At 53.8% G+C, this 138,907-nt stretch overlaps 4 protein-coding genes across 4 annotated transcripts; 3 read left to right on the forward strand and 1 right to left on the reverse strand.

The window, feature by feature from the left end:
- The first annotated feature begins 9,471 nt into the window (after nt 1-9,471).
- On the forward strand, nt 9,472-14,934 carry VSX1 (visual system homeobox 1). Its single transcript, XM_040981224.1, has 5 exons — nt 9,472-9,880; nt 13,111-13,189; nt 13,529-13,652; nt 13,953-14,133; nt 14,645-14,934. The coding sequence occupies exons 1-5, from the start codon at nt 9,472-9,474 to the stop codon at nt 14,932-14,934; spliced, it is 1,083 nt and encodes a 360-aa protein (XP_040837158.1).
- Nucleotides 14,935-30,348: 15,414 nt separating this feature from the next.
- Nucleotides 30,349-76,595, forward strand: ACSS1 (acyl-CoA synthetase short chain family member 1). The gene is made up of 14 exons (XM_040981035.1): nt 30,349-30,656; nt 40,129-40,225; nt 58,805-59,004; nt 62,389-62,564; nt 62,920-63,072; nt 66,066-66,213; nt 67,509-67,646; nt 69,115-69,207; nt 70,036-70,148; nt 70,360-70,486; nt 70,842-70,969; nt 71,096-71,159; nt 74,113-74,231; nt 75,157-76,595. The coding sequence occupies exons 1-14, from the start codon at nt 30,362-30,364 to the stop codon at nt 75,337-75,339; spliced, it is 2,034 nt and encodes a 677-aa protein (XP_040836969.1). The 5' UTR covers nt 30,349-30,361; the 3' UTR covers nt 75,340-76,595.
- Nucleotides 76,596-89,454: 12,859 nt separating this feature from the next.
- LOC121157050 (adipocyte plasma membrane associated protein) lies at nt 89,455-125,868 on the forward strand. The gene is made up of 9 exons (XM_040981036.1): nt 89,455-89,583; nt 98,637-98,753; nt 101,604-101,719; nt 114,458-114,550; nt 115,394-115,510; nt 117,662-117,836; nt 119,086-119,220; nt 119,701-119,893; nt 123,169-125,868. Exons 1-9 carry the CDS (start codon nt 89,492-89,494, stop codon nt 123,376-123,378), a joined length of 1,248 nt encoding a protein of 415 aa, XP_040836970.1. The 5' UTR covers nt 89,455-89,491; the 3' UTR covers nt 123,379-125,868.
- Nucleotides 125,869-126,378: 510 nt separating this feature from the next.
- Nucleotides 126,379-135,570, reverse strand: CST7 (cystatin F). The gene is made up of 4 exons (XM_040981037.1): nt 135,418-135,570; nt 129,570-129,742; nt 127,858-127,974; nt 126,379-127,652 (listed from the first exon to the last, which is right to left on the reverse strand). Exons 1-4 carry the CDS (start codon nt 135,485-135,487, stop codon nt 127,575-127,577), a joined length of 438 nt encoding a protein of 145 aa, XP_040836971.1. The 5' UTR covers nt 135,488-135,570; the 3' UTR covers nt 126,379-127,574.
- Between the last annotated feature and the right edge of the window lie 3,337 nt (nt 135,571-138,907).

A 138,907-nucleotide genomic window follows, 5' to 3' on the forward strand; every position in this document is an offset into this window, starting at 1 on the left:
GACATATGTGAGAGCTGAACGGGATGTGGGACAGACTAGACCAGTCGTACATACTGGCAAGCACAGGAACCAGGGCAGGGGGTGGGCCTGGTGAGCGTTATTGGGAGTTGCCCCAACTAGGCTGCAGCTCTCACTGGTTTACGTGGCCAAGTGTGCAGTAAGCAGGATTGGGCTGGGTCCAACACGAATTGTTTTGTGTAGAAGACAGGGCTGGAGACAGAACTGACCCAGCAATTGCAACCACCAGTACATGCATAGGCTGATTAGGGCAATGCACTGTGCTAGACTCTGTACTGGCATACACACACAAGAATCAGGTCCGGGATCACCTCACACAACGTTTCTTTAGGGATCCCTCCCTCACAACAAACTGCTGGACTCAGATCCCTGCCATGGAGAGAATTGCAGGTTCCGTGGTCTGGCTGTGGAGTGCATGTGTCAGAGCTGGGCCTCCTCAGTGGCTCAGATGAAACAGTGGACAGCATATCCAGGTGCACATGGAGGACATGGTAGTACATTGGGGCCTGCATAGGACACCTGGTACCAAAAGAGAGGACAGAACAATTTGATCAACTACCCCAGAAAAGTGTTGGCACTGAAAATCTGGGCAAGTGGAGATACTAAGGTGGACTATGTCAGCCAGTGGATTCTGAAGAGATTTCATTGTGCTTGGAATGGTGAGATTGGCAATAATTCAGAATAGCTGAACTATTGAAATCACTTGAGCAGTGCCCTCGGAGCATGCTCCACATCGGGGACCCTGGGATGGTTGGGAACCTGGGTGTGGTTTTTCTCCTTATCTCTCCCCTTCCCCCAGATAGAGGAAGGAAAAAGAGAATGTGGAAACAATGGTCTTACCCACTTTCCTGTAGCCCTTGGCCCTTTGAGCCCTAACCAACTATGTAAAGATCATAAAAAAGATGAAACAAACAAACAAACAAACAAAACAATAAAGTGGGGCTTGGGTGAATGGGGTGTTCAGTCTATCCCAAAAAGACATGTGTGTCTCACCTAGGGGAGCCTGGGCTCTGACTGGCTTCTGAATCCTGCTTCCTGCCAGTGTAGACTTGCAACAGCAGGTGCCGGCCAGGCGTCTGGGGCCCTGCCTCCTGCCACCCTCTCTGCTCCGGAGGGTGAACTGGCAGGTAGAGCTCTGTGTCTCTCCACATTGTTCTCGGTCTCCTCCTTTCCAGTAAGTAAATAAACACATAATTTAAACATATAAACTGCTTCCAGTGCCATCGATGCCTCCATGTGGTCAGGGTAGCTCAATGCCCCTCCAGTGAAAACTGAGAACTACCATGAAACATGCTACAGATTGCCAGGCCAGCAGTAGGAAATATGCACCCAGCCATATATAAACTAACTGGAAAAAAAAATCCATTTCAGGGTGACAATCAGGTGAAATTTTCACCTGGTATGCCAGCACCATGTATTGCAGAGCCTTTGCAAATCCTGGCTGCTCCACTTCCTACTCAAGCTGCCTGCTGATGTACCCGGGGGAACAGGTGAGCCTCAATGCCAGCCACGTGGGAGACCAGGTTGGGGTTCCTGGCTCCTGGCTTCAGCCTGGCCCACCTCCAGCTGTTGCAGCTGTTTGAGGAATAAGCAAGTAGATGGACGATCTTTATCGCTTGGATAAATAGCATAATAAAAATTAATAATAAGATATAACAAGTAATAGTGAACTAATAGCTAGCCATATAAATCTTTTTGGAAAATGGACTTTTATTTGTGACATATTTATTTATATGGCAAAGCACTGCAATCATTTCATTGTAAAACATTAATATGCACAGCATATTGGAAAGATTCTTTGTGAGTATATACAGTGTGGAGGGAAAAAAATTAAACATCCTTTCTTTCAGTGGTCTGCTGGTGCCTAAAAAGCCACTGCAAACTGCGCTGACTTAAAACACACATAATGTATTTATACGTTTGAGAGAGACAGACACACTCACGCACACACACACAGAACCACATCCTTTGGCTCACTATGGAAATGCCCAGGGCAATTTCATGACATCCTTCAATTGCCGGGAGGCGGAGGAGAGGCGAGAGAGGAGACAGGACACCCTCAGTGCCTGCCATAGCGTCTCTCCCTCCACCTCGCCTTCATGGGATTTCCATTCTTTTATTTGTTTATTTTTTAAGATTTATTTATTTATTGGAAAGTCAGATATACAGAGAGGAGGAGAGACAGAGAGGAAGATCTTCCGTCTGATGATTCACTCCCCAGTGACTGCAACAGCTGATGCTATGCCGATCTGAAGCCAGGAGCCAGGAACTTCTTCCAGGTCTCCCACGCGGGTGCAGGGTCCCAAAGCTTTGGGCCGTCCTCAACCGCTTTCCCAGGCCACAAGCAGGGAGCTGGATGGGAAGTGGAGCTCCCAGGATTAGAACCGGCGCCCATATGGGATCCTGGGCGTTCAAGGCGAGGACTTTAGCTGCTAGGCCACACCGCTGGGCCCCATTCTTCTACTTTCTATGGCATGTTTTACTGTACAGAATTTAGCCTACCTGGTAAATGTTGTTGGTGGTCTCGGAAGACCACACACTCTGCCACCACTGGGTAGAATGTTCTGTAGCTCTCAGTCAGACACAGCGCTGCTCTGTCGTGCTGTGTCTTCACTAATTCTAAATCCACAGATCTGTTGATTCCTTAGTGGGGTTCATCTCTTTTCCTAGTAATTCTATCAGATTTTGCTGTTTTTTTTTTTTTTTTTTTTTTTTTTTTAGCACTCTGCTTTTAGATTCACACATCTTAAGTCTTCTTGGGAAATGCACCCATTTGTCCATTCTACAATGTCTTCTTCATTCCTGGTCATTTTCATTGTTCGGGTTTTCTATGGTGTTATGGATATCTCCATGTAACGACACACGTTTAAAAATGGAATTGATTGATCTGAAAAGCAGAGTTGCAGAGAGAAAGAAAGCGGAGAGGATTTTCCATCCACCACTTCATTTCCCGAATGGCCACAGTGATTGTACCCAGACCACTCTGAAACCAGCAGTCAGGTATTGCATCTGGTCTTCTGTGTGGGTCAGGGGCCCAAGTACTTGGGATCTCAGCTGCGTTTCCACCTGCACCAGCTGAAAGTTGGGTTACAAGTGGAGCAGCCGGGACTCAAACCAGCACCCATGTGGGATGTTGGTGCTACAGGTAATGGTTGGTCTTACCTGAAACTCCACAGCTCTGATCCCAATGCAGATGTTTGTTTACAGTTTTATTTATTTATTTGTTGAAAGGCAGAGGGTCAGAGAGAGGTGGGGGAAAGACACACAGAGAGATGGTTCAGTTCCCAAATGCTCACAACAGCCAGGGTTGAGTCAGCGTAAAGTCAACAGACAGAAACTCCAGTCAGGTGTCCCCTGATAATGGCAGGAACTTCAGTCCTTGGGCCATCATCCACTGCCCCCCAGGTTCCAGCCAGGTGTCCCCCGATAATGGCAGGTACCTCGGTCCTTGAGCCATCACCCACTATTTCTGAGGTGCATGAGCAGGGGGCTGGATCGGAACTGTGGTGTTGCTGGGACTTGAGCCAGCACTTGAATGTGGAATGAAGGCATTGCAAAGTGGCAGCTTGACACATTATAGCACAACATCTGCCAGAGAAATAGATTATTTTTAATTTTGCATTTTTATGTTTAAAATGGTTTCTTGTAGCTGAATCCTGTCTCTTCCGAGTTTTTTTTTTTTAATTGGTGTATTTATTTATCTCAGAGTTAAAGAGTGAGGCGAGACAGAGATTTCCTATTCGCTGGGTCACTTTCCACATGGTCACTGCAGCAAGGCCTGGCATAGCCCGTGCCAGGAGCAAGCAGCTTTACCCAGGTCTCCTGTGTGGACTCAAGGGCCCAAGTGCTTTAGGTTGTTTTCTGCTGTTTTCCTAAGTACATCCGCAGGGCAGTGGGTCAGATTTGGAGCAGCTGGGACGCAAATCAGTGCCCACATGGGCTGCTGGTATTTCAGGTGTGAGTTTAAACCATTCCCTTTTAAAGTGGTTATTGAGTAACCAAGGACTTTGATTTATGATAATCCTGGAAGAAGAAGTAACTTGTCCCTTCTAGTTCTGAATCCGTGCTCCCCTGTAGACTTTCAAGTTAACCCTTTAAGTATCTTGGATTCACAGGTTTGCCAAGGTGACATATAGAGCTCCCAGATTGTATTGGAAAAGTAAAACCCCATTCTGTTTTCCCCTAGTGTTAACAGCTCATATAACCATGTGCCATTATTAAGATGAACACATCAACACCGGTACTCTAGTTTTTACATTATTTATTTACTTATTTATGTTGATTTGGAAGGCAGAGAAAGAGGGAGGGAGAGTTAAGAGACAGATAGATGGAAACACTCTCAGCTGCCTGCTTCACACGTAACAGCCAGGGCTGGACTGGGGGAGGGGGGGTGGGAGTGGAGAAGAAAGAGGGGAGAGAGAGGTATGAGGGGGAAGGGAAATATAAGGATTGTTTCCGCATCAAAATGTTACCTGCATCCTTTGCCTGGATTTCAATATTGCCCCAGGGTCTGAAGGGAAAAGACCAATCGGAGGGAGTATGACCACACCCAGGGTATGTGACCATCACACCTCCTGGTTAGAGGCCTTGGATTTGCCTATCCCAGGTTAGAACTCTGTCTCATCACTGGATCTCTCTCACAGCCAAAGAGCTTGTACTCAGCGACAATGGCTGTGCGCCCATCCTCGCCGTTAGTCTCAGACGCTCTTGGCTTTCTTGCACAAGAGTCAGTGACGCAGAGGTTTAATCCGGTGATGTGTACATGGAGGCCGGACCACACCCACGTGCCCATAGGCTCTGGTCCCTGAGATCTGAGATCCTGACGCGTCTGAGGTCTATACGAGATGAAAGGACTGGCAGTGCAGTGCCCTGGGATCTCCTGCCCTTCCCCTACCGAGGTGCTGATGAGGCCTGTCGGGGGGTGGGCAGTGTGAGGGAACCACCCTGGACGTGGGGTCCAGGTGAGCCCTAAGTTGTTCTGAGCATAAATGCCCTAACTCAGCATTCCTCAGATCCTCAAAACTATGGCTAAAACCAAATGGTTTATTTGGAGCACCAATAACCAGAACATTCAGGGTGTGGGGCCTGAGTTCTCATTGCATCTATGGTCCCCCGCGCTGACTATTCCTCCTCCTGCAGTTTGGCCATATTTCTGACCTGTTGGAGCAGGTACTGGTGTCCCGGACAGGTGACATGGTGACTCCAGCAGTCAACGGCAAGGATGGAGTGAAGAGCCCGTGCCACCATGGTGGGAACACAGTACCGGGCTCCAGCAGGGATCCTGGTGGCTGTGGAACAAAAGTGCACATGCGCAGGGGGAGCAGGAAAGAAGTGGAAGGGAACAGCAGAGGATGGAGCCCAGGGCTGCCCACAGGAGACGGTGTTCCTGGATGCCAACCACAGAAAACAGGTGCAGCCAATTTACCCAGAAGTGAAGTGAGTGGCATTGTTACGGGTTTTTGAATGCCCAGACTGAGAGCATGCTGGAGAAATAGGGCACACCTGGGGCAGCGAGGGGATCTTGGAGAGGAAGGTGGGGGCTGAGGACTACGCCCAGGCCCCTGAAAGGGGGGATAGCACATGCAGACTTGGGGTGGCAGGGAGAAGTTGTGGACACAGCTCTGTGTGGACTGTTGCAATACCTCCTGGGATCCTCCACTGGGCACAGGGGACCAATGGACAGGGGACCACTGCAGATTGGGGCTTGATGCCAGGAGCATGTCCCAGGCTGGAAATGGCCTTCAAGGCCTGTGCTGGCCAGTGGTGACTTCTCGGGGTGAGGACAGGTGGACTTTGGGCCAGACATTGCAGCTGTCATGAAGCATGGAAGCGAGGTAGGGACAGGCAGCATCTGAGATGCCGGTGACAGTGTCCGGGGGCAATTACAAAATTTATTGGGGGTGAGAAGGGAAGGAGGTCTCAGGATTAGGAGAGTTCAGGGACAACTGGATTGATTTCCAAAGGAAGATCTGGGAGAAGAAATGACTGCAGCTATTGCAGTGGAAGGACCATCTCTACATGGAGGCTGCAGCTGTTCTCACAGGCTCTGTGTGTGTGTGTGTGTGTGTGTGTGTGTGTGTGTGTGTGTGTGTGTGTGTGTGTGTGTGTGTGTGTCGGGGGCAGCAATTTCTGATCTATGGGCTTCTCCCAGTCCAGGGGCAATTTTCTCCGTGAAGGAGCAAGTCAGGCCGTTGGCAGCCCTACGTTCCAGTAGTCAGAGGAAGGGGGAGGTGCCAGGATCGAAGCTGGATGCGGAATCAGTACCGGGCAAGGAAGCAACTGGAGATCTGGCGAGTAACTGCGGCTCAGTCATGCGGGGTGGGAAGAGCAGCGGGAGAGCGAGGAGGATGCAGGCTGTGTAGAATCCAGCCTCCGTCCGGTCTGTGACCAAGGGTTTCTCTCGCCTTTTAATTCTTGGCGTCACATGCTGGCGACCAATTGCACCCAGACGTGAGAAAGAGATGGGCACTTCCTACCCACGGTGGCAACCCCGCCTAGCGCTGGCATCTCCCAGCTACCTACCCAGCCCTGGCCTCAGCAAATGGGTGCACCCCTGCAGCCCGGGGCGGGGACGCCCAAGGCGCGTTTGGGGGAGGCGATCGAGAGAAGCTGGAAACCTGCCCTAAAAAAATAATGAACGGAGAAACCTTTACTGATTAGTTAAATCCAGGATAATCCTGGCTGCTGAAGACAGATCCAGGCCCCTTAACGGATTTAGGGCTCCAGAACGACTCCCCGGGGTGGCCCGCGGCGGGACTCCCAGTTTTACGGGAGGCGGAGGATTTGCATAGAGGGTGGGAAGTAGGAAGGCTGGGGTCTCCCTCAAGCCGTCCAGGAGGACCGGGTCCCTGTTGGGGCGCCCCTTGGACTCGCCAGAGGGTGGAGTCAAAAGAAGCTCGTTTATTCTCCTATAAGCGATTTAGGGAGTCAGTCCTTTCCCCCCACCCAGCTGCGTCTAGCGTTTGGAGGGGCTCTTGGACCCCTGGTGCCTCGGAGTCCATCCTGGGCGCACAGTGCGAGCAGGGGAACACGATTCCCCTTAAGGGTTGCAGTTAGGGTTGGGGGCGCGGCACTGTGCGTGACAGGAAGGGTTGCAGTTAAGAGTTGGGGCGCAGTACGGTGCACGACAGGCCCGGGAAGGCGGTTGCTCCCGGCCACAGGCAGCCAGAGTGGCCTGGACCCTGAGCTCGCTGCCGCCTCTCCGCCAGAGGAGAACCCAGCTTGCCGGCTGCATGGATGCCCAGGGTCCCTACTCCCCTATGGGGTCCGTAAATTCCAGAACACTGTTCTCCATCTCCGAGTTACCGTTCCTCCGAGCTCTTGCTGCGCTCCGCTGGCCCCATCCCTTTCTGCGTGCCCGGATGCGGCTAGGTTTTTTGGAAGTGCTTCTTTCCTAGGCGAGAATTGTCGAATTCCTTGGAAAGGAATGTGTGCTGTTGGCATCACTTGGCCGTTACCATTCCGAGTGGCCGACCCTGGACTGACCCTGTTTGGCCTTTTGGTCTTTTTGCTTCCTTGGCCATCTACATGGGGGCCCATGGAGTCCAGGATCTGCCTGCCTGGAAAAGCGTGGGCCAGAGGGGAGGGGGCGTGTCACCTCCTCGCCCACGTTAGGCCAGGGGCGCGGGCATCTCATGCTGCGGTCTCGGGGTGTGCGTGGAGACCGTGGGCCATCTTGGAGCCGCTTGTCCCTCTCTGACCCGGACACGGGCTACAAAATGTGCAGAATTGCTGTTTTTCTAAACCAGTTAGGGCCCCAGGTTCTTCTCCATAATCGACCTGCTGTCGGTCGAAGTGGGGAGCACGTTGGCAGGGTCCCCAGCGCCTTCCCGCAAGCCCGGAGCCCACGACAACGCTGGCGTCTGAAGCTGCAGCCCCCACTCGCCTCCACACTCCCTTCCCCCCCTCAACCCTCGGGAGACCTGGAGCGATTCAAAGGGACAATTATCCCAAAGGAAAGTTATTGTTTTGCTAATCCCCGAACAGCTTGCTGGAGCAGATTTGGGTCTTCCTTTAATAACGGAAAGTTAATGCGCGGGCCCTTGTCTTTATCGGAAGGTCCCGGTTTAATCGCTGCGCCAGGACGTGTCGCGAGGCTGGGGCAGCAAAGCCAGCCTCCGTCTCGGGTCCACACAGGAGCAAGGCTGCGGCCCCGGGGACCCGCGGGGTGCCCCGGAGAGAGGCCGTTCCCAGGGTTCCCAGATCGGGAAAGGTGGGTTCGGGTGGGCCCCCCGCCACAGGCGAAAACAGCTTACTCCAGGAGCTTTGCTTGCGGCTATTTCAGCAAACGGGGAGAGCTTCTCTTCAAAGTCGACCTTTCTTTCAATCAGGATCAAATCGGACTCGAGTTTGTTAGTCCCACGAATTAAAATAAAACAGCCTTACTTTAATTCGATCCTTACCATCCAGATAAAGTCCTGGCACTTGCATATTCTTTTTGTTTTTAGATTTATTTATTTTTATTGGAAAGGCGGATATACAGAGAGGAGAAGAGACAGAGAGGAAGATCTTCCCTCTGATGGTTCACTCCCCAAGTGAGCGCAACGGCTGGAGCTGAGCCAATCCGAAGCTAGGAGCCAGGAGCTCTTCCCGGTCTCCCACGCGGGTGCAGGGTCCCAGGGCTTTGGGCCATCCTCGACTGCTTTTCCGGGCCACAGGCTACAAGCAGGGAGCTGGATGGGAAGTGGAGCTGCTTGGATTAGAACCAGCGCTCTTATGGGATCCTGGGCGTGCAGGGCGAGGACTTTAATCACTATGCTATCTCGCCAGGCCCCACATGCATATTCTAGGTAATAATAATCATTACTATTGTCTGAGGTTCCCGGGCTCCGGTTCCACCCGGCACTCCCCGCGTCCCCCTGGGCTGTCTACGCCCGCCTCCACCTGGCGCCCTTCCCCCAGCGTGCTTGAGCTGGGACTCCGCCCCCAACCCAGCAGCCAAAGCGGGGTTGAGGATGACGGGAGCTATAGTGGGCAGGAGTTAAATAAGCTTTTTTGTTGTTGCTTTAATGTTGGGGCTTTCCCTGTTGGGGTTCGGAGACCGAGGTCCCTTTGGCGGTGTCTGGGGCAAGTGCTGTGTCTTGCGCTGTGAAGGCTTGGAAGCCGCCGGCGTGGGGCGTCCACCCGGGAGGGCCTAGTATAAAGCAAGGCCAGGCTACATGTGCGAGGCCACGCTTTGGGGTCACGCGCGCACACCCCCTCCGCCCCCGGGAACCGGGCTAAGGCGAGCAGGGGGCCAGCTGGACAGAAGCAGGACTAAGAACGTGGCGGTGTTGACTGCAGCTGCGGGGGCGGCGACCCGGGGGAGGGGCGCGGGGTCGGTGGCGTCCTGTCTCGTCCGACTCGCGACGCGATTGGAGCGGGGCTGCCCAGCCGTATAAAGCACCTCGCTCCGAGCTGCGACCCTCAGCGCACAGGGCCCAGAGAGGGTCGCGCCTCGTCGGCTGGGAGGACATGAGCGGCCGGGACGCTCCTTCCGACGGGCGCACCAGGAGCAGGGCGGCGCGGGCGCTCGGTGGGTCCTCCGCTGCCTCGCGCCCCCGGGGCTTCGCCATCACAGATCTGCTGGACTTGGAGACCGAGCTGCCCGCGCCGGGCTCGGGCTGCGAGGGCGCACCGGCGGCTCCGGGCCCGGGCCCGGGCCTCAGCCGCTCCTGCCTGGCTCCCGGGGCGCTCCCGCTGGGGTTGGGCCTCCTCTGCGGCCTCGGCGCCAAGCCCCCAGCTGCCTCCACCCGGGCGCCCTACCTGCTCCTGGCCGACGTGCCTTTCCTGCCGCCGGCGGGGCTGGAATCCGCTGCCCCGCAGCCCCCCGGGGGCCCGCCGCCGGCCTGCCAGAAACGCGGCGAGAGCGTCTCGACGTCCGGTAACCAGACCCCTGCCCCTGATTCTCACTGCTGCTCCCCAAGCTCGGGATCCCGTGTGTGTGTGTGTGTGTGTGTGTGTGTGTGTGTGTGTGTGTGTGTGTGTGTGTAGAGGCGGGAGGTGTAATCGCCCCGGCTGGACCTCGATCCTCCTGCATCTGGGGCCCATGGCACGGGCCGGATGGAGTCATGCGAGGAGACCCCGGGGAATGGCGGGGGTGGGGTGGCAGTGGGGTGCGGGAGGGCGTGCAAGGGCGCAGCCAGCAGCCGACCCCTCCGAGGGCTGGCACGTGCGTGAGAACTGTCCGCTTCTCCGGGTGCTGAAAAGGGACTGTGCCTGCGGCCTTGGCTCTCAGCTGGGACGCCGCGCGCGCGCGCGCGCACCCCTGGCGCCTAGAGGGTTCTGTTGGGTTCTGGGTGCATCTGTTATTCCCAAATCCAAGAAGTTTCAGGGGGAAAGAGAAAGGAGCAGTGGCATTCTATGAATGTCAAAGGCCAGAGAAGCTGAGAAGGCTGGGTTGCCAGGGAAGGGGAAGGAGCTGCGATAATGCCTGGGGTGGAAGGCGCTCCAGGCGCTGCCCAAGCAGCATAGGTCGTCAGGCACCGCGCTGTGGATGGACCCGTAAGGACTTTTCCATAAGCCTCTGCGTGGCATGCGATGACCACCCCTACCGCCCTTCCATTGGTTCAGTGGAAATCAAAAACCGGTTTCCAAGGATGGGCTCTCTGGTCCTCGGGCACTGGTGGCAGAAAAAGGCAAAGCAAATGAAACCCCTGTGTGTGGAGGCAGAACTGAGCTGAAGAAATACCTCGTGGTTGCTTGCTTGGTGGAAATTTGAATGCTGTGCTTTAAATCCAAGACGTGCAAATACCAACATTTTACTCGTAACCAGGAGAGTGTTTTACTTATAGGGGAGTGTTTCTGTATTCACAGCAGATCTCAACCTGACCAGCCACACACCAGTGTCTAGTTGTTAGGGGTTAGCAGCACAACACGGAATGTTCTGCTCAAGCATTCCGTTTTCTGCTGAGCGAACTGAGATATGTAGGAGAAGGTAGTGATATTTCTATTATTTTTGTCTTTATTCATCCTTTAAGAATATTTGAAGTGAAGCCAGCATTGTGGTACAGTGGAGTAAGTTGCTGATTGCAGTGTCTGTTCACATCCAGGAGATGCCAGTTGGGAGGACAGCAGACGATGACCCAAGTAGTTAAGTCTCTACTGTCCACCTTGGGGACCCAGAGGGAGCTCCTGGCTTTAACTTCGCCTAGACCTGACTGTTGGGGTCATTGGGATGTGAGCTGGCAAATGGAATATCTGTACACACTGGCTCTTCGGCTTTCTCTCTCTGCTTTTCTCTGCTCTCTGTTGCTCTGCCTTTTGAAAACAACCAATTAATCAATCTTAGACCAAAAAAAAAATACTTGAAGCAGTTATGCTTTTAAATTAAAAATGATTTTATTTATTTGAGAAGCAGAGACATACTTGTAGGTTGCTGGACAGAGTTCTCACCCAGTGGTTTAGCTTCCAGATGCTCCCAACAGCTGGGGCTGGGCCAGGCCAAAGCTAGGGGGTAGGCATTCCATTCAGGTCTCCTGCATGAGTGGCAGGAACTCAGCTCCCTTCCCAGGGTCGGCATGCAAAGGCCTCAGGCAGGAGCGAGAACTGGGACTTGAGCTCAGGTCCTTGGAGGTGGCGTGTGAGTGTCCCTGCTGGCATCATAGCTCCTCTGCCCCCTTCATGCCTTTTTTTTTTTTTTAAATTGGAAAGTCAGATATACAGATAGGAGGAGAGACAGAGAGAAAGATCTTCTGTCTGCTGATTCCCTCCCCAAGTGGCTGCAGTGGCTGGAGCTGAGCCGATCTGAAGCCAGGAGCCTGGATCCTCTTCTAGGTCTCCCACACACGTGCAGGGTCCCAAGGCTTTGGGCCGTCCTCGACTGCTTTCCCAGGCCATGAACAGGGAGCTGGATGGAAAGCGGGGCTACTGGGGTTGGAATCGGTGTCCGTATGGAATCCTGGCATGTGCAAGGCGAGGACTTTAGCCACTTGGCTGCCATGCCAGGCTCCCCAGTCATGCTTTGTCAAACTAGAAATCTGATGATAGCTTGGTCCTCCTGCATTCTTTTCCATCTGGAACCTTTGATATGTCAGACAGGAAGAGATGAGGCATGGGAGAGCGATTGTTCCTGGTTTAGGGGTGTCTGGGAGAGTGATTCTTCCTGGTTTAGGGGTGTCTGGGAGAGCGATTGTTCCTGGTTTAGGGGTGTCTGGGAGAGCGATTGTTCCTGGTTTAGGGGTGTCTGGGAGAGTGATTCTTCCTGGTTTAGGGGTGTCTGGGAGAGCGATTCTTCCTGGTTTAGGGGTGTCTAAGAGCCTCCAGAGCACACTTGTGAGAAATTCTGTTTTGATCTTGCCTCCAGAAGTTCTGATGGGGCACAGCATTGAGGTTACTTTCAGCTCCCCTCCCCCCTTTCAGAAATGCTGGTGTAGACGTTAAGATGAGTGGGGCTGGTGTGGGATATGGGGGAGATGGGGCTGGCGTTGTGGTACAGCAAGTTAAACTTCTGCCTGCAGCAGCAGTATTCCATCTGGATGCTGGTTCAACCCCTGGCTGCCCTGCTTTCCATCCAGCTCCTTATTAATGCACCTGGAAAAGCAGCGGAGGATGGTCCAAGTGCTTGGGCCCCTGCATCCATGTGGGAGACCCAGAGGAGGCTCTGGGCTCCAGGCTCCTGGCTTCAGCCTGCGTCAATGTTGTGGCCATTTGGGGAGTGACACAGCAGATGGAACAGCTCTGCCTCTCCCTCTCTTTCTCTCCGAAACTTTGTCTCTCAAATAATTAATTAATTTAAAAAACAGATGAGGAGTGGGGAGGCACATATAAAAGGATGGGTCTGGAGGCGGCGGGGACAGGAAATGCAATTAGTGGCCAAGAGGCCTTGGTTTCACACGTCGGCACCATTGCTTGCCAGTGTGATCTAGGAATTGTCATTTTGCAGCTCTGGGTGTTGGGCTCCTCCCCCTTGGAAAACCGTGGCAGCTCCTGGGAGTTTGAAAAATGGACACAACGTGAGGGTGCTGTGAAGTGTGTGCCCATGGCTTACACTCCCAGGGGGTTCCTTATGCCCACGTTCACGTAACACTTGCGCCCATCCTCATGTAAAAACCAGGACATGCAATGGAAACCTTACTTGCCTTCAAGGTCCGCTTCTTGTCTTTGTGAGAGCAGATGATGACAGCCCCTCAGAAGACAGGGGTGACCTGAAGGCCTCCCCCTCCCTGGGCAAGAGGAAGAAGCGACGGCACAGGTATGAACACCCGTAGCCCTGGGGCTGGGCGGCATCCTCTTACACCTCCCGGATGGCAGGGACAAGGGCACAGCAGACATTTGGGGCAGATAAATCTTCATGTCCAGGAGGAGACTGTCTTCGTAGCATGTTTAAGGCATGGTTTCATGCACGCATTAGACGGGTCTTGTCTCAGGAATGACTTGTCAAGGTGGTTTTTGGGTGTGAACATCAGTGGTCGTGTGATTGGGAGCAGGGAGGTGCCTGGGAGGTGCCAGGCAGGCACATGGCCCTTAAGGTGGGAAATCTGCCTGCCTGGTCTGGGCCTGTGCCCACACGTGTGCTTCTGGCTCTCTGCAGGACTGTTTTTACTGCCCATCAGCTGGAAGAGCTGGAGAAGGCATTCAGCGAGGCCCACTACCCTGACGTGTATGCCAGGGAAATGCTGGCTGTGAAAACTGAGCTCCCAGAAGATCGCATACAGGTGCCCAGGGGCTCTTCTCTGCTTCCCGCATACTCCCCAGGGAACCTGTCACCGCCTCCCACCCAGCAAGCCAGCCCATGGCTACTCCCACCCAGTCCAGCACTGTCCTACCCACACACAACACAGAGGCTGTCCCCCGGACCCCATGCCTTTTGTCTGAGTCGTTCCTTGCAGTTTCATGGTAACATATGCTGCAAACTGTATAAAGATGTATCTAGGAGAAGCATAGCAGGGGTGGGCAGTGGGCGGTGGGCCACCCCAGGTCACTTTCTGTTTGTGTTCCCTCGTGCCTCCAAGCAGGTCTGGTTTCAGAACCGCAGGGCCAAGTGGCGCAAGCGAGAGAAGCGTTGGGGCGGCAGCAGCGTGATGGCAGAGTATGGGCTGTATGGGGCCATGGTACGACATTGCATCCCACTGCCGGACTCGGTGCTGAACTCTGCCGATGGGGGCCTGCGCGGGGCCTGTGTGCCATGGCTGCTGGGTAAGGAAGAGGCTCCGGGTTGTGGTGTCTGTGCACATAGTGAGGCTCCTGCCTGGCAATGTCTAGAGGCTTGCATGGCCTGGGGTAGCTGATAGTTGGCTTAATGCTACCCCTGACACCTGTCAGCAGTGTGTGGAACGGTTGCATCCAGCTTTTGACGGCTTATTCAGAGTGCATGAGTGGTCTAGACTTGCAGGATGGAAGTGCTGTGTTGACCAAGGATGGAATGCTGTTACAAGGCTGAGACACAGTTAATGTCAGGCACCTGGCCTTGTGAACCGGGGAGCAAAGCACTCACTCACTGTTAGCCATCAAGGCACCTTTGCCACTTGTGGTCAGCTAGTGGAGCCGAATGTGAAGCCTACTACTGACCCTCCTTGGACCGGGGGGAAAGGAAGAGGCGGGCAGGGACTGTCATCCACAATGACGAGTTTAAGGAACAAGTGTACGTCATCGCTGAGTTTCTGATTTTTTTTCTTTACTGATTGTTTTTGTTTCTGTTTTTGCAAAGGAATGCATAAAAAATCCACAGAAACAGTAAGGAAGCCAGGAAGTGATGACAGGCTGACGGGACTGTGGGATCCGGACCACCTGCAGGAAGCCTTGAGCCGGAGGCCTGCAGGACTGGAGAGAGGCTCATGCCAGGAGAGCCCCGAGCACGGCCTGGAAGACAGAGCCATAGATCTCTCCAGCTCTGCCCGGCAGGAAAGCAAGAAGGTGCTGCCCAGAGCGGGTGCCCAAGGATGCTCTGACGTCATGGAGCTGGACAGGCCCCAGCCGGGGAAGGCGGAAGCCTCCTGAGGCCCCACAGGGTCCAGCTGCTTGGGCTTCACAAGTGTGTGTCTGCTCTCTGGCATTTTCCAAAGAAAAAGTGATCTGAGACGAATATTCTCATTCTTATGCCCTTTCGTAAGAAGACTTCTTAGAGGGAGACTTGTGGGGTGGCTTAGGGAAAACGTCATTTAGTTTCATTCTAGCAAGGAACCCATTCTTTGAAGGCACGTGGACCAGTCAACTTTTGGTGTAAACATTTGATTCTCTCTTGTAGAGCTTTGTTGGGGTTGTGTCACTGGGTGCCATTTGAGAGATGGACAGCGTGCATACATCAGGTTAGAGCGGACACCCTTGCTCTGAATTGGAAAAGACAGAAGGATCAGATGTGTGGACAGTGACGATTCCATGCAGATATATACAGGAATGCCAGTATCTTCACCTTGAACTTGGCCTTGGCTATGTCACTTCTCGGGCTAGGTAATGCTTTTGTGTTCTGCTGAACTCCACACACAGCAGGACATATGGATGAATGGTGACAAAGCCATGCTCCCCTCTTCCTCCACATCACAGGAATCAATACTGGAACAGCCGGTGGGCATCTGGAAGCAATGGCCTCTTAAAATTTATGTTTGAAAGCACTTTGGTGGCTTGGGGCTCATATATGTTTCTGTTCATGTATTTCAATTGCTGATTACTTGTTATTTTAAAATAAGCTTTCTATGGGTGTCTGTCCCTAGCCACACCTCTGTCATGCTCTGCTCAACCCCACTGTTGCTAGCCCTCTGGCAGCCTCTCTCTTCCTATCCCCTTTTTCTTCTTAAATTTAATGGCAGAGAGATTTCAGACTAAGTTCCCTTCCCTGCTGGTCAGGAACCAAGCACTCCATCCGGGTGTCCCACATGGGGTGTACGGTAAGGCAGCCATCACCTGCCACTGCCCAGGGGATGCATTTAACAGGAAGCTGGCATCAGAGCCGGGCCAGGACTCAAACCCAGGCACTCTGGAAGCTGGCATCGGAGCCGGGCCAGGACTCAAACCCAGGCACCCTGGGCTATGGCATCTCAACCAGCAGCTGAGCTGCCCTGCCCAACGCTTGGCCCACTCAGTGCCTTTCCACCGAAGCCATCCTTCTTCATCCTGCAGCATGTACCAGGTACCAGGTGTTCCTTCACAAGCTCCTATGGACCACGGGCTGAATCCGTGTCTGTCACCTTTGGGAGTTCAGAGCCCAGACAGAGAGAGAGAGAAGCCCTGTCACCTTTTCTTTAGGAATCTTGGATGACACATAAAACCTCTCTGATCTTAGATTGCCACAGTAACACAGGGATAATAATTCAACTCGTTTTTCTGAAGATGAAGCAGCGTGACAAGATTCTTGCATTTGACTCAGTTTCTGACATCACAGGGAAACAGCAAACATAAGTATTTGGTTTTTATTTTTATTTATTTTTTAGATTTTATTTCTGATGATGTTTACGTAGTTGAGAAGGGTGCATGCCCATGTGGACCACTCATTAAGTTCAGAAGGATTGAGGAATAGGAGAACATGGATGAGACCACAGTTTCCCATTTTCTTTTCTTTTCTTTCTTTCTTTTTTTTTTTTTTCCTTGCTCTATCTGAGGCAAGGGGAGAAAGGAGGGGAGAAGCTGCGCTCAGCAGGCTAACTGCATCAGTACCCGGGGATCAGAAACAGCCATCCAATGTCATCTCAGGGTCCCCGGATGTGAGGCATGTTCCGAGGGTACTGCTCAAGTGCTTTTAATAGTTCTGAAATGCTGTCCATCTCACTGATCCAAGGATGAGGCACTCCTGCCAAGTCCATTGGCTGACATAGTCCATCTGAGAGTCTCCATTGCCCCGGATACTTGCTGTCAAAGCTTGCTTGGGAGAGTTGTACGGTTTGTTCTGTCCTCCATCCTCTGCTGTGATACGAGATGTCCTCTGCAAACCCAATGGACTTCCACATCCTCCCACGTGCGTCTGGGCATGCTGTCCACTGCACTGTCTTTAGCAACTGAGGAGGCCCACTTCTGACACATGCACTACGTGGTCGGAGCACCAATCCTGCGATTCTCATGGTTGGAGTTCTGAGTCCAGGGGTCCAGTTGGGGAGGGTTCCCCAAAGAAACCTTGTCTGAGGTGACCCCAGAATTGACTCTGTGTGCCAGCCAGTGTGGAGTCTGGTTTAGTTCATCACCCACATAAGGTGATTGAAGTTACTGGGTCAGTTCTGTCTCCAGCCCCATCTCTCATGCAAACCAGTGGATGCTGCACCGCAGCCTAACCCTGCCCACCACACCACACAACCCTCATTCACACTAGTGGGAACTGCAATGCAGTTGGAGCAAACCCCATTAACCCCCACCCCCTGGCCCACCCCCAGCCCCGGTATGTGATGGTGTGTGCAGCAGACTGGTCCAGTCTCACTTGCCATTTGGATTTTTAATTTATTTTTATTGGAAAGGCAGGGTTTACGGGCAGGAAAGACAGAGAAAAAGATCTTCCATCTGCTGGTTCAGTCCTCAAGTGGCTGCAGTGGCTGGAGCTGAGCGGATCCAATGCCAGGAGCCAGGAATTTCTTCCGGGTCTCCCACACATATAAAGTCCCAAAGCTTTGACCCATCCTCAATTGCTTTCCCAGGCTACAAGCAGGGAGCTGGATGGGAAGTGGGGCAGCTGGGACATGAACCGGTGCCCATATGGAATCCTGGCGCCTGCAAGGTGTTACCATGTCAGGCCCCTCATTTGGAATTTTTACACATCAATGGGTGTTGCAGTCTAGCTCAGCCCCACTGACCCAGCTATCCAGCCCACATTTCTGCTGGCAGGTGCTACTGCCTGTCCAACCGGGTTCATCCCAGTCCTGGTTCTCATGCACTAGCGGGAGCTGCTGCCCATCAGAGGGGTGCCACACTTTCCCTACTAGGCCCATTCCCAGCCCCAGATCTTGCATTTTTCAGGTAGCTCTGCAGTCAAGCTTGACAGGACTATTCCCCAAGTCCCAACACTTGCAGTTGATGCTGTGGCGAAGCCAGACCACCCTGCACTCACTCTAGCTCATGTCTGCACCAATGGATTCAGTCTTAACCCAGCATGGCTCTCTCCCTAAACCAGCTCACATGCAGGCCTTGTAGCCTTGCCCATCCTCCTCTGCCCTTTGTCCCAGTTCTCACACTCACCAGCGGGAGCAGTGGCCCAGCATGGGATTCCTCACTTTCTCTCTATTCAGCCCAGTTCGCCGCCCTCATTCTGGCCCTCATGTTCACCAGTGGGAACAACAACCCACCAGGCTATCCGCTTAGCTCTCCAACCAGGCCTGCTCCTAGCCTTGCAGACCTTGCACGTGCCAGTGGTTGTTCTGACCCAGCCCAGCATAGCCCATCCCCCGTCTTGGCCTTTGCCATTGGATGCTGCAGCCTGGTCTGTCCCAGCCTGCTTCTGCTCTCACTGGTGGGCGTTAGAGCCTAGTCCTACCCAGGCTGCCTCCATCTCTGCTTTTTATGCAAACAGGTAGGTATGATAACCTAGCCCAGCATAGCTGGCACTGCATCCTGGCTCCTGCACATGCCAGGGTCCTAAGGTTTGGCCCAGCCTTGCCCCAGGCTTGCCCCACCATAACCAACCCATATACTTGCTGACAAGTGGAGCTGCCTTGCCTGGCCTGACAACACCCTGGCCTGAATCACATGCTCACCAGTGGGAGCTACGGCCCACTAGAGGAGCCCAGATGTCACATGTTCCAGTGGGTTCTAGGCCCTTACCCAGCATATTCTGCCCCCTCTGTCTTGGCCTTTGTGTGAGCTGGTGGGTGTTGCAGCATGACCTGCCCCACACCCTATTCTTGGGTATGCCTGTAGGTACTACAGCCTGGACCAGCCTGTCTCTACCCCAAGCTCTTGAGCAAACCAGAAAATACGGTAGTTCTTTTGGGGTGAACCCACATATTCAGCACAGAATCTGCCCGCACTCCTGGTTCTCTGCTGTGTGGTTAGTGTCATGGCCCAGCCTAACATTACCCGTTCCCTGTTCCAGCCCTAGCTTAATGTGCACTGGTGGGTGGTAGTTGATGTTAACTAGCCTGGCCCTGGTCTCCCACGTGGGCAAGTGCATTGATGTGACCCAGAGAGGTCCTCCAGCTTCCATCCTCCAAACCACTTGGCCTCAGGTCCTTTGCTTACCTGCAAGTTCAGTGGCCTAGTTGGTGGAAACCCCCCAGAAGTCATTTCTCACCTGCAACATACTCCCTCGGTGGTTCTCCCTCCCACACATCCTGTACCCTCTTCCCTCAGTACTCCACAGTCCCTACACCTGGGAGCACATGTTTTCCAGCCTGGCCTTCCCAAGCCATTCTTCCAGTAGGCTGGCATTTGACCTGGAGCTCTGCCTACCCACCAGGGACCCAAGCTCCTGCATGCGTGCTGGCCTGGGACCCTACCCTTCAGCCCACTCAAGATCTAAGCATGTTCACAGTTCTCCAAGCCCGGTCCACCAGCACACCATGCCAGGATGCTAATCTAACGCTCTCCTCCCACCCCACACACTATTAAGCAGGTGCACAAATTCCCAGGCTTGCACTGCCTACCTGGGCACAAGCCCCCGGGTCTCCACACACCCTCACCCCAGCACCATCCCCTAGGCCCCTTACAAGCTCACACCTCCAAGCTCTCATGAGCCCGCCCATGCCAGTGGACAAACATTAGCATTCCAGCTACCATTGGCCTGTGTGTTACTGTTAAAACTCAAGGGAGTTGCTTGTTATCTTCACTATCCGGCAGTTTGGGATCAGCTTTATGTACATGGCAGAATGCCAATTTTTTGGCAAGTTCTACAAGCACATTCCAAAGGAACACATGGAGACAGCAAAGTGGCATCTTTATGCCAGTGTCGGGGCAGGCGTGAAACCATGTGGCTAAGGTGCTGGTTCAGACAGCTGCATCCCAGCTCGGATCACGTGGGTTTGAGGCCCAGCTCCTACGCAGACTCCAGATGTCTGCTAACACACACCTTGGGAGGCAGGGGACAAAGAATGAAGGACCTGGCCCTGTACCATGTGGAGGCCCAAAAGAAGCTCCTGGCTCCAGCCTGGCCTGCCCTGGCCCTGCCCTTCCCTGCCCTGCCCTCCCCTGTCCAGCGCTGCCCAGTGCTGCCCAGCGTTAACCATCCTTGCCCTGCCCGACGCTGCTCTGCCCTGCCCAGTGGTCCCAAACGCTGCTCAGCACTGCCCTTCCCTGGCCCTGCCTTGCCCTGGCCTGGCCTGCCCAGCCCTGTCCTGCCCTGCCCTGTCCAGCCCTGCCCTGGCCCTGCCCTGCCCTCCCTTGCCCTGCCCTGCGCTGGCCCTGCCCTGGCCTGCCCTGCCCTGGCCTGCCCTGGCCTGTCCTGCCCTGGCCTGCCCTGCCCTGGCCTGCCCTGCCCTGCGCTGGCCCTGCCCTGCCCTGCCCTGCCCTGCCCTGCCCTGGCCTGCCTAGCCCTGCCCTGCCCTGCCCTGTCCAGCCCTGCCCTGGCCCTGCCCTGCCCTGCCCTGCCCTGCGCTAGCCCTGCCCAGCCCTGCCCTGTGCTGGCCCTGGCCTGCCCTGGCCTGCCCTGCCCAGCCCTGCCCTGCCCTGCCCTGCCCTGCCCGGCCTGGCCCAGCCCTGCCCGGCACTGCCCTGGCTCTTGCAGCCATTTGGGAAGTGAACCAGTGATGGATGCACTCTCTCTGTGTTTCTCTCTCTGTGTGTTTCTCTCTTCCTCTCTCTCTTTCTCTCTCTCCAGCCCCTTCCTCCTCCTCTCCATCCCTTTTCCATTTTACCCATGGTCTGTCTTTCAAACAGACACAAACTTAAATAAGTCCACCAATATCACTAGAAAAAGATAAGGATCCTTTAAAATAGTCATCACATCTATGCTCTGGATACTTTTTGTCTTTTGTATTTTCTAGATTTCTGAAAATAGTATCTAAAATTTGACATTGTTTTCTCCATTCAAAGGACAAAACCACTTAAAAAAATTTTTTTTTTCTTTCTTTCTTTTTATTGGAAAGGCAGATTTATGAAAAGAAAGAGAAGCAGAGATTTTTTTCATCTGCTGGTTCATTCCTGGAGTGACCACAGTGGCCAGAGCTGAGCTGAGCTGAAGCTCGGAGCCAGGAGCTTCTTCTGGGTGTGGGGTCCCAAGGCCTTGGGCCATCCTGCTTTCCCAGGCCACAAGCAGGGAGCTGGATGAGCAATGGAGCAGCCGGGACATGAACCTGTAGCCATATGGGATGCCGGCACCAAAGGGTTGGAGGGTCAGCCTACTATGCCGTGGCACCAGGCCCTACCCCTTTATATCTTAATATGTATTTCCTGCGAATTAAGACGTTTTTCTTAAATAACCTGAAGAGATATCAAGTTCATAAAATACACGTAGTATTTTGAATTTGAAAACAGTGTTGCAGACGTAAACAGAACACATATTTTCAACCTAAACAGTGTTCCTTTCTGTCATGCACTGCCAAGTACAATATCTAACATTGCCTTCGAAGTGGTGTTCTGGTCCCAATGCAATGCTGCCTTGATTACAGCATCCTAAATCTGACACCACGTCCAGGTTTGGCCAGCTGACTTCCCCAGCTTTGTTTTCGCGGTGTAGGCTGCCGCCGTTCAAGGCCCTGTTCTTCAGCCTGGAGCAGTTCTCTGAGAATAAAGCCCAGGTCCGCACAGCTGCAGAAAGCGACTCACTCCGAAGCACCTGTCCTTCCACCTCGCCGGGCCCCCCCACGGCTGCGGCTACCCCGGCCCGACAAGGTCACCTGCAGCCTCGCCAGCCCCCACTGCTTCCCGCCGCGGATAACCGGTGCGCTGGCGCTCCCTGCTGGCATCCGCGGCTGTTAGCGTCTAAACGCACCGCAAGGAGGTGATTCCCCTTGGTCAGGCCCTGGCCAAGGCTCCCGCAGCAACACCCTGCAGATCCAGCCTATTACAGGCGCCTCCTGCCCGCCCGCAAATGATGTTATAAATATCTGTATGACCCTGGGTGCCACAAAGTTTCTGCTCCCCTGAAACTTCCAGGGTAACATCTGCGTGGAGACGAATTTCTATTCTGTTCCTTCCGCGAGGCTCTAGCTCCCTCCTGAAACCAGCAGCTGTGGCCACCGCCTGCAAGCCCCAGCACAGCCAAGGTGTTCGCGCATCTTGGTTCGCGTGGCAGCGTCGCGCCCCATCCTCTGAGCTGCTGCACGGTCGCTCAGGCTCACCCGGGGACTTTCCGCCAAGACTTCCTTTCGAAACTCCCCACACCTGTTTGTTTCCACGTTTTGTGAGTGTCCCACATTCCACATTTTGCTTCTCCCTTTCCCAGAATTTCTATACCTCTGACTCTGGTCATTTCTACCTAGTGGGGGATAGAACTCACAGTTGGCACAGAGGGGACTTGGGCGTGCATTTCCTGGTTCACTCTGTCTACTTGTTCCTCCCCTATACACTCCACTTTTTGACCACGTTAAAAAATTGTTTATAGGGCTCGGCGCCATAGCATAGTGGTTAAGGTCCTTGCCTTGCACGCCCGGGATCCCATATGGGCGCCGGTTCTAATCCCAGCAGCTCCACTTCCCATCCAGCTCCCTGCCTGTGGCCTGGGAAAGCAGGCGAGGACGGCCCAAAGCTTTGGGACTCTGCACCAGCGTGGGAGACCCGGAAGAGGCTTCTGGCTTTGGATAGGCATAGCATCGGCCGTTGTGCTCACTTGGGGAGTGAATCATTGGACGGAAGATCTTCCTCTCTGTATATCCGCCTTTCCAATAAAAATAAATCTTTTATTAAAAAATTGTTTACAAATTTTATTTGAAATCAGAGAGACAGAGAGGAGGACACACACACCTTCCATCTGCTTGTTTGTTCCCCAAAGGACCCCAACACTTAAGCTGAGTTAGGTCAAAACCAGGAGCCAGGGACTCCGTCCGGGTATCCCGTCTGAGGCGCAGGGGCCCAGGACCCTGCCTTCCCTGGTGCCTGAGCAGGGAGCTGGAACGGAAGAGGAGCAGCCAGGATGCTAACTGGTGCTCTGACACAGGATGCCAGCACTGCAGGAGGCAACTTGGCTCATCCCATCACAAACGGTCAGCTTTGGTCCAACAGGCTTTTGTCCCAATTCTCCCACTGAAGGCTTTCTGGTTCATGAAGAATCACGCACCAACTTTAACCCTGTGTGTGCCCACGCCTCTCTCCGCGTCTGGACTTCCTGCAGTGTTTTCACCTTGCTCCATACAGAACAGAGTTTCCACACAGCTTCACTTCCCTCCGTCTGCTGCCCCCAGCCCCAGACCAGGGCCTCCCTGTATCGGGCATTGTTCTAGATGGCTTTAGTCACGGGTGTGATCAATTCGTTAGAGTCATCGCGTTTTTAAGGAAATACTCCAGGCTTTCCTTTGACAAGATTTCAAGTGTGAGTTCTAGTTGACCTGTCCTGTGGATGACTGCAAACACAGGATTGCTTAGGCAGGCAGCAGGCAACGTTGTGTGTTTATTTATGTGAAAGGCAGAGGGCATTTGGATCAGTGTGTTCACTGTCTTACTCTCCTACAAAGCTGGTCTCCCACATGAGTAACAGGAGCCGGGGTGCTGGGGAGCCCTCCTTGGTGCCTCCCAGGGTCTCCATGAACAGGGAGCTGGAGTGGGGAGTCCAGAAAGGAACTCAGCTGACCTCCAGTCAGCTCCAGGACAGCTTCAAAGGTGAAGGCAGACTGCCACCACCAGGTGGCAGTGTTGGACATTTGTGCAATATTTGATGGCTGCTGTTGGTTTCAGATTCATATTTTCTCTCTCTCTCTCTTTCATCTCTCCTTCCCTCTCTCTTCCCCTCCTTCCCACCCCCTCCCCAGGCCCATATGAAGTTTTTTTAGCGTGGACACCATGTTTTCTCTGCCCTTGGATCCTGGCGCGTGTAGTACAAGTCTAGTGCCTGGGCTTGCAGCTGAGCGTCTGGGACACCTAGGGGAGAAGTTCCCAGGGCTGTGGGCAGAGATGGGCAGCAGGTGCAGCTGCTTTTGCCATCTCGGCCAGGGCTAAGGGACTGATGGCTCAGATCTGCCCCAAGGCTGTTCCTGACCCCCGGTCCCTCGATCTCATTGCCCTCCTACCATGAAGGAACGCCGGGGCAGCCGGGTGTTTGCAGCAAAAACAAGTGTCTGAGTGACAGAGGAAACTTCAAGAAGGTCAGGAGAATGCATGTTGCGAAAAAGCTATGAGTGAGTGTCAACCTGTTGTGCAACCGAGAAAGGGATTCAAGCTCAGATAAGACTAAGGCCCCTCAAACACCCCTCACCAGGTGAGAACGGGACCTGAGGCGTGTGAGGCCCTGGCGACTGGGCTCATGTGTGCTGCTCAGCCGATGCTGCTTAACAGCAAACCAGCCAAGGAAAGGGCACTGCCATCCACGTTCCCATCGTGACAGCTCGGGTCTGTCGGGCTGCTAGCAGCAGGTGCTGCCCTCGGTCACCGATGGAGCCTGCACATTTAGGGCAGGCCCCCTGTCCGGCTTCCTCTGTCTGTCCAGCTGTTCAGGTGCCTGCAAAGCAGAGCAGGTGTTTCCCAGAGGCCAATCTCCCTGGGCTCCCAACACGCGTCTTCATTTTTTACACCCTTGCGTCTAGACTGACGCAGAAAAAAAAAAATTGAAGTCTCACTTCTCCCTTCCCTGAGCTTTTCTTTCTTTTCTTTTCTTTTTTTTTTGTTTTAAGGTTTACTTATTTATTGGAAAGTCAGACATACAGAGAGGAGGAGAAACAGAGAGGAAGATCTTCCGTCCGATGATTCACTCCCCAAGTGAGCACAATGGCCGATGCTACGCCGATCTGCAGCCAGGATCCAGGAACTTCTTCTGGGTGTTCCACGCGGGTGCAGGGTCCCAAGGCTTTGGGCCATCCTCGACTGCTTTCCCAGGCCACAAGCAGGAAGCTGGATGGGAAGTAGAGCTGGCGGGATTAGAACTGGTGCCCATATGGGATCCCGGGTGTTCATGGCAAGGACTTTAGCCACTAGGCCACGCTGCTGGGCCCTCCCTGAGCTTTTTGTAGGACTCACACCTGTGCCACTCCGTAAGAACAAGGCAGACTGCGTTAACTGGATTGCTGGGGGGTGTGGGCACTGTGGTACAGCCAGCCAAACCAAAGCTCGGGACATTGGGCTCCTTTAACCTGGGTGTCTCTCAAGTCTAGCTTCCGGCTAACAGGCCTGGGAGGCAGTGGCTGGTGGCTGAGTGCCTGAGTCCTGGCCGCTGAGGCAAGAGCCCCTGGTGGAGCTCCTGACTTGAGCCTGGCACAGCTCTCACTGTTGCAGGCATTTGGGGAGGGAACCAGCTCACAGCTGCCCTTCAAAGAAACACATCTTAGAAAGAGAAACCATGAAGTCGATTGTAGAAGTCGTGTCCTTTAAACTTAGCGGTATCCCAGACTCCTTAAAACTTGAGAAATGTGGCAGGTGAGGGGCCACCAGGGGAGGACCGTGGCCCCGCGGCCACCAAGCCAACTGGCAGACAGGCATGGTTCTGTTTTCCTCCACCTGGCTGTCTTCCATGCTTGTCCTCAAACATGAACGTGAACTGTGCAGGCTGCTGGCATGGCCATTTACCACACGTGCCAGCAGAGATGGTCCTGAGAGGGAAATAAGCCGGTCTTCCCCTGCCTGCTCCCGCACCTGCCCACCCACGCTGGGTCATGCCGAATGCAGGGAGAATCAGCAATTGCACATGCATTTCAAAATACTGTGCTCCTCTGGCGACCTTCTGGAAGTCCCCCAAGGTCCCCCCTCAGCACCAGAGGGACCAGGCTCCACTCCCTGCTAACTGTTCAGACGGCCTGTGGCTCTCTGAGAAGTGCCCCGCCTCCCAGGAAGCAGCTGTGTGGGCACGCGACCTGGGGAAGAGCAGGGTAGAGTTCAGTCTTCCTGTTCTGGGAGAGCTGAGGGCAGGCTGCCAGTCCCCGCTGCAGGGACAGCCTTGGCCTTGGGCTGTGACAGTGGCAGGAGAGCCACCCCACAGCCTCTCTAAGTCAGGCAGCAGAAAGCTCTGAGACGCTCTGTGTCAATGCCATCACTTAAAAAGGGGCATGGCCACTTGACCGGACAACAGGATGGAGTCTGTGTATGTGGTCCCAGCCACATAGACGCTTAAAAGGTGAAAGTTCTGGGAGCACATCATCCTTGCATCCCCCTGCGCCCCATGCCCCCCATGCCGCTGAGCACGGCTCCACAGAGCAGGCGGAGGGGGCTGGGGACAGAGCCACAAGTGGTCTGACCCGAGCGACCTGCCCTACAGAGCTCCAGGCTTACAGGAGAGGCAAGGTGGGCTCAGCTAATACGGGATGCATGGGATCACTGCAATGGAAAAACAATGTCAGATCTGGGGGTGTCGGCAGCAGATAAGGAGGGATTGAGTAACTTCACGTGAGTGACAGGGAACTCCGGGAGGGGAAGCATGCCATCTCATGGGGTCATCTCCAGGGAACTCCGGGAGGGGACGAGTGTCATCTCATGGGGTCATCTCTGGCCAGGCCCTCCAGGCTGATGGCATGTGCCAAGGTCTCGTGGCAGCTATGTGATGGCCGCAGGGCCAGGAGGCTGGTGTGGCTGGAACCTGAGGGCAGGGGTAAGGCCGGCCCAGCGAGGGCAGTACTTGTCACACTTGCAGTGCTGGGTATAGTTGGTTAAGACGTGGCCTGCAACGCTGCCATCACACAGCAGCAGACTCTAGTCCTGGCCACTGTAGTTCCAATCCAGCTCCATGCTAAGGTGCATGGGGAGTCACGAAGGGTGGCCCAAGTGCTTGAAACCTGCAGGCGCATGGGAGACCCAGATGGAGTTCAGATTCCTGGCCCAGCTACAGCCATTGCTACCGTCTGGGGAGTGAACTGGTACATGGAGATCTCCTTATCGCCCCTCTCCTCTCTTTGTCTTTCAAATAAATACAGTAAATTTTTGTTTTTAACTCAGCTGCATCTGACTTTCATTTTCAAGGAATTCTGGCTGCTGATAAGGCTGTTCCGGGTGTGGTTCCCACTGGGGAAACGGGAAGGGGTAGGGCTGTGAGCTGCACACTGGCCTGGCCAGCAGGTACCTAATGTGGGCAACTCTGGGGAGCCATGCAGACTGTGAGGCCTGAGACAGCAACCGCAGTCCCCCACCAACACACGCACCTGCCCCCACTTTGCTGACCACTTAGCAAACCCATCTGGTGCCACCATAAAGATTGTGTAAAGACTCCTTCTCTTCCTGTTGTTCATTTTGTATTGTGGCTTTTCCTTTATGAGGATGTACAGTAACTGTGTAATGCAGACTGTCATTTCCAGATGATCTGAAAGTAGACATACACACTGCATTGCATTTTCATAAGGTCCACTCTTGTTCCTGAACTTTTCTGGACTCCTGGTCTTCATATGAACGGATTTCGATTTTTTTATATATACCAAAATCAACTTGAGGCTTTCACCCCTTTGCCACAAGTCTGTTTTTTTTTTAAACCCTCGTAGCAAGAGAGAGTCCCCCAGCTGTGGTAGTGGATCCCTAGGGCTGGCAGCCCTCTCTGGTGAGGAGGGCACGGGGAGCTTGCAGGGCCACCCGTTCTGCTCTGGACCCAGATCTTTCAAAGATAGACTTGCAATGAAACTGTTCGCTATATCTTGACAATAGGATGCTGGACTCTCTGCCATGGTCCATGCTCACAATGATGGACATATGACTGTGTATGAAGAACTACAGTAATAACACAGGGAAACACAGTGGAGGGGAGGGAACAGGGAGAGGATAAGGGAAATCCCAGGGCTTATGGAATTGTATCATAAAATGATAGTAATCATAAAAATTCAAACTCCCAGGTTTTCTGATAAGGTTGGTGAGAATGGTGAGCAGGGTGCCTGACGGATGAAAGCCTTGGATCTTTAGGTAAAGCTGTTGCAACACAACCTTATCCCCTCTCCCCGCCCCCTCCTCACTTAGCCTAACTGGAGAGAGACCCTGGCTGCAGCTCCCAGCCAGGGCACCACCCGCCAGGGCTGCAGCCTCGGGCAAGCTTCCCCCACATGCTCAGTGCTTCATCCATGAGGCTCCTCCTGTGACAGTTGGGGTTCCTTCTTGTTTGGGGGAGCCCACTGTGTTCTACCCACACGGGCTTGCATGGGGTTTGTGCTTGTTCGGCCAGAGAGATCTCACTTCCGGTCACCGAGAGCAGTGAGCCACCAACACCTGCCTGTTCAAGAAGTTGATCAGACATGTGCAGGCAAGACTGAAAGATGTGTGCTAGAGATACGTGGCGCTTGCTCGAAAGGAGAGCTTTGAGGTCAGGCTGGGGGATGAAAGAGAGCTGGTGTCACACTCAAACCATCCCTTAAGGCAGGGGCGTAAGCCAACAATGCCAGCTCTGAATGCCACTTGGTGTGTGAATGGGGTGGCCTCTGAGAGCCATGTCCCCTCGGTGCCAGGAAGCAGGAGCTGGAGCCGCAGGCTGTTAGGGCCCACACTGGGAGCTCCAAGCATCACTCCTGCCACGCAGCTGGGTCCAGAGCAGAGCAGGTGGCCCTGCAAGCTCCCCGTGCCCTCCTCACCAGAGAGGGCTGCCAGCCCTAGGGATCCACTACCACAGCTGGGGGACTCTTTCTTGCTACGAGGATTAAAAAAAAAAAAAAAAAAAAAAAGACTCGTGGCAAAGGGAGTGAAAGCCTCAAGTTGATTTTGGTATATATAAAAAATCAAAATTCATTCATATAAAGACCAGGAGTCCAGAAAAGTTCAGGAACAAGAGTGGACCTTCTGAAAAGACTGTTGGAGGTCAAGCATTTGGGCACCAACACAAACCTTTCTCCTTTCCAGAAACTTCCGGAACCACCCTTGTAGCTTCAATGTCAAAAGAAGGGAGGGGGATTTAGGCCGGTGTGGGAGCAGCTGGGGCGCCCACTGCCTCCCGGCCTCCTCTTCCTTGTCCGCTGGTCCCTTGCTCTTTGTCTGAGCGCTGTGTTTGGCTGGTTCTTTATTTGCGGTGCTAGGGAGCTGGCAGGGGTGGGGCTGCCAGCACCAGATAACTCTGAGGCTCACGGAAAATTCAGGGCAGGTGCCTGGCAGGGAGCAGGCGTATGCATGGTGCCAGCAGCTGCCACCCCTGTTCCCAGGACACACCCCCTTGATCCTGGCCAGGCTGCCCACTTCCCCCGCCAAGGTACCAAAGCTACCAGGAAGGAGTCAATATAAGCCCAAGAACTCCACGGACCGGTTCTTCCAACCCTTCTTCCCCCCCCCCCCGCCGCCTCCGGCCCCCCCATTCCTTCTGCTCCACCCCCACCCGCCCCGCACCAGGTCTTGGCCCCCATTCACTCCTTCGATGTTGAAATATTTAAAAACTGGTAGCCAGGAGTTTCCTTTTATCTTCACTGGCTCCTGGGCAAGAACGCCACCTCCACTGTGGGGCCCCGTTGGGCCAGACAAGTTAGGATAGGCATCTTAGAGGCATTATCTAATCTCCCTGTGTGAGTGTATCTTTCATGTTATTTGAAAGACACCTCTTCCATCGGCAGGTTCACGCCCTAAAAGCAGATGGAAGTCTCAATGCCGGTGGCCCACGTGGCTGGTAGGAACCCAAGAGCTGTCCCAGGGAAAGTGCAGCTAGGGCTCTGCCCCCAGCACTCCGAGTGCCTGTCAGAGCCCAGCTCCCCCTCGCCTCCCAGCTGCAGGAAAGCAGAAAGTCCCAGAGCAGCCAAGGGGCTTGTCCAAGGCCACGGAGGTACAAACGGCAGGGTCTGAAGCCGGGCCACGGTGCAAGTCCCCTTGGCAGCCAACCCACCCAGAATAATGACTGTCCCCGGGGCTCAGCCACAGGCTAGTAACAAACAAGCAGTCTTCCTCCCAGGCCCCAGCGGGCCCGTTAAGGGAGGCTGAGGAGATTGGGGCGGGGGGGGGGGTGCCCTGTGGAGAGCGCAAACCAGCTCCAGCGGAGAGAGGGTTGGGTCTCAGGGGCGTACTGCCCAAGCCTTGGTCCTGGGACTTGCCTGTGCGCTCTGTCATTTCAACTCCCACTCGCTTGGGTCCAGGACCGTCTCCGTCCCGTCCTTCAAGGACCCCCGCACCCCGACCCAAAACTGCGTTCTACAAACGCACCTGCCTCCGCCTTGGCCCGCGTGGAGGAGCTGTTGGGGCTCCAAGACTAACGCACAAACTGAAACCAAAACGAGCGGCGCCGAGGAGCGCCAGGGCGCGAGTGCAGCCCGGCCTGTGGGCCTGAGACCCCCCCTCCGCCCCGCACCCCTCGCCCACTCTGCCCACCCTCCCCCTAGCCCCTTCGCCTGCGGGAGAGGGAGAGGAGGCGGGGGTCTCGGGTCGCCGCCAGGAAACCGCTCCCAGGCTTGGGAAGGGCCCCCAAGGAGTGGGTGGTGGCCGGAGGGCGGGGCGGGGGCGGGGCCTGCCAAGTCTCCAAGGGGCGCCCCCGGCTTGCGGCACCCGTGTCGGGGCGTCGGGCGAGATGGCGGCGCGCAGCCTGGGCCGCGGCGTCGGGCGGCTGCTGGGCAGCTTGCTGGTGCGCTCGGGGCAGCCGCTGCGGTCGCTGCGCTGGGTGAGCGCGCCGCGCGGGGCAGACGCCCCACCGCCCGGCTCGTACCCGGTGCTGAGCGCGCAGGCGGCCCGGGAACCCGCCGCCTTCTGGGGGCCGCTGGCGCGGGACGTGCTGGTGTGGGACACCCCCTACCACACGGTGTGGGACTGCGACTTCAGTCGCGGCAAGATCGGCTGGTTCCTGGGAGGCCGGCTCAACGTGTCCGGTGAGTGGGGGCTGCGAGGCTGCGGGGGGGAGGCCGGGGGACCCCCGAACCCACGCGTCCCGTGGAAACTCCAGGAGCTGCTAGCCCCGGCCCGGGAGGACGGCAGCGGGCGCCCCCTCCCCCTTCTGCAACCGCCACGTCAACCCGCGCTCCATCCCACCCGGCTTCGGGGCGAGGGGGTTTAGCGTCCTGCCTCGAGACTCTGCACCTTGCATCCGAGTCCGCCTTGTCAGGCCCCGGCTGCCGTTTGCGAGGAGACCCGAGTCGAGTTGGGGCGCTGTGTGTGTGTGTGTGTGTGTGTGTGTGTGTGTGTGCTTGTGCGCGCGCTGAGCGCTCTGCTCCAAAGTTGTGTTTTGGTTACCCGTGGCGCAGCGAAGCGCCCGCGACTCTGGGGAACTGTGGGCCGGCCCGGGAGCCCCCCTAGAATAGCCGGGACGTCACCGCTCCTGTCTCAGAGCCCCAGGGAGAAGCAGAAAGCTGCTAGCGGGCCCGTCTCCGCCAGCTGCTTGGCGGCGACTCGCCGAGGGACAAGACTCAGCCTTGGGAAGCAAGTCGTGGCCGCCGCCGGGAGGAGAAACTCCCGGCCGCGGATCTCCTCACTCCGGGGTGTGTGGGCGGGAAGGAAGCAGCCACGAGCGCAGCTCCCGGTCCCCGCCCGGAAGACCCACTGCCCCGCAGCGGACCTGCTGGGGCCGGCGCGCCCGCACCTGTTTTCTGCTTAAGCCCAAGTCGGGCGACTGTGGTACCAGAGTTTGGGGCCCGAGGCTGGGGACCAAATTGCTACATCGCTTCTCCGGCTGACTCTTCGCTTGCACTCGTGGTCCCGCTGCTTGTCAAGTCTCAGTCCTCCCGTGTGAGAAATAGGGCCGGGCCGGAGATGCTCCCGGGTTACAGCCTCAGGAAGGCAGGGGCTTCCCTCCTCGCCCCGCCCCCTGCCCACCCCATCCAAAGCTTACTGGTGATGAACCATAAACAGAGCAACCTTGATTCAGAAATGCCGATGAAAGGGTAGGCGGTTACCTTGTAGCTATCATTCCAAAAAAAAAAAAAAAAAGCTGAAACAAGAACTTTGGACTAGCATTCTTCGCACCTCTGCCCCGCACAATGTATAATTACTTTGTCGGATTAATCAAAATGAGTCACTTAGTAGATAAGTGTTTTCCCCAACAAGTGTCCTTGAATGAGAGAGAGAAGCCTATGGGTTGGTGCCCAGAGGTGGTGGACTGAGAGAGGAGAGAGGCGTGCTGGGATTCCGCAGTTGGTGGAATGTGCCCTTGATGGGCAAGCAGCCTGTTACTGCCTGCTGTCTCTGCACTTGAGTGGTCCGGGCCCCCCGCAACGGCTCCTGCACGGTTGCAGAGAAGGCATGGATGCAGGCCCCACAGGGCAGCCTAGCAAGCACCTGCAAGTCTCCTTGGTCAGGGAAGGGATGAGGTCAGCCAGCGTGGCCTCTGTCCCCTTCTCCCTCCTGCCCTCTCCTGCACCTGCAGCCTGCAGGGCCTGCTCAGCTGGCCCTGAGCTTCAGAGCTGGGTCTTGTTGGAAGGCAGCCGCAGTGTGCCTGCCCACCCGCTCGTCTGACTAGGCAGTATCCCTGTGTTCCTGGCTGGCTGGGTGTGTGACAGCTGCAGAGCTGAGTGGGGGAGAAAAGCAGCAGGAGGCCAGGACGGCCCTGGGAGGCACCTGGAGTGGTGCAGTAGGTGGGGCTCATTTGACCTGAGCTGTCTGTCCTGTAAGATAAAGACTTTTGCCTGTTCCAAAGCAGTGTCCTTGTCAGACAAGTTCATTGCCCCTCAGCCTGGTCTACACCCACTGTTCTGGGGTGAGCCCTGGGCCGGCAGCAGCAATATTACCCAGGGACTTTAGCTGTCTGCATTCACAAAAGGTCTGTTTCTTCATTTTTGTCTTCTTGAAAAGCAGAGTGATGGAGGAGGAGATTGAGAGAGATTTTTCCAAGCATATATTCCTGCAACAGCCAGGGCTGGAGCAGGCTGCAGGCAGAGCCTGGTACATCATCGGGGTCTCTCTCTCCTGTGACAGTGGGCCGACCCCTTGGACTATCCCATGCCACCTCCCAGGATGCGGTAGCAGGAATCTGAATGGGGAGCTTAGCTGCCAAGGCTTGAGTCTTCACTCAGTACAATTGTGTGGGTGTTCCGCTGTACCCCAGTGCTTGCCCCTGGGGGAAAGTGTTCTAGAGATGCAATTCCAGGACCCACTGTTGACCTCCAGGGTCAAGAGCCTTGGGGAGACTGGGCACCTGTTGGCCCCCCAAGGGACTGAGGGCACACTGGGGAACCTGAGCCGGCAAAGCTCCTTCTGAAGAAGGCAGATCCAGGGGTTGAGTGCTGCAAACAGCTGTGCGACAGTGAGTGGCATTGTCAGCCCTGGGTGTCCGTGGGGGGCTGGCTTGAGGGCCAGGGACGTTGAGGGACTGAGTGGCGTAGTATTTGCCTGCAATCTGCACAGTCACCCTTCCATATACTTTAACCTCATGTACTTTAAACAGTCTACCGACCTCAGACAAGGTAAACACTATGTAAATTGATGTTGTGTTATTTAGGGAATGATGATAAAGGACACTTGCCGACCTAGGCCTTTTATATGGTGAACTTCAGGCTCAGAGTGGAATGGCGCTCGGGGTCAACTACAGGCGGGTGGTTCTAGAAGCATCTCTGACTCCACTCATGGCCTGTGCTGTTCCCTGCACCTGTGACATACGCACAGTGTGCAACCAAATTGCTGTTGCGACTGTGGCGCTGCCTTGGAGCCCGCTATGCTCGGCCACCACTGCTGTGTTGCCTTCATTGATTCTGCGTGTCAGGACTTTGGACAGGGCCCGAGGGGGATGGCTGGACACTCCCTCAGACTTGGGGTTGAGCACATTGCCTGCTTCTTGCTCCTGAGTCCGAGGGACTCAGGGGATTGGAAGTCCACGCCAGCCTGGGATTGGAATGACTCAGCTGCGACCCAGAGCACCTATCTAGCCTTTCCATGGCACAGAGGCTGGCCCTGTGGTAACCTGCCGACCATTACCAGGGGCTATTAGGATCAAGCAAGATAAGGCTTGCACAGGCCTTGCTCTGTTTGTAGCTCCTTATGCCCCAACCACTGGCAGGGTGTTAATTATTAATGGAGCATTTGGGGTGGCTGTGACCTTGAGTGTGGCCTTGAGCTGTGTTGCTGAGAACTAGACACTTCACCTGGACAGGACTGTGTGGGTTCGAGTCGGATCTGTGTAGAATGGGTGGAAAGCAGGTGTCTGGAATGGCTCTTCAAGCCATCACCCAGAGCTGGCTGGGCTTAGGCGACGGTGTTGATGTGAAACCACTGGGCTGCGGGCTCTGCAGCCCTGTCACCCACCTAGACGTCTGGCCAGCTTTGTAGGGCTGCACAGGTATCTTTCCTGGAGGCTTAGAACCTGCACAAATTAGGGATCTGCACAGAGAACTGGAGGACAGGAATGTGTGCTGTTTCACAAACTCCACTTCAAAGTCTTTTTTTTTTAAGAATGTGTGCTCTGAGGAAGGCTAAGAAACTATGTTTAATTCCACACCGAGCACCGAGAGAGTTCTTCAGCACCCTTTGGAGCAAGGATTGCAACAAGAGCACCGTTCTCTGGAGCTCTCCTCTCTGTGTCTGCCTGCCATTGCTTGGAAAGCAGGTTGGCCCAAGGCACAAGATGCTACATGCTGGGTTGTGTTTGTCTGCCCGCAATTCCAACAGCCTCTGGTTTTTCTTATTTGTTTATTTGAGAGGCAGGCAGAGGCAAATAGAGAGATAGATGAGAGAGAGAGAGAGAGAGAGAGAGAGAAAGCTCCCAGCTGCTAGTTCACTCACCAAATACCCACGTCAACCTGGGCTGGGCTGGGAGCAGTGAGGAGCTGGGAACCCGAGACAGGTCTCCTGTGTGGGTGGCCCAGCCGGAGCCAACACTGCCTCCTTCCGGGGGAGAGGGGGTGTCTGTCTGCACTGGCTGGGAGCTGGGGTCAGCAGGTAGGAAACCCAGGTTCTCCTGTGGGGCCATGGGGGGTGTGTTAAGCTCCGGGCCAATGCCTGCCCCGCCCCTTGGGAAGTTTTCCGGGTCCTCCAGAGAGGAAAACACAGCCGGGGTCTTAGCAGGAAGGCCCTCTCGAAGCATCTTGGGATTCTTCTGAGTCCTCAGCGATACTGACTTACTTTAAATAGCACTCGGTTCTGGAAAGTTGGCAACTCCAGCTTCTTGGACTGATGCAATATCTTAGCATGTGCCAGAGAACCAGGCTATTTAAAGAGAACTCATTGTGAGTCTTTCAGTGAATATTAACCCTCCTGGTTCCTTCTGCTGAGGCATTCTGTCTGTTTAGTTAGAGTGGTGTGGATATCTCCTTTGAGGAGAGATGTGTTGGAATAGCTGCTAGGAAGTCTGAGTGTGTGTGGCCTTTTAAAATTTAAAAAAAAAATTGTTAATTTATTTTAACTTGAAATGCAGATTTACAGAGAGACAGAGAGAAAATCTTCCACCTGCTGGTTCATTTCCCAAATGGCTGCAATGGCTGGAGCTGAGCCAATCTGAAGCCAGGAGCCAGGAGCCTCAAGCCTCTTCTGGGTCTCCTGTGCAGGTACAGGGTCCCAGGGGTTTGGGCTGTTCTCCACTGTTGTCCCAGGGAGAGCAGGGAGCTAAAAGGGAAGTGGAGCATCCAGGATTTGAATTGGCACTCATTTGGAATGCTGGCACTATAAAGGATTAGCCTGTTGAGCCACTGCACTGGCCCTGCTCCAAAAGCTTTAAAAAAATAGGTTGTGTATTTATTAGAGAGGCAGAGCTGGACATACACAGAGAATTCTCACCTGTCTATAGCTGGGCCAGACACTCCCTGTAGGTCTTCCACATGGGTGGCTGGGACCTGGTCACCTGAGCCATCACTGTTGCCTCCCAGCATCTGTGTTAGCAGGAAGCCGGAGCCGGTGGGTGGCAAGTGCAGGTGCTGTGATGCGGGATGCAAGCACCTGAACTGGAGCGTTATCTGTGGTCCAGCATGTGTCATCTTTGTTGAGGGTGTGATGCCTTGCCACGGGTCTCAGCTGTCTGTAGGCACCCAGCAAGTGTGATGGAGGCTGTCCTCAGCCCCCACTCACGGCACCTGCCTGCAGTTGAGTGGCTGCTGGGCCAATGAACAACAGCATAGGTTCCCACTGGCAGCCTGTCCAACCGTGGTTTGATTTCTAGTCCCGTCCATGTTCTTCAGCATCGAGTTGTGCCCGCTGGGATTTGTACGTGTCACAGCAGGGAACTCGCAGCTGCTGCGGGAAGAGCTGTGGTGTGATCCCCACACCCGTGCTGTGAGCCGTGTCCCCACCTCCCCACCCGGGCAGAGTGAGGGGTGGGCAGTACGGTGGGATAAGTGTGCTGGTGGGATAGCGTGCCGTGTGCTGGGGCAATTTGGAAGGGGCCGGCAATAGCACACAGGGTTGGGGGTCCCGCCAAGCTGCCCTGGATCCTAGCCCAGCTCTTCTTGAAGTCCCTGGGAACGGGGTTGTCTTGTCCCACTGCCCACTTCTTGGGAATTAGGATTTTCTGTTTGTTTTTTCTAATTTTCGATGTAGAAACGTAAGGTTTCCCTCTCTTCCTTCTCCCCTCTTCCTTCCTTCCCTTCCTTCCTCCCCCTCCTCCCTCCTCTCCTCCCTCTTCCCTTCCTTCCCTCCCTTTCTCACTTCTTCCATCTTTCCTCCCTTTCTTCCCTCCCTCCCTCCCTCCTTCTTACCTCCCAATTTTCCTCCCATCTCTGCCTTCCTCCCTCTCTCCTCCTCTCCCTTCCCTCCTTCTTCGCCCTCCCTCCCTTCCATCTCCTCCTCTCTGCTGCCTCTCCTTTCCTTTCTTCTTTTCCTTCTCATCAGTTGCAGCCAGCATCCGTCATTGTACGGACCCTGGTGCCCATGGCGGTCTCAGGGTCGCTGTGCCCATAGACTCCACGCTGTACTTGCTCTGTCCTTGTGTCTTCTGAGTGTCACCCACAGAGACAGTGAACAAAGATGAAATTGTCCGTGTGTGTGTGTTTTCCCTGGGAATGCCGTGACTCTGTCTGATCCTGGAGCAGGAAATGACTCCAGTGGCACCTCATTCTTGTAGTCACACCCAGATTCAAGGGTTGCTGCACCCACCCTGAGGCATTACATAACAGGTGCACCGATTGTGGTTGGAGAGTGGCTCGTTGGGGCTGCCTTGAAACCCTTGATTTTCAGCTGTGGTGCCCAGCTGCCAGTCCATGGGGAAGTGGCCGGCAAATGTGGCAATGTGGCTGATTGTTCTGGGCTGCTGTGTCCACCCAGAGAGCAGATTTTGTCTGCCACATGTGGGCCTGGGTCACCCAGGTTCTGTTTGAAGGCCAAAGCCCAGCCTCACCCTGTGCCACTCAGCTCAGGGTTGAGGGGTAAGGGGATCCTGGGGCCTCTGAGGTTGAGCAGCTGTTGAAGGCCCAAGGGAGCCTTGGGCAGGGCTGGGCTGGGCTGCCTGTGTTGGGATGTGAACAGGACACTGTCCCACCCCTACCTGCACTCAGGCAGCCGGCAGCAAACTTATCTCAGATTGAGTTGGAGGGAGGTTGGGAGTCCAGGGAAGCAAATCTGCTGTGTGCAGCCAGCAGGGAGAGGCGAGCCTTGCAGGGTGTGGGCACGCTGTCCTTGGGGAGCTGCTGGCTGCAGCATCCGTCGGCCCTGGAATAGACTGGCTGCACCCCAGGCTGTCCTCCATGCCACCTCCCTGTTCCATGGATGTCCTGGGGCTTTAGTTGGGTGGGCCCTGGGTGCCGGAGCCAGCAAGAGGCATGGTTTGGAGTTTGCTGGCTGGATCTGGGGCAGGTCACTGGACCACCACGATGGATCACCGCAGAGGCCATTTTCTGATTTGCATGTGGGTGGCCTACATGCAGGTTTCATCTGGCTGTGTGTCCCCTGCTCCCAGGAGGTGGCCGGAGCACCCAGGAGCCTAAAGAGGCCCGCGTCCCATTTGAGTGGTGTCCTGAGCCCTGTTTCCTGTGTCTGGCTCTCCTCCGAGGCTTTCTGCAGCGTCCAGCTTAGCCGCTTCCTGCCCAGGCTCAAGGTGACCTCCTGTTGAGGAGTGGCATCCCCAGTGAATATTCAGAAGCTGCACACCTGTGGTCTGAGTGGGAGAAACGTGATTGGTTTGGCACACACACACATGCACACACTTAGCAAAGCAGGCCCTCCGTAGGTGGTTCACTGATCTCTCCAACTAATAGCCTTGCTGTTGTCTTCTCTCTTCTCATCAGTCAGCCTTAGACTCGCCTGGCCCCTGTCTCCCCAGTCTGTCTCCTCCTCCACCCTTCCCCTCCCACCTGGTGCTTGTTGCATTGTGACGGCTGGCCCAGGAGGGTGGGGTGACCTGGTAGGCTGGAGGTTGTTTGCCTGTGTGACCTTGAGCTGGCTACTTAGCCACTGGAAGGGGAAGTGTTTGGTTCCTGCTGCTGGTCACCCTTTGCTGCTTTCCCACACATCAGCAGGGGGCTGGATTGGAAGTGGAGCGGCTGGAACTTGAACCTGAGCCCAGGTGGAATGCTGGCCTTAACCCTCTACGCCACAGCACTAACCCTGAGTTTTCTTACATTTGTCACCTGCACGCGTGCTCTGGGCTGAATCTTTGCCTTTCCTGAGCCCCTCGGCTCGGAGCCCTGGTTAGAGTCAGTGCCCAGGAGCCAGGGCATAGGGGTGCAGCAGGTTCTATTGGTGCTCGCCTTCTTTGAGACTTCTGCATCCCGTGTCTGGGAGCATTCCTGCATCCCTGCTTCAGATCTGAGCCACCTGCTCATTTGTCCTGGGGAGCAGCCAGTGATGATGCTGATGGTAATGGCTCCAGTGCCTGGTAGGAGACGGGTCCTGGCTTCCATCCGGTCCAGCGCTGGACGTTGTGTTTGAACCAACATATGGAAGATCTCTCTTTCTCCCTCTTTCAAATTGGTGAAAATAAATAAACATTTAAAGATTAGAATTGGTGTCCAGGATTTGTTTTGGATGAAATGATTTCTGGTTTATGTGCCCCTTCCTCCCATCCTCCAGAAGAGCATTTTGGAAAGGGGAATGGGAGGGTTTCCAGGGGTGGAATGGAAATTCTGGCGTCAGTCACGCTCTAAAACCGTTGCATACCGAAACAGTGGCTGCCTGGAGCCTACCTGGCACTGGGCTCGCACATTGTTGCCATAAATAATCCCGAAGGACTCTCTCCCCACCGTTCCCAGCGTGCCTCTCGTGGGCTCAGCACTCTCACTGGTGTGACTGAGTGGATGGAAGTGCACACAGATGGTGAATCCGGGGAGCAAATCCTGACCGGCCCCCGTACCCCTCTGCAATGTGTCTGAGGTTTCTGCTATTTTCCTGTCACCCAGGGCAATAGTTGGCAGTTTCAGCAATTCCCCCTGAAGTCCTTGTGAGGTGTACTGGAAGTGGGGGGGGGCACTCAGTGACCTTGGAGGCCAGGTGGGCAGCTGGCTGCTGCTCCAAGGGCTGTGTGTAGAGCTACAGTTCAGCCAGCGGAGCGGCTGAAATGACCGAAGCCCAAGATCAGCCTGGCTTAAAATCCCGGGGCTTCTGACACCTGTTAACACGCAGGCTGGGAGACAGCTGTTGGGGACGACTCAAGAAACTGGGTTCCTGCTTGCCCCCACTCCTGGGGAGCCCAGCCCAGAGCCCAGCTGTTGTTAGCATTTGGGGAGTGAATCAACAGCTGTTTTATGGTGCGCATGCGCCCCATGCCGCGGGGCCCACTGATGGAGCAGGGAGGACTGGAGGGAAGGGATTGTGTGTTAACCAGCGAATCCTGCTCACCTTGGAGATCAGATGACTGGTGAACAGGATGTTGGCTGAAGAAAGGACTCCACTAATCCTCAGCAGTGGTAAACCACAAGAAGTGACCTTGCTTTTGCAGGCGAGTCACGGGATGTGAGCTTAGGTAATAGAGGGGGAGGGGACAGAGCCTTCCGGAACACCAGGTTGGCATTCCCTCTCCATGGTTGTTCTTGGAGCAGAAGTGGTGCACTTTTGCCTGGTGGGGCCCGGTCAGTAGTGGATGTAGCTGAGCTCAGACACAGGGGCCCTACCCAGCTGAGTGTTCTTCCCCATGGGGCTGAGCCCCCACATGCATGTGGGGGAGCCTTGGGAACCACAAGGTCAAGTGCAGCCAGGTCCTCCAGGGGGCAGACTGGTGCTGCCAGGGTTGGGACTCTGGTTGGCATGAAGCAAGTACCTCAGAGCATTCTGCAGCTCACCTTGCACCTGCCCTCTCATCATTACCCTTTCCTGCCAGGAGATGGGAGATAAGGACATCTTGTACCTCCCACCTCCCTCCTTTCACCTCCCTCTCACCACCTCCCTACTCCTCCTCCCACCTCACTGCTCCTTCTCCCATCTCCCTCCTCCTCTTGCTTACTTTCAAAGCAAAATGCATGCAAAAGATGTCTGAACACTCTTATTTGTTTTTCCCAGTCTGTTGCTTGGATCAGCACGTGCAGAAGTCCCCCGAGAGTGTCGCTTTGATCTGGGAGCGTGATGAGCCTGGGACGGAAGTGAGAATCACCTACAGGTACAGTGTATGCCCTGATGGGTCTCGGCTCAGGCTCATTGCCAGGCCAGCTGGGTCTTCCTGTGGGCTTGCGGAGGGGAAAGGCTGGACCAGCGCCGCTCCCGGGGCTCCTGCAGACGATGCAGCTCAGCTTGCCGTGGGGCCTGGCCTTGACTCTGCCTAGATTCTCAGGACCTGGACAGGGTCTTCTGAAACAAATGTTGCAACTGTTTGTCCTTGTCCCAGGAAGCTTGCTCTGGTCTCTGGGCCAGCCAGGATTGTCTGGGGATCAGGCAGTATGCTTCAATGTTGCAAATGTTCTTCTACTCAGGCTAATCAGCAGGAGTGCTATCTGTATGCAGTGCCTGCTGGAGTCCACGCAGCCTTTTGCATAGGTACTCCTGGAGCTGCTAGGAGACCAGGATGCTAACTGTTTTTCTTTGGTTGTTTGAGTGGAAGTTTTGCACATTCTGAGTGCTTCTAGGGGGAGGCTGTGCCTCGGGAAGCTGCTTCTTCCATGGATTGCCTTGCTCTACAGCTTTGAGTTGGGGTTTAGGGCTCACTGTAGCTTCGCATCATGCCCTAGGGAACATGCCTTCTGTCCCCACGTGTCTGGACCCCCCTGCAAACTATCAATTATCAGAGACAGCTTTTTTTTTAAGATTAATTTTTATTGGACAGTCAGATATACAGAGAGGAGGCAAGACAGAGAAAGATCTTCTTTCTGATGATTCACATCCCAGGTGGCTGCAGTGGCTAGAGCTGAGCTGATCCAAAGCCAGGAGCCGGGTCTCTTCCAGGTCTCGCACGCAGGTGCAGGATCCCAAAGCATTGGGTCGTCCTCGACTGCTTTCCTGGGCCACAAGCAGGGAGCTGGATGGGAAGCGGGGCCGCCGGATCAGAACCGGCGCCCGTATGGGATCCTGGTGCGTTCAAGACGAGGACTTCAGCCGCTAGGCCACCACGCCGGGCCCCAGAGTCAGCTCTACTGTACTGCAGTAGCAGAATGCCACAAGCTGAGGAGCTCAGAAGGAAAAGAAGCTGTTTTATCATGGTACAGCAAGCTGGACGTCGCTGCCGGGTCCCGTCCAATGGCGGAAGACCAGAGCGAGAGGGAGAGATGGAGAAGGCTCAGGTCACTTCTGTGCTAACCAGTTCTGGGCCGTCCGAAGCTGGGAACCAGGAGCTTCTTCCTGGCCTCCCATGTGGGTGCAGGAGCCCCTAGCACTTGGGCCATTCTTTGCTGCTTTCCCAGGTGCATTAGCAGGGAGCTGAATGGAAGTGGCGCAGCTGGGACACAAGGGCCCATATGGGATACTGGCTTCACAAGCGGCAGCTTTACCTGTTACGCCACGTCGGCGATCCTCTAAATCATCTCTCAGTGATCCCACTGCCTGTTGATGGCCTGAGTTCTGCAGGTAGCCGTCATAAGGAGCACCCAGTGCGCATGCTCCTCTAAGGGCAGCCGTGGACTTCTTTTTCCCTGTCGTCCACCACGACTCCATCGAATACCTCTGTTCTGATTGGGAAGGTTAGGGGTGTGCTGTAAGACACACACCCACCGAGTAGGCAAGGAGGGCTTCTCTGACGAGGTGACTTTGAGATTGGATGACAAGGAGGAGAGCCAGGCCCCCAGTAAGGATCCAGGGAGGTGCCCCAGGAGCAGCTGTGCGGCCTGCAGGGGTGACAGGCCTCAGGGGGAGGAAGCTGTGGAGATGCAGGTCCAGACAGAGCTGGAGCCTGGCAGCACACTTGCCACTCCGTGCCTTGGTGCCCACCAGGCAGCACTCATTTCCTGTTGCTTCAAGTCCGGTTGTATCACAGGTCATGTTTACCAAGCCTGGTCGTACAGGGTTCAGGCGAACTTGGGTGTCTGTTAAATACTTTTAAATTCTTGTACAACTTGGGCTGGCATTGTGGTGTAACGGGTTACGCACACGGGTTATGTATACCTACAATGCTGTCGTCCCATATGAGCACTGGTTTGAATCCTGCCTGTTCTAGTTCCCATTCAGCTCCCTGCTGATGCTCATGGGAAAGCAGTGAGGGTGGCCCAAGTACTTGGATCCCTAAACTCAGGTGGGAGACCCAGAAGAAGCCCCTGGCCTCTAGCTTCAGCCTGATCTAGCCCTGGCTGTCGTGGCCATTTGAACCAGTGAATGGAAGATCTCCCCCTCTCCCCAATTCTCCCTTTCAAATAAAATAAATTGAAATGGATTTTTACAACGTTACGACATTGTATGTATTTATCTTATGTATTCGAAAGGCAGAGGAAGATAGAAGATAGACTGGTCTTCCATCCTCTGGTTCAAACCCCAAATGCTGAGCACGGCCATGATTGGATCAGGCCCAAACCAGGAACCCAGAAGTAGGTTCTGGCCTCCCACAAGGCAGCAGAGACTTGACTTGTATAGTTGTGATCGGCTGTCTCCATTAGCAAAGGAGTACTCTGGCGTGGGGGATCAGAGCCAGGGTTGAGCTCAAGTTCTCTGGAGCTGGGGTGTGGGCGTGCCAGGTAGCATGCTCCCCACAGTGCCCAGGGCCTGCCCCAGGCAGGCTGTGCGGGGTTATGATCGGTCATCTACTGCACTCTCACTGCCCTCAGGCCTGGCATGATTCTGTATCATGTTGTGAACTTGAACTCAGGGTCCCTGGTTGCAGAAAGCTTGTGGCCTGCAGGCCTGCACCCCAGCGCAGCCAGACCCACTGAGAGTGGCTCTGCAGGCAGCACTTGGGGACCAGGGATTCAGAGAATGCTGCTGCCGTAGCTGGAGATCCTTGAAACAGGTCTGGCCCAGCCACCGGCCCAGCCAGCTCCATTTGCGTGGGAACGAAACTCCTCTGCAGGCTCTTGGGGCAGCTGCTCCTTTAGCACAAGATGGAAACCACATGCCGGGGTTACGGGTAGGCGGCTGAGGCCCTGGAGCTCCCTGCAGGGCCATTTCCTTCCCTGTCTGTCTCTGGTGTACCACGGGCCCGCACCCCGTGAACCCGTGGGCTGGAGGAGGCTGCTGACTTGCACATGGGGGCTGTGTGTGCGTTTGTGTGTGTCTGGGTTGAGCTGCCTGGGCGGCCGGCTGAGGTGGGTAGTTAAATGTAAACCACACAGGAATGTTCAGGACTGCAGCCAACAATTCCCAAGTTACTTTGCACCCAAGCAGCCCGGGGCCTGAGCCAGGTTTATGAGTACGAATGGAGTATTTATGATTCTGTCTTGTCTGCCAACGAACAGCCCTTTGCCAGTCTCACCAGCCCGTGCCCGTTTCTGCTTCCTGCCTGGGTGAGAAGTGGTGGCCTTGCAGGTGGCATGTGAAGGACTCGGGTTAATTTTTACCTGGTCACTTGAGGTTTGGGATGTGACTCTCTCCCGCACATTGGTACCGTGGCATCAGACATCCGTGCCTGGGAAGGCCCCTGGCCTTGTGGGGTCAGGGAGAAGGCTTGAGGAACTGTGGGTGCTGGGTACCCAGAGGCTGCATCTGCAGGTTAGCAAGGGTCCCTGGTGTGGGGGTCTCAGGGGACCCTGGGGACCTCAAGAGCAGTAGGTGACCCAGCAGCCCGAGTTCCCTTTGGTCCTTATGGAGCACTGGGTGAGCAGGGTGAGGCACAGTATGGTCCGGTCTGGATGGGTCTGGTTCGGGCCCGTCCTCTGCTGGCCGGTGACCTTGTGAAGCTGTGGCACCTGCCAGGGCTCAGTCTTTCCATCTGAAATGGGAGTGGTGGTCACTGCTGGAGCAACTGCAAGGCCACAGTGGATGCCATGGATTCCGCTGACCAGAGATTGTACGGTTATGCTGCTGGTTGACTGTTTCCTGAGCATCTAGCTAGGCTGCAGCCCTGCCCAAGGCTTCGGGACTTTGTGTCAAGATGGAAAGGTGTTGATTGTCCTGGCCAACATCTCACTCTGAATACTTGGGTTTGGCGCGTGCGCTGTGGGAACTGCTGCCCAGCTCTGTAGTGCCTGTGTTGTCACCTGCGACCTGTCCCTCTGTCCCTGCATCCGCAGTGTCGGATGTATTTCGAGGGAAGTAGCAGACACAGTGATTCCTCCCAGGCCCTGCAGCGTGCCCTTGACGGACCAGAGGCCAAAAGAGAGATCTTCCATCTGCTGATTCATCCTAATGGCCACAGTGGCTGGAACTGGGCCTGTTTGAAGCCAGGAACCTGGAGATTCTTTCAGGTCTCTGACATAGGTGCAGAGTCCCAAGGACTTGGGCCATTCTCTGCTGCTTTCCCAGGTGCCTCAGCAGGGAGCTGGATCTGGAGTGGAACGTCTGGGACCTGAACTGGTGCCCATATGGGATGTGGGATCCCTAGCCCCCCACCAGAAAAACATTGATCTGATGTTTCTCCTTGGGATCCTTTTAAAGCAAACCTTACAGATTAGCAGACTGGGGGTCAGAGAGGGGGAGTGATTTGTGTAAGGACAAACGGTGTAAGGAAGCGGTGGCTACATCTGCCTTCTGTAAGTTCAGAGCCATATACCGCATCAGCACACGCCCCAGGCAGACACCGGAGGCCTGCTGGTTCCCAGGGTGAAGCCCTTCCAAAGGGGGCCGTTGTCAGCCCCCTCTGCCCCTGTAGGGTCACTTGGATGGTCCTTCCTCAGATACTCACCACCGCCTCGTCCTACTGAGCCTGATGCAGTATTGCCGTCAGGTGTCTTGGATGAGAAACCAATAGCTCCTGCCCAAGAAGAGGAGGGCTCAGTTCTTAATGACACCTCCACCGCATTACAGGAGTTGCCACTAATGCAGGAATGTGTGTGTAGATGACGTGCACACACGTGCATACATGCAGGAACACACATTCATGAACAGATACACACATGAACACATGCTCAAACACGCATGCACACAGATGCACATGTCTGTAAGCAAAGGTCACATGTGTGCACACACAGGAACACACATCCATGAATGCACGCACACATGAATACACATGAACACATGTGCTTGAACACACACACACAGGTGCACATGGTGTAAGTAAAGGTCACATGTGTGCACACACATGCATGAATACACATGAACACATGTGCTTGAACACACACAGGTGCACATGTGTAAACAAAGGTCACATGTGTGCACACACAGGAACACACATGCATGAATACACATGAACACATGTGCTTGAACACACACACAGGTGCACACCTGCGTAAGCAAGGGTCTCTCTCTCACACACACACACACACATACACATGTTGGGGTCTGTGCAGTGGATGTGGGGGACACGAAGGTGTGAAGGGTATTGTTCCATTGCAGGCAGGGCCGCAAGGAACTTCCTGCTGTTTGGCAGGGTCCGGTGGACGTCTCTACAACCACCTAAATGCAGCTGCACCTTCTTTTGCATGGACACCAGACCACCCTGCCGGGGAATTCTAATCCATCCAGGCATTGTTTGCTGCTGTGAGGCTGGCCTTTTACTCCATGTGAGCTTGGAGGTTAATGTCAATAATAATGTCTTGCAAAAGGGCTTTCTATTATTCCTACTGTCGTGGCTGTCCCCATTGACCTTATGCTAATCAAAGGACCTATATTTAGGGTTTCATTCTTTCCTCATTCTTTAGGTTCCCCTTTTCTTTGTGATACAAGATTGAGTTGTAGGATAAGAATTGTAGCAGGAACTTCTATTATTTTTAGGTAAAACAAATGGCAGAATTATTCTTAGATGCACCCTCTTGACCATGACGTAAAAAGTCTGAGCCAGAGTTTGACTGTTTCTGTATAAAGCGGACAGCTTTCCTGCATCGTCCATTATGATCATGAAATCTTAGTGGTCCGTCTCTTTCTCTTCCTCTTTGCGCCTCATCCACGCACCCTTTGTGAGTTCCAAACCCAGCTGGAGCTGGACTCTGGCACACACACTTTGAAACACTCCTTGCAGGTGTGGCTCTGCATCACCCCATAGTGACTGAGCCCGTGTGTGCAGGTGGGCGCAGGTGGGTGTTCATGCTGCCCTTGGGTGTTTACTGTTCTGAGTCCTGGCATCCACATGCCATTTGGGCACTATCCTTTCTGCTGGGTGTGGGTGCAAGGCCCAGCAGGACCTGACTCGGGCCCACACTATGGTAGGACTCCTTTGCTGTGTGGAGGCCAGCTCAGAGCCATTAAGCAGCAGCAGGTGGAGCCATGTCCCTGCGTGCTGGCCAGACAGCTTTGTGAGGAGGGGGTACTTTGGCCAGTGCAAGGGGCCTCACGCTGGGTGGCAGACATGCTGTGCTCACAGCACTGCGCTCACTTCAGGAGACCACTGTGTGGCCCATGGGTGGCATGGCTTGGTCTATGCTGGTTCCCAGCAGGAGTCCATTGTGGCTGGAGGCCAGCGCTGGCCCTTCCCTGCCTTCCCTCTGACAGGAGCCACCTGAGCTCATGCTCTTTTGTAGGGACCCAGCAGGCTGGCATCCCCCACGGGCAAGCTTGGGGTGGCTGGGGCCCCCTGGGGCAGCGTGTAGCTAATCAGCCTGACCCCCCCCCACCCCCCCCCCACCAGGGCTGTGAGTCCAGATAGGCAACCACTCCTGTGCTGTAAGATAGTCCTTCTGGTCTGGGTTCAAGCAGGCGTAGTCCAGAGACTCGCAGAATGCTTGTCGCTCAGGTGTGGGTCTCAGGCAGGTGCATGTGTCGGGACCAGAGGCTTCCAGATGTGTGTGTTGGGTGGGGGAGGACATAGGCACTGCAGCTGACCTCCCTTCTGCCATGCCTTCCCTGGGACTGGAGAGAGCAGCTCATGGTGCCAAGGCCAAGTGCCTGCCAAAGTTCGGCCTGAGACACCTCAGTTAGTCAGGACTTGACCTCGCCCCGATGGACGAGACCGCAGGCAGAAGCGAGGCTTTCTCTCTGGCCAGTTGGACGTTGGAGAGGAGCTCCTCCCCAGCAGTCATGGCAGAACTGGGAGGGCCCTCAGTGGGGTCTGTGGGTGCCTATGTTGAGCCTTTCTGTTGGGCAGAGGGTGGTAGGACACTCCCTGCTCCCCCAAACCCTACTCCTTCCGTGGGTGCCAAGAGTGTGGCTCTCCTGTTGTGGGCAGGCTCAGCCAGGGGCATTATTGAGAATCCACACATAAGCACTGGCATTGGGGCAACGGGGGTTAATCCAGTGCCTGCAGCAGCAACATCCCGCCTGGCAGCTGGTTGGCATTCCCGGCACCTCCCCTTGCAATCTGGCTCCCTGTTGTTGCACCTGAAAAGCAGCAGAAGATGGTCCAGGTGCTTGGGCCCCTCATGTTTGTCATCTCCCTCTGTGATAGTGTCTTTGAAATACAGTTAATAGTGAAAAAAACCGAGTGTCCACATGGTTGTTGTCTGCTGTGCAGGCTCCTAGGGGAGGAGGACAGGACTGGGCCCGGCTGGGGGTGGGGCCCCTTTATCTGTGACAGACGGGCTGTTACGCCCATGCATTGTCAAGGGGGTGGGCAGCAAAAGGTTTGTTTCTGTCCAGGCCCTGGGTGTGGCAGGAAGGCCAGCCCGTGGGGGCATGGAAACAGGAAGTCGCGGCGTAGACCACAGCTGTTGACTGAAGGTTTTGTGCAGAGGCTGAGAGGGGGGCGTGAGGGGCAGGAGCAGTGAGCAGGCCAGGGTGCAAGCCAGATCTCAGTATAAGCTGGAGGCCCGTGTTCCACGCATGCCCTGTACCTTGGCTGTGATGACCCAAGTTAGCTAATCATATTACTAGCTTCTCTGGCCCTCGGTGTTCCCATCTGCGCAGTGGGCTCACACTTGTCTGCCAGGTCGAGTCAGGGTCCCTGCTGGCCGCAGGTGGGGCCTGTGGCAGATTCAGGTCGGGAAAGCCTTGTGGCTGCTTGGGATGGGAGTGGGTACCGTGAGGACACGGAGAAGGACTTTGGCCCCTGAGGAGAGCAGCCGGTCAGCCGAGAACTAGCCATCAGGTGACAAGCATTCCCCGAGGCCTCCCTGCCCCATGTACCTCACCCTTTCTGCTCCCAAATTAACCACCTGAATGAGCACACTCCTTCCCTAGGACCTCAGGGAGCTGGTGGGGTGGGGCGGGGCTGGGAGTGAGACAGCCCTGCCCGCCAGGGAGGACTGCCAGGGCCCGCCACCTTTGGGGTGTGGACGGGGCTCAGATGGCTCCGAGGCACTGTCGCCATGCTGGTTTCCGTGACATTGGCTCTGGATGTTGGAGCTGGGAGAGGGCTTGGGTCTTGCTCTGTGTGAGCACTTCCTGCTGATGTCACTCCTTTGGGAGTTCGTCTCCGGCCAGAGCGTGGGACTTGGGCTGGGAGAGCTTGTCTCTGCTGGAAGGGACACCGAGGATTTTCCTGGGCAGAGTGGGGCCCAGGTCTCCTGAGAAGCAGGTGCTGGTCTCAGAGCTGCTCCCCACCCTCGTGGGTCCCTTCTGCCTGCAGGGCCAGCCCGTGGGAGTGGGAGGAGTGCAGCCTCAATGAAGTGGAAGGGGTACAGGTGGGGAGAGGCGTGGACTCGGTATGCCTCGGTGGTCCTGTTTTGTCTTTTCTTCCTGGTTCTGCAGGCTCTAGACTTGAAGCCAATCCGGTATTAAACATTTATTTTGTTTATTTGGAAGGCAGAGACACAGAGAGAAGTGGGACAGAGACACACTGGGAGATCTTCCCTCTGCTGGTTCACTCTCTAGAGGGTTGGCATAAGGCTGAAGCCAGGAGCCAAGAGCTTCACCTGGGTCTCCCTTGGGGGGCGGTGTGGAAATGGCTCAAGGACCTGGCCATCTTCCATGGTTTTTTTCCAGATGCATTAGTAGGGAATTGGATTGGAAGTGGAGCAGCCAGGACTTGAACCTGGGCTGTGCTGCGGGGTGCCGCTGTCACATGAAGTGGCCTAATGTGCTGTGTCACAGGTGTTCTGTCCCTAGCAGAACAGCGCAGCTAGCACAGAGGGCCATGGGTTGAACCTTCTCACGTGTCCAGAGGTGTGCCTGGTACCCCACTTATCTCCCCGCAGGCCACATCTTCCCCCGTTGCCTGTCTGCTTCCCCCACTGTCGGACGCCAGAGCCCAGGTGTGACCATGAAATGGTGGCTGCCGATGGGTTGAAGACCCAAGCCTCAACCCGAAGCCAGGGCACTCCTACTGGCCCTGAGGCCAGGGATGGGTCCCTGCGCAGTCCTCCCGAAGTCACTTGGTAGCTGTGCTGTATCCCGCCACCCTCTGCTGAGCCCACATGTTGCAGTTTGTGGTCGTGGTCACTCCTGCTTTCAAAGTTCAGGAACCCAGGACCACTGGTGACACTGGCTTGCCACATGCTGGCTTGCACCTTAGTGCATCCTGGTTGTTCCACTTGCAATCCAGCTTCTCATTAATGCCCCTGGGAAAGCAGCGGAGGACGGTGCCAGTGGTAGGGCTCCTGCCCCCACATGGGTACCTTGTGGAATTCCAGGCTCCTGTCTACTGTGGCCATTTTGGAGTAGGACAGTGGCTATAAGATTTGTTTCTGGGACCTAGCGCGGTGGCCTAGTGGCTAAAGTCCTCACCTTGAATGCGCTGGGATCCCATATGGGCGCCGGTTCTAATCCCGGCAACCCCACTTCCCATCCAGCTCCCTGCTTGTGGCCTGGGAAAGCAATCAAGGGATGGCCCAATACTTTGGGACTCTGCATCCACGTGGGTGACCCAGAAGAAGCTCCTGGCTCCTGGCTTCAGATCGATTCAACTCCAGCCATTGCAGTCACTTGGGAAGTGAGCCATTGGATGGAAGATCTTCCTCTCTGTCTCCGCTCCTCTCTGTATATCTGACTTTCCAATAAAAATAAGTAAATCTTAAAAAAAAAAGGATTTTTCTCTGTTTCTTATTTTGCCTTTCCAATACATAAATGTTTTTCTAAAATATTTATTTATTTTTATTACAAAGTCAGATACACAGAGAGGAGGAGAGACAGAGAGGAAGATCTTCCGTCCAGTGATTCACTCCCCAAGTGAGCGCAGCGGCCTGATCCAAAGCCGGGAACCAGGAACTTCTTCTGGGTCTCCCACGAGGGTGCAGGGTCCCAAAGCACTGGGCTGTCCTCCACTGCTTTTCCAGGCCATAAGCACGGAGCTGGATGGGAAGTGGAGCTTCTGGGATTAGAACTGGTGCCCATATGGGATCCCAGTGCATTCAAGGTGAGGACTTCAGCTGCTAGGCCACGCCGCCGGGCCCAATACATACATATTTTTAAAGATTTGTCTATGTTTTTATTGGTAAAGCAGATTTATAAAGAGAAGGAGAGTCAGAGAGAAAGATTTTCTATATACTGGTTTACTCTCCTGTGGTCCCAGTGGCTGGAGCTGAGCCGGTCCAAAGCCAGGAGCCAGGAGCTTCTTCCGCGTCACCCACATGGGTACAGGCTTGCATGGCTTTGGACCATCTTTAATGCTTTCCCAGGCCACAAGCATGAAGCTGGATGGGAAGTGGAGCAGCTAGGACACAAACTGGTGCTCATATAGGATCTTGGTGCATGCAAGGCCAAGATTTTAGCCACTGAGCCACTGTGCTGGGCCCACAAATAAGTTTTTTCAGAAAAGAAGTCCAAGAGCCCAACTCCCAAGACTATGTTGTGACTATGCTTTTAAGCTCTGGTCGCTGTTCAAGGGCTGGTCCCTGCCGGAAGAGAAGGCGAAGGTATAGTGAGGACTCTGCCTATGGCTAGGCTGGCAGAGCAGTGGGGTGGGGCAGGGAGCACTTTTGTACCTGCTCTTTCCTCTCCACAAACCAGAACAGCTCATCAGCAGCTGGATACCACTCCGGGTGAGACTGCCTGCCTGGGACCCATCACTCTTCATTCCTTCCCCTGGTGCCTAACCCCCTCTGTATTTGGCACCAGGATGGACGAGTGGCCGGGAGAATTTGGCAAGGCCATGAAGCCAGCAAGTTTCCCTCAGAGAGGCTAGCAGAGAGCTGCCTGAATCCCTGCAGGTAGCGTGTAGGATTCGTTTGCTCTGTGGGTCACACAGCCCTGTTGTCTTTGCTGGCTCTGTCTGGTTGAGGGGTCTGGTGGGTAAAACCCTACACTATGGCACCACAGGAAAAGCCAACGACTGTGGGCCGGTGATCTGGCATAGTAGGTCAAACTCCTGCCAGCATCCGATGTAGGCATCGGTTTGCTTGCTACAAGCTGATTCAGCTCCAGCCAGGGTGCAGGGCATATCAGAGGAGGCTGGACTGGGGTCCCAGTGAGAAGGTGCTGTCAACTGTGCTGTCACATTGACGGGTTAGTGGAGAAGAAACTGTAGCTTCCTGGGCTCCAACCAGCTGCTGGGGCCTTGGTGATCCTCCTGGGGCAGTGACCAGACCTCTGCTTCACTCCTGATGCACAGGGCCTTGGGCTACCTCCACTGTTGATTCTTCACTCCCCAGGTGGCTGCAAGGACAGGAGCTGGGCCAGGCAGGAGCCAGGAGCTCCATGTGGCTCTCCTATGTGGGTGCTGGAGCTCAAGTACTTGGGTCATCTTCTGTTGCTTCCCCAGGGAGCTGAATTGGAAATGGAGCAGATGGGGCACAAATCCGCGAATTGGTGCTCATGTGAGGTACTGGCGTCACAAGTGGCGGCTTGACCTGCTCCACCACAGTACTGCCCTACTGCCACCTTAAATGTGGGTCAGGGGGACTGTGAGTAAGACAGGGATAGAATGCTTCTCCTTCCCCCTAAATGAAGTTGTGAGTGAACTTTGAGGGCATCCCTAAGAAGAGAGTGTACCTGGGATGAGGCAGGTGTGGTTGGTGGTACCACAGGCTCCTCGTGACGTGGGTGCCAGGGGCGGGGCAGGCCCTTGCCATGCACTGAGACAAGGATTTAGGTGCTGGCGTATAGAAGGTCAATTTTATTCAGAGGGCAAGATAGCAAACACACACACACACACACATATGCACATACCCAGATACACATGAGCACAACAGAACACACATGTTTGGACATGTGCACATAGCCAGATACACACACACACACACACACACACACACACACACGCGCGCCCATGCACACAGGCGCATAGGTTGTCACACACAGAGAAAACACCCTTCATGACTGGGCAAGAGCCCAGAGGATTTGCCCAGAAGGATAAGGGGTGGGAGGAAAGGCAGACAGGCCATGGTGCCCGTGGAAGGGAGGCTCTCTCCTGTGGCTGGTCTCTGTCATGAGGCGTGTGAGTGCATGCGTCCTGAGGGGGAGAAGCCGCCTGGGAATTCTGTGGCACCTCATGTTCTGTCCTGAGGGGTGTGTGTGTGTGTGTGTGTGTGTGTGTGTGCGTGTGTGTTCTGAGGGGAGAAGCTGCCTGAGGATTGTGTGCCACCTCCTCTTGCTCCACGTGGGGATCAGTGTCCTCATGTTGGTGATGGTTTTCCTCCCTGCTCCCCGACCAGCTGAAGCAGACGCACGCTGGGAGAGGCGTTTGGGCTGATGGGTTAGAGCACAGTTGGGAGCAGGCTTGTACCTGGCCTGCCCTGCTCGCACCCCAGGCTTGGAAGCTTGGTTTCAGCTGTGGGGGAAGTAGCACCATGTTAACTGGCACAAACCGGGGCTCCCCCCTGCCCGCTCAGGAAAGACTGGCTGCTCACCATTTGTCAGGCTGGGGTCCTGAGCCACGGTGTTTAATGCAGGGGCACTGGCCTCTCTTAAGCTCCGTGTTCTCACCCACCTGGCATACATCTGGCTGTTTGCCTCCCTTGGGGTGCTGATTGACCAAGGAAATCAAGTCTGGAACTCTCTGTGCTAGCTCAGCATCCCTCCCTTGCAGCCACAGGGAGCTGCACTTGAGCTGAGCGCGCCCCAGGCCAGTGAGGAACCCCCACCCGGGGACTTTGAAGGATTCTTTAACCACAGGGGAAGATGAAAGCTTGCAGCAAATTGAAACCTATGATAATATATCCCTTCTTTCCAGTCCCACTGGGAAAAAGGCCTTCTATGACGTTCCTGCTGGCCGACTGGCAGGTGGGTGTTCTGCCAGGGCCCCAGCTGTTTCGGGGCCAGTGCCCAGGACTGGAGCCTGGCAGTGCACCCTTGTGCCCCGGGGGACTGGCAGCCCACGGCAGCTTCTGTAGTTCTGAGGACGTTGGCACGGTCTCCTCCGTGCTGGGAGCTGGGCTTTGTGTCTCAGAGGGAGAAAACGTCTTTTCCGGAGACAAGACTGGGGCCCCAGGCCAAGGGCTCGGATCCAGGGGGAAAGCCAGGCGTTAAGCGGGACAGAGCTATTCTCCAGTCCAATCCCGTGAGGCTTTGTTTTCAAGCCGCTGCCTGCTGGGCTCTGGCCATGGAAGAAAAAAAAAAAAAAAACCAACTCTGAGATGTGGAGCAGGTGGTCTCGGGTTCAAGGGCAGCAGCCCCGCCCCCCCAGCCTGAGCCTTCCATTCTTTCATTCTGATTGCAGGAGGCAGGGGCCCACTCCACTCCCCCACCAGCGAATGGCTTAGCATTTGCCTTGCTAATTCCTTTTTGCAGAGTTTGATGACCCCTGGTTCACAGACGTGTTTGGAATAAAAAAGATGCCAAGCAAAAAAAATGTTGTGTAAGTCACAGTGGGCAGGTCCCCCCCACCCCCACTTCCCAAAGCTTAGGGACTCCTACAATAGGGAGTGAGCAGTTCTGATGCTAGAAGCTGAGAAAGGGGCCTGGCTGAGGCTGGGGCCTCAGTGCTGGGCCCTGCCCTGATGGTCCCGAGAGACTGGCCTGGCTCCTGTGTGCCCAATGTTGCCTGGTGTGGAGGGTGGGCATGTGCTGTTGGTGAGAGTTCACTGGGTTCCTCTGAGCAGCCCTGGGCACAGGGCTGTTGTCCCCTGGGAAGGAAGTGGGAGTTGGGAAAGAAGGAAGGGAGGCAGTGCCCCCTCCCTCCAGGGATAGAGGAAGTAGGAGATGTGGTCCTGTGGTTCCTTGTGTTCCCGTGAGAGATGGGCATGGCTGCAGAGGTGAGGCTAGCAGGTGGCGAGTGCTGGGTCCGCCTTCCCGCTGGCCTCTCAGGGCTGGCAGCTCCAACTGTGGGCGGCCTCATGTCCTTGTCAGATCCACACCGGGCCCCCGTCAGCAGCCACTGCCCTCTGCCGGGGCATGGAGCCCAGAGCATGTATCCTGCGCAGGTGAATGCCCGAGGCAGGGTGTTCACGCACACACACTCGCCACTCATATTTTTCCTGAGCCTTGGCCAAGGATACTGCGACCTCTGCTGAGCTGGCCACCCTTGGCTTCCTTTCTTCCGGGCTGGGAGATGCTGAAGGTGAACTACTCTACTTCAAAAAGTCTGTGGAAGATGGGATTGAACGTTTATTTTGGTGCAAAGCAAAACAAAGCAAATTAAATCCCATGCAGAGTTCTTCATTGCACACATTTTTCCACAGTCTTTTTGGAGACCTGGCTAATCTGTGGATTTCATGTCATCCCTGCCGGGGAACCCTGCGCCAGCCACGGGGGGTTCTGCGGGTAGAGTGGCTGCTGAGGGCATGAAATCAAATGACAATGGTGGGTTTAACACTTGGTTTATTGCTCAGACTTTTGTGCACTTCTGGGTCAGGGAGGAGGCTGGCTGAGCACATGGGTGTCGTCACCATTAAGTCATTTAGTGGCCACATCATGTGTGAGCTCAGAAGCGTCTGCCAGGAGGGAATTCGCTGTGCAGGTCTGATTTAGGGATCCGATCTGGGAGCCGTCCACAACCTCCTGTCTCCTGAATACCAGGAGGGTTTGTCCATCTGCCTCCCAGACTGGGAGCCCATTCCTCTCTACCTGCTTGCCCTGTCCTCCAGTTAGCAAATGCTTGGGACAGCAGCGTGGAGAGCGCTTCAGCCTGTGCCCCTGCCCCTTGGAGTCGCCTCTGACGGCAGCAGAGAGGTGATGGTGCCTGTCCGTCGCAGGCCTTCACCCTTGGGCTTCCTGTGCCTGTTGGCTGGTTGAGCAGAACGGATGGGCCTTCCTGTCTGCGTCTTGGAGGGTCGGGCTCTTTGCATGTCGTGAGATATTGGGGGCAGTGGCTAGCTTGCCCCTCCAATCCCCCGTCAGGTGCAGTTCTGTGTAACCTAAGCAAGGGCCCTAGTCACCTGTGTCCGCCAGCCTTGCCTGCTTTGCCCCTGCGCTCTCGACAAATATTTGTCAAGTGACTTTTTTACGAGCTAGGCTTAGATGGCCACACGCTGGGAGGAGGGCAATAGTTAGAGCTCAGCTCTCCGCCCAAGTGCAAGACCATAAAGTTGTCTTGAGCTGCTGTTTATCCCCATCTCAGTCTCGGGGAGAGCCGGGATAATTGTGGCAATGCGTCAATCCTGCATTTGTGTATTTCTTAGACACTGCCTCGCAGCCGGAGCAGTTAAGCTTCCTTCCCTGAGCTCTCATCAGGAAATGCCCAGAGAGGGACACTTGTAACTAGCCCACAAAGTAGGGACTTTTATTGGAAGATGGATGTGCAGAGAAGTAGCAGGGAGTTCTTGTTCCAGCTGTTTCCTGTTTTGGAGGAATAGACGCTGAGTCTGGTTTGGGTGGGGGTTAGGGACAGGGCATTGGTGCGCGCTGTCACAGTTGGCACAGGTGCTGCAGCTCATGGCGGGAGGCTGTTGCTGCCATAGCGTGGGAATCATTCCCAGCTGGTCTTGCATTGGCTGAAGAGGGTCCTTTCTGCCTCCCTCAGTCCAGTGAGCAACATTTCACGAATGCTAAGCTCCGGGAACCAAAGGCTCAAATTGTACCTGTATATGCATCGTTTGCGAATGTCCACACCGAAAGCTGGGCCTCCAGGAGCCTTTGCTGCAGGTGGACTTAATGTATCCAAAGAGCCAGTGTTTCTTCCCCTTCTCCTTTGCGCTTGCCAACTGGTGTGAGATCATTTCTCACAGTCCTTGGGCACTGGAATGCCCCACTAGTGGGCTAAATGAGAAAAGCCTGGACTAGGGCCCAAAGAGCTCCCCCATGGAGTGGTGCTGTCTGCCACGGAAATAGCAGTGCTTTGAGGAGCCACCAACATCCCAGAACAAGCTCTCTGGAGCTTCTGGAGACACAGACTCTTGTGAACATTTATTTTTCAATTACAGGAAGACCCAGATTTATTGAGCAGATTGGCCAGTGGGAGGGGACTGGAGGAAACTGGGCAACAGGAAAAGTTTACAGTGGAAGCTGTGGGACTGGTGTTGTGGCACGGTGCTGGTGTCCTGCAGTGGAGTGCTTCTTCTAGTCCTGGCTGCTCTGCTTCCTGTCCAGCTCCCTGCTAATATGCCTGGGAAGGCAACAGAAGGTGGGCCCGAGTGTTTGGGCTGCTGCCCCTACGTGGGAGACCTGGATGGAGATCCTGGTTTGTGGCTTTGGCCTGGCCCAGGTCTAGGTGGCGTGGTCACTTGGAGAATGAACAGTGGATGGAAATCTCATTCTTGCTATCTCTCTCTCTTTTGCTGTTCTTTTCCCAATGAGTGAATGGATAGGAAATTGGGCAATGGATGCGGTTCTGTGCAGTGGGTGACGTCACCACTTGGGACCGACATCCCATGGCAGTGTCTGAGTCCTGCTAATGTGCTGAGAGATGGGGAACAGTGACCCAAGTACTTGGATTCCTGCTCCCCACATGGGCCACCAACATGGGGCTGCTGACTCCCGGCTTGTGCCTGACTTAGCCTCAGCTGTTGCCAACATCTGGAGAATGAAGCGACGGATGGTAGATATCTTTCTCTCTGTTTCATTTTTCAATCGTATACATCTTAAATAAAAAATTTTAAATGATGTGCTATGTAGAAAGTTGAGTAGAAACTGAGATAGGTAAGAACAAATGAAAAGTCTACTTAAAAAAAAAAAAGCCAGACTTCTGTAATCTGAGAAGCCTTTATGTGGAGAAGGTGTTGTGTGTGCTGGGAGTGCAGGGGTGAGGGTGAGTGGCTTTGTGTTGAATCTGAGCGATCTTCATTAGTGTCAGGCATTGAGCAGTAATGCACGCTAATTGACTGGCGTACAGCATCAGAGTTGAGACCCTGAGTCTGGAACTCTGTCTTCTCTGGGCCAACATTGTGGGAGAAGTGGTCCAGATAGCCAGAGGGGTCACAGAGGGCTGGATGAAAGAACTGGGTGAGGGTAGGCTCTGGGGAGGACGAGGGGTGGAGGATTTAGGGATTTGAAGTGCTGTTGCTGAATAACTTGGGTTGATCCTTGGCTTTTGCAACTTGAAAGGGCTAAACTAGACTAAGAGGACGGCTTTTAAAGACCTGCATTTCTTGGTCAATTTTAGCTAGACTGTGCACCTGTCGCAGTGACAAATACAGAGGCAGCCCCATGAGGTGACCTCTGGTGGTACGATGCTGTGACAGATGCTGGACTAGCAGAACCTCACCTGGACAGACCTGTCTGGCCTTAAAGGGTCCCACTCCTGTCCAGGTTCGTGTCTCTGGCAGACATGACAGGATGTGTACTGGGCTCTGGGATGGACCAGAGTCAAATCCTTTGTCTGAAGCTTCTCCTCCTGTAGCATGTGGGACCCAGCCAACCCTGCCAGCTCCTTGGGGCTTATGGAGGCCCTCAGTCCTCCAGGCCACTGTGGTCAGCCTTGGTCTCACCTTCAGTCTCTTCCCCCAGGTCAGCATCCCAGCTCTCACAGCTCCACTCCTATAGGCAAAACACACCGGTTCTTTTCCATTTTAATCCTCTTTCTGTAGCGACCTGTCCTAGAAGCTCTCGGCTGCCCTCGGCCTCTGTTCCACCACGGGACTGTCTGGAGGACACACTCCCTACTCATTTCTTCTGTCTAATGCCAATACCCTCATTCCCGGGGTGCTTAAAGCCACATTGACTCATTTATTTGAAGGACTGCGGAGGAGGGAACATCTTTAATTAGCTGGTCTGCTTCCCAGATGGCAGCAGCTGCCAGGGGTGGGCCAGGCTGAAGCCAGGAGCCAGGCACTCAATCCAAGTCTCCCACATCGGAGTCCAAGCACTTGGACTGTCACCTGTTGCCTTCCCAGGTGCATTCACAGGAGAGGTGCAATGCTTGTCAGTTATTTTTAATTATTATTGTTGCAAATAATCAGAAGTGAGGAAAAATGATGGGTTGTTGGAATTGTCCTGTCTGGGTTGACCGGTGGTACTACTAGGAGTTGGAACAGTCTCTCTTCCATTCCTAACTTTATGTATTTTCATCTCCAAAGAACGTACAGTTCTCTGGGAATTCTGGGTTTTCCCTTTCAGTGGTGTTGCTGTGGCCTCTGATTGGGCAGCACTGTGTCAAGTGTCAGTCTGGAGCCAATCAGCTCGTCTGCAGAGATGCTGTGCTCTGAATGGCCAGCGGGGCTTTGCATCAAGCCCTGCATTGGAGGAAGGGGTGGGACATTCTCTCCATGTGGATGCCATGTGTAGTAGTCTGATGCTGGTGGCCAGGGGCTGCCTTCCCCCTCCTGGCTTTGTGGAGGCCTGTGTGCATAGCTGGCTGACGTGTTGCTTTCTCTGGCCTGGGGCTTTCCTCCCGTGTTGATCTTGTCTTGGGATGGAAACCTTTTCAGAGGCCTCAGGAAAGGGACTAGCGCCTCAGACAGGAAGCAGTAACTTGCCAGGTGGCCAGTGTTGGTACCTCCTGACCTCCTGGCTCTGGCGGGTGCTAGCTGTCCACCAGCTGTCCCACCTGTAAGTGTACCTTGGCCCTTCCCCTACCACTGACGGCTCTGTCTGACCTTCTTATGTGCAGGGAGCTGCTGGAGACCACGTGTCGCCTGGCCAACACGCTGAAGCGGTATGGAGTCCATCGAGGGGACCGCGTGGCCATCTACATGCCTGTGTCCCCCATGGCTGTGGCAGCCATGCTGGCCTGTGCCAGGATCGGAGCCATCCACAACGTCGTGTTTGCTGGCTTCAGTGCCGAGTCCTTGGCTGGGAGGATCAATGATGGTAAGCAAGGTGGTGTGTGTGTGCGTGTGTGTGTTGAGCCGAGTGCAGTGCAGGTCACATAGTGGTAGAGTAAAGGAGAAAGCCTGCAGGGGCTAGGGATAGCACCCCTGGACAACAGCTGCGAGTCTTCAGAGTCTTTCTTCCTAGTGTCACCTCTACTTGCTTTGGCTGCTGTTGGCAGGTCTAGTGTCCACGTGGTGGCCCAGGTCCGCGTCTTCCGACCTCTGCTGTGTCCTGCTGGCTCCCAGTGGAAGGTGCTAGACCTGGAGACCATTGTGTTTCTGTGTCTCAAGGAAGACCTGTCTGCTTGAGGGGTACAAGCTCATTAGGCTGTCCTCTTTAAAGAAGATTGGAAATCTTTTCAAGTTTCTTCTCCACTCTTCAGGGCATGCACCCCCGTGTCTCCTTCTTGGTCCCTCTGTAGACCTCTGTAACACCTGCTGTGCAAGGCACCCTAGTGAGCACTGTGCAAAACTCATCTGCTTTGATCTAACTCACTCAATATTTACATGTTAGACTGGACTCGTGCTGTTTTCCCTTCATGCTATAAAATGACTGTGTTAGCCATCTGGAGATGTACAGTCCTGTACAGCCATCATTGCTCTTTAGTTCCAGAACTTTCCATCACTCCGCAGGGTCAACCCATCCCCACTGAGGGGCCTTTCCTCTCTGCCCAGTGTCTGGAAATCACGGGTGTGCTTTTCTGTTCCTGCAGTTGGTCTGTTGGGGATGTGTCACGTCAATGAACTCACACAGCATGTGGCCTTTCATATTTGTCTGTTTTCACCACTCTTCAAGGCAGGTGCATGCTATAGCATGCTCCGTTTCTTTTTGACATTGAGTAATGCACCACACTTTGTTCACCCAGCCATCAGCTGATGGGCCTTGAGCTGTCTCCACTTTCTGGCTGTTGGAAATGGTGCTGTTTATGAATGTACAAGGACAATTTGCCAGGTTTCAGTTGTTTTGGTTCATAAGTAGGAGTGGAATTGCTGGATCCTGTGGGAGGTTCATGATGGACTTAATTGAGAAGGTGTAAGGTTGTTTGTGGAAGGAACTGCTCTGTCTTAGTAGCGTTAATAGCAGTATGTCGGGACTTCCAGTTGGTGGTTCTGCTTGTTGAATCCTATGAGGTCTTTGTACAATGCCAAGGATTCAACCTTTATCCTCTATGTAATTTGTCCCTTTCGGGGGTGGTGGGAGTCTTTTTACCACTTCCAAAGTTTTTAATTTTGATGAATGCTAGTTCATCTGATTTTTTTTTGCTATATTATTTGAGGAATCGTCAGTTAATTTTGGGTCATGAAGATTTGCAGTTATGCTCCTTTTAAAGGTTTTATAAGCTTTAACTTTGAGATCTTCGATCCACATTGAGTTGATTGCCATCTAGGGTGTGAGGTAAGGTCCATTTTCATTCTTTGCCCTGGCACCAGTTTTTGGTCCTGGCACCATTTTTTTTTTTTTGAGAATTTTCTTTCATGGAATGGTCTTGGTCTTGGGACCCTTGCTGAAAATAATTTTACTGTATTTCTGAGGAATGGTTTCTGCAGTATGTATTTCTTCCACTAACCTGTGTGCCCAGCCTTACCTCAAGACCAAATTGTTTTGGTAATGTTAACTTTATAGTAAGTTTTGAAACAAGGAAATGTGAATCTTCTAACTTAATCTCTTTTCCAGGATTGTGTTTGGCTATTCTGAATCCTTCATTTTTGTCTGATTTAGGATCATCTGTTCCATTTCTACAAAAAAAAAATGCTGTTGAGATTTTGATAGGGATTATACTGAATTGAAATTGGGAGTGTTGTGGAATTAATAACAGTAATCCATGAACATAGGGTACTTTGCCATTCCTTTTTTTTTTTTTAAGATTTATTTTCACTAGAAATTTATATATAGAGAGAGGAAGAGAGACAGAGAGGAAGATTTTCTGTCTACTGATTCACTCGTCAACCGGCCGCAATGGTTGGAGCTGCGCCAATCTGAAGCCAGGAGCCTGGAGCCTCCTCCAGATCTCCCACTTGGGTGCAGGGACCCAAGGCTTTGGGCCATCCTCAACTGCTTTTCCAGGCCACAAGCAGGGAGTTGAATGGGAAGTGGGGCTTCTGGGATTTGAACCTGCGCCCATATGGGAGCCTGGCATATGCAAGGCGAGGACTTTAGCCAATAGGCTATTGCATGGGGCCTTTGCCGTTCTTTTTAGTGTTTTTAATAAAATAATTTCTCTATTTATTTGAAAGACAGAATGACAAATTGAGAGAGAGAGATATCTCCCACCCCGCCAGTCGTGCTACAGCCAGGCAGAGGCCCAAGTGCTTGGGCTGTCTTCTGCTGCCTTCTGGGTGTGTTAGTAGGGAGCTGTACTGGAAATGCAAAGCAGCCAGGACTCAAATCAAACTCTCTGATATGGGCAACCTACCTGGCTGCTTAACCAGCTATACCACAATGCCTGTTCCGGGTCTTTAAAAATTTCTTTTAGTGGGGTTTTGCCGTGTTGGGTGTAGAATTATTGCACCTCTTCTGTAGAATTATTTTCAAGATATTTTATTCTTTTGAAATGTTGGAAAATGGATTTTTTAAAACTCATTTCCATTACAGAGTATACACTGCTTCTGTAGAACTGTAATTGTAAACGCTCTGCTTTACTTAGAAGCTCTGATCATCCCTTGTGGAGTCCTTAGGGTTTTGTCCACACCGGATTACATCCTGCGTTGAATAGAGATGGCTTTATTTCTTCCTTTCCAGCCTGAATGCCATTGATTTATTATTCCTGGCTACTCCCTCTGGCTGGAATTTTGGTTATAGTGTTGCCTTGCACAGTTAAAAAGCGGGCAATCCTTGTCATGTCTCTGATCCCAGAGGGAGGAGAGTCAGCCAAGTATGATGCTAGTGGGGATTTTCATGGATACCCTGTCCCAGATTTAGGAGGTGCCTTTCCATTTCTGGCTTATTAGGTGTCATTATCATGAACAAATGCTGTTTGTCATGGGAGCCATGGCACCTGGTCCAGGCTGGGGAGGTGCAGGTGCACCCTCTCTGACCAGCGGTGCTACGGGTCCTGCCTGTCCCCATGCTGTCGCTCACACAGTAGCTGCCCCCCAAGCCTCGGGGAGCAGAGCATGCTTAATGCTCAGACGTCCCCAGGACTCTATCTGTGAATGCTTCTGAGGGTCGTTCAGGCAGGGACGTCCTGGTCAAGGGATTGCCAAGGTAGAGGGGTTCCTTTGCTGTGGTCCTGATCCCTGGTGTGTGTCCATCCCCACCCTTGGTCTCAGCCTTGGTGGCCATGAAAACTCAAGTGTACGAATTTGGCTGCATCACAGGAGAGTAGGTGTGGAGGCCCGGGGGAAGGGGACTGATCTGACATGCCTGCGTTGTGTCCTACAGCCAAATGCAAGGTGGTCATCACCTACAACCAGGGACTCCGTGGAGGACGCGTGACAGAGCTCAAGAAAATCGTGGATGAAGCCGTGAAGCAGTGCCCAACTATCCAGCATGTCCTGGTGGCCCACAGGACAGACGCCAAGGTCAACATGGGGCCCCTGGACGTCCACCTGGAGCAGGTGAGTTGACCTCTCTGTGGGCAGCTTTTGTCTGCACTAGGGGAGGGGGAGGGTGGCTCATTGGGTTGTGGTTCTCAATCTGGCTTCCTTGGAAGTCTCCAGGGGTCCCCATGGTATCTCACAGGCTTGTGTCCTAGTCGGAGACAGATTTCAAATCCCACAATCATATGGGAACACAGAGCACAGTGGGAACGATTGGACCCATTCTTTCATTTTATGTTCTCTCTGTGTTGGAGTTCAACTTGGGAAGGCTGGAGAAGGCAGAACATGGCAGCTGAGCAGCTGCGTTCTCAGCAAGGTTAAGTGGAGGGAAGAGACCAAGTGCCCTGGACTAGCTCTTTCTTCCTCTGTGCAGGAAATGGCCAACGAGGTCCCTGTGTGTGCTCCAGAGATCATGGGCAGTGAGGACATGCTGTTTATGTTGTATACCTCAGGAAGTACCGGCAAGCCCAAGGGGCTGGTCCACACCCAGGCAGGCTACCTGCTGTACGCTGCCGTGACACACAAGGTAGGGGGTTGGACCTCATGCGGGGCTGGGAGGGGCTGTGGTTGTTGGCAGGGCCTCCTGCTGCCCTAGGAGTCCTCCCACAGGGATGCCCAGCCAGGGCTTCCTGCCTGTGGCCTGTGGATTCAGGGTCCCAGCCAGCTCTGACATCCCAGCTTCTGAAGCTGACCCACAGGCTGCACGCTTCAGGCCCTGGAGACATGGCACCTCTGACTCTGTGGTCTCTTATTCCACCAAGATCAGAATACCATCTTCTACAGCTGGGTAGAACTGGGTCTACACAAGCTGGGTCCCAGCTTGTGGTCTGGGTCACCTTCAAAGTTAGACTCCATGTCCAGCTCTGCTGACTTGGGTACACAGGGGTGGGGTGGGGTGGTGGGTGACCTGGTTGGTCCGGAAGTTGGGGAGCTGGGCTGGGATGCTGTCCTGGCTGGTAGCACCTCCTCCTGCCCATCTCAGCTGCACAGACCAGCTCCCACCCAGGCTTCTGTGCCTTAGCTGGGCTGAAGCAGGAATGGAGAGAGTCTGGGCAGCATCTGCAAGGGGTTCCAAATACTGTGGTCAAGGGATGCTCCACCAATCTGGGTCACCTGGGCGGTGAGAGTGAGGAAAGAGAGTGCGCAAGGTGGCTCCCCAGAGGGAGGAGCAGGGGAGCTGGTGTTCATACTCACTTTACAACCTGTAAGCTTGGCTTGCCAGTCTCCACCCACATGTTGACAGGCCAGCTGACCGCGCCTCACAATGCACACGGTTGCCACTGGCACTGTGGCCTTGAGCAAGTCATGAGCCTTCTGTATCCCAGTCTTACAACCTGGAAAAATCCCATTCCTCCCATCCCGGGAAAGGGGAAGCCGCTGGCTGTTGGCAAAGATCAGTGGGTTGAGTAAGGAAAAACACTTTGGAAAATATCACCACTGGGTTCAAGCACCAGGGGAGCCACAGTGCGCTGGCAGCTCAGGTGAGGGCGTGTGCCAAGGGCTTGGTGCAGTGGGCTGTCCGGGCTCTGAGTTCAGTCACTGGAATCTTGGTGGTAGTGGTGGTGGTGTGGGTGTGCTCCCGTGTAGGTGCGTCTTTATGTGTTTTACCTGTGAGAGAGGTAGGAGTGCTCAGTCCCTGGAATCTTCTTGGTGGTGTATATGTGTGTGTGTGTGCGCACACGTACACTCTCGCACAGGTGCGTCTTTGTGTGTTTTGCCCGTGGATGTGTGCGTGTGCCTGTGGATGCACCCAGTCACTTTGCTTTCGGTGGTCACACGTAGTTGTGTTTTGTGAGCCTGTGTATGTGTCTGCCTGTGTGTGCACATCCATGTATCTGTGTGCCCACGGTGAGGGTCCTCTGTTGGTTGGCTCTGGGGTCCGGCACTCCTGCACCCTTTAGGGACTGGCCCCAGGCCACAGCTTACACTTCCAGAATTGCAGAGGGGAGACTCGTAGCCTTGGGTCTAGGTGGTTTGGAGGTCCTGCCAGCTTCCGTGGACTTTCAGGTGCTGGGATGTAGGGGCTTCTGACTTGGCAGCAGAGAGCTAAGTGTGGTCTCTCCTGAGGAAAGTTTTGCTCACCTCCAACCTTGGCTCTGCAGTTAGTGGCCTGTTCATCACCGCTTCACTATTCTGCCTGGAAACCCCTGTGGAGTCTGGCTGCCTGGGTGTGCAGCTGCTGGGCACTGGAGGTCACTGCCAAGGATCCAGAGAGCAAGGACACTCAGAGAAACACCTAGCTTAGAAGTGTGCCATGATGAATTATTAGAAGGTGAAGGCCACTTTGATTAAGACACAGAATGTCCCCAGCATCACGGAAGCCCCCTCCATAGCCGTCTGACCACAGCCCTCTTGCTTGTATCCCATGTTGTCACGGCCATGTGTCTTCCTTTTCATAGTTTTGTCATCCAGCAGTGCATCTCTGGACACTAGAGTCTACCCCTGTTAAAATGAACCTTTTGAGAGTTAGCATTGTGGCAGAACAGGTTAGGCAGCTTTCTGCAGTACCAGCATCCCATATGGACACTAGAGTGTCTTGGTTACTTTGCTTATTACCCAGATTCCTGATAACACACCTTGGAAAGCAACAGAAGTTGGCCTAAGTGTTGGGTCCCTGCCATCCATGTATGGACCCAGAAGAAGCTCCTGCCTTTGGTGTGGTCATTTGGTCATATAAAGGGTGTGCCAGTGGATGGAAATCTCTCTCTTCTTCTTTTCTCTCTGTAACTCTGACTTTCAAACAAACACATTTTACGAAAAACAAAATAAAATGAAAAATGGGCTATGTGTTTTAAGCCTAAGAACCTGTGAGTTCTGCCTTGGCCCTTTGTTTTCACTGGACTTTGTTGTGGCTTATGCTGTTCGTCCCTGGTGTCCTGTGGTCCAGCTTGTGCCACTTGTCCCCTCATCTTCTGTGTTTCCTGGAAAGAGCAGCTGGATCTTGGGATTGGATCAGGCCCCATTCTTTGATAAGAATGACAGAGATGGTGGTGGGTGGGGAGGAGGGGTTTCTTCTCTCGTGTCTTTACAGCTGAAGGTGCCCTTGGGCTTCTAGTTTTGGTAGTTTTTGATTGTGGCATAGGACAGTAGAGGCAGGTGCTCATGTCTCAGCCATACCAGGAGACAAAGCTTTGCTTCTGGGCACCTGTATCAGGATGCAGTTCATCCACAGCCCTGGGAGGCTCCCGTGTACCCCTCGCTACAGCCCCAAGCGCAGTCTGCTGGTCTAGACCAGCTCTCTTAGGGGTTGAGGCTCCTTGCAGGAGTGGCTCCTGGGATGCACTGTTGTACTCATTTGTGGCTTCTTTGAATCCTGCCTGTGAGGCTCCTGCCATTGCTGTGTGTACCTGCTGTCACTCACTCTGTCTCCTGCTGGTGACCCGAGAGTTGTCTCATGGTTCTAGACTGCTGAACCTGGCCAGCGTGTCCTGGTGACTTGGGACAATGTGATGTGTGTATGTGTGCGTGTGCATGCGTGTTAGGGGACAAGCCCCCGACTGCCCTCTCCTCTTTCTACAGCTCGTGTTTGATTACCAGCCAGGAGACGTCTTTGGCTGCGTGGCCGACATTGGCTGGATCACCGGACACAGCTATGTGGTATACGGGCCGCTCTGCAATGGTGCCACCAGCGTCCTTTTCGAGAGCACTCCGGTTTACCCTGATGCTGGTGAGGACATGGAGCAAGGGAGCTCGGAGACTGTGATCCTTGAGGTCCTGGGTAGCCAGATGGACACCCTCCCAGGTTCCATGTCTGTAGGAGGCTTGGACGAGGGAGAGAAGGGAGTCTGATTTGGAGCTCGAAGACATTTCTAGGCTGTAGTGTCTCTGTCCCCTGCACTTACACTGCCTGCCCCTTTGTATTGTCCATCACGTCTCTGTAACCACCTGACCAGGGCCAGGCCTCTGCTGAAGCCCTGGCTGCCTGCCTGCCTCCCCGGCCCTGCGCCAGAACCCTCAGGGCTGTATGTACGACTGCATTGCACCTGCATGAGTTAGACCTCAACTACCTGGAAGACATGGCTGCGTCTTACTCCTTAGGGTGGCCTCCTCCCACATGGCACAGTTCCCCAACTATTTGTTCTCTTGTAGCCAAATTCCACCGGCTGTATCCTTTCCACACACTGGCCATTGCATGTGGACATATGTCTCAGCATATCCTGCTGGTCTCGGCCCCAGTGGCACCGGATGTGCTCCGGGAAGAAGGAGTGGGGCCAGACTTGTGATTGAGGACCTGGCTCAGGTGTGATCTTAGGTACTTCATCCCAGTCCCTGGAGGCCCAGGGTCCTTGGAGGGAATGGTGCGAGATGCAGAGTGTTGTATGAGTCAGGGGTGTGGATTCTGAGTTCGTGGCCCTGTCCCCGTTGTTCCAAGAGAAAGCACCAGCCATCCCTTTAGAAACCATTTATGTGCAACCGAGCCAGAGTTTTATATCACGGCAAACTTTTGTGATGGGACCAGGTAGCTTATCCTTTGGTCATGCTTACTAAATCCCACACTTGGTATGCTCACTCCTGACTCCCGGCTAGAAGTGCAGACCTGGGAGGCAACAGTGGCAGCTCAGGTGGTTGGGTTCTGACCATTTGTGCAGAACCAGGTTGAGTCCCTGACCCCCAGCGAGGGGCTCAGTGAATGGGAGCTGCCTCTGTTTACCTCTTGTCCCTCTCTGCCTCTCAGCATAATGAACTATTTTTTTTGGGAACCCACAGTGATATTTCTTTTGAACTCACTCTCTGCTGGGTCATGTGGGATTCACTGCATGGTGTGACTGTCCAAGGCCAATGGCCTCTGTTCTCACATGTGCCCGTGGACCCGGAGTCCTGGGAGCAGGTGTCTGCAGGACTTCATCCCACAGGGCACCCTACTGTTCATCGAGGACAGTGTGCACCCGTCTCGTGACGGCTTGTCCCTGTGGCCAGCGTGGTGGGCACTGCTGCTGATGGTGCACTTGGACCTGTCTGCAGGTCGGTACTGGGAGACAGTGCAGAGGTTAAAGATCAATCAGTTCTATGGAGCCCCGACGGCTGTGCGGCTGCTGCTGAAGCACGGCGATGCCTGGGTGAAGAAGTACGACCGCTCTTCCCTGCGCACCCTGGGGTCAGGTGAGTCCAGCTGTTGGGATGTGTGAGAGCCGGGCAGCAGTGGGCAGGACCTCTCTGCCCTGTGTAGGCTCATCACAAAGGCAGAAGAACCCAAGGAGCTGCGTCTAAGGGTCCTGAGGCACATGCGCAAAGCACAGGGTTCAGCTGCAAGAGCATTTCCGTGTGTGTGTGTGTGTGTGAGCAAGGGCACCTCAAGGAGCCAGCACTGAGGGAAGTGGCTTAAGCTGCCACCTGCAGCACTGGCATCCCACATCCTTTGGGTGTGGGTGGTCGAATCGCACTTGCTCCGTTGCCCATCCAGCTCCCTGGTGATGCTCCTGGGAGATCTGGATGGAGTTCCGGGATCCTAGCTCTGACCCAGCCCCAGCTGTTGTGACCATCTGGGGAGTGTCAGCAGATCTCTCTCTCTCTCTCTCTCTCTCTTTTTTTTCCCTTCACTCTTTCAAATAAATAAAAATGTATTTTTTTAAAAAAAGATACTTTAGAAATTCATGGAAACATGGAATTCAAAGGATAAACTGATTTTGTTGCCAAAACGTTTTTGAAATTCATGCATAGTTTTAAAAATTTTTCTGAAAGATTTATTTTATGTTTATTGGAAATAGAAAGTCAGATATATATAGAGGAGGAAAGACAGAAGAAGATCTTCCATCTGCTGATTCACTCCCCAAGTGGCTACAATGGCTGGAGCTGTGCCGATCCAAAGCCAGGGGCCTGGAGTTTCTTCCAGGTCTTCCATGCAGGTGCAGGGTCCCAAGGCTTTGGGCAATTCTCTATTGCTTTCCCAGACCACAAGCAGGGAGCTGGATGGGAAGTGGGGTTGCCGGGATTAGAACCAGTGCCCATATGGGATCCTGGTGTGTTCAAGGCAAGGACTAGACTGTTGCGTTGGGCCCTGAACTTTTAAATGTTAAGAGAGATACTGTAGAGCTGGCATTGAGGTGCAGCAGGAAAAGCCACTACCTGCAACACCACCATGCCATAAGGGCTCCAGCTGAAGTCTTGACTGCTCTGCTTCCCATCCAGCTCCCTGCTAATGGCCTGGGAAAGCAGAGGGAGATGGTGCAGGTGCTTGGGCTCCGGTCATAGACCAGGAGGAAGCCCCTGGCTCCTCCCTGGCCCCGGGCTGTCTGTTGCAGCCATGTGGGGAGTGAACCAGCAGATGAGGAATCTCTCTCTCTCTCTCTCTCTCTCTCTCTCGTTCTAGAATTCTGAATTTCAAAATAAATACATCTTAAAAAAAAAAAGATGTCCAAATTGCTTCCCCAAAATGCCTGTTTTCTCCCAAAATTCTTGTCAACCTTAAATTTTGAGTTTTTAATGATGAAAATACCCGTGTGTAGTTTGTGTCTCTTTGATGGTGACCCTAAAAACGAAGTAGCTCACTGCTTTTTTGGGATCTCCTTAAAGCAGTGCTATTTCCCCAACTCATGGATTACCAATCCTTTTCTCTCGCCCGTGGTTTCAGTGGGAGAACCCATCAACAACGAGGCCTGGGACTGGCTGCACAAGGTGGTGGGGGACGGCAGGTGTACGCTGGTGGACACCTGGTGGCAAACAGGTGAGTGCTGGCCAGGAGAAGGGGAGATGGGGAAGAGGAGGAGAAGGGGGAAGGAGGGGACGGGTAAGGGGGAAAGGAGGAGATAGAGGAGGGGGAGGGGAAGAAGAGTAAGGGGTGGAAGAGGAGAGGGAGGAGGAGGGAGAGGCTGTCTCTGCTCAAAGTGCCGGGGCTACAGATACAGATGTGGGGTTGGCACTGAGCTCTCAGAAGTAAATGCCAGGTGTGAGAATGGACCTGGCTCCTGTGTCCTTCCTTGAAGATGAGAAGGGTCTCTTCTGAGCCTTGCTGTCTCCATGCGATGATACAGTCAAGGCATGTGGCCCAAGGCCTGTGCTGTGTCCATGCAGTACACATTTCTGGGGACGGTGGGGGCGGCGGGGCAAGGCCCCTTTCTGGACCCAGGTGCATCTGATGAAGAGACCATGAACCTGCCTTTCAGCTTGAGGTGGGAGAGGGAGTTTTCCCCCCCGTAGGCTGTTGTTTCGGCATGGTCCCCAGCATGTGTGAGGGGGCAGGAGCGCCCTGTGTGGGACTCGGTGACACAGCTGTGTGCGGTTTCCCGCACTCATGGGCCGTTTCCACGCAGGCTGCTGGAGGCTAGTGCCAGAGCAGTGGCGTGAGGACAGGACTCATAGGGGCTCTCTTTTCATGGTTGGGTCTGTATTGTGCGGGCCCTGGCCCAGAAGCAGTTCCTGTATAAGTAGGTGGACTCTGCCCTCTTGCGCCGAGTGTCCCATGCCCTCAGACGATGGCCCCTCGGAGACACACGTGGTGCTGCTCTCCTGGCTCAGTCCTGGCTTTTCTCTCTCCTCCCACCCACTGCTGCAGAGACGGGCGGCATCTGCATTGCACCACGGCCCTCCGAGGAAGGCGCTGAGATCCTGCCTGGCATGGCTATGAGGCCCTTCTTTGGCATCCTCCCTGTTCTCTTGGATGAGAAGGTTTGCGAGGCCCCCAGGGACTGTCCCCTCACCCTGTCCAGTGGCTCTCCATCCCTGGCTCCTCCTCAGCTCCTCCTGCCCCTCCTGCCTGCCTCACTGCTGTCCAGCCCTGCCCAAGTTCTGTCCATGCACTGGACCAGCCCCGGGACCCTCCCCACAGCTTCCTGTCTTCCCTGCCATTCTCTCACGGGCATGGATCTCGGATCTGCAGGGGAACGTCGTGGAAGGCGGTGACGTCACTGGGGCATTGTGTATCTCTCAGGCCTGGCCGGGCATGGCCAGGACCATTTATGGCGACCACAACAGATTCATAGATTCCTACTTCAGGACATTTCCAGGTGAGCAGGCGGCAGGGCTCAGCACACACAGGAGTTCGCTTTCCACTTTCGGGGCTTCCAGCTCTCTGCCTCCTGAGAAGTCGTTGCTTTTCACTCGTAGGCTTGTAAGCGAGACCCCCTGTTTTCCAGAAGCTTCTTGCATGTGTTGCTAGCCAGTTTGAACACCATCTGTAGCCTGTGCTCTCAGGGCCCACCTGCCCATCTACTATTGCAGAGTGATGAGGCAGGCCGTCCTAGGTGTGTCTCCATGCTGCCTCCTGGAGCAGGCAGGCCAGTGCGCGGGCTCCCATACTGTCCTCACACCGGGCAGGGTCTTCTGCCATGTGGCTAGCCTTGAGTCCCTGGTTCTGTGCAGGCTACTACTTCACTGGAGACGGGGCCTACAGAACCGAGAGTGGCTATTACCAGATCACTGGGCGCATGGATGACGTCATCAATATCAGTGGCCACCGGCTGGGCACCGCCGAAATTGAGGATGCCATAGTAAGCTCAGGCCACGCCTTCTCTGCTGTCCTGGCAGCTCCCAGGTGCCTCGGGGGTGGGTGGGATTCTGTGCCCTGGGTCTGCCCAGTACTCTGGTGCTCCCTGATTTGTTCCGTGTGTGCACAGGCTGAACATCCCGCAGTGCCAGAGACCGCTGTTGTCAGCTTTCCCCACGACATAAAGGGAGAAGGTGAGAGCCAAGGCGGGGTGGTGCTCCTCATCATACATGCATCCTGGGAGAAGGGAACTGACCGACCCCAGAGGGCAGGGCTTGTACAAGGTGCTCTGGCAGGTGGAGATGTGCCGAGCAGCACCAGGAGGCCCCAGTTTCACTGCCCTTCAGGGACACTCAGCTGCAAGTTGCCATGACCTATTTGGCTCCAGCTAAGCCCAGGGTATTTCCTCTGGGACTCTGTTCTGTGTATTGTTGTACAAAGATTTTAACAAAATGTCTAGCCACATGCTCTCTCTCTCTCAGACACCCCTCACTGACTGCACAGCAGTGGCCTTGCCTGGGCATCAGGGTACCTTGTGGGGCTGGCCCTGCATTGGCTGCCATGGGACTGGAGGGATGTGTGATTGGCCTGAAGGAGAGGGCAGCACAGGGCATCAGAATGGCCCCCTTTCACCAGGACACAGTTTATTCCAGGCTAATGCAACTGGGCCTGGAAAGGGGCAGAAGTGCCTATGTGTTGTAATGCTATGGGCACAGTGGCTCCATTGGCCTGGCCTGGCATGACCCTGACACATACAGGCTCTGTGCCAGGGCTCAGCTGGGCAAACGGACTTTTGGTGGCCTGGGACTAGGTACTCTCCTCCCACGAGGGCTGTCCTGTCTTGACCCGCTCCCCACCATAGAATTGATTTGAGTCCAGCTGCCCGGAAGAGGGTGCGTCCACGAGGCGACTGCCCCTTGGCAGTGGGAAGCTTGTATGTGAGAGGGGCTGGTGCCCGGATGCCTTGGAATGCAGTGTTTGCTCACACATGACGCACGTGGCTGGCTCCTTGCACTTGTGGGGTTCTCTGTGTCCCACATCTCTGGCCTAATTGCCACAGGCTTTGAGTCCAGAGTGTGTGTTTGAGCCTCCATGGGTCAGGTGCTGTTACACCCTAGGGCTATTCCCCCTGCTCTGGGGACCTCTCCAGCCCCTTGATGGACCATAGTAAGTATGTGCTAGATCCGGATGGCAGACTAATGTGAGTTAGACTGTGAGGGGCTGGAGCAGGGCAAGGGCAGCTTCGTCCTCAGATGGCGGATGGGGGCCTTTGGTTGGGCTCAGGCGCCGGTTTCACATAGGCCCAGCCTGGCTGCAACCGGGCTGCTTCCAGGGTCTGCCGCTGCCTCTCAGCAGCTCTTCCTGCCTCTAGACAAGCCTGCTGGTGCCCGTGGCTCCTGAGAATTCCTTGACGGCCAGGGAGCACCTGCGGAGCAGGGATCTGACTGCACGCATGCTGCCGATGCCTGATGCACTGGCATGTCTCTGTGGTTTAGAACTCATTGCCGGGTTCCTGAGGCCATCTGTGGACCATGCTGTATTTTTGTCCTGGCTCCCTTATGGTCCGTTTGGCAGTCCCTTGATCTACTTAAAAAAAAAAAAATTGGAAAGCAGAGTTACAGAGAGATGTTGCATTTGCCGGTTCACTCCCCAGATGGCCACAAAGATTGGAGCAGGTCAGCTATAAGCCAGGAGCCAGGAACTTCCGGTCTTCCACCTGAGTGCAGGGCCCAAGCACTTGGTTTGTCCTCCTCTGCTTTCCAGGGAGCATTAGCAGGTGGCTGAATAGAAAGCAGATATGTTGGGACCTGAATTGATGGCCATATATGAAATACCAGTATTGCAAGTAGCAGTTTTATCTACTATACCGCAGCACCACTCAATCACTCTACCCCCTCGTTCTACTTTAATTAGGACCTGGGCTCTGCCAGCTCTGTCACCTCTGGCCAGGCTCATGTCTCTCTTTTCTCCCTCCCCCGATCTTGTGTCTTGCTGGCTGCCTCTTGGCCCTCTGGCTGCCTCCTTCCCTCCATGTCTGCTTTCAGAAGTCAACAGTTCACTCTCAGCTACTGGGGTAGGGGGTGGACAGCTGTAGTTCTTTCCCTCAGGGATCACTTATGCACCCTCATGAAGTAGGGGCAGTGGGTGCCCACAGAGCGAGTGTCACCACACAGCCAGGGTCATCGGCAGAGTGGAAGAGGCTGCACAGGTGGCTGGACTGGGTCTCCAGGAGCAAGGAGGCAGTTTGCCAGGCGGTGATGGGCAGTGGTTGTCCAGGCAAAGGCTCTTGGGGAAAATAGTCATTCCTTGAAGCACTTGAACAAGCACTGGCTGAGGACCTGCCATGCCCCTCAGACGTGCGTCTAGGTGCCAGTGACATGGAGTTTTCTGCTTCCTGGAGCCAGTGTGCAGGAGAGAAAGAGGAGAGGGCATGGGTGATGGACAACAGGGAGCATTGGTAAGGTGACCACAACCTGCCTTCCCTGGATACACCAGAGGAGAACAGGTTAGGACGGAGGGAACTGGTCCAGGAGTAAACAAACAAATGAAAGTCAGGAGGGCTGACATAAATAGAAAGTTTGTGCATACGGGAAGGCATGTGGCAGGTTGGGGGGCCAGGGCAGGCTGGCACTGTTGCCAAAGGCCACTTCTTTAGAGGACAATGAAGTCAGATTTTGCGTCCCAGTGGGATCTGCTGGAATCTTATTAGGAATACAGAGGGACGCAGGAGGGCTGGCACTTGTGTCAGGATACTGGCTGGCTGCCCACCTGTGGCCCCTGCACAAGTGGCTGCTATGTTCTTCATATGTTGTCACAGCCCAGTGGCCGTGTGTACACTGGCTTGTGCCGGGGCAGAGAAGGGAACAGAGCTCCAGTGCTGTGTTGCAGGTCACTCCAACAGCCTGTGTGTGTGAGTTGTGGTGCGGAGCTCTCAGCACACATACGCACTGTGAGCGCTTCCGGTTGTTTGTCACTCTGTGTGAAACCAATGCGCAGCTTTACAGCCACTGGGAAAGATGCCAGGCAGTCCCAGTGCTGCCAACTAACAGCCCCCAAACCCTTTGGCCCTTGCGGTGATCTGTGTGACATGCTGTGCCCTGGAGGTCCTGCGTGATCTACCAGCCCAAACCTCCGCTCTCCCTGCAGTCCCCTTTGCCTTCATCGTGTTGAGAGACGATGCCAGCGACACAGAATCGGTGATGAAAGAAGTGAAGTCATCAGTGGCCTCCAGAATCGCCAAATACGCTGTGCCCGATCAGATTCTGGTGAGGGACTCCTGCTTCAGGTTGGGTGGCACTGCTCTCAAGTCCCCCTCTCCCATGACTGTGAACTCCGATGCACCTGTCGCTGCTTTCTGACCAACATCAGGGTAGCGCCTGGAGTTTTCCTGGGAGGAGCTGTGGTATCCAGAGTGTACACAAGTCTCACTTGAGACAGAATCTGGAGCAGGATTACATGTGCTTCAATGGTATACTGGTTACAGGAACAGGGTGTCCAGTAGAGACGGGGAAAGTACGGGAGTTCTCCAGCCCCGAGACTTGAGTTTGCAAGGCTGATCCTTCAGAGCCCATCCCAGGCGGTCATTTCCCGGGAAAGAACCAGGTCACCCTTGTAGCTTTTCCTGTTCCTCTACATATTCCCTCCAGCAGCCCCTCCTGCTGATGGCTGTTGTGTTTGCTGCTTATTGTCTAAGGGAGTAGGTGGCCCAGCTTCACTTGGCACTAGAAGGTTTTTTAAGGTGAATGGACAGAGGGAGCCTGGACAGTCCATGGTCCCACACATGGCTCTTCCCATGTTACTGTCCCTATCAAGTGGGCTGAGATGGTCTGACAATGCAATATGTGAAACATTCAGATCCACTCTGTTTTAGGACAGTTTTTCTTGTAACTAACTTTCCCTTCAGAGAAGTCTCAGGCCAGGGGATGGAGAGGAGGGACCTGCAGGTGCTTCGCTGTGCTGCTGCCTCAGCCAGCAGGTGTCTGTGTGAGGCACAGCGGTAGGGGCAGGCCTGCCTGGGGAGGGTTTGTAGCAGTCCCTGCCCTCTGCTGCCCTGTCTTGGGGCTGCCTGCAGCCTCAGGCCGGTGCTCTCCCTGCCAGAGTCTAGCCCCTCGTGTTGGCACGGGTCCATGCTGGTGTGGGAGTCCAGGCAGCAGCCCCCCTTGTCCTAATTGCTGCTTCTGTGCTTTCCAGGTGGTGAAACGTCTTCCCAAAACCCGATCCGGGAAAGTCATGCGGCGATTGCTGAGGAAGATCGTCATGGGCACAGTCCAGGATCTGGGGGACACCACCACCCTGGAGGACCCAAACGTCATTGTGGAGATCATGAACACCTACCAGAAACACAAGGACAGGCAGGCAGCAGCCACCAAGTGAAGGCGTGCAGCGCAGGTGGCTCCCGGGGCCGGGGCCAGACCTGAGCCCTCCCTGCCCTCCAGATGGAGCCCCCCACGTGGCCACTCCACCCTAATGTGAAGCCAGGCTGAGTTCCTTTTTCCTCCCAGGGAGAGGCAGGCTTTGTCCCTTGGCCCTGAATTTAGCTTTTTTGGAGGCTTAGGTTCCCAGTCCCCACCTTCCCAAGCCCTCTCGTGGCAGCACGGGGGCGTGGGAAGCCTGGTTAAGGCGTGTCTGTTCACACAGCTTAGGATCGAAGCAACCACATTTCACTGTATGTAAGTGTGTAAGACAGACTTGATTTTTTTTTTCTATTTTTCTATGTTAGAAGGATGATATGCATTAGCCTGTGCACACTCTTGGTGACAATGAGTGTGGGGAATCTCCTTGCTTCGTCCCCACTAGTGGGGAAATGTGAGCGGCAGGGAGTACACTTCCACAGATCTGAATGGGAGATGTTTGCACCCCTCCCCTTGCCAACAACTGTTGTCTGAGCCCCGCGTCCCACTGTGAGCCTCCTGGTCGCTGTTGTGATGGGATGGTGATCCCCGCTCACCTCCAGCTCCACCTGGTCATACTGTTTCTCTAAGCTGTGATCTGCAGAGAGTTCCCTTCCTTTGGATGCCTCTTGGCCGGAGGTGGGCATGCACTCAGTCTGGGCAGGGTTGCTCAGGGAAGACTTCAGGGTCTCGTGAGAGCACCGCTTAAGCTGGAAGCGGGCTCCCTTGAGACCTGCCTGCCCTTTCTCCTCCAGTTGGAGCTGCAATCGGTTGAGTCTCTCACTGTGCCTTAAATCCTCTGAATAAGAGCACAATTGTGTAAATCTTGAGGTCCATCAGTGCCTACAGTGGTGACAGGTGGATGTGGCCCAGTGGGCTGGGTCCTGGAGGACAGGGAAAACTCCACCCCCACCCCCACCCCACATTTAGCTGTGCTCCACACTGCCTGGCAGCTGGGTCAGTGTTCACGGGGTGTCGGGTGCTGAACACCTCCTCTGGGCCAGCAGCTGGGGTGGGCAGGTGAGGAAGCCTTGTGTGGCCAAGCTGTGGCACTGGCTGCAAAACGCACACACACTGAACTGTGGTCCTTTAGCATTAGCATCAGAGAGCTGTGCACCAAGCTTGGTGGAGCGTGGCTGTGGTGCTATGTATGAGATGGCTTGGTTTTCCACATTGTAGACAGTGTACAGGTCTGGAGATGACCTGCTGAGGAGCCTAAATAAAACTTTATTTTATTCACCCTCTGCATGTGGTGGTGCTTCAGGTGGTGCCATTCGAGACACAGAAAACAGATAATCACACAGAGAGGGCATCTGCCTCTGGTCCAATCCCCAAGTGCTGACAGTGGGCAAAGCCAGAAGCCAGAGATTCGGTCTAGGTCTCCTGTGTGCTGAGCAGGAACTCAATTACTCGAGCCATCACCACTGGCATTTACATTAGCAGGGAGTCGGGTCAGAAGTGGAACATCTGGGACTCGAACCAAACCCGTGCTTATCTGAGATGCTGGCATGACAGGCAGTTGCTCAATCTGATATGCCACAGTATGGGCCCCAGCATCTACCTTCCTGTGGGAAGAGATGCCCAGAGCTCACCTCTTACTGTATTACAGCCTACCTTAGTACATGTGCCATTGTATGACACTCTTCCTTGGTACATGTACCTGTCTCGCTATTGCACAGCCAATGTGCGAGCCACTTAGATGAAATGAAAGGAAGTAACAGTTTGCTTCTTGGTGACAGTGGCCACATTTCACGCACAGTCCAGGAATCATACTTAGCAGCATGGCTAAGAGCCTTCCCATCACAGCCAAGAGGCCTAGTAGATGGATGTGAAGAAGCGATTAGATTTGGAGCAACACACAAGAGACAGAGGCTGCAGCGCAGGTGGCCTGGAACCTGATGGGAAGCACCTGAATGGATTGTGACATGAGAGGCAGACTCAGGCGGGTTGGGTGGGCATGGGGGATGAGGAGAGGGGAGGCCGGGAGGACATTCCTGCCCAGTGCCCACATTGGGTGGATTCCAACTGCTTAGAAAGGGGGACTTTTTTTTGCACTTCTGGATCCCCTGGGAGTCCTATCATCAGATCTGTTGTTAGGGGAGAAGTGTGTAGCCATACGCCCTTCCACAGTTTGGGTCACCAAGAGGCTAGGCATTATGTACAACCTGAATGAAGCTCCAGTTGTCCTGATTCCTGCTGGGGATCCTAATCTCTCCCACATTGCTTCCACTGCACATTTGTGTGGCCCTTTCCCAGCATTCCAGGGTCAGGCCTGACCATGTGAAATTGTCAAGGGCACTCAGAGACACACAAGGACACATCTGCCCAGCTATCTGTGGACCGAAAGAGGTTTTGGCGGCTACAGGGAAGGATCGGGACCCTGGGGAAGATGAGCCGAGGCTCAGCCAGCTGCTCTGGGACTCGGCTTCCTGTTTCCAGTTCTCTGTTCTAATCGAATGTCCTGACCAGGACTTCCAAGTCTTTGCCACTGAGATGCACAGAGACACTGGCTGACACCAAAGGAAAGGCAGAGACAATGCACCTGCAGGCGTGGCGCTCTCAGTGGGATTCAAACACAGTCAGTCTGAGCACAAGGCACCTCTCCCAGCCACTCTGATGGATCGGAGAGCAGCAGGAGGTGCCTTTCCGCGAGTGCTTTCATGGGAAGTGGATGTTCCCCAGAGGAAACTCGACTTCCCAACACATTCTGCCATATACTACACAATACAAAAAGGAATTGGGGCTGACATTCATGAAGTCACTGCCACACTTAGCTTGTGCCGCATCAGGAGCTGAGGTTTGGTGCTCCATCTCTCCCAGCTTACCTTCAAGTAGCTAAGGTTAAAGGAAATGAGCTATTGAGAATCTTGCACCAGCTTGCTGGCTGTGGAACATGTGGGCGTGAGCTCGAGTTGTAGGCCCCTGTGGACGACTACTTCACCTGCCAACACACTAATCATAGACCCACCTGCCGCCATGCTCAAGGGGAGCCCTGTGGCAGGTCCCAGGTTGTGCGGCTGCCTCACCACCATGCTGTCTCAGGTAGATGCTATCCCACAGTCCCCCAAAGAGCCAGGTTTGCACAGAGCATGTCGAGTGACCCCAAGGCTGCACCCTTGACTGCCATGTTCAAGGCGTGCCTGGCCCCTTCCTGGGACAGTTGCTTTGAGACTGCTGACAGCTCCCTGCATACCCTCCTTTAAGGCACTTTGAGTAGTTCCCAGGTATTGGAGGCCTTGGAGAGGGGGCACAAGCAGCTAAAGTGTAGACAGAGAGGGAATCTCTCTCACTGGGATTGGGCAACCCAGTCATCGTCTGTGGATCTGGCGTTAGCATCCGGCGCAGGTGAAACAGCTTTTGCTCTGGACTCAATGCTTGGGTCCCTCAGCTCCTGCCCAGTTTCCTGTGTTAAAATTCTACGTTATCCTGAGGTTATGAAGTGGTGGCTTCATGCATGGATTACTGCCCTTGTACAAGGTTACTCTCTCGCTGCCGAGCAGCTTGCTTTCTCTCCCTGCTTCCTGTCTCCAACTACAGATGTGAGGAGAGGAATGATCCCAAGGTCAAGGCCCTCCCACTGTTCTGAGGACCAGGCCAGTGCTTCCTTAGTTACGGCAGAAATAGTGAACAAACAGAGCCGCGTTGGGGTTCCCAGGCCAGGCCTCTAGGAGGCCTCCCTGAGCAAGCGCGAAGTTGGTGCAAGCCCCTGCGGCTGCTGCTCCATGGGGGGGATCCCTGTCCAGCAGGTGGGCCAGCTGTCCAGCGGGCCCTCCTTTCACACTGGCCTCTGAAGCCAGACATGGCTCACTGCATGCTCAGCTTGGGACCGTGGAAGCCAGGCACCAGGAGCCTGTTCCAGGTCTCCCACATGGGAGCAGGGTCCCAAGGCCTTGTGCTGTCCTTGACTGCTTTCCCAGGCCACAAGCAGGGAGCTGGAAGGGAAGTGGAGCAGCTGGAACACTAACCAGTGCCCACATGGGATCCTAGTGCATAGGCAAGGCGAGGACTTCAGTCACTAGGCTACTGCGTGGGGCCCATCGCTGTCTCTCTTTTTTACTCAAATAAATTTAAAGGCATTTTTAAAAGCCCACCCCTAAATGACGTATTCTCTCTGTGTGTCTTAACTCCACAGGCATTATGTTAGTACTGTTCTAACGTGATAACGTGAGTTTAGATTTCCGCACATTCTGTCCTAGTCTTTCTAGATATGCGGCCCACATGTGGAATCGCTGACCTTCTGCCTGGAAGCACCATCTGTGCCTGCGTCTCGCACTGCTCCATGCCTGCGGTGTACCCCAGGCTCACTGATCCAGCCTGCTCAGTGTGCTCTTGATGCAGTGTGAAGAGTTGTTCCCAGCGGCTCCACTTTCCCTTGCTCTGTTGGCAAGTCAGCTAGCAGCGGGAGCGGTGCCGAGGTGGTGACCTCTCCCCCCATGCTGCTTTCATTATTCTCCTTGTCCTTCCTTGCTGCAGCTTCAATCTTTGTTGACTTTTAAAACATGTATCCTTTTGGGATCTGTGGAGCTTGTTGGATCTGGGCCTTGACATCTGTTTTGCATTTGGAGATCCCTCAAGGAAGGAAAGAAAGAAAAAGGAGAAAAAGCTCTGTTGTTTTCTTTTTTTTTTTTTTTTTTGGAGGATTTTTCATCTTATCTTTTTCTCTCCATCTCCTGTTGTAATGCTCTGGATTGCCCCGAGAGCAGAACCCAGAATGAAGGCTCCCCAGTAGGCAACTCCCTTTGGACTGGGATTCCAGGAACAAACATGAGCAGGAATGCAGGCTGAGGAGCAGGAGGAAGAGCCCATGCCTGTGCTGCCAGCTGCTGGGGCTCAGCTTTTGCAAAAGCAGCTGCAGCTGCAACTCCAAGTTCACTTTCCAAGTTCACTTTCTCGAGCTCCCTTCCGTCCTGGGTGTTAAGTCTGGTCATTCTGGACCATTTTTAGACTGTTTCACTCAATTCCCCCTCCCCCACCCCATGCCTACTCAACTTTCTATTGGAGGGGTGAGCCTGAGTGTGTAATCATGCCGAATTCCACATTGTGCTTCACCCAAACCCTTCAGACGTGCTTCTGTGGGCTGGTGCATACGTTGTGTGTGCGGGTCCTGGCCCTCACGCACCATGACTGGTTCTCCTTCATTGTACACAGCCCCATCTTGTCCTTTTGAGTGAATGCATATATGGAGTATAAACATATATTTAAACATTATTTAACTGTTATTGAAGGACATTTAGGTGATTCCAATTTGTTTGTATCACAAAGGACTGAAAGAACCACCTAAGTACATCTTCAACAAGGGATAAAATAATGTATGCTTCACTTGTGGGGAAAAAAAAAGTATACTTCACTGCTTAGCTGGACGTGGTATGGTTGTTTTGTGTGGCTATTATCCACACACAAACAAGCCTACACTTTTAGGACGTTAGGTAGCAAGGTGAGATATGTGGCACAAACAGGAAGACCATTGCAACATAAATAATAAGCTAGGTCCCACAGCCCAGGTTGGGAAGCGCTGGAGGGGTGTGCTCTAAGACAGACAACTGCCTGTGATAAAAAGGAATAGAGCCATGGCTTTTTACAGTCATCTCTTTTTTTCTGGAATATTCTCTAAGCTGTTGAATTCAGATGTGCTTTTTCTTGAGTTCAGGTGCTGAAGAAGACTCTGGTTAAAAAAAAAAATGTGCTGTATTTTCTCTCAGAATTGGTTCTGAGGGTAGAGTCTTGGAGTTCAAAGCCAGACTACCTCAGGTCCCTGATGTCCCTTAAGTGTTGAAGCTGTGACTACTTAGTAGCCACTAGGCAAGGCTTTTAACTGGATATCAGGACTAGGCTCCAGAAATGCTGGTTGCTGGGCTGGCCCCTGGAATCACTGGGGCTGAAGCTCAGAATGGCGAGGCCTGGGAATCTGCATTTGCAGCAGCTCCCTGGAGTTTTACGCAGCTGGCCAGACCCAGGGAGCAGCTTTTGGGTTGTCATCAGTCAAGTTCCAGTGTACTTCCTTCCTTTCAAGCTAGCTCAGAGTTGTATTGGAATGAGATACAGCAAACTCACATAGCAAAGTCTACCTGACAAAAATGCACAGCTTAGCACACTAATGTAGAACATAGCCAAGATCATTATCATAAGTATTCGGGTCCCCAGTGCCATGCGATGGTGGTGGCAATGTTAGGGACACAGACCCACAGCCTTTGTCACTGTGACTGGCATACCCACTGCTTGTCCCTTCTGTGTGATGCCTTTAAGCTTTGGGTACTGTGAAGGCTCTGTGCCTACTGCTGGGGGGTCCAAGTACTGGGTAGGCCTAATGTCATGGCAGAATGCAAAGGAGGCAAATGGGCGGAGGAAGGCGCCCCTCACACAGTGTTGAGTCACAGGTGTGTGAATCGCCACACATGATGGGGCAGAATGTATTTAAGGAAAAACAGTTGAAAGTCAACTGACGAATTCATGAGACCTTCCTCCCTCTTGCTCACAAACATCTGGTGTCTCACACGTCTTCCCTACGTAGACCTTGGGAGCTGTGGGTGCTCACTAGGCTGACCGTGAAGGCATCTGAAGCTTGGGCATGCAGCCTCGCTTGCTTCCATAATGCAGAAAACATCCAAGAACATACCCCCGCCCCCCAAAAAAATAGTGTTCCCAACCACAAGCCACCAAGAGCCGAGTCCTGCCAGAGGTCTCAGGTGGCTCAATAGCTTATGGTGATGAACCCACTGAACGAGTTAGACCATGACTCTTTCATCTTTAACACCTGTCCCAGTCCACATTCCACTGATGTCACAGAATACTCAGGATTGGGTAATTCGTGATGAACAGAAATGCACTCGGTTGACTCTAATGGAGTGGTATCTGGTGAGGGTGTTTGCTTTCTCATCCCATGGTGGGAGCTGGTAGGGCAAGAGGGGGTTGCCATCACTTTTTCTTTTTTTTAAATTTTATTTTTAATGCTGTTTATACAGTTGATTAGGGTTGGGGGAAATCAGGCGAGGTCACTTTTTCCACGCCTTCCCTCTCTTCTTCCTGTATCTGTGGCAAGGGCAGGGGGCGGGAGACAAGGGGAGAAGCCACACCCAGCCTCCTCCCAATTGTCTCAGTACTCAGGGATGGGGAAGGGCTACGCAACGTCATCCCAGGGTCCCTGATGCAGAGCATGTTCTGAGGGTTCTGTTCAAGTGGTTTCAATAATTTTGACACGCTGTCGATTTCACAGATCCAAGGATGAGGAAACCTTTCCAAGGTCCATTGGCTGACATAGTTGACCTCAGAGTCTCCATTCGCCCAGAAATTTGCTGTCAAGCTTCGCTGGGATAGTTGACTAGTTTGTTCTGCTCTCCTTCCTCTGCTATGGTACCACATGTCCTCCGCAGGCTCCAATGGACTGCCAAAGCCCCCATGTGCATCTGGATATGCTGTCCACTGCACCATCTTCAGTAACTGAGGAGGCCCTGTTCAGACACATGTACTCCACTGTCAGACCACAGGTCCTGCCACTCCTCATGGTTGGACTTCTGAGTCTAGTGGTCCAGTTGGATGATCCTCAAAGAAATCTCCTCTGAGGTGATCCCAGACCTGACTCCTGTGTGTATCCACCAGTATGGGGTCTGTCCCACATCAGCCCCACCCCCACACTGAAAGTTGCAGTTGCTAGCTCAGATCTATCACCAGCCCCATCTGTCATGCAAACCAGTGGGTGCTACAGCCCAGCCCAACCTTGCCCACTACACACTCACCCCTCATGTACACCATCAGGAGCTGAAGCCCAGTCAGAGTGACCCCCAGTGACCCTCACTGGGCCAACCCCAGCCCTGGTTCCTGTGCCTGCCAGCATGTGCAGTGCACTGGTCTGGTCTGTCCACATCCCTCTCTTATCAGCTCTCTTATACATCATTGGGCACTGACGCCTAACTCAACCCAGCTGACTCCACCTTCTAGCCCACACTCACGCCAGTGTTTGCCACTACCTGTCCAGCCAGGCCCACCCCCAGTCATAGTTCTCATGCTCACTAGTGGGAGCTGCAGCCCATCAGAGAGGTGCCCACAGTTCCCTACTGGACCCCCTCCCTACCCTGCACCCTCCAGGTGCTTCTGCAATTTAACTCAACAGGACTTGCCCCCAGTACCAGAACTTGTCAGCTTGATGCTATGGCAAAGCTCAACCAGCCTGCCCTTTCTCTGGCTCATGCCTGCACCAATGGATACAGTTGGATAGCTCAGCCTGGCTCTCCCCTAACACAGTTCATATGTAGACCAATAGGTGTTATAGCCCTGCCTGGCCTGGTCTAACCCCAAACCCAGCTCTTACGCTCACCAGAGGAACAGTGGCCCAGCAGAGGAGTCCCTACATCACCCTTACCAAGCTTGCACCCCTCTTTCCCTGGGCTTTGCATGTGCTGATGGGTGTTATGGCCCAGTCTGACATGGCCCGCCTCACCTCTGCATATGCTGGAGGGAGCTGTAACCTGGCCCAGCCCAGTCTGCCCCCATTCCAGCTTGCGCTGGTGGGTGCTTCTGCCCAGCCTGGCCCAGCCAGCTTCCAGGCCTGCTCCAAATGTGAACTGGCTGGTGCTGCAGCCTGATCTGGCCCGTTCACAACCATCCTGGTTCTCAGATCTGCCAGTGGGTGTTTTGATCTGGTCCCACGCGTATCCTGGTAGGTACTGTAACTTGGCCTGATCTAGGTACTCCTTGTCTTGGTTCTTGTGCTCACCTGTAGGGATTGCCACCACTTTCACTGGAACTCCTGTGCTAATGATTATAATCTATTTGCTAGGGCTGAGCACCTCTGTTATCAAATCTGCACTGATGTTAAGAATTCTCCTAGCAGGCATTCAAGATGTTTTCCCAGGCAGTTTATTTTCAAACTGTACTGCTGCCCTGGCCTGCTTCCCCCCGGGGCACTCATGCATTCCACCCTCCGGTCCTAGCAGCAACACTCACATGTGCTCTGTGTTAGTTCTGTGAGCCGAGGACTGTGCAGCTTGCTGGCAGGCTGGAAACATCCAAGAGACTCAAATCGGCACATGTGGGACAGGTAGCATGCAGTGACAGGGAGAGGTGTCTTACTATTCAAATTTGTAACATTTAGTTCTATTTCAGACGCATGAGGGGATGAAGGGAAGGGGTTGGGGAGGAGAGTGCTCCCTCTGCTGGTTCATTCTTCAAATGTTTGCAATGGCAGGGTCGTGGCCAACCTGAAGCTGGCAGCTAGAGACTGAGTCCAGATCTCTCTGGGTGGCATCACCTGCCCTGCACCCCAGGGTCCTGCGTGAGCAGGAAGCTGGGATCAGGAGCTGGGGCCAAGATTCAAACCCAGGGGCTCTGGTAGGTGAAGCGTGTTTCTTCACTAAATGCCCACCCCAAGAGCTGGCTCTCAGTCCATGCTTTTCTGCTCTGGGTATGTTTAAGCAGAGATGCCAGCAGGTCCGATGGCAGGCTCTTGGGGCAAAGCAAGCTGCTCCTGGGGGCTGGTAGTCCACAGGTCAGCAGCTCCATGGCACGTCTGAGCACCTGGACTCTTCCATGGACATGGTGATGTCCCATGATCACACCAAGAGGCCTGGTGGGGCTATGTGTGCTTGGGGTCCACTCAGTTCCCAGGGATCCGTGATGGCTCTGCCAACCGCATGATCTCTAGGATGCTTTTTCGACTGTGAGTAAGGTGGTCTGCACTCTCTAACTTCACCATGCCCCACCTAAACTGAATCTGGAGCTTTCTGCACTGAAGCCCTTGAACAGAGCAGGCTGGCCTTGGTCTAGCTCTCCTGGACACACGGGCAGGGAGCAGGGCTCAGCCCATCTGTCACTGCTGCTCACCCAACTCTGGGTGCCACTCTTTGCCAGTTTCTTATCATCCCCTGTCCATTATGTCTCATTTCTCCAAGGCCTGATGCACAGGACACTTCCTCTCAGAAGTGTCACTGATCACGCCCATGACCCCCACTGGGTGTCACTGACCACGCCCATCTGATGGTGCCTGCCCCTCCTCAAGGCCCCAAGAGTGTAGCTGCTGACTCTGCCATACAACAGTTCTGCTTGTTTCTCCTCCTTGATGACAATACCCACCCATGTTGGCACACCACATACCTGCTATGTTTGTCACAGCACTTGGCACCTGACAGCCTTTCAAGGCATATATGGGAGGAACCCAAAAAACATGGGGCTGCAGGGAGAGAAAACAAAACAGAACAAACACTGGACTGGGAATTGTGCTCGCTTCTGTCTTAGCTGTGAGGCGCATCTTGGCTGTCTGTCTGGCATCATGCACCTCTTCCTCCATGTTGCAAAGCCCAGATTTTGTTTGGATAAATTCCCTCCAGATGGAAAGTTTCAGTGGAAGTTGTTCTCAGTCCCTGCTCCCTCCCTCTCACCGTCCCAGGCCCTTACTGCTTCTCAGCCAAGGGCTGTTTTGTCCTCCAGGGCACATCTGGTAATGTCTTTGGACCTTTTTAATTTTTTAAAAAAAAATTATTTGAAAGTAAGAGTTAGAGAGAGAGATCCACGTTTCATTTGATGATTCACAGCCCTGATGGCTGTGCTGGCTAGGTGAAAGCCAGGAGTCAGTTCCAGGTCTCTGACGTGGGTGCTGGGAGCACTTGAGCTCTCCTCTGCTGTTTTCCCAAGGTCATCAGGGGAAAGACCGGTAGTGGCCCAGCTAGGATACCAATCATTTGGGAACATTTTTCATGATCAGGGAGGTGGAATGTTACTGCCATCTTGAGGCCAGCATGGCTGCTAAACATCCCATAATGAGCCCAAGCCCCGCCCCCACTCACTGTCAAATGTCATTAGTGCTTAGGCTGACACACATGACCTAAGCAATCACAGTACCCAGTACTGGTGAGAAAGTCTGGCTGTTTGGCCACTGGGCTGGAGTGAGGGGTAGGGGGACTGAGAACTGAAATAGAACACAAACAAAGCTGACTTGACCATGACTCAAAACCAGACACACTGCAGTGTTTTCATACCAGCTGGTTCTGACGTGTGCTTGTCCAGATTTGACCATGAACCGATCCCTCCTGCCTCCACGCGGACTAAGTGCTTCAGAGACAAGACAGCTGGCTCTGCTGTGACGGCCTTGGATTATCAACTCTGGCTGCTGCTTGCCAAGGGCACACATGAGAAACTCCAGCACCCTTGCACAACTCCTCTTTTTCTGGGAGCCTTACAAGTCCGCGGGGGCATTCTTTTGCTGTAATCCAATAAGGCCAAGTGATGAAGATGATGATGTGGGTCTGGATGTTACCACTCAGTGGGGTTTTAGTACTGCACATGGAGTACAAACAGTCCAGCGCAGCAGGCACAGGCATAGTCAGAGAGCCTTGGAAACAAAGTGGGAGGTGTTGTGTTTGCAAGATTTCGGGAAAGATTTTCAGCAACGAAAGCCAAAGCAGATCACAAGTGATAAAAAAAGACATGGGGCTAATAGAGTGTGAAGACAGTGTATCAAAATGATGGGGGGCTATGGGGTGTGAAGACAGTGCGCCCCAATAAGGAGTAATGCAAAGGGGGAAGAAGGCATGGAAATAGAAACAGCTAGCACTGGAGTGTGTGACACGGAGTAGTGTTTGCAGGATGGGGCAAGAGCACAAGCGTGTCGAGGAAGTTAGCCCTCACATACAGTGTGCTGGCTGACACGGGATGGCGGGAAACACTGCCAATGCTGAATCATCACTCAAGAACTGGATTTGGGTACAAACCATCCACTTCCCTCACCTGGATTCACCAGCTCCTTGGGCGAATGGATGTTCATGGAATTCCATCGCCACCTAGCAGTGAGCTAGGTGACACACATACTGACTGGGAGAGCCTCCAAGGGCAAAAAGGACATTAAAGGAAATTTTATCTGTGGGCGTGGCCAGGTGGCACATCAGGCTAATCCTGTCTGTGGTGCCATCACGTTCAAGAATGTTGCTTCAAGCCCCAGCTGCTCCATTTCCAATCCAGCTTCCGCCCAATGGATTGGGAGAGCAGTGGAGGATGCATTAAGTCCTTGGGCCCATGCACTCACACGGGGAATTGGAAAAAAGTTCCTGCCTTCTGGCTTTGGATTGGCTCAGCTCTGGTCACTGCAGTTACTTGGGGAGTGCACTAACGGAGGGGAGATCTCTCTGCAACTCTGCCATGCAGGTAAAATAAGTCTTTAAAATTTATTTGAAATGCAGGCGACACACACACACACTCTTCCACCCACTTGCTTATCCACCAAATGACTTCGACAGTCAGGGCAGGGGCTCAAGCACTTGGGCCATCTTTCCATGCCTTCCTAGGCACAGCAGCAGGGAATCAGAACCCCTTGCTGGCAGTGGCTGAGCTTGCTGTGCCACACTGTGGGTCTTGGGAAGTTACTTGTGTTGCATTTTGATGTTTTTTGTCAAAGCTCTTTTTGCCAAGGGCAACAGATCTTAGCTTCTTCTGCCTGGTATCTGGCTCTTGTTCACTCCTTTCAATCAAATGCTCTCACAAACACAAGCCATCCCCCTTTAAGCAAATTATTACAGTTTAAAAAAAAAATCCAATAGAAGGGTCGACATTAACACCAGGCAACAGGTTAAGCCACCGTGGCCAGCTGTGATGCCAGCATCTCATGCTGAATACTGGCGAGAGTCCTGGTGGCTTCCCATCCAGCTCCCTGCTGACGTATCTGGGAGAGCAGAGAATAGCCCGGTGCTTGGGCCCTGCCATGTGGGAGACCCAGATCCTGGCTTTGGTCTGGCCCAACCCTGGCTACGTGGGGAGAGAATCAGTGGATAGAAGATCTCTCTGTAACTGTCTTTCCAATAAATGTTCCTACTTAAAAAAAAAAAAAAAGAGTACTTTTGATGGTCTGATGAACCTCCCATTACTACTGAGATTTATTTGAAAGGTCTTCTGCCTGCTGGTTTACTCTCCAAATGGTAGCCTCGTGTTGGGAACTGAGTGGAGGTCCCTATGGGTGCTGGCCTTGCAGGTGGCCATGAGCCAGAAGGCCGGTCCCTTCACTTAGTTTTGTTAAGGTTGGGAGGATGAGGGGCCAGTCTGTGGTTTGTTTCCCAAGGTCTCCCAGAACCCGGCTCCTCATAACACTGGCAATGACTTAACCCCATGCCTTTGCCTACAAGTAACCTTTTGTAGACTCTCCCTAACATCTGTCGTAAATATCATAAAAGGCACTTTTTTAGACTTAAACATCCAGACGTCACCACAGGCAAACATCTTCCTAACCTGCTGACAGAATCAGCACCACTGATGCGCCACCACCCCGAGGTGCCTTCATCAGGCGCTGAGCGCAGGTGTTGGGGCCAGCCACCCGTGTCCTGGGCTGAGGGGCAAATGGACCACAGCCACCCACCTGGCCCTCAGTCCCTCACCCAGAGCCCTCAGCTCCCGCCCAGCCCTCAGCCCAGCGACCCCTCAGCCCCTCAATCCCTCGACTCCCCGCCCAGCCCTCAGCCCAGCGACCCCTCAGCCCCTCAGCTCCCCGCCCAGCCCTCAGCCCAGGACCCCTCAGCCCCTCAGCTCCCCGCCCAGCCCTCAGCCCCTCAATCCCTCGGCCCCCCGCCCAGCCCTAAGCCCCTCAGCCTCGCGGCCCCTCAGTCTCTCAGCCCCTGCGCCAGCTCTCAGCCCGCTGGTCCCTCGGTCCCTCGGTTCCCAGCTCGGACCTCAGCCCCTTGCCCAGCCTGGACAATCCCTTCATCCCTCGGCTCCCCGCCCAGCCCTCAGTCCCGCGGCGCCTCAGTCTCTCAGCTCGGTGGTTCCTCGGTCTCTCAGCCCGTCGCTCTCAGCCCGCCAGCACTCAGTCCCTCAGCCCGGTGGTCCCTCGCCCCTCAGCCCGGCAGTCCTATGGTTTCTCTGACCCTCGCCCAGCCCTCAGCTCCCCGCCAGCACTCAGTCCCTCAGCCCCACGCGCCCAGCCCTCAGCCCTATGGTCCCTCGTCCCTCAGCCCTCCGTCCCTCAGCTCCCCGCCCCGCCCCCCCGCGGCGGCCGTCTCCAGCCCCGAGTCCGCGCGGCGCCTCCGCGGGCGGAGGCGGGGCCGGCGCTCTCGATTGGCTCCCGGTTTCGCGCGTCATCTCCGGGCGCCGCGCGGACTGGAGCCCGATCCCGCGCTGCTGCTGTCCAGAGGCGGCGGTGTCCTGGGCTGCCGTGTGTGTCCTGCACCATGGGCGAGGCGGACGGGCTGCGGCAGCGCCGGCCGCTGCGGCCGCAGGTGGTCACGGACGAGGGCCAGGCCCCGGAGGCCAAGGACGGCAGGTAGGCAGGCGCTTCGTCGGAGCCCACGGAGGAGCGAACAGACTCCGCGCGGGAAGGTGCACCTGCTGGGTCCCCGGGCTGGGTCCTCGGGAAGGTGCACCTGCTGGGTCCTCGGGAAGGTGCACCTGCTGGGTCCCCGGGCTGGGTCCCCGGGCTGGGTCCTCGGGAAGGTGCACCTGCTGGGTCCCCGGGCTGGGTCCTCGGGAAGGTGCACCTGCTGGGTCCCCGGGCTGGGTCCTCGGGAAGGTGCACCTGCTGGGTCCTTGGGCTGGGTCCTCGTCCGCGGCGGGCTGTGTCCCCGGCCTGGTGCCGCACCTGCCCCTGTAGTGTCGGCGACTCCCGGGCGTTGTCGCTTTGCCTTTCCCTGGCTGTCAGCGCTGTCTTTCCATCCGATTCTTCCCCAGAGGACAGCCAGGTGGCAGGGGCCCTGCATCCTCCCGTGTCCCCCTCGCTGACATGTTCCCTTCTGGGTCGGAAACCAGGCAGGGATGCCCCTGACCTGTGCTTCCTGCTGCGCGACCAGCCTTCGCTGTGCTTCTCGGGAGAGCAGAAAACAGAAGTGGTACTGGGGGTGCTTGGTGGAGGTGAGGTCTGAGAGGTGTCGGGGCTTGGGCCTGTCCACTCCAGGAGCTGTAGTACCCTGCTTGGTTGAAGCAAGCTCTGCACACAGGAGATTTCAGGCAGGAGGTGCTGAAGCGTTCCCTTGTCACTTTTGGGTCCTGGATTGCCTAGCTTGTAATTTTGAGGGAGAACCAGGGCCAGAGCCGTGGCACGGGTCCATTTACACACGAATGGGGTCGGGAGAGATGCCGTTGGTCATGAGCAGTGTGGAAGGAGGAGGGGCGGTTTTTGCCGCTGGCTGGATTTGTAGGAGAGCTCTAATGGAGGGTGTTGGAGGGTGCTGGACGTCCGGGCCTCGGAGCTGGCAGCTGGCTGGCCAGCCCTCTGGGTTGTTATGCTGTCTGCGGATTTCCTTAGTTTCAGGGTTGTAACTGGCAAAACGGGGTAGACTGGTGACTTGCGGGAAGCAGTTGGGTGTTGTGAAATAGGCTTTTGCCGGTGGTGGTTGGCAGCGGGTACTGCACAAGTGTGGCAATGAGGCACCTGCCCGAGAGGCACTGGAGCAGCTGGTTTCTGCCGGGTTGGGGCTCACAGCAGCACCCCAGGCACCTGTGAAGGGTCCAGCTCTCAGAGGGCTGTTCTGGCTCAGAGCTGAGGGACTGACTTAATGACGTTGTTTGTGTTTTGTTTTTTTCCCCTGTGTCTCCGTGGGGATTTCTTTCCGCTTGACAAGGTAAATCACCGTCTTCATCTGCCACCTGAGCTTTCCTATTTGTGCCTCTCACATTTGTGTTGATTGAAGAGCTGTCTTGACTTCCGTGGTCAAGGGCACTGCTCTGTCTCCTTTCTGTGCCTTAATGATCCTTTTGCCACACATCTGCCGGCGGTCTTTTGGAAATCCAATTCTTTTTTTTTTTTTAAAGATTTATTTATTTATTGGAAAGTCAGATATACAGAGAGGAGGAGAGGCAGAGAGGAAGATCTTCCATCCGATGATTCACTCCCCAAGTGAGCGCAATGGCCGATGCTATGCCGATCCGAAGCCAGGATCCAGGAACTTCTTCTGGGTGTTCCACACGGGTGCAGGGTCCCAAACTTTGGGCCGTCCTCGACTGCTTTCCCAGGCTGGCCACAAGCAGGGAGCTGGATGGGAAGTGGAGCTGCTGGGATTAGAATCGGTGCCCATATAGGATCCCGGGGCATTCAAGGCGAGGGCTTTAGCTGCTAGGCCATGCTGCTGGGCCTGAAATCCAATTCTTGTTAGCACCCGCCCCCTCCCTTTGCAGATCCCTCACTGCTGGTTTTCTTATGCAAGTCCTTTGTGTTGTTCATTCCCTTTATACTAGCTTCTGGCACTTCGTCTCACTGAGTTCAACAGAAGCCCAGAACACCTGTTCATAGTGGGCGCAGTAGGGAGATTTGAAAGAAGTGGAAATAGGGGCTGTTAGAGTACACTGTGGATATGCTAAAGAAAGAAGGCCTGAAAAGAAGACTGACTAATGAACTCAGTGAAAGTGGAATAGATTTTACCAGTGAGACAGACACCCTGAGGAAAACTGGCTGGCTCTTTCCCTGACTCTGGGCTTGGAATGCAGTATTAACTCTAATTTTTAAAAAAGATTTATTTTACTTATTTGAAAGGTAGAGTTATATATAGAGAGGGGCCGAGACAGAGAGAGCGCTTTTCACCCACGCTCACTCCTCAGATGGGCCAGGCTGAAGCCAGGCGCTTCTACCAGGTCACCCACACGGGTTGCAGGGCCCAGGTGGGCCTCTGCTGCTGCTTTCCTGGGTGCATAGCTGGATGGGAACTGGCTGTGGGGGCAGCCTCGTCATAGCTATGCGGCTGGCTGGTATTGCTCTCTTATACTGTGAATGATTGAGGTGGTTTACATGTGGCTACAGAGCAATGAAACCAACAGAAAGGAAGACACCTGTAGAGGGATACAAGTAGCAGCTGGGCCGTGGTTAAGAAGCCAGCGCCGTGGAAAGCAGTCTTGAAGCCACCCCTTCCCTCTTGCAGTTACAGCCCCCTACAGTCACAGTAGGAACTCTGACTTGCTGCTGGGGCCTTTGGCTGAGATCATGTATAGGAAGGGAACTGAATAGTGTTCGTGTGAGTATGCTGGGAATTCAATAGCTGCTTTTAAAAAGGAACTTTGAGAGGCTTGGTGCCATTGACCTGCCACAGGGTCAGAGCCCAAGGGGCCGGCATCTCGGGTAGTGGGCTCGGGTCCAGAGGCTCGGGCTCATCAGCCTGCCAGGTGCTCAGAGCCAGAGCAACGATGGCAGAACAAATCGATCAACTACTCCAGCGAAGCTTGACAGCAAATTTCTGGACGAATGGAGACTGAGGTGTACTGTGTCAACCAGTTGACCTTAGAAGGATTTCCTCCTCCTAGGAGCGTGAGATCAACAGCATGTCAGAACTGTCAAAACCACATGAGCAGAACCCTCAGGACATGCTCCACAACGGGGACCCTGGGATGACGTGGGGTGGGCCTTCCCCATCCCTGGGTACTGGGGTGATTGGGAGGCTGGGTGTGGCTTCTCCCGTTGTATTCCCCCTCGCCACAGAGACAGGAAGAAGCAAAAGAAAATGTGTAGGCAGTGGTCTTGCCCACTTTCTCCTGATCGTCGACCCTTCCCACCCAGCTCAACTATGTAAACATCATCAGAAATAACAAATAAATAAATAAATAGATAAATCTTGAAAAAAATCTTTGTGGGATTCCAGACTAAATGACAGTGTCCACCTGGTGCATTTCCTGAGTTCCTCTTCAGGATTGCAAAGTGGAGAAGCAGATGGGGCAGTCGGCGGTTGAGGCCCTATGAGGCGCCAGGAATCTGGAATCCTCGGGGATTCTTAACTCTGCACTGGAGGTGTGTTTCCAGCTGACTGCTTTAATTTGTTTCTTGCTAATTTTTTTAGAGGGGTAAAATGATGCATTTGTTTAATGAGTACGCAAAATGAACAATTAAGATGCAGTCACTTAAAAAGAAGGGTTTGACTTTTCCCATGTTCCAGGCTCACCTGACACCTCAGGTTGCTGGCGTCTCATGAGCTTGGTGATAACAGGTTTTCTGCAAAAATCCCAGTTTTGGGTGTCTTTGGAATCTGCCTCATGCCTACCTGTGGTTCGAGGCCCTGGTGCCTGGTGTGTGTGCCGGAAGTGTGGGAGGATGCCTTTCAGAGGCAGCTGGCGTTGGTGGTTGTTGAGTCCTGTGGCAGCACCGTGCCTGTGCCCTTGCCTGTGACCTAAGAGACTTAGCATGTGTCAGGGGTGGGTGTCCTCCAGGGGGTGAGTGTTGCCTCAGGCTCTTCTGAGAGATGGATGCAAACATGTTGATTTCTCAGATGGCCCCTATGAGACCATGCTGTGCTTTGTCAGTGAAAATGGAGAGGGCTAAATGCAGAGTCCATTATTTAAGTTGCAGTAGTGCAGGGTGCAGAGCCAGAGGGAGTCAGACATGAAGAAAAGCAGGGGAAAGTGTAGACTGAGTTTGCAGGACCCAGCAGTGAGAAGGGCTTGCCCCAAAGCCTGAAACCCTAGAGTTAGTGTGGCCTCCAGAGCAAGGACCAGAGGTCTGGTGGTCTAGGAACTTCACTTAACTTATGCCAGGCTGGTTCTGTTCCAAGTATTCCCTATTTCCTATCCATCGCATTCTGTGTGTCAGCTCTGCTTAGGGAGCTGTGGTGAATGTGACCACAGAGCTGCCCAGAGGGGCTGTGGGATGGCCCAGGGGCTGTGTGATGGTCCAGGGACTGTGTGATGGTCCAGGGGCTGTGGGATGGCCCAGGGGCTGTGTGATGGTCCAGGGACTATGCGGTGACCTAGGGGCTGTGTGATGGCCCAGGGGCTGTGTGATGGCCCAGGGGCTGTGCAATGACCCAGGGGCTGTGTGATGACCTAGGGGCTGTGGGATGGTCCAGGGGCTGTGCGATGGCCCAGGGGCTGTGTGATGGTCCAGGGACTATGAGGTGACCCAGGGGCTGTGTGATGACCCAGGGGCTGTGCGATGGCCCAGGGGCTGTGCGGTGACACAGGGGCTGTGCAGTGACACGGATTGTGCGGTGACACAGGGGCTGTGTGATGGCCCAGAGACTATGCGATGGCCCAGGGACTGTGCAGTGACCCAGGGGTTGTGTGGTGTGACCTAGGGGCTGTGCGATGGCCCAGAGGCAGGTGGGGAGAGAGTTGGAGGAAGGTTGGACATGAGGAAGAGCTCATGAGGATGAAAGGGTTCCTAGGCCCGCTCGGGACCCCCCAGACCACCACTCTCAGGCCATTTTGTGGTAGGCAAAGCGGGGCCATTGCCTGTGGGAGTGACAGACTCGGGCCCGCAGATTCTGCTGCAGTCTTGAGCGGGCCCGGCTCCGCTGCGGGGGTGGGCGATGTGAAACTCAGGAGGTTGTTCCTCCTTCCCAGCTGTGAGGGCTGTCACTTTCAGGCCTAGCTGCTGGAGGTTTTTGTTTTGGACAAAGTGAGCTTTTGAACTTGGTGGCAAGCCAGGACCAGAGACCTGGGGGAGGTTTCATGAGCGCTGAATCGATTAGTGACTGAGCTTTGCCGAAAGGAAACCTGCAATTGCAGTGTGGCTAACACTGTCGGAGTTGGAGGCGGTGAGAATACTCAGGCATGGAAAATGGCCCGTTTCACAGTGCTCCCCCACCTGGCCGACTTCTGATTGCATCATCTTTAGGGGGCTGGAGGCTGCAGCCCAGCACCTGTGCAGTGGACCATCAGCTGACAGCCACATCTCCTCACTGCCTCCCTTTCACCGTCTTTCTCTGGAATTCTGTTTTTTTTTTTTTTTTTTAAGGATTAAAAAAATTTTTTTTTATTACAAAGTCAGATATACAGAGAGGAGGAGAGACAGAGAGGAAGATCTTCCAACTGATGATTCACTCCCCAAGCAGCCGCAACAGCTGGAGCTGAGCCAGTCCGAAGCCAGGAGCTTCTTCCAGGTCTCCCACATGGAAACAGGGTCCCAAAGCTTTGGGCTGTCCTTGACTACTTTCCCAGGCCACAAGCAGGGAGCTGGATGGGAAGCAGGGCCGCCGGGATTAGAACTGGCGCCCATATGGGATCCCTGCACATGCTAGGCGAAGACCTTAACCACTACTCTATCACGCCAGGTTCCTTAGATTCTGGTTTTAAAGGAACCACGTTGTTGAAGTGTTTCTGCCACTTGTGTGTCATTGGATGGATGCCTTGTTCTTTCCCTGGAGTCGAAAGACTTGAGCCACCTCAAAGAAGATCCCTGTGTTAAAGAGAGGCTGCTTTTGAAAAGAGGCTGTTATTGTAATTTACATATCATAAAACTCACCCATCTAAAAACCTCTCAGCCACTTTTAAAAAAATGTAATCAGTTGCAACAATGGCAATCTAAGTTTAAAACATTTTTATCATTAAACCTTTATCCTTTTAAGTTAAGTGGAATTCACCTTCTACAGTGAGCCAGTTTAAAGTGTTCCTTGGTAGTGCATGCATGGCGTTGGGCAGTCCACTGGCTAGCACCTTTTCATCAGCCGGTGCCAGTTAAGTGCTCATCTCGCCCCTCTCCCTCCCATCCATCTGTCCATGAACAGGTGAGGAATCACTGTAGCATACATAAGAAATGGGATGCTCTTCAGCAGTGAAGGAACCATGTGTGGGTACATTCGCTGCCTTGGGTGAACCTGGAGACTTTGAGGTAGAGGAGCCGTCCACACAAAGTCACAGGTCATGGGATTCGTTTTGTAGCAAATACTCAGAACAGACAAATCACCATGGCCTTCTGCTGAGTTTCCAACCCTGACTCAGGGCATCCTCTGGTCTTGGCAGGCAGTTTTGCTGTTGGCTCATGGTGACCACAGGCTGAGAATTGGATCTGGCTCTCTGTTAAGCTTTTGCAGCCGAGTCCTTCACTGGCCACTTTGCTCGCATACTGTTGTTTTTGGTCTTCTCCTGTCCTTCTGCCTGTGCCAGTCACAGACCTGTCCAGTTGTGTCACCTGCTCGTGTTGGCTCACAGATGACTGCTGCCTGGAGGCCTGTGCGTGCCCCTCCTTGACGGCCTTGAGCCCGTGTGTCATAGGATGGGTTTTTATGGACAGGTTTTGTAGGGGGAAGAGTTCACGTGACTTTCCCCTCTGGGAGCTTGCGTTCCCTCGTCCTTGCCCCAGTTGGTTTGCAGTGTCTGGCTGGGGTGTGTGAGTCCTGCCACGCTTCCTTTCCTGCCTAACCAAGGAGCACAGACAGACGAGTTGGCGTCTCACCTAGCCTGGATGAGCCTCCAGGCTCCGTGTGAGTGATGAGAAGGAAGTCGGAAAATGTCAGGTTTTGGCAAAGGAGCACCGTGAGTGGAAAAGCGAGGTGCTTGCCGGCTCTGTGCAGGAGAAGGCCGTGTCCACCTTGAACGCTGTGGTTGGAGATGCCCGCAGCTGCCTGTCCAGAGCTCTGCTTTCCAGGTAACCACAGGACGGGTCTGAGCCAATCTTTCTGCACTGTGTTAATGAGGACCTCACTGAACAGCAGGTTCTTATAACCGGCTGTTGGCATCTGAGCCTTCCCCAGCAGCACTTGAATGCCTGCACCTTTCATAGCGTAGGTGGGTTAGATCTTCTCCAAGATGTAGTTGGGTTTTCTTCAGTGCTTCTCACCTCTTCCTGAGCAGTCTTTAGCATCCATATTTCTAACAGTTTTGCTGGAGAAAATCTGGGGTTTTTCTATCCAGCTCCTCAGAATTCTTCATCCTGCACTTGCAGTCTGATCCCAAAGCTGCTTCTACATTCTTGGTTTTTTTTTTTTTTTTTTTTAATAGAAATCCCTCTTCCCAGAAGGTGGAAATTAGTTTAAATAGGAAATCACATTTGTGTTCTGTGCCTGCCCTAGTGGCATCCATAGCACAGTTACCATTTTACAGTTTTGGGGCATGGGGATGGGTGCTTGTTGTGGTTGTTAAGTTGCTGGCTGAGACACCTGCACCCCATGTTGGGTGCCTGGACGTGAGACCTGGCTGTGTTCCCGTAGAGGTTGAGTAGCTGGCTGAGTTACCTGCACCCCATGTTGGGTGCCTGGACGTGAGGCCTGGCTGTGTTCCTGAGGTTGGCTTCCTGCCGAGGGACCAGGAGGTGATGGCTCAGGTGGTTTGGGTCCCTGTTACCCACGTGGGAGACTTGGATGGAGTCCCTGGCTACAGGCATGTGGAGAGCGAACATGCAGCTGGGATTCCTACCGTCTTTGTCTCTACAGAGGTCAGCCAGACTCGGGTTGAGTTGTCGGTGGCAGAGGACTGTACTGCGTTCTGGAGGGTCCGGGAGATGCTGTTTCCTGCCCTCTCAGGGCGCTGGCAGGACTCTGTGCTCTCTCTGTACCATCCAGAATGCCTGCCAGGGTGCCCTTTGTGAAAGCCTCTGCCTCCTCCCCATCCTTCATTTCCAGTGTAGGTGGAGGGATTTGCTTTACCTTGCGAGGCGTGTTCAGTTTCCCCTGCCCTATCTGCCGTCACACAGTGGGGAGCCCTGGGTGTCAGTTGCCAAACTGGATGTTGGGAAATTGGGGCTGGCACCTGAGTTACCCTGAACCTGGAACAGAGTCTGTGAAGCGCACGGGCACGGCACGCCTGGACTTAAAGTGAGTCTGTTCTGTGAAGCGTGGGTCAGCACTTCTAGTTGATTTTACTTTTGATTAGAAAGTTTTTTTCCTTGGGAGCTCCTGATTTTGGTCTGTGATGAGCTCTACATGTGTTGACATTTGTAGGCAATCTGAGTGAGTGTGGTCTCTGCCAGTCGCCAATGCTGCTAAGAGGTTTGCTTAGTGGCGGAAGGCCAACTCCCTTGTTCAGCAGCTGAGAACGAACACGTGTGAGCATTGTGTCAGTCACCGCTGGTCGCCTGTGCCCACGCTTCAGCCCAGAGGTCCAAGCCTGCCCTGCTGGGTCCCTCTGCTGTAGGCTGGTGACTTGCAGTTGCAGAGCGAGGGACTGTGTGTGAACAGCTGTCCATGTCTCCCAGCCCGTTAGCAGGGAGAGGAGCTGGAGTGTTAGGATGGTGGAGTTGGAGGCCGAGAGAGTTCCTCTGCCTCTGTTTGCTTCATGGATGTTTCCCTGTCTCCGCCCTGACACTCCACAGAGCACGCCGTGCTGAGAGCTCTGTTGGAGTCCAGGCCTGGGGAGCTGCGGCTTCCCGGTAGGCAAGGACAGGTCAGTACGCCATTGGAGCTCTTTCCTGCTTCCTGTGCAAATTGGCCTCGTAGAACTCCACTGGAGGACCCGAGATGGGGGGAGTGGTTGGTGACGGCATCCTGCACGCTGGAAGCTCCTTTTGTAAGAAGAGAAAGAAGGCGTGGCTGTGGATCCTGGCACACCGTGCTGAGGTTTGCTCCCAGCAGCTCGGCGACCTGCAGCTGGGAAGCCCCGTGTGCCTGCGTGGTGGCAGTGCTCTCAGACCCACCGTGCGTCACGCCACACGGCCTCGCTCACTGCTCTCATGCCCTTTCCCTCCGGCAGCTCCTTCAGCGGCAGAGTCTTCCGAGTGACCTTCCTCATGCTGGCGGCTTCGCTCACCGTGCCCCTGCTTGGTGCCATGATGCTGTTGGAGTCTCCCATAGAGCCGCAGCCTCTCAGGTGAGCTGCCGGTGAAATCTAAGGAGGAGAGCTGGGGGGGTGGGGAGGAGATTATATCTGATCCAAGAGGTAAGTTAAATCAAGTGGAGCTTTGTGATTTGTTTTATCTTAAAAAATTCATGAAAAAGTTTTTATTTGGAAAACAGAGAGAGAAGCAGATCACCCATCCACTGGTGGCCTCCACAACTGTCTGCCGCAGTCGGGCTGGACCTGGCTGAAGCCAATGCTCAGAAACTCAGTCCCAGTCTCCCCCGTGGGTGACAGGCCCCGCTACATGAGCTGTCACCTGCTCTGGGCAGGGTGCGCGTTAGCAGGAAGCTGGACTCGAGGGCAGAGCTGGGACTGAACCCAGGCACTTGAATGTATGACTTAGCAGTGACACCAGATACCTGACCTGGGGTTTCTTCAGTTCCCGAGTTTTTATATTTTGTTTATTTGAAAGGGTAGACAGAGGCAGGGAAAGATCTTCCATTTGCTGGTTCACTTTACAAATGCCTGCACCAGGCTAAGGCTGGGCCACAGCAAAGCCGGAAGCCAAGCACCCAGGTGTGGGTCTCCCTGGAGGGTGGCCAAGACTTAGTGATGTCAGCTATCACTGCTGCCTCCAACTGGAACCAGAAGCAGGCTAATTAATGAATTAATTAGAAGCTATTCCATTAGTTAAGAATGTATACAGCTCGGACGCGCAGTGGTTAAGGTCCTTGCCTTGAATGCCCGGGATCCCATATGGGCGCCAGTTCTAATCCCGGCAGCTCCACTTCCCATCCAGCTCCCTGCCTGTGGCCTGGGAAAGCAGTCGAGGACGGCCAAAGCTTTGGGACCCTGCACCCCCCCGTGGGAGACCCGGAAGAGGCTCCTGGCTTCGGATTGGCTCAGCTCCAGCCGTTGCAGCCGCCTGGGGAGTAAACCATCGGACAGAAGATCTTCCTCTCTGTCTCTCCTCTCTGTATATCCGCCTTTCCAATAAAAATAAAATAAATCTTAAAAAAAAAAAATGAATGCATACAGCTCCTGGAATGCTGGGATCCAGCTTACTGGGCCAGCTAGCCTCAGAGATACTGAGGGCGCGATCTGACCTCAGCTCGACAAGTGTGTGACTTTCCGTTGTTGGATTTAGAATTTGGAGAGGCACAGAGCGCTGTAAGAGCATGATGAGCTCATATGCGATTGAGAGCGAGGCAAGGCCTGGGGCTGGTGCCCGAGTGCTGACTCCGGAGTTGCTGATGGGTCAGGGTCCCTGAAGGATGACCTATGAGGAAAGCCTGTGTGAGCTCAGCCTGCAGGTGGCCTGGTTGGGGTGGAGGGATGGGCTGTCATTCCAAACAGAATCTGACTTGGGCCTTCAGGAAGTGTGAGTAAACAGCATCCCCGGTGAGGAACAGACGGGAGTCGGGGTGGCCTGGGAAGAGGGGCCGGAGAGTGGAGAAGACATAAGTTTTGCACTGGACAAGAACGGATAGGTATGTGGCCTTGGCTGGAGGCTGAGAGCAGACATGGCCGTGAGGACTTGAAGCTGTGTCTGGTGAGTCCTGCCCTTGAAGTGGGTGAGCCTGATGAGACAGGAACCAGGAGCAGCATGGAGAAAGCACGGAGGCTGAGCCAGAAGCCGGAGCACAAGGGACCAGCAGTGAGGTCTGCACTGCCGGTGACCAAAGGAAGGTGGGGTGGGAGAGAGACAGGCAGACAGACTGTCCCTTGGTACTGCTGCTGCTGTGCCACACCCAGTGGGATCCACGGCAGGACTGCCAGCCAGCCAGTGCTCTGCCACTGGGCAGCCTGGACTAGGTCCAGGAATCGTGGCCCTACTAAGAGGGGCAGTTATAGGCATGGACAGGCCAGTACTGGCACCTGACCTGGCTTCAGGGTGAGAACAGCCTGTTGAGACAAGAGAAGAAGCAGGCGAGAGAAGGTGGGAGTCAGGTCAGTGTGGCAGCAGAGGACATGTGTGCTCTGTCACACGTGTCTTTTTTTTTTTATTGCAAAGTCAGATATGCAGAGAGGAAGAGAGATAGAGGAAGATCTTTCATCCCTTGATTCACTATGCAACAGCTGGAGCTGTGCCCATCCGAACTAGGAGCCTGGAGCCTCTTCTGAATCTCCCTCGTGGGTGCAGGGTCCCAAGGCTTTGGGCCGTCCTTGACTGCTTTCCCAGGCCACAAGCAGGGAGCTGGCTAGAAAGGAAGTAGAGCCGCCGGGATTAGAACCGATGCCCATATGGGATCCTGGTGTGCAAGATGAGGACTTTAGCTGCTAGGCTACTATGCTGGGACCCCTGTGTGTCTTTTCAAAGTGGCTTCAGCAAGATTTGCTGGTGGGCACATTTGCTTGGGCATGGGAGGGATGAGAGAGGTGGGGAAGAGTGACTAGAGACCTATGTGAGTGAGCATAGGGTCCAGGCCACATGCAGGCTGCTCCAGGGTGGGCCCGGAGGGCCCTGAGCGTGCCAGCAGAGTGTGCTGGGTCTCGGCGTGGGCTCCAGCCCCAGGACGGTCTTCTCTTGCTCCATCTTCCCTGTGAAGTGGGAAGCAGGGCTGCCCGGTTCACCTCCGTCCCAGGTGGGCATTGAAGGCTGTGTGTAAGATGGGGGGATTTAGGAAGGAAGTCAGGCTGCCCTAGGTACTGGGCAGTGAGGGCGGGCTTGGGGCAGCTTGGAGGGGGCCCCTGGGCGCAGGTGAGCACTGGACACTGGCACTATTTGTACCATGACCTTTTCTGATCTGCTGGAACCGTTTGCCCCCTAACCAGCTGTTACTAGGCTGTGCCCTCTTTACTATAGAGCACAAGTTATGCATGCAATTGACCTTCACGCATATCTTACAGACAAATCCCTGTAACTGCATTATTTTACAGCTACAAAGAACCCCCTTTCTTTCTTGGTGTTCTGCAACCAAATACGAAGTTGCGACAGGCAGAGAGGCTCTTTGAAAACCAGCTTATTGGGCCAGAGTCCATTGCCAATATTGGGGGTAAGTAAAACCCTGGCATTACAGTCTGACCGTGGGTGCCTTGGGGGTGGACCCTGGGGAGCCGCTGTGGTGGCCTTGAGGCGTTTGGGACACCCCTGCTCACTGTGGACCTGCTGCCTGTCCTGCAGGCATGTCACGGAGTATCTGCAGGGAATGCTTCTGTCTGCCGGTTTCATCCGCCTAGGTGGAAGTCGTGTTAGGACCGGGTGCTTCTGCGTTCGTCTTTTTGGGACTCTATTGTGTTCCGAGTGTTGTGGAAAGGAAAGGCAGACTGCAAGCATGCATTTGTTTGATTTATCTGTGTGAGGTGCCTGTTGCTTCCTAGCTCTCTGTATTTCTGTTGTCTGGTTTTGCTAAAGGCTCCGTCTGGTGGCTATGCCTACACTTTGGTGGGTCATCATCGTCTCCACGCTTCCACAAGCTGCAGAACTAGAATCGGGTCTGGTCCTAATCCTGTTGTGGTTAGCATTTCCTTTCTGTTACAGTAGGGGTTAAGCCTGGTGGTGAAGAGACCCGGCTAGGGAGGTGGCGAATGGGCTGAAGCTGTGTCGTCTTCCTTGGAGCTGCCGGAGCCCCTGTGGAGGGCGTGTGTTTTCGGGGGGCTGTGGCTGGGAGCAGGCCACCATCAGTGATGCTCTCTGGGGTGTTTGCCCACGGGCTTCTGCCCAGTGCCTGATGACAAAGTCAAAATTGTTTTCACTGCAATTAATATTCCTGAGAGGACTTTGCAGTTCTCTTAAAAACAAAAAGACATCGACATTTCTTAGTAAATTTTGATTCTTAGTGAAAAAAAAAAACCCTCAAATCTTGCTACTTTCCAAATTGGAACGTAGAGGAAGGAGCTGGAGGGTAGCCCAGGGGACTTTTCCTTAGCTGGCTGAGCTTTTTCCTGCCTTTTTCCTTTTCACTTTGTCCTTGGCTCTTGCCTCGCCCCAACCTCTGGGCGCGTCCCGAGCAGGCAAGGCGGGGACACAAGACACACCTCTGGCTGGGTCCCTGTGGGAGGGACCCGGTGCCATGGCTGCTTCCTGTGGAGGCTGTGTGTGTGTGTGTGTGGGGGGGGAATGGGCAGGTTGCTGGCGCTGGAGGGAGGCCTCAGCCTCTAGAGGGTGCCTGGGAGGGTGAGAGCAAATTAGCTGGATTTATTTGTTTTGTTGTTGTTGTTGTTGTTGATTGTATTTTTGGAGAACATTTTAGGCCCCTGGCAAAACTGAGCAGCCAGTGCCAGGGTTTTGTGGAAGAGGTTGGGTTTCTAGGTTCTTTTCCACGTACATGTGCAGCTTCCTGCATGGGCCAGGGTGGGGAGTGAGCCTGGAGTTCAGAGGCCCCTTGGTGTGGATGTGCCATGGGTTTGGCTAAGTGTTTAGTGATGTGGATCCAGTGTTGTGGTGTCACTCGGGGTGTCCCCACTGCCCTGGAAGCCCTCTGTTGGGTCTCCTTGGCCCACTCCTGCTTGGACTGTTGTGGCCAGCCGTCTTTTTAGCATCCTCTCACCATCGGTCACATAGTGGAATCCCTGGTTTGAGTCTTGGATACTTTGTTTCCAGGCCAGCTTGTGGCTGATGCACTTGGGAGACAGTGTTTGACGACCTGCAGGTCTCTGCTACCTGTGAGGAGGTCTGGGTGGAGTTCCAGGTTCCTGGGTTTGCATGTTGTAGCCGTTTAGGGTGTGAGCCACTAGAAGAAAAATCTATGTTTCTCCCTCTCTTTCTTTCTTTGTTTAAATAAATAAATAAACCCTTAAAAAGCATCCAAAAGTGCTCTTTCTGCATCTTTTGAGCTAAGCATGTTTTTTTTTTCCTTATTTGGTTGATGTGATTTAAAAATATTGAACTAATGGTGATTACTGGTATAAATTTGGTATGTGATTCTTTTTTAGAAAGGTTGTCATTGGATTTGATTTGTTGGCATTTTGTTGAGGATTTTTACTTCTGTGTTAATGAGAGATACTGGTCTACAGGGTTTTTTTTTTTTTTTAATGCAAGAATACTTCAAGGAAGCTCATGGTAAAATGAAATTACAATGGCTTGTTTTGGGGGGGGTGTGTTTAGCCTAGAGGTCGACCCCTGTTAGGATGCTCCTGTCCCATGTTGGGGTGTCTGGGCATGTACATTTGGATATGCTGTTCACTGCTCCGATGGCGTACACTCGTGCCATTGATTTATTTACATTAATTTTGTAGCCTGCTACCCTGCCAAATTCTCTTATGAGTTCCAGCAGTCTCTTGATTGAATCTTTTGGTTCCTCATTTCTGATTTGGGTTCCTTTAATTTCTTTTTGTTTTGTTTTGGCCCAGTAGCTCTGACAGGGACTTCCGATGCTATATTGAATAACAGTGGTGAGATCGACATCCCTGTCCAGTTCCAGATCCTAGTGGAAAAGCTTCCAGTGTTTCCCCGTTTAGTATGATGCTGGCTTTGGCTTTGTTTTGTATGTTGCTTTGATTGTGTTTTAGAATATTCCTTCTATTTCTATCTTGTTTTTTTTTTTTTAGTATGAAGTGGTGTTGACTTTTATCAAATGCATTTTCTACATCTATTGAGATGTTCACATCGTTTTTTATTTTTCAGTTTGTTGGTGGAGTGTATCACACTTATTTGATTTTTGAATGTTAAACCATCCCTGTATTCTAGGGATAAATCCTACTTTGGGTGAATGATATGTCTGATGTGTTGTTGGATTCTGCTGGCTATTATTTTGTTGAGGATGTTTGTGTCTATGTTCATCAGGGATATTGGTCTGTAGTTCTCTTTGTTTCTCTATCTGATTTTTATATTAAGGTGATATTACTTCATAGAAAGAGTTTGGAAGGATTGCCTCTCTTTTTATTGTTTGGAAAAGCTTTTGTAGGATTGGGGCAAGTTCCTGTTGAAACGATCGGTAGAATTCAGCATTAAAGCCATCTGTTTCAGGATTGTACTTGGTTGGGAAGGATTTAATTGCTGATTCAATCTCAGTCCTTGCTATAGATCTATTGATGAATTAAAGCCATTTACATTCAGGGCTAATATTGGCAGGGAGTGATTCGGTCCTGTCATTTTGGCAATGGTTTGTTCATTGTTTGATTTAGTCTTTTTATTGTTGCTTATTGGGATATTTTCCATGTTTGCCTTTGGTTGTTGGTGTGTGCTATTTCTTCTCTGTCAAGAGAACATCTTTAAGTATCATTTGTAGGGCAGGTCTGGAAGAGGCAAATCTTTTGAGCTTTTCTTTACTGTGAAAGAATTTTATTTCATTTTCAAAGACAAAGGGAAGCTTTGCTGAGTAGGTTATTCTGGGCTGAAAATTTTCCCTTTTAGAGTCTGGAATATGTTGCTCTTCTGGGCTGTAGAGTTTCCTCTAAAGTCAGCTCTGAGTCTATTGTGTTTCTTCTGTATGTTAATTGATTCTTTTCATTTGCATACTTGAGGATTGTTTCCTTATGCTCTGCCAAAGAGAGCTTGATGATCATGTGTTGTGGCAAGGATTGCTTTAGGTCAACCCTATTGGGAGTTCTGTGCCCCTCCTGTATTTTATTGTCTAATTCTTTCTCCATACTGGGGGAAGGTCTCATTTATTTTTTCACTGAATACGTTTTTAAACCAAGCTTATCTTTCTGCACCTTAATATTGTCTCTTAGACTTGACTCAGTTCCATTTGCAGCTTTTTGATTGGTTTTTCCCATTGTGTCAAGATATCTTTTCCAATCCTGAGATTTCTTTCTTCCAACTTGCTCATTGTATTATTGAGGCTTTCCACTAAATTTTTAATTTGTTCTGTTGTGTTCTTCATTTCTAATATGTCAGCTTTCATTTGATTCATTGCTGTTATTTCCTGTATAACATATTTGTTAAATTTTTTGGTCTCTTATATGTACTTCTTACTGTTGTTAAGCTTTATAACATGTTTTTGAAGTTCTTTACACCCGATTTCCTCGATGTCTTCCACAGATAATTCTGAGGCAGACAAAGGCTTTTTTCCTTCACAGGGGAAGCATCAGTGCTATTCCTTGTGCTTCTGTCTCTTCCGTTGCTCTTGGTCATTGCTATTCTGGTTAACAGATTCCTCTCCTTAGGGCCGGTTTCTAAGCTGTGTTGCCCACTGGTCTATAGGTCGATTTTACTGATTGCATTTGTTATCCAGTTCTTCCTTCGCAGTCACTTGTGCCACACGCCCTCCAGCGCGTTTCAGTCCTGGGCTCTTGTGCTAGGCTCCCCCCACAGTCTTCGTAGCTCCAGCCCCTGGCTCACTACTCTCCATCCCCTGGGATCCTATGCTGTGACTGCTCTGTTGCCTGCACAGCCTTTTTCCCACTCCCAGCCTGAGCAGTGCCTGGGATTATGGAGACACCATCTGTTATAAATCACTGGGTTATCAGCAGTACTGGTCTTGCTGGAACCTGCTGGCTGTTAGGTCTGAGGGCTACCTGGACCTATTTTGGATGGAACCTGTAGGATGCCAGGTTGGATCTGTTTTCTCGGTGAGACCAGTGCAATGCGCTGAGACAGAAGTCGTTCTCTTAGCTCAGTGCATGTACTGTTTGCTGTTGTTCTTCAGCCCCACAGCCTTTCCCTCCGTACACAGAATAGCTCCCGTTGTGGCACTGGTGGGGGTCTTAGCCAGTTGGCGGTTAGGTCTGTGGGCCATCTGGACCTGGAGGATGCCAAGTCACTACTGTTTTCTGTGTAGGATCAATGCAGTGTGTTGAGACAGAGACGGGCTTGCTCCTGGTTTAGTGCAAGCAGAGCTCGTGTTGTTCCTCCAGCCCCCACAGCCTTTTCCTGCATACACAGAATGGTGCCTGATGTGGCACTCATGGGGGTCTGAGCTATGAAATCCACCCTGTTCCTGCACCCGCCTGCTTGGGCTCTGCCACTCTGCTTCTGGGCGTGATGGGGTCAAGGATACCAGCAGGACAGGCAATTCTATGCCTTCATTCACTTCCTGAGCTCTGGGTGAACCCCCCCCTTCCCACTTGGTTGCTGGCGGAGCTCTGATCGCCGACCTCCATTCGGCTGTCTGCTCACTGCGACATCACTCTGCTGGCTCCGCTGCATCCCCATGTCCACTGGCCTCCAGATGTCTTTCTGCCAACGCCCGTCCCGTCCTATTGCCTGGGATTGTGCCCTCTCTGCTTCATCCCTGGCTAAAGATTCTCCACCTACTTAAATGTGTCCTTATCCTATTATGTCATCTTGTTTCCTTCGTCTCACTTTTAAGAAGTGTTTATTTTCATCTACTTGAAAGGCAGAATCAATCTCTCTCTCTCTCTCTCTCTCTCTCTCTCTCACACACACACACACACACACACACACACATTTTTCATCTGTCCATTCCCCCAGATATGCATTGTATCCAGAGCTGAGACAGGCCAGTGTCAGGAACCCAGAACTGCTTGTGGGTCTCCCGTGTGGATTTTGGGAACTTGGTTTCTTGGGCCATGAACTGCTGCTTGCTAATGCATTAGCAATGATCCGGATTGGAAGCCTGGAGTTGCTGGAACTCAGACCAGGCAGCTGTGATGTGGGACTCTAGGTGTCCCAAGTGGCGGCCTGACCTGATGACCTACAGCACCTGCCCTGGTGTCTCCTTTGGTATATGTAAACCACTGAACAAGTGACTACTGACATGCTGGGTTACTGTTTTATATTCATACTTGGTACTGCTTTCTGTTTCTCAATCTTTGTTCTTTGTTTTTATTTTAGTTATTTACTCTCCAATCCTGTATAGTTTTGAGAATTTTTATGTGATTCTATTTTCTTTTTCTATTGAAAGATTTATTAGAGAGAGTGGGAATCAGCTTTCATCCCCTGGTTTACCCCCTGGCTGCAGTGGCGGGGAGTGGTGCAGCTGGAAGCTGGACCTTCGATGTGAGTGGCAGCGCCTCAGGTTCTGGGACCACCGTGTGCTGTTCTTCCAGTAGCATTACCAGGAAGGTGCAGGAAGCAGAGTGGGCTGAACTCAGGCTGTCACTGCGTTATGAGATGCCAGCATTGCAAGTAAGCAGCTCGCTTTGCTGCACCGCGGTCCTGTCCCTCTCTTCTTTCTCAGCATGTCAGCTCTATGTGTTTTTTCTTTGTGTAGTGGTTGCTCTACAGTTGGCATATACGTTCGAAAACTGTGCAGCATTTTAGGAATGTCTGTATCTTATTCGCTCAGGGACCATGCCAGCCGACTCTTTAGTATTCAGGCTGCTGGCGCCAGCACCTAATGTGTTCTCATATTTCTGCTGGGTATTTCAGATTTTTTTCAAAGTTTTTTCTTTTTAACATTTTAAATTAATATTTAATAGATGCAGTGTGATTTGGGATTTCTTTATGGCTTTATAAGTTGCACCTGTTATACACTGATTTTTGCTCACTGACTGTCTCCTATAACTGTTAAAATCATCTCATAGTTCTACTAGCTGGTATCTCGGGCCTTCCTATTTTTAAGAGCATGTCATCTGCAGAGAGTGACAGTTTGGCTTCCTGCTTTCATCTGGTCGTCTTTATTTCTCTTGTCTACTTGTTCTGGCTGGGACTTTTAGCACCACACTGAATATAGTGATGAAAGTGGACAGGTTTTTTTTTTTTTTGCTCAGGACCTTAAAGAGAAAGCCTTTGCCTTCCCCACATTCAGCGGGGTGCTGGCTGTTGGTTTGTATGCATGGCATTTTGCCGTGTGGCTGAATATTTCTTCTGTCCTGCATCTATTTCAGGTTTTTATCAGGAAGAGTTACTGGGTTTTCTGGAGTATCCTTGCGTGTGTGGAGAGGGTCACTTGTGTCTCTGTCACGTTCGTTGAGTCCTTGTTGCATCTGTGGACTGATCCTCAGTTGGTTGTGGTGAATAACCCTTCTAACGTGCAGTTGGATCCAGTTGGCTAGCCTTCTGTGGAGGGTTTTTTGCATGTCTGTTCATCTTGAATGTTTTCTTGTGGTCAGCCAAGTAGCTTGGTTCCTGCCTTCCTTCCACTTGTCATCCATTGGTATCAAAGTACTGCTGGCCTGGATAATGCATTTGCAAGACTTCTCCTATTTTGGGGGGAAGAATTTGGCATTATTTCTTCTTTAGGTGTTTGCTGGAATCCCACAGGGTCTGGCATCACTTCTTCTCTAGGTGTCTGCTGGAATCCCATGGGGAAGCACCTAGGCCTGGGCTTTTCCTCGAAGAGACCCCTTTTCTTTCTTTCTTTTTCTTCTTTTTCGAATTCCCAGGCTTATTATTTTGGTCTTGGGCGGCATATGCATTCCGGTATATTTCCATTTATATCTAAGTTATCAAATGAGTTGGTGTTTAGTAGTTAGCAGTCCCTAGCCGTCCTTTGTATATCGGTTGGGATGTCTGCCTTTTTATCTCTGATTTAAAAAAAAAAAAATCTTCGGGCCCGGCGCGGTGGCGCAGTGGTTAAGGTCCTCGCCATGCACTCCCAGGATCCCATATGGGCGCCGGTTCTAATCCCAGCAGCCCCGCTTCCCTTCCAGCTCCCTGCCTGTGGCCCGGGAAAGCAGTCGAGGACAGCCCAAAGCTTTGGGACCCTGCACCCGCGTGGGAGACCCGGAAGAGGCTCCTGGCTTCGGATAGGCATAGTATCGGCCGTTGCGCTCACTTGGGGAGTGAATCATCGGATGGAAGATCATCCTCTCTGTCTCTCCTCTCTGTATATCCGCCTTTCCAATAAAAAAAAAAAACTTCTTCCTTTATCTTAGTCTGGCTAAAGCTTGTCAATTTTGATACCTTTTAAAAGACCTACCTCTTCATTTGGTTTAAGGTTCTTTTCCCTAACGGGACTACGGCTGCTCCTGCCTGCCTTTTGATCTGTTTCCCTGGGATACATCATTCTGACATTTCAGTTTCACATGTGACATGCGTTTCCATTGAGTCCTTATAATTGGAGATTTTCATCTATTTCCATTTAAGGTAATGCTGAAAGGGAAGGTCTCTAGTCCTGCCTGGTGGGTAATTATTTTCTGGTTTCGTAATTCCTCTGTCCCTTTCTCATTTCCTTACTTTCTTACAACCTTCCTTTGTAGTTAAGATCTTGTGTTTTTTTTTTTTTCTTAACAGTGTTTTTATTCCTTGCTTTTCATTTTTGTGTTTTATAGACATTTGCTTTGCCGTTGCCTTGAGGCTTCCAGAAAACATCTACTTTGAAAGGATGTCAACTTAATATTGATTATGAGGACAGAAATATAAACAAGTAAAAATAAATGAAAATGCCCGGATGAACTCTGTGCTTGTGCTTTATTTCCCACACTCTGAATTTTGAGCTCTCATTTTACATATTATACTTCTGTCCCTTAAAATATTAAGGCAGTTTTAAAACTTATTTGTTTTATAGTTTGAGTACTAAATATATGAATGGTTTATGTACTGTGTTTAAAATCTTAGCATGTTTTGATTTGTGTTCTTGGCACTGATTGTCCTGCCATGTGCTGTTGTCTTCTTGTGGGTGGCTCTTCCAGCGTGAAGAGCGCCCTCTAGCGTTTTTAAGAAGACAATTCTGATGGTGTTAAATTCAGCTTTTGTCCGTCTGTGATTATCTTTATCTCTCTTTCATATTTAAACAATAGCCTTGCTGGACACAGTATTAGTATTATTTTTAAAAAGGTTTATTTATTTTTATTGGAAAGGCAGACATATAGAGAGGAGGAGAGACAGAAGAGGAAGATTTTTCTGACGGTTCATTCCTCAAGCAGCCACAGTGGTTGGAGCTGAGCCAATCCGAAGCCAGGAGCCAGGAGCTTCTTCCAGGTCTCCCACGTGGGTGCAGGGTCCCAAGGCTTTGGGCCGTCCTCCACTGCTTTTCCAGGCCACAGGCAGGGAGCTGGATGGGAAGTGGAGCTGGTGCCCAGATGGGATCCCAGCGTGTTCAAGGCAAGGACTTTAGCCTCTAGGCCACAGCGGCTCCACTGTATTCTTCATTTCCAATATATCAGCTTTCATTTGATTCATTGCTGCTATTTCTTGTATAACATATTCCTTACATTCCCTGAACTCCTGCTTTACGTGTTTCTTGTTGCTGATAAGAAGCTTTGTAACAAGTGTTGTGAATTCTGCAATTTTCTTGATGTCTTCCTCGGTGAACTCTGATGTTGGCTAAGGGCCCTTGCTCCTTTGCAGGGGAGTCTTCAGTAATATTCATTGTGCCTTTGTCTCTTCTTTTGCTCTTGGTCATTGTACTTCTGGTTATCAGATTCTTCTCCTTTGAGCAGGTTTCTAAGTTTTGTCACCTACAAGTCTACAGTTTGATTTTACTTATTGCAGTTGGTACATGGTTCTTCGTTTGCAGTCACCTGTGCTACTCTCTGCAGTGAGTTTCAGGTCTGAGTTCTTATGTTAGATATTCACCCTGGTCTCTGTGACCCCCAGCTCCTGGCTCATCATTCTCTACCTCCTGTGACATTGTGCTGAGGCTTCACCATTGTCTATACAACCTTTCTCCCACTTCCGGTTGGAGCAGGTCCCAGGATTAGGGAGATACCACGTGTCCTATATAGCTAGGTTGTTGGTGGTGTTGATTTTGCTGGAACCTGTTGGCCATTAGGTCTGGGTGCCACATGGACCTATTTTGACCTGTACGATGCTACAGTCAGTATTATTTTCCTGTGGGACCAGTGCAATAGACTGAGCTTAGTGAGTTCTTGCCAAGCTCAGTGCATGTGCAGCTCACTGCTGTCCCTGCAGTCTCAAAGCCTTTGCCACACTGTACAAAATGGCGTCTGATGTGCCACTACTAGAGTTGATCTGCTGGCCGTCAGATCTGAGGGCTACCCAGACCTATCTTGGGTGGAACCATGTTGCTGCAGTTCACTGAGTCTAAAATGAGTTCACTCCCAGCCCCGTTCATGTACAGTGCTGTCTACAGCCCTTGCCTTCGTACGCAAAATGGTGCCCGATTCGGGTGTAGGGGGAGGACTGGGTTGTGAAATCCATCCTGTGGGGCCCGGCGCGGTGGCGCAAGTGGTTAAAGGTCCTCGCCTTGCACGCCCGGGATCCCATATGGGTGCCGGTTCTAATCCCAGCAGCCCCGCTTCCCTTCCAGCTCCCTGCCTGTGGCCCGGGAAAGCAGTCAAGGACGGCCCAAAGCTTTGGGACCCTGCACCCATGTGGGAGATCCGGAAGAGGCTCCTGGCTTCGGATCGGCATAGCATCGGCCGTTGCGCTCACTTGGGGAGTGAATCATTGGATGGAAGATCTTCCTCTCTGTCTCTCCTCTCTGTGTATCTGCCTTTCCAATAAAAAATAATAAAAATGAATCTTTTTTAAAAAAAGAAATCCATCCTGTTCCCACCACCCATCTGGAACTTGCTGATTTGTCTCTGCTTTTAGTCAGATCCAACAGACCTGAAGTATGGGCAATTCTTTGGGTTCACCTCCTGAGCTCCCGGTAAATGTTGCTTCCCACCTTATTGCTGGAGGAGTTTCGGCAGCTGCTATGATTCAGATGGCCACTTGCTGAATGCTGCTGGGGTGTAGGTCTCTGCAACACTACACAGTTGTGTCAGCTGCTTTCCTGTGTCTCAGTCTCCAGGTGCCACTCTGCTGTTGTTCTGTTCTCCTGCTTGCTGGAACATGCCTTCTCTGCTTCACACCGACTAATGTTTCACTGTTTAAATGTGTCCTTGTCCTATTCTGCCATCTTGATTCTCTGAAAAATTGTTCTTTTAGCTCTACCTCAGAGTTTCTGTTAACTTTAATGGGCTTTAATTTTTCTTGCCTTTGCATATTTTTGAATTAGCCTGTCCTCGTACTTACTGTTTCTTTCTTTTGCTTGACCTAGTTTGCTTTAAAAATTACTTCCATCTTTAAGTCTGTGTTAGGACATTGAGGAGTTTGTATATTTTTGCATTATATTAAAACTGATAGCTTGAAGTTTTCATTGAGAATTTGCAGGGTAGGGGCTATTTGGTTTGTCTCTGAAGTGTTCACAAGGGAGACTGCAGGATCTGGATTCTTTTTGGCTTATGACGTCTGCACAGGAAGTACTAGGTGTCCTTTCCAAACTACACGTTCTGTCTTTGTGGCTGTTCTTGAATTTTGGTGTAGTCTGCTTCTTTTCTCCAGGCTTATGGACACTGATATTCCTCCAATAGACGTGTTAAGGTGAGAGGACCCCACAGCCTGTGTAGGCCCCAAGTCTGCAGTTGGCGTGTTGTTCAGAATGATCTAGATGTTTCTAGAAATGGGTGGTTTGTTGCTCTAAACCTCTTCTTGGGGTGGTGCAGGCCCAAATGCCCAGTTCTGTGGCCACCAGGATCACATCAGGAGCCCATGGCTTGCAGGAGGTGGTGCAGCATGGGGGCGGGTGGAAACAGAGGCCATGATACCATGTGCCGTCTGCTGCTGAGGTGGCTCAGTGAGCCACAGATGGTGCTGGCTGGGTCATGCATCAAATTAGCAGGGCCATGAGATACCAGCTGGCACCAAGGCAGGTTTAGATGCCATGTTCATAGCCACTGGGCTTGGGAGGGCAGTGGTTAGATCTACCCAGTGCCGAATTTCACAGGCCTGGCACCATGCCCTAGTCACAACCTTGGGTTTCTTTCTGCCTACTCAAGTTAGGGCAGGAGTGATTAAGGCAGCCCCTTAGCTGCCTGTGCTAGCATGAACCAGATTCTCACAGTTACCAGACCATGGCCAGTTTTGGGGGACTTATGCCAGGCCCACATGAGGCTGGTGGTATCATTTGTCAAAGTGATTCTGACCAAAAAGAACCAGCCCATTGAATGTACTCTGCCGGAGTGTGGGTGCACTGACTTGTGGGTGGAGTGGGCTAGGCTGGAGTTCCAAGGTAGAGTCCCAAGCTCACTTTGCCACCTTGCCCCCAGTGCTTGGAGGCCGTGCTGGAGGCTGCCATGGTAGTGGAAACCCTGCCATGGCTGCTTGGCTGAGAGGTCAAAGCCCACATCCGCTTCCCCCATGTCCCTCCTGCTGGGCCCAGAACTGGGTTTCCAGTCTTCTCTCTCCTCTGAGTGGAAGATGAAGCAGCTCTCAAGTAGAAGGGTAACACAGGCAACTCTTCACTCTAGGCTCCTTGGTTTACACCCCGGCCCAGCCTCCTAGGCTCTTGTGAAGGTGATTGGATCAGTGTGACTAGGGGGAAGTGGTTCCTGGAGCATCTTACTGATGGGAGCATTTTCTAAGGGTCAGAGACAATTTGAGGTAGGCAGACAGACGACTCTTATCCACTGATCTCCTCCCAGATGCCCACATGAGTGGCAAGGACCCCATTCTTTGAGCCAGCATCACTACATCCTGGGGCCTGCATTAACAGCAAGCTGGATATGGCCAGCTCGGGCCCCCCATGTGGAAAATGGCCAGCTTAGGAGGGTCTTTGGACTCGGGGTGTGTGAGAAGGGGAGCAGTGGGCTGGACTTTTCACCTGGAGGATCCCTTGAAGTCCTTCTGCTTGAATGGGATGTTGTGGCTGCAGCAGCAGGTGCAGCGCCCTTGAGGGCCAGGCATCACCTGAGGGATGGTGCAGTGGGGACAGCCCTGCAGTTTATCGCTGCCTGCTGCTGCTGCCCCTGGCCAGACAGGCAGGTTGAGGCTCAGCCTCCCCAGGCTCCCAGTTTCACACTTGCAACTGAGGATTTGTTTTCATTCTCCAGACATTACTTCCCCTTCAGCTTCAGAACTTCCTTTTTTCTCTGGGGATGAAAAAACATGCACAGGCCACCGGCTTTAAGAAGGTGTTGTGGTCACGGTTTTAGGCTAAGTCCATAATGCTCTTTTTCCTTTTTTCTTTCTTTCTTTTTTTTTTTTTGTTAAACAGATGTGATGTTTACAGGAACAGCTGATGGCCGGGTCGTCAAACTGGAGAATGGGGAAATTCAGACCGTCGCCCGGTTTGGGTCAGGGCCTTGCAGTAAGTAGGTGGCACATGGAAGTCAATTTCACTCTTGGAGCAAAAGAACTTCTGACCTTCTGGCAGAGGGAGACACGCCAGCCCCTCGCTAGCCCTGTCGGTCTGGTTTCAGTGTACTGGTCCCCTCAGAGCTCACCGCCTGCTGATGGGAGCCTTGTCGCCCCTCGGACACCGAGTCCAATCCCTGTGTTAGCTCCCCGTGTGTCAGTAAGTTGTTTACATATCCTTGAACCAGACACATTTTGGAAAACTAGAGTAGAAAAACTGGCAGGACAGACGTTTTCTTGGTTACCATTTTTTCATTATCAGATATTTTTTTGGACAAATGGTGCACTTTGATTGTGAAGTGGAAACAGCACAAATGCACCAAGTCCAAATAAAGCAGTAGTGCCCTGTGAGTGGTCCCCGTGAGACTGCTGGGAACCTGTCGGTGACTTTCCAGGCATTGTGCTGACACGCACCACAGCCAAGGTGTTGTCGGGTGGATTTTATTCTCCATGCGGTTATTTAATCTATTTCCGTTCTGTTTTGGACATAAGCTCCCACAGTGAGTACTTGAGATCAGCACCCCCTGGGATCCCTGCTGGTGACCCCACAGGGAGCCCCCCTGGTGACCCCACAGGGAGCCCTCCTGGTGACACCACCGGGAGCCCCCCTGATGACCCCACTGGGAATCCCCCTGGTGACCCCACAGGGAGCCCTCCTGGTGACCCCAGCAGGCACGCCTGTGCCTCTATTGTGCCCAGCAGGGTGTATCTGTGGGAGGGAGGGTGAGATACTTGGGCATGGGGAAGGCACAGGTGGGATCTGGAACCAGCTGCCAAGCCCTCTTGTCTGTTCTAGAAACCCGAGATGACGAGCCTGCGTGTGGGCGGCCTCTGGGCATCCGAGCTGGCCCCAATGGGACTCTGTTTGTGGCTGATGCTTACAAGGGGCTGTTTGAAGTGAATCCTTGGAAACGTACGTGAGAGCATCCGAGTGATTTCAGATCTTTCTTTATCCATATGTGTACGCGTCGATAGAATAAGCTTTGTGCAACTGAGGTTCCTGGAGACTCAGTAGTGCTTCACTTACTCTGTAAGGGTACAAGCACTGTGCTCACACCCAGTGAATGCCCCCCAGAACACTCCGTGCCATGGCTGCCTCCCCTCACACCCAGTGAGTGCCCCCCAGAACACTCCCTGCCGTGGCTGCCTCCCCTCACACCCAGTGAGAGCCCCCCAGAACACTCCCTGCCATGGCTGCCTCCCCTCACACCCAGTGAGAGCCCCCCAGAACACTCCGTGCTGTGGCTGCCTCCCCTCACACCCAGTGAGTGCCCCCCAGAACACTCCGTGCCATGGCTGCCTCCCCTCTCCCTCATGTTCCCTGTGTTGTGCCTTGGTCACGCTGTGTCAGAGTGACTCACTCCTCATGCCCGTTTCCGCCTGTCTCTCCACGTCTTCTTTCTGTTAATTGCATCTCTCTCAGTGTTCTCTCTGCTGTCCCCTTTGTCTATTCTGTTTTTCCGCTCCGTCCTCCCTCTCCCCTCACTGGTTACAGATTCGTTTCGAGCAGTATTCTCGAACGTCAGCTGTGTGTTTTCTTAGTGGATTCCCAGGCAGTGCCAACCAGGGCCCTGCAGACCCGCTGCCCGGTGGCCCCAGCTTACTGACTGAGCGACAATGCCAGTGGCCTGGCCTCTCGGCGTCGCGTTTGCTCATCCGGGAGAGAGGGGTAACTGAAGGCTGAAGTGAGATCATACACAGAAGAAGAAGAAGAAATGTTTAGTTCTATTATTTGTTTAAAATTTCATTCGTGTTTTTGACAGGCAGAGTTATAGAGAGGAAAGACAGAGAGATCTTCTGGTTGCTGGTTCCCAGCTGCGGAGGCCGGGACTCGGGCTGGGAGCCAGGAGCCTCTTCAGGCCTTCCACGCGGCTGTGGGGAGCCAAGGCTTTGAGCCATCCTCTGCTGTTCCCAGGAGCGTTAGCAGGGAGCTGGGTGGGAAGTAGAGAAGCTGGATCTTGCACTGGAGCCCAGGCATGCTGGCACCGTAGACGGTGCTTAACTCACTGTGCCATAGCACCGGACCCTTTCCCATTATTAATATTAATATTAGTATTATTGGGAAAGTTAGTGCTGCTACTTGTCTACTTAAAAGCAAGTATGTCTAACATTGTATCTTCCTCTCAGGCAAACGAATAAAACTGAAGCCATTACCTAAGACTCTTACTAGAGGATTTAAAGTCAGTTGACTTCAACAGAAACAAAACTTTCCTTCACAATCTCTCTCTTTTTTTAATGTCTTGTCTGTTTTATTTGAGAGGCAGATTTGACAGAGAAGGAGAGGCGCACAGAGGTGGAATTACCTTTCATTTGTTTGTTCACTCCCCAAATGGCTGCAGCGGCTGGAGCTGAGCTGATCCGCAGCCAGAAGCTGGGAGCCCTTTCCAGATCTCCCACATGGGTGCAGGGGCCCAAGCACTTGGGCCATTTTCTGCTGCTGCTTTCCCAGGTCACAAGCAGGGAGCTGGATTAGAAGTGGAGCAGATGGGACCTGAATTGTGCCCTAATGGGATGCTGGGACCTCAGGGAGAGCATTAGCTTGCTCTGCCATTGCACCGACCCCACAATTACCTAGTCTTAATAGAAAGCATTCTGCCTTAATGAAGTTAGTCTAGGCGCAGGTGTTTCCTGGTACGTGTTCATCTCACACTGCAGTGCCTGGATTGAGTCCTGCCTCCACTTCAGATGCAGCTCTCTGCTGATGCCCACTCCAGAGGCAGCGGGTAACAGCTGCTCAGGTGCTCGGGGGGCCCTTACCACCTGCGTGGGAGTTCTTGGCTCCTGGCCTGGCCCAGCTGTTGCAGGCATCTGGGATGGAAGTGTGTGCTTGCCTGCTCAAGCTATTTCTCTCTCTGTATCTTTTAAATAAATGAAACTTTTGAAAAATAGAAGATAAAAATGCATCACCAAGCATGAACACACTCTTTTGTTTTACTGTAAGAAGGAATACATCATCTGGCATGGAGGAGCTCATTTTAGTTTTTCCCTTCTACATGACTTAGATTGTTACTGTTTGGAAAGTGTTCTTGGACTCCAAGCCTTGCCCTCCCCTCCCTGTACGTAGGCGAAGTGAAGCTCCTGCTGTCCCCCGAGATGCCCATCGAGGGCAAGAAGCTGTCGTTCATCAATGACCTGACCATCACCCGAGACGGGAGGAAGATTTACTTCACGGATTCCAGCAGCAAGTGGCAGCGGCGAGATTACCTGCTTCTGGTCATGGAGGGCACCGAGGACGGGCGGTGAGGGTTCCCTGCGGGCCATCCCACCGTGAGCCCCTCAGCAGGCCCTGGGGTGTTTCTAGCACACTGGCAGGGGACTTGGGGAAGTGTGTGAGGAAATGGAATTCTAGGCTGTTTGTCGGGGTCGGAGCTGGGATGCAGCACTTTCGGGTTAGTGCCCCCACCTGCAGTGCCAGCACTCCATATCCGAATGTGAGTGCCGGGGCGAGTCCCAGCTGTTCCGCTTTCTCTCCAGCTCCCTGCGGATGTGCTCTGGGAGTCAGCAGAAGACGGCGCTGCCGCGGAGGCAGGAAGCCCAGGTTGCTGGCTCGTCCAGCCACTTGGGGAATGAACCCGTGAGTGGAGGAGCTGTCTCCCCCTTTGTCCCTGCCACACTGCCTCTCAAATAACAGACCTCTAAAAAGTGTGTGTTCCATGCCACAGGATTTTGAGGGGTTTTTTTTTGGCCTGAAACTTTTTTTTAAAAAATGTTTGTTTTTTGAGATAACATTTTGAATATAGTCAAAAGTGCAGTGCTCCACTAAATAGTTGAGTAAGTGAAAAGACCCTCATTTACCAGGAATGGAAACAGTGATCAATAAAAACATGTCTGTTTCACACATGGTAAAGAGGGTTTTAAAATTATTATTAGAGATTTGTTTTTTTTGGAAAGGCAGATTTACAAAGAGAAGGAGAGACAGAGACCTTCTATCTGCTGGTTCATTCCTGAAATGGCTGCAATGGGTGGAGCTGAGCTGATCGAGAACCAGGAGCCTCCTCCTGGTCTCCTATGTGGGTGCAGGGTCCCAAGGCTTCGGGCCGTCCTCCACTGCTTTCCCAAGCCACAAGCAGGGAGCTGGAAGGGAAGTGGGGCCACTGGAACACAAGCAGAAGCCCATATGGGATCCTGGTGCTTGGAGTTGTGATATTAGCAAGTTGAGCAATTGCACCAGGCTCCTCATACAGTAAAGCTTAAAATATGAAAGATCATTAAAATTGTAGTAGTAAACATTCTCTTTTTAAAGATTTAAGAGAGTCAGAAAGAGAGGGAGAGTAACAGAGACCTTCCACCTGCTGGTTCATTCCCCAAATGAGTGTAGTAGCCAGGCTGTGCCAGGTCAGAGCCAGGAGCCAGGGGCCAGGAGGCAGGGGCCAGGAGCTGTGAGGCTGAATCCTCTTCCAGGCCCTGCGTTTGAAGGCTTAGGAGGGAGAGCAGAGCCTTAAGCCCGACTGTCCCCAAGGTGTCCTCCTCCCTTTTTGGCGCCCATAGCCTGCTGGAGTACGACACCGTGACCAAGGAAGTGAGGGTTCTCCTGGACCAGCTGCGCTTCCCTAATGGAGTCCAGCTCTCCCCGGCAGAGGACTTTGTGCTTGTGGCCGAGACGACCATGGCGAGGATACGAAGGTACGTGTGCTCTTAGTGGTGCTGTCGCTTGCTTTGCTGGAGCTCCTGGTGGCCAAGTGAGATGGGACATGGCAGGTGGAGGTGATGCTGGCAGAAGGGAAGTTCAGGCTGGATGTCCTTCCTATCAGTTCTTAGTGCCAGCGGTGCTACCCTGGCGCCACCCTGGCCCCACCCTGTCCCCACCCTGTTCCCAGTAAACTACACCCCTAGGACCCTCTAGTGCCAGTGGTGCTGCCCTGACCCCACCCTGTCCCCACCCTGTTCCCACTGGGCTGCACCCTCACTGTCCCCTAGTGCTAGCGGTGCCACCCTGTTCCTGCCCTGTCCCCACCAACTTCCCTCGGGCTGCACCCCCAGCATCCCTTTTTGGTATCTATGCTGTTGCTCCTGCTGGGCCAACAGCGTTTTGGTGCTCAGTGTGAGCTTTGCCCATAAGTGAGGGGGCTGAGCTGCTCACTGCCTCTTGGGGGGCCGTTTCAGAGTCTACGTGTCTGGCCTGATGAAGGGAGGGGCTGAGCTGTTCGTGGAGAACATGCCTGGATTTCCAGACAACATCCGGCCCAGCAGCACTGGTGGTTACTGGGTAGCCATGTCTAGCATCCGCCCCAACCCGGGATTTTCCATGTTGGACTTCTTAGCCGAGAGACCCTACATCAAGAGAATGATTTTTAAGGTAATTATAAAACCTAATTAAAAAAAAATTAATTATGATTTCTTTTTTTTTTATAAACTTTTATAGCCCTTAAGCAGTCTAGTTCTGCTTAAAATTTGCTTTATTTCTAATGGCTTCTTCAGGCACATTGCATTCTGCACACTAAAAGGTGACTGACCCCTGATAGTTTCCCTCTGGGCCTCCTGCTCCTGGGGCCGTGTGAGGTCAGCCTGACCATCCTGACTTCAGGGGCTCTGTCTGCCCACCGCTCTCCTCCCTCCCACTGTCCACTTTCCTCCAGGCCTGCGCCCTCCTGCACGTTCCCTGCACCGGGGGCACAGCCAGCACAGCGCCTTCCCGTGGCCACCTGGGGATTTATTCCTCTGGCTTCCTCCTGCCTTCCCAGTGTCACACCGATCTCTTCACGCCAGGGGACTCTGTTCTCAGACCTCCTACCACACAAGATGCCTAAAAAAAAAACAATAACAAAAAACCAAATCCTCACTTCCTTCAGTGGCTGGCCATTCCTTTGACCAGCCTGCAAACACTGGTCCGGCTGCCAGCTTTTTCATGTGGGTGCGCGCGTCTTGTAGTGAGCTGTCCTTCACAGGATATGGGATTGGTGTTGTGTGTGACCAGTGACAGGAAGTAGCGTCCCCAGCCTGCCCTCCCTGGGGCCACATGTTCTGCCTCTGCTGGGACGGAAGAGGCAGACCAGGAGACCAAGGGACCAGGAGAGGGTTTGGAGGAGGCCAGCTTGGCCAGGAGGGGAGGCTGTCTCTGGAGGGGAGGCTGTCTCTGGAGGGGAGATGTCGCACGGTGCTAGCTGCTGAGGAATTCAGGTGATGGTGTGTTGCTGGTACCCTGGCTAGGTGCTGGTTCTGTCACCACCAGTTTTCCTGCTCATGGCTGCTGGTGGTTGTATGCCCCTGTCTTGAATGCAGTGTGGGCACTTGTAACAGTGTCTGGCATATGGTAGGCCCCCAAGCATGCTGTTGAATGAATGGCTGACTGTGTGGGAAGGAGCCAGCCAGCCGTCCAGGCAGATATGCATCCCATGCGCCGAGAACCTATGTGTCTGGGTGGGAGCGTGGCGCCTGCTGCATCTCCCAACTTCCTGTGCCCTGGGAAGGGAGGAGAGGATGTGAGGGTGTGCAGGGAGACAGACCCAATGCTGGGCGAGGGGCAGGAAGGGGGCAGAGAACTGTCCTCCTGAGCTGTTGTGGGCTCACATGATGGGGCCCCATCACTGTCAGATACGTGCCTTGTGTCCCCGTGAATGGAACACTGCCCTTCACCACCGTCAGCCAAGTCAGAGTGTTCCCACTGCTGTGCAGCTGTCGTGGCATCCATGCCGACCAAGTGCTCCATCCAGGAGGACGTGTGCTGTTTGCTTGTCCCGTCTCATCAGTATCAGTCTTGCTGTTTCTGAGCACCGTTCCTCGTGGGCCGCAGCACGTCCCCACGTCGGGTGGTGTCTGGATGTCTGTGATTCAGCAGTTGTGCAGTTCATCCCTGGCTGGTGTAGACAGCGGACTCTCCAGGGGCGTCCTCAGAGCCAGCTCCCAGCTTCCCACTGTATCATTGGCTCTCGTAGGAGCGGCTGTTTATCTGATGTCCTCTTATGTGGCTGTGGCCGGAGGGAGTGGCTACTGGATATGTCCCTGTCCCTCTGGGACACAGTCTTGGCTTGCCCATCCTGGCTCTGGGGCGCTCTTTCAAGGAGCCCTGGCTGGTCCCTTCTGGTGATTTGCATGCTGTCAGCCACATCATCGTGTCTAGGTGTCGTGGCTCCGCTTGGGGAAAATGTGTGTCATCCTTGCTTGCGGATGTGTATGTAACACACACACTTTGCTTGGTTGACAGTTGCCATTTGTTTCATTTGGAAGTTCAAGTCAGAAGTTCAGCCCAGCTGGACTGTTCCCTTTTTCTCCCCAGTCCTCTCCAACAAGGAGACTGTATTTACTCATTTCATCAGTTTCCCTCAATGTGACACATGTGTAGCCATTGTCTTCCTCTCATGTGGCCCCTGCTGGGGTCAGCTGTGCACACTGGGTTGTCCTCACTCATTGGCCATGTGTAGGAGCCCGCCTTTTCCCCTCAGTGGCTCTGATACCATGATCATGCCTCACCCACAATGCCCCAACAGCCTGGATCAGGTCACACCATATGGGGTAACCCTTCCCCCATACAACTCGGATCCTGTCACTCTATGTGGGGTACCTCTCCCTACATTGCCTTAATGGCCCGTGCCCCGAGGCCTCCTGTCCTGCCAGCCTCACAGACAACTGTTTGGCCTGATTGTTCCGCAGGGAGTGACGGAGTGCAAAGAACATTTGAGGAAGCTGGGCATGGCTGCACTGTGGGCATTGGCCGTGGGGAGCCTGGGCAGTGGCTGGGTGTGCAGGGCACAGAGACGCAGGGTTGTGGGAAGATGGGCATGGCTGCTGTGTGGGCACTGGCTGTGGGGCGTCTTGGGCAGTGGCTGGGTGCACAGGGCACATAGAACCAGGGACATGGGAAGCTGGGCACGGCTGCTGTGTGGGCACTGGCTGTGGGGCATCTGGGCAGTGGCTGGGTGCGCAGGGCACATAGATCCAGGGTCATGGGAAGCTGGGCATGGCTGCTGTGTGGACACTGGCTGTGGGGCGTCTGGGCAGTGGCTGGGTGCGCAGGGCACAGAGACGCAGGGTTGTGGGAAGCTGCGTGAATGTTGCTGCTGAGCACATCCAGTGGCTGGGGATGCTCCCCATTAGGACACTCAGGTGCCCCGGGGTTTGCCCTCGTGTGGGAGCCAGATGCTATCATTCAGCTGTTGCCGCATAGTCCTCTCCACTGGGCTTTTCTCTTTAAACCTTGTCAGCTGTGAATGCGGGGAGAGGGCTTAGGGTGCTCAACTTGGAGCTGCACCCCAGCATCCACACACTAAGCTGTAAGGAAAGCTGTGGGACTGGTTTGTTTGTGGGGCATGGATTTATTCACAGAACCCTTGTGGCTCTTGTCATCCTAGGACCTGATGTACCAGAATCATTCCCAGTCTTGGCTTTGGGGCTGTACGTGCCTTGGAATATATTGGGGTTTCTGGGTACTCAGCTGGCCCAGCAAAAGATGACTTGTGCTTGCTCTGCACTGGCCCACAGAGATGGGCCAGGTGGGGTTGCTCTGGGGGAGCAGGAGCCGGGGATCTTGGCTCCGTCTCGTGGTGCTGCCCTGGCCCTGGCTGTAGCTGACCTGGCTGCACTGACCAGGGACTGCTCGCAGCCTTCTCACGGGTCTCGCCTTGACTTCCCTTGCAGCTGTTTAGCCTGGAGACGGTGATGAAGTTTGTGCCGCGATACAGCCTGGTCCTGGAGCTCAGCGACAGTGGGGCCTTCCGGAGAAGCCTGCACGACCCTGATGGACTGGTGGCCACCTATGTCAGTGAGGCTCATGAGCAGGATGGGCACCTGTACCTGGGTTCCTTCAGGTCCCCCTTCCTCTGCAGACTCAACCTCCAGGATGCATAGCCGGACAGTCCAGCCCTGCGTGCTGGGCGGCATCCTGCCTGGACCAGCTGGAGCAGGGGACACAGCTCTGCCCACTGTACCTGCCAGTCCTTGGAGGTTTGGCTGGTGCAGCTCCCAAGGATGTGTGGGCCCCCGAGGGCCTCCTCTCATGGGGGCTTGGCTTTGGTTTCAGAGAGAAGCATAATGTATCAGCCAGGGAAGGTAAATCTGTGAGCCATTTTCTGTTCTTTTTCTTAAAGCTTTCTAGGTGCAATAACTGTGAGCTAGGAATCAGTGTGCGCTTTAGCAGGCTCAGGGTTGGTATATGGAGCCAGAGGAGAGCTGCCCAGGACTGCAGTGTCTTCATTAGGAAATGGGGTGATACCTTTGGGGGGGTGCACGGGGAGGCAGAGCCTAGGTGTGAGCATTTTGGGAGCTGTGTGAGCTGTGTCCGTGGGGACCTTGTGGGGTGTGTGCCCAGGGTCCTACGTGTTCCCTCCACAGTAGAGTGAGCATCACTGCCCCTTCCACCTGACACGCCAGAGATTTTCAAGGCATTTAACCCTGTGGTTAAGATGCTGAGTGGGACAGCCACATCCCGTATTGTAGGGTCCGGGTTTGACTCCCAGCTCTGCTCCTAAAGTTAGTGTCTTGCTGACATGCTACCCAGGAGTCAGCACCCATGTGGCAGACCTGATTCAATCCTTGGCTCCTGCCTTCAGCCAGAACTGTGGAGGACATTTGAAGCAGTGAATCAGTAAATAGAGGCACTCTGTTTTTCTCTCTGTGTGCCTCAAATAAAATAAATAAAAATGCGAGGAGACTCCAGAGTGGGTGCCTAGAAAAGGCTAAGTGGTCCTTGGCTCAGATGTCTTACTGGGTTTTTGTCTATAGGACTTAGGTGACCTGGGGACTCAGCAGCCGCTGCAGGAGTGTGTTCAGGGTGTCCCATGTCTCCTCTCTGTTCTGCACCTCTAGACCACAGATGTGAGTAGCACACACGTTAATATCCTGTTTGCTCTAATGTTAAGAGTCCAAGTTGATGTGTACCTTGACAAATGCGTCCAGACACTGGAATTGAGTTTGATAATAAAAAATACTATTAACAGGACTGCTCTGCTGATGGACCTTTTATGGTGATGTGGCCGAGGAGTGTCACTCTGTCACCAGTTGTTGGTAGGAGGGTGTCTTGGGACTGCAGAGCTGTTGCGTTGAGATGCGGCAGTCCTGTGATGTGCTCGGGAAGGGAAAGCGTAGGAGCCCTCTCTCCCTGGGCATCCGGCATCTCCAGGGAAGCAGGGCCGAGGCTCCTGTCCTCGGCACTGACTCCTCCTCCGTAAGTGGACCCTACATTCGACTCTTCCTTCCTGGATGTTGGTGTTTTGAAGTGTTTGAAATAATCTGGCCAGTACGATGTTTATAGGTAGTAAAGAGAACTGTTAGCTATGGTACGCTCAGAACTCCCTGTGTTGTCACAGCAGGCAGGCCAGCAGGCTTGAAGCTGGCTCGTCTTGGCTAGCTTGTAGCACCCTACAGCAGAGGCACAGGTTGGCTTTATCCTGGTTGGTTAGGTGAGCAGCTGCTGGTGTTGTCGGTCCGTAAGGCAGCAAGCCGGGTATTCACTGTATGAAACCCTTTTCAATAGCTAACGGTGAGCTGCCTAGCACAGTTATACAAGAACATTAAGTGTACACCTAATCGTTTAAAAGTGCCGGGCCCGAAGGTTGACTTTTCAGTTCTGAACAGAGAGCTTTGGCTTTTAGCGCTCATTCTCACCAGAGAAGCTGGGAAATTGTCATTCACAGTTTTCAGCGAAGGCGTCTCCACTTTGCCTCAGATGTTGATTTTGTCTGTACGTGTCATTTCCTGTGTTTCAACTGGTAAATCGGAGCAGTGAGGTGCAAACGAGAGTCTTCGCACTAGGGCTGTGTATGTTTTTGCTCCAGTGTGAGTCACTAGCACACGTGACCCATTGCCTACCACATTCTCATCACACACCTGCAGACGGAGGTCCACGTCCACTGACTTCTAAATGATGGAAGGAGGCACGGTCTCATTGCATGATGGGAGCTGAGGCTCCAGAGCTGCCCCTCACACACAACTGAACCAAGACCCCGGTACCACGACTGAGGCTTCCCAGGCTTGTGGGCCCCAGCAGGGCTCTCTGGCCTTGGCCTGGGCTGCCCAGGTCCAATAAGACCAATGTGCTAGCCTTGAAAGCCACAGCCCAGGCCTGTGTGCACCCTCTCAGAAATGCATGGCGAAGGAGCTGGCACTAGCTAATGGGGCAGGGAGCAATGGCCTGCCTAGAGGAAGCTCTGGGCACTTGGGAGGTGTTCTGGTGGGGTTGTGACTGGTTTGGTTGATTTGAGACCTTGGACCACAGTTCTTTCTGTCTGTGATCAAGCTGTGTTAGAACCCAGAGCGCCCAGCTTGCATTCCCTTTGTGACTGTTATAATAACCCGGAGTACACCCAGGCCTTGAGCACCATCAGCAGCTTGCAACGACTTTGCATCCCTGCTCAGACTTGGCAGCTCTCCCATGCTGTCGTCAGGAACAGTGGTGTGCCTGCTGTGATGGTAACCCTGTCCAGCCACTCCTCCACCGTGCAAGCTTGGTGGAGGCAGCAGGTCAGCAGGCAGATGAGGTAGCAGTGAGCTGTCCTGCTCACGGCAGCTGGCAGGCAGCTTGGATCCTGGCAGCAGAGTGTGGAGAGGAAGCCTGGGGTCGGTCGGGTGTCGTCCTGTGGGATCACGCCCTGTGGTCAGCGCAGGGGTGATGAACAATGGATTCCTTTTTGTCTTAAGATATTTTCTGTATGGTGTGGTTGGCTACGGGAGCACCCTGCTAGGCTCACTGGATCCAGATTCTGTTTCCAGCTAATGAGCTTGTCCATCCCTGTTGCTTTAAGGTGACAGAGGTCTTCGTGCTCTGAGTACTTTGCACAGGAATGTGTTTGCTGTCCAGCAGCGATGAATTTGGTATATAAAGGCTGTAATAACACGCGTGGACTACCATGATGATAAGATAGCCAGAAGTTTATTTTGCCAGGATCAGACTTTTAAAAGAAGGTTGTCAGGCATCAGGGGAGGGGGATCTGAGTCATTTACATTCCAACAGGAAGAGACAGCTCTCCAGTACACAATCGGTTCGTATAGCAAGTCTTTTATGTAAATCTGCGGATCAGGAAGCTTCCTGTCCATTCATCTCCATGTCAGCTGCTCCCGGGCCTTCCCGGGGAGATTCAGCTAGCTCGTTTGCAAAAGGTTCAAGATGTCCTCCTATGGGGCTGGAGAGGGGCCCTCTGGTGCCAGTGCTGGGGCCTTGGACAGTCTGTGCTTGGAGCCTCCTGGGCCCTTCAGACGTTGGAGCTGCTGCCTTTGCTCTGGCACCCCATCCCACTGAAGCTCCAGGCTTGTATTCCACTACCCTCAGTGTCCTCCCTCCACATCCCTTGTGCAGCCACGTCTGCAGTGGGGCTCCCCTCCTGCCCTCCCGCACAGGGGGAAGCTGTGCCAAGCCCTTCTGAACCCTCGGGCCTCATGGGCAGTGCAGAGGACTCTGGCCAAGAGGGCCCTGGTGGGAAGGGAGCACTGCCTTCCTTGCCAGTTCTTGCCCACAGTCCTGGCCGTTGTCTGGCTGCTGGGGTCTTCAGGTTTCAGCCAGCAGTGAAGGGTTGGCAATCATTGCAGAACTTCATGGGGAGCCCCTTACTCAGGCCACTTGGAGAGCGGAGCCCCTCACAGCACACACCTCCCATGATGACCCCCCCCCATAAGTGGGAACACACAGCCTTGGCTTCGAGGTGGTCAAGCTCTTGACTCAGCATTATGCTTCCACAGGAGGTCATGGTGGTCTGTAGCATGCTTGGCCTCTCCCTTCATCCAACCCAGTGCCAAGTGCTACCTCAGGCCCAAGATGGATACCTGGGCCCTCAAGATGAGGCTCGGAGCCCCTTTCCCATCCCTCAGGTCTGCCTGTGTCTGCTGTGGCCACAACTCCAGTTATTCCCATTGGAGAATGCGATCCCCTGTGTGCAATCCCCTGTGAATCTAGGTGCAAAGCATTAGTGAAATAGTTAGCTGGAGGAGAAAGTGCGACGTGACATGTTATCCGTGGGTGGGGTCCCGCCCCTCCTGTCCTGGCTGAGCTGTAGGGATGCCTGGGCTCCTCTTGTGCGTCTGTCACAGCCGTGGTCTTGCCTAGGAGGCGGGAGTCAGTGACAGTACAGGACGGGCACCTCCACGCTCTGGAGCCAGGGGACGACCCAGACCTCAGCGTAGCAGTGCAGGGTCTGCAAGAGACAAGGGCCCAGCTGAGAGCTCGCCCCCAGCTGATGCTGCAGGTGCTGTTGGCCCCTTAGAGCGTCTGTGTGCACCGGTGTGTGTAAGTTGGTGCTAACTCCCACCATCACCTCCCTGTCGCCCTGTGTCATGGTGCTGCAGGAATGCAGGAGGTGATGCTGGGGGGGTCCAGGCCCGAATCCTACTCATCCCTACCTTTTCCAGGGTGTGGTTGGTTTGGAAGTCACAGTTGTCCAGCCGAGCATGCGAAGTCTTCCGGCAGATGGTTCGGCCGAATTCCACCTCAAGCATGTATTTGAGGCCTTTGACTATCTGCAGAGCATACGTGCTGGTGTTACAAGCCTGGTGGGAGGGCGGCAGGTTTGTGCACACACCAGCCCAGGTGTCCCGACGCAGGTGAGGTGGGGGAAGGCAGTGTGCCACAGCCCCTCATCCCCTGCCTATCGAGGTCAGATCACTTCCGCCCAGAACTCTGCACTCAGAGTTGCCTTGGGGTCGCCCTGTGTGTTGTTCCTCACCTCCTTGCAAAGGCAAATTCCTGCCTATCCTCTCCCTTCCTTCTGAGACCCAAAGAACCTGCCCGGCACTGACATACCTGCTGTTTCATCATACCTGCTGCCTCCCTCCCCCGCCCATCCTGTGCCCTTTCACCCATTCCTGAGAACCACATGTTTTGAATTTCAGGAGAGCCTTCTGGGGCTGGAGTTGTAGCGTAGTGATTAAAGCCTCTGCCTGCAGCTCCAGCACTCCATATGGCACTGGTTCAAGTCTCAGATGCTCCACTTCTGAGCCAGCTCCCTGCCAAGGCATCTGGAAAAGCAGCAGAAGATGGCCAACCCATGTGGGAGCCCAGAATGAAGCCAGGCTCCTGGCTTTGACCTGGCCCAGCATTGGTCAGTGTGGCCATCCTGGGAGTAAAATACATGGAGTCTCTCTGTTACTCCTCTTTCAAAATAAATAAAACCAAATCTAAAGGGAGGGAGGGAGGAGAGGTAGAGGATGGAAGGGAAGAAAGGAAAGGGGAGGGGAGGGAAGGAAGGAAAAAGCCATTCTCTAATTGGTGGAGTGACCTGGCTCATGTTTCGCCTTGGCCCCATCTCAGGTACAACAAGGTCATCTCCCCCATGAGCAGGGTTCAGGATGACCTCCTGTCCTCCTTGACGGGCTGAGCTTCGGCCTGACCACCCTGGTAGACAGTGCCTCAGAGGGCACTAATGCTGGAAGGCTGAGCCCAGAGCCACACGCCTGCCAGCCTTCTGCAACTCGCTTCTGACCATAAGAACCGGTTAACACAGCCAAGAACAAAGCCCTGCAGAGTGGGTGCTGCTGCAGCCCTTCTCCAACCACTCCTAGCCCCAGCACATGCCTAAGGCACAGGCTTGCCCCCTGTCCGGATTCCCCAGGCAGCCCCTCTGGCTTCCACCGTCATGCCTCCAGTTGCCCGTGCTGACGGTGTGTTCTTGGAAGTGGAGGCCAGCTGTGCCCTGCGCAGCCCATCTGGTGGGAGACCACTGGGCAGTGCCTGAGTCTTTCACATTTGTGTGTCCTCTTTGAGGGTGGGAGTGGGACAGTGGACTGGAGGCAGAGCAGGGAGGTGGGGCTTGGGGGTCTGGAGAGGGGCAGGGAGACCTATGGGGCTGAGGTTGGGTGAGGCAGGGGTGATGGTCTGGCAGTGATGTTCTCAAGGGCGGTGCCTTCATCGGGTTCTCCCTACAGCCCTCCCGCCTCTGGGAACCCTGTTTACGACTCCATCCCTCTCCCTGTGGGCTCTGGGCCTCAGAAAAACACAGATTCTAGTCAGCATTGGCCCAGGGCCTTTGTGCTCAGTCTCGGCCCAGGCGTCTGAGCTGGCGGAGTCAGGGATGGGGGTGTGGGCCGCGGCTGCTAGGCTGCCCAGGGCCACTCACCTGGACCAGGGCCCTGCTGATGCGGGACTCCTTGAACAGGAAGATGTCATTCGTGCAGTTGTTGAATCTTTCCACACTGTGCCTGGCTGCCGCCAGGACTCCGGGATCGTCTGTCTTGATTGATTCAGGGAATCCTGGCCTCACATCTGAGTCACGGTCTTGGGAACAAAACACTGCAAAAGAAAAGAGAACAGGATGGGAACAGCGATGCTAGATGTCGGCAGGGGCCCTGCCTTGGCACCTCAGGGTAGGGTGGTGGTCCATCTCCCTCTGGGTTCGCTGTGGTCCCCATTGCCCCCTTTACCCCCAACAATGCACTTGCTGTCTTTTCCTCTGGCTGCTCCATGCACCAAGCCTGGGACCAGGTGCTGTGGGTCCCCCAGGACCTGCCCACCACCTGCTGACTTCCAGCCCCTGATCAGGAGATGCAGGACATACCCCTGTCCCTGGCAGCAGGGCCTGTGGGCAGGACACGGCCCGGACTGTTTGGAAAGGTCAGCCTGCCTCGCCTGCAGACCCTTCAGCTTGTCCTGTGTGCTAGAGTTGACTTGGTCCTCCCTCTCCACTTGTCTCCCAAGATTCTTCGAGTCCATGCCCTTCCTAGGGCTGATGGCAAATGTCATTCCACAGCCGGACAGCAGGTGGCTGTGTTTCTTTGCTCTTCCTGTAACAAGGAGGCCCATGCTTGGCAGAAAGATAGGGAAATAGCCCGAGGGGTGCTTCCGGTCCAGCCTCATTCCCCAGCATCCGTGCCAGAGCCAGGGAGAACCTGGACCTCAACATCGCTTCGACTACTGGCTGGCCGGCTGGAATCTGCGTTTGGAACCCCTGAGCTGCGCGCTCCCTCGTTCAGCCCATTCCCAGCCCTGGGCCCCTGTGCTGGGCACACAGATGCTGTGTCCTGCACAGCAACAAGCAACAAAGGCAAAGCAGTGAGATGCAGGAGTCTGCGTGCAGGGTTGTTGGTGGGGCTGCTGGGTCTGTAGGGAGTCAGTTAGGCCCTGTGGTCAGTGGAGGGCTGGGTCCCAGCACTCGGAGACCAGCACAAGCCAGAGAAAGGGCCTGGGGAGCTGGACCAGGTGTGATGTCTGCTACTTGAAGTCGTACACTTTGGGTTTTGATACAAAGAGGAGATGGTTGAGTGTGACTAGTCCTCATGTTTTGTACAGCCAAAAGCAAATGCTGCTGGCTTTGGCCCTGGGGTGGCTTTCTCAATATTTTTCACTTTTTTCTACTATGAACAACTTGTATAGTTAATAAAAATTTTTGAAAGTTTGGGACATTTTGACAAACTGGGGAGATGGGTAAGGGAAGGTTTAAGTTTGTGATTCGCTAGGCTCAGGGTTGATACATTTTCTGAAATACCAGTGTGGTTGTCTCCCAAGGCAGTTGCCGCCCAGGGCTGCCATGGATCAGGTTGGAGCTCATTCAACCAAATGGGAATGTCCCTTCTTGGTGGCTGGGTCCACATTTTAAGTATTGGGCTATGTGGGCAGTGGCTGCTGGGCTGGGCTGTTGGGGCCATTCACCTCTGCTGCCTTTGACGTTGAGCCCTGGGGTGAGGGCTTCCCTCAGGGAGGTGGGACTGAGTAGCAGGAAGTAGGGGCCCCAGTGCAGCAGCAGCAGTCCTATGGTTAGACTTCCTAAGGAGAGGTTTCCAGGGCTGTGCTGTGGTAACACGCCACAATCCCACTGTGATGGGGTCTCAGGTGCCTCAAGCTTTCACGGGTGCTGCTGGTGCAGGAGGAGGTGAGGCCCAGCTGGCTCCTGGACTTTGAAGAAATGGAAGCTTTGGGGAGAAAGAATGAATGCAACTGCGGAGGACAGAGCTGGGGACCCAGTGTCCCCCAACTCCAAAGGGAGATAGCAGGCAATTATCAAGGTTTAGGGCAAGGAGCCAGAGGGACCCCTGTTTCTTAGACCTAAGGCTTAAGTGCAGTCTGCAGGCTGGCCAACTCCTTGTCTGGGTGGAAGGAGGTCAGGGCTGGAGGGCTTAGAGTAGTGCCCTGGGCAGTGAGCGCCAGCTGTGCATACATCACTGATGCAGGGTGGGATGGGAGCGGGGGCAGTACACGTGCTCCCATGGTCCCAGGGCCTGGTGTTGCCTGTGGGTTATTCTCAGCGGCCAGGTCCAACATTGCAGGCATTGATAAGGTACTGTCAGGACACAGATGTGTGAAATATGGGGAGCTGTGATCATACCAGCATTGGGGTTACCATCGCCTTCCTAGCTCCTGGACTTGTACCAGGGACCCAGGGCAGAGGGGTCCCGTGAGCACCAGGGACTGAGGGCAGAGGGGGTCCCGTGAGCACCACTGACCGAGGGCAGAGAGGGGTCCCGTGAGCACCAGGGACCGAGGGCAGAGGGGGGGTCCCGTGAGCACCAGGGGCTGAAGGTACACTGAAGTCCCATGAGAACCGGGGACCGAGGGCAGAGGGGGTCCCGTGAGGACCAAGGACTGAGGGCAGAGGGGAGTCCCATGAGAACCAGGGACAGAGTAAGGATTAGAGTGGAAGGTACAGCAACCAGAACACTTCTTGATGATAAAAAATGCTGTTTGTTAGGGTTGGCACTGTGGTACAGAGGGTTAGACTGCTGTGTGGAACACCTGTATTCCCTCTGAGTGCTGGTTCAAGCTGCTCCACTTCCAATTTAGCTCTCTGCTGATGCACCCGGGAAAGCAGTGAAGGATGGCCCAAGTGCTTGGGCCCCTGCACCCACACGGAGACCCATATAACGTTCCTGGCTTTTGGCTTCACCCTAGCCCAGCCCAGCCCTGGCTCTTGTAGCTATTTGGGGAGTGATGTAAGAATCTCTCTCCCCCTTTCCTTTCCATCTCTATTTTAAATAAATTAACAATGCAATTCCACCACACCAGTGGCAGGTGCCTCCTGCTGCACCCCCATCCTGTGTTTCTCAGCATCAGGCCTTGCCCTCTCAACATTTTCCACCTGGGTGAACTCTGCTTCATTTACACATGATGACTATTTGTGTCCGTGGACCCCTTACCAACAATCTGAGATCTGAAGTGTGATCCTGGGCCCAGTGGGTGACCCCAGAGCTTGGATCTGAAGTGTGATCCTGGGCCCAGTGGGCAACCCCAGAGTTTGGATCAGAAGTGTGATCCTGGGTTCAGTGGGGGACCCCAGAGCTTGGATCAGAAGTGTGATCCTGGGTTCAGTGGAGGATTCCAGAGCTTGGATCAGAAGTGTGATCCTGGGTTCAGTGGGGGACCCCAGAGCTTGGATCAGAAGTGTGATCCTAGGCCGAGTGGGCGATCCCAGAGCTTGGAGATATGGGTGGCGATGCAGCCGTCACTTGGACACAGAGTAGAAGAGGGTGCAAGCTTGTTCCCCTCTGACACCACCTCTGTGCCAGCCTTCGTCCTGAAGGCCTGCCTGGACCAGATGGTTGCACGTGCGGTGGGGAAGGGATGGGTTCTACAGAAGCCACTACAGGTGAAAAAAAAAAGGAAAGAGGAAGCCATTTTCCTTTTTCAGGAGGATTTAGAGGTGGCTTGGGCTTGGGGGAATCCCAGTGTGTGAAACCCCTAGCCCTCCCCAGAAGGGAGGCCTTCTGGTGCCCTGGGCTGAGGGCCCCTCATTATGGGTGGGTCTGAGTGGCGCTGAGATCCTGGAGAGGAAACCTTTCCAGCCGCCCCTACTGCCCTGCGTCTCCCGGGGCTGTGCCCAAGACTGGGGTGACAGGGAGTAAGTGTCCAGCAATGACTCTTCTCAGCCTGCACATACCCTGCTCTGCTTCTGTCACCTGACACCCCCAAAATTCTGGGTTGGGTTCCTTGCTGGTCATTACACGAGCTGTGCTCTGGGGTCCCCGGTTGCTAAGGAGCCAGTGGGCTTGTGCTTTAGTGGGAGGAATCCTGGCCCTACCTTCTGGCTGCTGTGCAGCCTTGGGTGAGGTGCTTAACCTCTCTGAGCCTTCTCACCTTCATCTATAACCAAGTGGCGGTAGTGAGGGTAGGGTTACTGGGGAAGTGGTGGCATGCACGTCACAGGTGGTGGTGGCGATGAGAATGGAGAAGATACCACATGTGGCACACTGGTTATTGGGTGCAGGAGAGGCTCCTCCAAGGGTAAGCACTTGGCCCCATTAGAAGATGGAACATCACCACCAGGAGGGTGGGCTGGCGCAGTGGTCCCCAGGCCCGCTCACCCCTTCTTTGTCCTTCTGAGGTTGCAGGGAGGCCCCCATTCTGCAGGAGAGATTGTCTCTCCAGGCAGGCTTGGATAGAAAAGCAGGTGACCCCTGACCCAAGGTTCCTGGCTTGTCTGGAGGGGGAGGGGAGGCAGCTTCCTGAAAAGCGGAAGTTTCCAGGAAGACAAAGAAGCAACGTTCCCCTCCCCCCCCCTTGTAACTGACGGCAGCTGCAACTGTGTGAGCCTTATGGCAATGTCCTGTGTCCTGGAGGGCTTGGCAGCACAGTGTGTGGAGGGCAGGGAGGGGAGCTCAGTGGAGAGAAGCCTGATGCTACAGGGGTTGGCCCTGGGCGTCCATGCAGCTCTGCTTCTCCTCCAACCAGCAGGCTCTGGGATCTGCTGTCAGCTGCAGCGGGCTGTGTGGAGTACAGACCCGGGTTGGGGCCCAGGTTCCCAGACATGGCTGCAGCGTTGGCTGCCTGGCTCACGCAGACGTCCTGGACCCCTCAGGCTCAGCAACCCTGTTCCCTCCACCCACCAACCACCTCAGGCCCGAGGGGGGAGGTTTGTGGTCCTGCTTTATGTGGGTGATGGTCTGAGCCTTGCAGCCTCTCCAAGGCCCCACAGCTTTGATCTAAGGGCGTCTGAGGTCCCCCCAACCTCTGTGGGGACTCCACCTCCTCCATCTGAGAGTCGGAGAGTGGGTCTGAAGGGGGAGGCCCAGGCTAGCCCTGGCCTGGGAAACGGCAAAGCCTGGCCATGCTGACACAGCCCAGTGCCCAGGGGGCGCCACCTGCAGCCTCGTACCTGCCTTGTGGGATGGCAGAACTTGGAGAAGTGGGAACGGTGAGTGGGTGGGTAGGAAGGCAACCGCTTCAAGAGATCTGGCTTTGAAGCTCTGCTTGTCCACTGCGCATGTTCAGCTGCCACCACACCCTCACCCCAGCTCACTGCTTCTCCCCTGGAGCACACCGTGGGGTAGTGGCTCAGGGAGGTGGCAGGTAGGGTCAGAGCAGGATGGGAAGCAGAAGCCTCCGCAGAGAGGGGCCCTGGCCCAGCAAGCTGCTGGCTTGGCCAAGAGCGGGCTGCCTGTTTGCTTGGTGTCTGCTCCCTGGCCTGTGCCCCTTCACTGAGAGACGCCCCCCCCAAGTCACAGCACCCACCATTCACCCCCCTCCTGGGGCCAAAACTGAGGCAGAGCCCACGTGCCAATGCCACCTGATTCCATGTTTACCCAGCCTGGGGGTCACCCTTCATCTGGTTGTTCTTAGTCTCTGGGTGGTAGAACTTGAGCAGGTCACAGCCCCGTGACACCTGCTTGGCTGCCCCCGTCTGTGGCTCTACATTCATGTGGGCATCTGAGGACACCGGCCAGCCCCTTCTGTGTAACTTGGGCAGCTCACCTCTCAGCCCAGCCAGCTTCTCTTCCCCTCCCCTTTCTCTTCGTACTTTCCCTGATGTCCAGGGGCAGACTGAAGAGTCCCTTTGGTCAGGTGAGGCCAGCAGACAGGCAGGGATGCCCTTAGGGGGACCTGCGCAGGGTGGTTGTGTCCTTGGTTGGCTCCGGTTCCCACCCCCGGGCAGATCTTGGGCTTCCTTTAGGGGCTGCACAGTCCCAGGTGGGGAGGAAGCCACTGTGGTCAGCTAGTCTAGGGGTAGCAGTGGGGTGGCCAGGGAAGAACCCTCTTACCTGGGGAAGGGGCTGCAGTGGTGTGTACCATGAGGCAGGAGATGGCAAGCAGCACCCCAGCCAGCCACATTGCTGAAGGATGATGGGCAGTGCTGGGCTCGAGTGTGGGGAGCGGAGTCCACCCTGCCAAGTACCCCGCTCCCCCAAGGCCGGGGCTGGGCCAGGGCGGAGCTGGGGACGCCTGCATTTCGGCGTGGTTGGTGAGGAGTGGCTTCTTGTTGAGTCATTTTGCTCACAAGCCCTCCCCTGGCCACCTCTGTAGGCCACACCGTCAACCGCTTCCTTTACAAAGTTTCCAGGCAGCGACGGTTTGCTGGGGGGTGGGGTGGGCAGGAGAAGTGAGGCCTGACACGGAGCCCTGTGCTTGCTGTGCCCATCCCAGGCACTGGCAGAAAGCTGGTGTGTGCAGAACAAGCTGGGACTTTCAGAAGCAGAATCATGCCGTTTTCCTTTTCCATTTGTTCTTTCTCCCTCCATTCCAGACCTGGACATGGCCAGGAGGAAGGGGCTCTGGGGGGCAGAGGCAGGAAGCAGGTGGGACACACTCAGGTCTCCGAGTTCACTGCAGGGCTGGCTGAGCAACTGAGCTCTGCCTCACAGCCTTCACATTAACCCAATTCCCTGGGAAACACTGCCGATCTCCCAGGTTGGTCCAGATTCCAGGCAGGAGCCTCTGGGTTCCTCTTGGGGTGAGGATCTCCTAGGTCCTGGCTGCTCCAAGATGTGCTGTTAGGACCATGAGGGCAGGCAGGCTCCTGCTGCAGAGAGTGCTGCTACTAGCCATACCCCGGGTACTAGAGAATACCCAGGGCATTGCAGTGCACTCAGGGTGGTTGGCAGAGCTGCCCCAGGATGCCCAGGGCACTGCATTGCAGTCAGGGTGGCTGGTAGAGCTGGCCCAACCATGCTCAGGACACTGCAGTGCACTCAGGGTGGCTGGCAGAGCTGCCCCAGGATGCCCAGGGCACTGCAGTGTGCTCAGGGTGGCTGGCAGAGCTGCCCCAGGGTGCCCAGGGCACTGTAGTGTACTCAGGGTGGCTGGCAGAGCTGCCCCCAGGGCACCCAGGGCACTGCAGCATGCTCAGGGTAGCCGGCAGAGTTGCCCCAAGCATGCTCAGGGCACTGGAACAGATCAGGTTCACCAGCAGAGCTGCCCCGGGTGCACTCAGGGCATTGCAGCACACTTAGGGTTTCTGGCAGAGTAGCCCCCAGGCACCTAGGACACTGCAGCATGCTCAGGGTGGCTGGCAGAGCTGTCCCAGGTGTGCGTAGGACACTGCAGTGTGCTCAGGGTGGCTGGCAGAGCTGCCCCCAGGTTGCCCAGGGCACTGCAGCGTGCTCAGGGTGGCTGGCAGAGCTGTCCCAGGATGCCCTGGGCACTGCAGTGCACTCAGGGTGGCCGGCTGAGCTGCCTCCAGGGTGCCCAGGGCACTGCAGTGCACTCAGGGTGGCTGGCAGAGTTGTCCCAGGTGTGCATAGGACACTGTAGCACACTCGGGGTGGCTGGCAGAGCTGTCCCAGGCGCACTAGCAGCTCCTTTCATCTGTTCTTTAAAGACAGGTAATGTGGGGTCAGCATGTGACATAGTGGGTTGAGCCTCCGCTTGCATCCCATGTCTGAATGCTGGTTAAAGGCCCAGTTCCTCCAATTCCTTTCCAGCTCTGCACCTGGGAAAGCAGCAGCAGCAGATGGCCCACGTGTTTGGGCCTTAGCTCCCTACAGGAGGAACCAGATGGAGTGCCTTGCTCCCGGCGCTGGCTTAACTGTTGCAGCCATTTGGGGTGTTAACCAGTGGATGTAAGATCTCTCTCCCCATCTCTCCCTCTCTACTTTTCAAATAAATAAGTAAGTTTCACAAGCTAAAATGCTGCTAAGTAGTGCCCCCGTCTCTGCAATTCCAGTGACCCCTGGCCACCCGTGGTCTGACAGTAGACAACGGAAGACTCTGGTTTAAACTCTGCAGTTTTGAGTGGTTTGATGACACATCCTGCTGTCCTTGTTCTCCACACGGTCAGTGCTGGCCGCCCTCTGGTCACTTAGTAACCGGTTATCAGATTCACTGCTAGGGCACCCAGCTGCTCGCAATCAGTGTGACCATGACATTGGCAGTGAAGACGTGCAAGCAGAAGCCAGAGCTATTTCCTGCAAGTGAAAAGGTGCAAGTCTCCAGCTCAGTATGGAAAGTCAGCAAACGTAGGCTGAACTTGTTCAAGCTTGCTGGAAGAAGAATTTCCTCCCCTCCCATGGAGCTGTGACGAAGGAAGAAGTCAGACCTGGACTTGTGACGAGTGCTCAGTTCTGCACGTCGTGTCCCCGTGTGGGCATTGCACTGTGTCGTAGCACCCTAGCAGGAGTGCGTACCGCTCAGTGAGGGGTTTTGAAAGAGAGTGGAGTGGGTGGTGGTGGGTGGGGGCAGGGGATCTTCCATCTGCTGTTTCACTTCCCAAAGACCTCAAAAACAAGGGCTGAGCCAGGCCAGAACCAGGATCCTGAAATTCCACCTGGGTCCTCCTACCCAGGTACAGGGTCCAAGCATGTGGGCCACCCTCTGCTGCTTCTCCAGGCGTGTTAGCAGGGAGCTGAATCAGAAGTGGAGCAGCCAGGACTCAAACTGGAGCTCTGAAGTGGGACACTGTGTGATAAGCCGGGGCTTTGTCGGCTGTGCTGTAATACCAGCGCCTCCCGAAGTTTTCTGGTGTGTGGAGACATGAAGCTGGGGAACCTGCACAGGAGCAGATGCGGAGGGTTTGTGATGATAGTGGAAGGAAACGAGCTGCGTGATAGGGGCTCAGTCGGCAGAGGTCCCATCCCCAAGGAGTGGGGAAGGAACTAAGCATCTCACGGCAGGTCGAAACCCAGACGAAGAACATGGCGCCTGGTGTGGATGGAGGGGTTCCAAGCCAGCAAGAGTGGGCGTGGCAGCATGGACTGGTCATCCAGGGTCTCCCACATGTTGGGAGGCTCTGCAGGGCTTTCTCTCCGTCACTCGTAGGTGAGCACGCACGTGAGGCAGCCTTTATATGCTGGGAGAGCACTGCCCTTGCCCTCCCGGTGGAAATCGAAGCCACTCAGCTGGGAGACCTAACCCTGAGACCTACTCTTCTTCTCTCTCCAGCCACCGGGAGCTTCCCGGCAACCAGATGTTGAATGAGAGGAGACTCCGGTGGGGCATACGGGCAAGTCTGCGTCGCACAGGCAGCGAGTGGGAGCAGACTGGCAGCACTGCATCCTCTTGCTGTGAGTGGTGAGCAGGCAGTGAACTTGGCTCAGAAGTAGAAATAACCAGACCCATGATCATCTCCTGGCTCAGGGGGCCGTATGGCTAGAGATGTGGAAGGACCACCATTTAGAACACTGAATGCCAACATCCCAATATGGGTGTCAGTTTAAGTCCCAGCTGCTCCATTTCCAACCTTGCTCCCTGCTGATGCATCTGGAAAAGCAGTGGAGGATGGCCCATGTGCTTGGGCCCTTGCTATCCACATAGGAT

This window comes from Ochotona curzoniae, unplaced genomic scaffold (genome assembly GCF_017591425.1).
Source record: "Ochotona curzoniae isolate NIBS_2020 unplaced genomic scaffold, NIBS_Ocur_1.0 contig_3520, whole genome shotgun sequence".
NCBI classification, from domain to species: Eukaryota; Metazoa; Chordata; class Mammalia; order Lagomorpha; family Ochotonidae; genus Ochotona; species Ochotona curzoniae.

Excerpts from the sequence above, each read along its gene's own strand:
- VSX1 (XM_040981224.1), top strand. The coding sequence starts at position 9,472 with ATGAGCGGCCGGGACGCTCCTTCCGACGGGCGCACCAGGAGCAGGGCG. Across the intron at positions 9,881-13,110 it reads CGAGAGCGTCTCGACGTCCG|ATGATGACAGCCCCTCAGAA; the intron begins GTAACCAGACCC and ends TTGTGAGAGCAG. Across the intron at positions 14,134-14,644 it reads CTGTGTGCCATGGCTGCTGG|GAATGCATAAAAAATCCACA; the intron begins GTAAGGAAGAGG and ends GTTTTTGCAAAG.
- ACSS1 (XM_040981035.1), top strand. The coding sequence starts at position 30,362 with ATGGCGGCGCGCAGCCTGGGCCGCGGCGTCGGGCGGCTGCTGGGCAGC. Across the intron at positions 69,208-70,035 it reads GGACACCTGGTGGCAAACAG|AGACGGGCGGCATCTGCATT; the intron begins GTGAGTGCTGGC and ends CCACTGCTGCAG. Across the intron at positions 70,970-71,095 it reads CCGAAATTGAGGATGCCATA|GCTGAACATCCCGCAGTGCC; the intron begins GTAAGCTCAGGC and ends GTGTGTGCACAG.
- LOC121157050 (XM_040981036.1), top strand. The coding sequence starts at position 89,492 with ATGGGCGAGGCGGACGGGCTGCGGCAGCGCCGGCCGCTGCGGCCGCAG. Across the intron at positions 98,754-101,603 it reads ATAGAGCCGCAGCCTCTCAG|CTACAAAGAACCCCCTTTCT; the intron begins GTGAGCTGCCGG and ends ATTATTTTACAG. Across the intron at positions 119,894-123,168 it reads TCAAGAGAATGATTTTTAAG|CTGTTTAGCCTGGAGACGGT; the intron begins GTAATTATAAAA and ends CTTCCCTTGCAG.
- CST7 (XM_040981037.1), bottom strand. The coding sequence starts at position 135,487 with ATGTGGCTGGCTGGGGTGCTGCTTGCCATCTCCTGCCTCATGGTACAC. Across the intron at positions 127,975-129,569 it reads TCAGCAGGGCCCTGGTCCAG|ATAGTCAAAGGCCTCAAATA; the intron begins GTGAGTGGCCCT and ends TATGCTCTGCAG. Across the intron at positions 127,653-127,857 it reads CCAACCACACCCTGGAAAAG|ACCCTGCACTGCTACGCTGA; the intron begins GTAGGGATGAGT and ends TGTCTCTTGCAG.